At 46.9% G+C, this 137917-nt stretch overlaps 19 protein-coding genes, 2 long non-coding RNA genes and 1 pseudogene across 25 annotated transcripts in view; 12 read left to right on the forward strand and 10 right to left on the reverse strand.

Moving 5' to 3' along the window:
• The first annotated feature begins 2994 nt into the window (after nt 1-2994).
• Nucleotides 2995-6228, forward strand: LOC117835288 (uncharacterized). Its single transcript, XM_034714650.2, has 2 exons — nt 2995-5507; nt 5600-6228. Exons 1-2 carry the CDS (start codon nt 3209-3211, stop codon nt 5899-5901), a joined length of 2601 nt encoding a protein of 866 aa, XP_034570541.1. The 5' UTR covers nt 2995-3208; the 3' UTR covers nt 5902-6228.
• A 1422-nt stretch (nt 6229-7650) lies between these two features.
• On the forward strand, nt 7651-13064 carry LOC117837774 (tobamovirus multiplication protein 1). The gene is made up of 11 exons (XM_034717534.2): nt 7651-7937; nt 10025-10115; nt 10193-10245; nt 10480-10572; nt 10663-10734; nt 10884-10956; nt 11049-11094; nt 11173-11236; nt 11577-11630; nt 12539-12616; nt 12702-13064. Exons 1-11 carry the CDS (start codon nt 7761-7763, stop codon nt 12795-12797), a joined length of 897 nt encoding a protein of 298 aa, XP_034573425.1. The 5' UTR covers nt 7651-7760; the 3' UTR covers nt 12798-13064.
• A 133-nt stretch (nt 13065-13197) lies between these two features.
• Nucleotides 13198-16875, forward strand: LOC117837773 (uncharacterized). Its single transcript, XM_072290418.1, has 10 exons — nt 13198-14239; nt 14459-14558; nt 14666-15143; nt 15608-15687; nt 15903-15987; nt 16079-16170; nt 16262-16330; nt 16426-16462; nt 16534-16751; nt 16857-16875. The coding sequence occupies exons 1-10, from the start codon at nt 13465-13467 to the stop codon at nt 16873-16875; spliced, it is 1953 nt and encodes a 650-aa protein (XP_072146519.1). The 5' UTR covers nt 13198-13464.
• Nucleotides 16876-17691: 816 nt separating this feature from the next.
• Nucleotides 17692-20120, forward strand: LOC140221091 (DNA glycosylase/AP lyase ROS1). The gene is made up of 7 exons (XM_072290419.1): nt 17692-17990; nt 18186-18222; nt 18662-18757; nt 18891-18956; nt 19043-19157; nt 19243-19281; nt 19616-20120. Exons 1-7 carry the CDS (start codon nt 17692-17694, stop codon nt 19789-19791), a joined length of 828 nt encoding a protein of 275 aa, XP_072146520.1. The 3' UTR covers nt 19792-20120.
• A 155-nt stretch (nt 20121-20275) lies between these two features.
• LOC117837771 (uncharacterized) lies at nt 20276-23036 on the forward strand. Its single transcript, XM_034717532.2, has one exon. The coding sequence runs from the start codon at nt 20515-20517 to the stop codon at nt 22765-22767; it is 2253 nt and encodes a 750-aa protein (XP_034573423.1). The 5' UTR covers nt 20276-20514; the 3' UTR covers nt 22768-23036.
• Nucleotides 23037-24080: 1044 nt separating this feature from the next.
• LOC117837775 (uncharacterized) lies at nt 24081-25670 on the reverse strand. The gene is made up of 2 exons (XR_004636434.2): nt 24802-25670; nt 24081-24398 (listed from the first exon to the last, which is right to left on the reverse strand). It is a non-coding gene; the product is annotated as an uncharacterized lncRNA (long non-coding RNA).
• Nucleotides 25671-25952: 282 nt separating this feature from the next.
• LOC117838676 (probable dolichyl-diphosphooligosaccharide--protein glycosyltransferase subunit 3) lies at nt 25953-29958 on the forward strand. Its single transcript, XM_034718801.2, has 2 exons — nt 25953-27096; nt 29709-29958. Exon 1 carries the CDS (start codon nt 26027-26029, stop codon nt 27047-27049), a length of 1023 nt encoding a protein of 340 aa, XP_034574692.1. The 5' UTR covers nt 25953-26026; the 3' UTR covers nt 27050-27096; nt 29709-29958.
• Nucleotides 29959-41438: 11480 nt separating this feature from the next.
• Nucleotides 41439-42468, forward strand: LOC117840133 (antimicrobial ginkbilobin-2-like protein). The gene has a single exon (XM_034720591.2). It carries the CDS (start codon nt 41549-41551, stop codon nt 42326-42328), a length of 780 nt encoding a protein of 259 aa, XP_034576482.1. The 5' UTR covers nt 41439-41548; the 3' UTR covers nt 42329-42468.
• A 10837-nt stretch (nt 42469-53305) lies between these two features.
• On the reverse strand, nt 53306-55449 carry LOC117840783 (uncharacterized). Its single transcript, XM_034721316.2, has 3 exons — nt 55215-55449; nt 54015-54086; nt 53306-53672 (listed from the first exon to the last, which is right to left on the reverse strand). Exons 1-3 carry the CDS (start codon nt 55362-55364, stop codon nt 53490-53492), a joined length of 405 nt encoding a protein of 134 aa, XP_034577207.1. The 5' UTR covers nt 55365-55449; the 3' UTR covers nt 53306-53489.
• A 2372-nt stretch (nt 55450-57821) lies between these two features.
• LOC117835886 (peroxidase 56) lies at nt 57822-60671 on the reverse strand. The gene is made up of 4 exons (XM_034715208.2): nt 60289-60671; nt 59673-59861; nt 59354-59552; nt 57822-58402 (listed from the first exon to the last, which is right to left on the reverse strand). The coding sequence occupies exons 1-4, from the start codon at nt 60526-60528 to the stop codon at nt 57993-57995; spliced, it is 1038 nt and encodes a 345-aa protein (XP_034571099.1). The 5' UTR covers nt 60529-60671; the 3' UTR covers nt 57822-57992.
• Nucleotides 60672-65200: 4529 nt separating this feature from the next.
• Nucleotides 65201-66635, reverse strand: LOC117835289 (peroxidase 57). Its single transcript, XM_034714651.1, has 3 exons — nt 66420-66635; nt 65964-66315; nt 65201-65844 (listed from the first exon to the last, which is right to left on the reverse strand). Exons 1-3 carry the CDS (start codon nt 66633-66635, stop codon nt 65408-65410), a joined length of 1005 nt encoding a protein of 334 aa, XP_034570542.1. The 3' UTR covers nt 65201-65407.
• Nucleotides 66636-68584: 1949 nt separating this feature from the next.
• LOC117837975 (4-coumarate--CoA ligase-like 7) lies at nt 68585-76844 on the reverse strand. 5 transcript variants are annotated; one of them, XM_034717813.2, is made up of 7 exons: nt 76385-76838; nt 73049-74718; nt 71593-71779; nt 70505-70650; nt 70336-70403; nt 69415-69520; nt 68585-69310 (listed from the first exon to the last, which is right to left on the reverse strand). In XM_034717813.2, exons 2-7 carry the CDS (start codon nt 74057-74059, stop codon nt 69179-69181), a joined length of 1650 nt encoding a protein of 549 aa, XP_034573704.1. In that variant the 5' UTR covers nt 74060-74718; nt 76385-76838; the 3' UTR covers nt 68585-69178. The 5 variants fall into 5 exon arrangements, 4 of the variants coding, with proteins under 4 accessions (XP_034573704.1, XP_034573705.1, XP_034573702.1 ...); XM_034717814.2 differs by having other exon boundaries at nt 73049-76232; XM_034717811.2 differs by having other exon boundaries at nt 73049-76243.
• Nucleotides 76845-81157: 4313 nt separating this feature from the next.
• LOC117840192 (protein FAR1-RELATED SEQUENCE 5) lies at nt 81158-84363 on the reverse strand. The gene is made up of 3 exons (XM_034720650.2): nt 83410-84363; nt 81835-83282; nt 81158-81671 (listed from the first exon to the last, which is right to left on the reverse strand). Exon 2 carries the CDS (start codon nt 83273-83275, stop codon nt 81869-81871), a length of 1407 nt encoding a protein of 468 aa, XP_034576541.1. The 5' UTR covers nt 83276-83282; nt 83410-84363; the 3' UTR covers nt 81158-81671; nt 81835-81868.
• Nucleotides 84216-86790, forward strand: LOC117835290 (DDT domain-containing protein PTM-like; annotated as a pseudogene).
• An 846-nt stretch (nt 86791-87636) lies between these two features.
• LOC117836368 (L-gulonolactone oxidase 2) lies at nt 87637-95726 on the reverse strand. The gene is made up of 2 exons (XM_034715775.2): nt 94412-95726; nt 87637-88978 (listed from the first exon to the last, which is right to left on the reverse strand). The coding sequence occupies exons 1-2, from the start codon at nt 95255-95257 to the stop codon at nt 87878-87880; spliced, it is 1947 nt and encodes a 648-aa protein (XP_034571666.1). The 5' UTR covers nt 95258-95726; the 3' UTR covers nt 87637-87877.
• A 2184-nt stretch (nt 95727-97910) lies between these two features.
• LOC117835965 (F-box/LRR-repeat protein At3g48880) lies at nt 97911-101141 on the forward strand. The gene is made up of 2 exons (XM_034715302.2): nt 97911-98314; nt 100418-101141. The coding sequence occupies exons 1-2, from the start codon at nt 97974-97976 to the stop codon at nt 100953-100955; spliced, it is 879 nt and encodes a 292-aa protein (XP_034571193.1). The 5' UTR covers nt 97911-97973; the 3' UTR covers nt 100956-101141.
• Nucleotides 101142-101274: 133 nt separating this feature from the next.
• Nucleotides 101275-102249, reverse strand: LOC117835291 (uncharacterized). Its single transcript, XM_034714653.2, has one exon. The coding sequence runs from the start codon at nt 102247-102249 to the stop codon at nt 101497-101499; it is 753 nt and encodes a 250-aa protein (XP_034570544.1). The 3' UTR covers nt 101275-101496.
• Nucleotides 102250-103591: 1342 nt separating this feature from the next.
• On the reverse strand, nt 103592-104824 carry LOC117835292 (uncharacterized). The gene has a single exon (XM_034714654.2). It carries the CDS (start codon nt 104602-104604, stop codon nt 103741-103743), a length of 864 nt encoding a protein of 287 aa, XP_034570545.2. The 5' UTR covers nt 104605-104824; the 3' UTR covers nt 103592-103740.
• Nucleotides 104825-106108: 1284 nt separating this feature from the next.
• On the forward strand, nt 106109-107161 carry LOC117836585 (uncharacterized). The gene has a single exon (XM_034716044.2). It carries the CDS (start codon nt 106207-106209, stop codon nt 106894-106896), a length of 690 nt encoding a protein of 229 aa, XP_034571935.1. The 5' UTR covers nt 106109-106206; the 3' UTR covers nt 106897-107161.
• Nucleotides 107162-108520: 1359 nt separating this feature from the next.
• On the forward strand, nt 108521-109589 carry LOC117836715 (uncharacterized). Its single transcript, XM_034716192.2, has one exon. The coding sequence runs from the start codon at nt 108656-108658 to the stop codon at nt 109460-109462; it is 807 nt and encodes a 268-aa protein (XP_034572083.1). The 5' UTR covers nt 108521-108655; the 3' UTR covers nt 109463-109589.
• A 19219-nt stretch (nt 109590-128808) lies between these two features.
• LOC117836065 (uncharacterized) lies at nt 128809-131616 on the forward strand. The gene is made up of 2 exons (XR_004636010.2): nt 128809-130844; nt 131233-131616. It is a non-coding gene; the product is annotated as an uncharacterized lncRNA (long non-coding RNA).
• A 3520-nt stretch (nt 131617-135136) lies between these two features.
• The window catches only part of LOC117836379 (receptor-like serine/threonine-protein kinase SD1-8), a 5423-nt gene continuing 2642 nt past the window's right edge, over nt 135137-137917 (reverse strand). The window contains exons 2-6 of the mRNA XM_034715787.2: nt 136693-137057; nt 136376-136586; nt 136028-136265; nt 135764-135914; nt 135137-135655 (exon numbers count right to left, since the gene is read on the reverse strand). Coding sequence (XP_034571678.1) covers nt 135329-135655; nt 135764-135914; nt 136028-136265; nt 136376-136586; nt 136693-137057 — 1292 coding nt within the window. The 3' untranslated portion in view covers nt 135137-135328. The remainder of the gene's footprint in view (nt 135656-135763; nt 135915-136027; nt 136266-136375; nt 136587-136692; nt 137058-137917) is intronic.

The following is a 137917-nucleotide window of genomic DNA, read 5'->3' on the forward strand; positions in this document are numbered from 1 at the left end:
GCACAGGCGCAGCTCCTCCGCGTCGTCGCTTCCTTCTTTCGCCGCTGTCGCGCACTTCTTGGCGGTGGCCAGCGCCCACCACTCCACCATGAACCGGAGCTCGCCCCGGCGGGCCTGCGCCCCGGTCGCGCCGCCGCCGCGGGGGAGCTCGCCCCGGCCGGCCTGCGCCCCGACCGCGCCGCCGCCGCGGGGGAGCTCGCCCCCGGCCGGCGTCCGCCCCGGCCGCGCCGCCGCGGAGCTCGCCCCCGGCCGGACGCTCCCGCCGGCCTGCGCCCCGGCTGCTCCGCCGCCGCGGGGGAGCTCACCCCCGGCCGGCCTCCACCCCGGCCGCGCCGCCGCGGAGCTCGCCCCCGGCCGGACGCCCCTGCCGGCCTGCGCCCCATGGGAGAGGAAATGAAGATGACGGAGGAGATAGAAAAATAAGAACCGAACCGGTAAATTGTGTAACCAGTGGCAATGGTGGGTAAATAATCCCAACTCCATGAGGAGGTCTGAAAAGGAGGTTTTTGGATCACCTCTTGAGGTACTCCATGAAAAACGTGGATCTACCCCCCTGCTCCACCTTTTTCCTGGAGCCGGAGTTGCTGGAGCTAGACGCGTTTGGCTGCGAAATTTTTGGAGTTGGTGGAGTGGAGCAATTTTTTGTGGAGTGGAGTGCTCCCAAACACCCCCTATATAAACTGGCTTATAAGAAGCTACAAGGAATTAAGCCGGTAAGAAATTTGGAAGTCCAAAGTATATGGTTGTTGGATTGTTGGGTTTGTTTGTCAAACACTACTACTGATACGGTTTTTAGGAATGGGCGAACTGCTACTTGTAGGAACCGTTTGGAGAGGAAAGCGAGAGATTGAAGGCGAGCCAGGGTCTGCGCACGAGGAAATCTTTGATGGCTTCTTTATAAGCTCCGGCAAGTGGCAACCTGAGAACGTTTTTTGACTGTTAATTGCCTCCTCCGGGCTGGATGACCCTGTTTGCTTTTTTTTTTTACCGTTGTAGCACCTGAGATGTGATTGTATACGCATAAAATTGCACACTATCTTGTCCCAGAACAAAGAATACTTAGGTGCATTAACTATTAAGATGGAGTCAACCTAGTCAAAGAGGATATTGGTGGCAAGTCAAATAGGTAGCCTAGGGGAAAATCACTAAGGACTAGTGTCGGAGCTTTAGTGTGGTGGTCGGACACGCTTCACATGAGTGAGACATTCCTCAAAAGACCATGCATGGAGGTTTGCCGGTTTGAACCTAAAAACTGGGTGGTGGCAAGTCATAGTATATATATGGCAGCATCGCAAAGTTTGCATCAAAACAAAGGTTAGTTGTAAAGGTTCCAGATCTGTTTGATAACCACAAAAATGTAGAACATCATTGCTACTAGTAGGTCATTGAAGTCTCTCTCTCGACTTTGCATTGTGTGGGGACTGATATGTATTGAGTTGGTGCTTTGCGTATGTTGTTGCACTACGGTTTGGAGAGGAAAGCGAGAGATCGAAGGCAAGCTGTGGTCTAGGGGTTAGGTAGGCTTCAAGTATGTAAGCACTGGCACGTGGCATGCTGAGAACGTTCGTTTTTTTGACCGTCGTTGACTAGCTGCCTCCTAACTGGATGAGGTGGTCTCATTTTTTACCCTTGTAGCAACCGATAAGATGTGATTCTATATGCAACCAGAGAGGATGTTGCATTGTTCAATTTTAATTTGATTCTGTTTCTTTCCACCTCACATTATGCATATCAGCTTATATGTTGGGTAACACAAGCTGGTTTATAAGAAGCTACAGGGTTAGTGTGCAATTTGTTGGGAGCCGAAATAATGTCGTTGGATTGTTGTTGGATATTATGAAATGTATCTTAGTTCCTTTACATGGTTGCAAACATTTATGGCACATCATACACTTTGTGAAAAACGTATTATAGGTATGTGGGAAATGTAATGGACGCATGAAGGCCGTTTCCTGGAAATACTCCCTCTGTTCCAAATTGTAGGTCGTTTTAGCTTCTCTAGGTGTATAGTATTTGCTATACATTTAGATGTACAGCTAATACTATGCACCTTGGAAAACAAAACATACAGCCGGGGGAGTACATTCGTTTACCGTAACGCATGTAGGTCACCGCCAGATTTGGAAAAGACCAAGGGCCGTTACCGTTGATGAATTAAATGTAACAGGCTATATCACCACCTTGTCCGTTACCTTTGACATACTAGTAGTAAGAACACAAATACACGAACAGTGTTAAGATAAGATTGCAGTTGTAAGATGAAATTTAAATATTTTACGGCTCGCCGCTGGATAATTTTTTACCGTTCAATTGGCTTGGAATACAAGGCAACCACTTTTTTCTACAACGAGTAGCTCATCTGGAGACAATCGAGCCCTCGAGTGTTGAAGGCGTATCACTAAGTGGCTGTTTGGATCCTGAAGCTAAAGTTTAGTCCGTGTCACATCGAATATTCGGAGGCTAATTAGGATTAAACATGAGTTAATTATAAAACTAATTACACATGAGGCTAAACGACGAGACGAATCTATTAAGACTAATTAATACATCATTAGCAAATGGTTACTGTAGCAGCACCTTATCAAATCATGAACTAATTAGGCTTAATAGATTCGTCTCGCCGTTTAGCCTCCATCTGTACGATAGGTTTTATAAATAGTCTATGTTTTATCCTCCTAATTAGTATCTAAACATTCGATGTGATAGGGATTAAAGTTTAGCCCGGGGATCCAAACACCCCCTAACATTCCTACGTACAAACACAACGTGCATTAGGAAACAGACCTCATCTCAACTCAGTTTAAGAACAGGAACCGCAACAGAGTCACGATTGCACATCTGCAAAGCAACTGAATTTATACAAAACACCTTGACTAGTTCCCAAAAGGGAAAAATCTAAACACCACTCGGGTGTTTCATTGTCGTCGTGTTCTGTACTTGTCTTGACGGGTCAAACAGTTGGGGATCTTATGGGTCCCATTTTAAACTTAACAGGTTCGTTCAAAAAATTATTTCGTTCAGTATTTTCACCTACCACCCAATTGAGTCCGGCCCATTTAGCGAAGCCCCAATCATTGCCCAACTGAACAGGGCCGTCTTGCTCACGCTCTTCGCACTACCCCCGGCGCGGCGCCGCTCTCAAAAACGCAAAACCCCAACTCCCCCATTCCCCAACCAAAAGTACCAAACCCCACCACTGATCACCGGAATGGCGGACGGCGAGGAGCCCCTGGTCCAAGAATCCACCGTCCCCGTCGTTCCCGCCGCCGACCCCTCCGGCCGCTCCGTCCGATTGGTCTACACGCTCCTCCCTGGCGCCGAGCCCTTCGCCCGTCTCCCGGCCCTGCCGTCCCCGCCCCGCGACCCCGGACCCGTTCTTGCCCGCAGCGGGGCCCTGGCGGAATTCCGTGGGTGGCCGGGGGGCCGCTCCAAGCTGTGGAGGCGGTGGGTGGACAAGCTCCAGCCGCGGCACGAGGTACTGTGGCGGGACCTCGGGATCCTGGACGCCATCCTCACCACCACGTACCGGGTGTGGCGCGACGAGGGCGCCCTGCTCCAGCTCGCCGCGTTCTGGTCCGCCGCCACCAGCACCTTCGTCTTCCCCTGGGGCGAGGCCACCGTCACGCTCCAGGACGTCGCCGCGCTCGCGGGCCTGCCCCTCGTCGGCGGCCCCGTGCGCGCGCCGGTGCCGGAGGAGCTCGAGAAGGAGGTGGGCGCGCTCGAGGCCGTCCGGGTTGTGCTCAACCAGAGCAAGAACAGGAAGCCGTCGTACGGAGTGTGGGTGAAGCACTTCCTCAACCGCGCGCCGGACAAGGAGGCGTCCGCCGCGGGTGGCCGCGGCGACCTGGAAGAGCACGGCGCGTTCCTGTCCATGTGGCTTTCTCGCTTCGTGCTCCCATCACCGCCGTTAGACGTCGTCCAGTCAGCGACGTTCCCCATCGCCGTCCGTCTGGCGCGCGGCCAGAGCGTGGCGCTCGCGCCCGCCGCACTCGCCAGCATCTACAGCGACCTCTCGGCGCTCAAGCGTCGCCTGGGCTTGCACAAGAGAAAGGAGCCGCCTTTCGGAGTCTCCGCACCGATGCAGATTCTCCAGCTTTGGGTCTGGGAGCGTTTCCCCGAGCTGCGCCCCAAGATGGTGAGCTCCCGTGCTCCTGATGTCGTTGGGATGCCAAGCGTTGCCCGGTGGCATAACGTCCGCAATGTGCTCGACACGAAGTATGTTTACAGAGTGCTCATGTCGCCCAAGGAGTTTGAGTGGCGACCCTATGGAAGTAGCAGTGTTGCTCTGCAGCCCAAGACCGGTGGCTGCTGGGTGCGTGGCCAGGACATCACAAGAAGCAAAGCACTGTTGTCATTTGCGCGTTGTTTGCGTGCTTGTGAGCTTGTGGGCATGAATTGCATTGAGAGGTACCGTCCTCATCGTGTTGCAAGGCAGCTGGGCTTTTATCAGGATGTCCCAGGAAATGTAGTCCGTGTAAATTCAAGGTGGGAGAAAGCATGGGAGTCATACAACGTAGAAGCCAAACATCTTGCATTTGTTGTTCCAAATCACAAGCCAGGTGTGACAGTTAAGTATGCTCAATGGTGGGAGCCTTACTCGTCGGCATGTGCTACTGCAGTTGCAAATGCTGTGAATACTAAACGACTTTATGTTTTGGTTAATCCAGTAAAAAGAAAAATGGAAGGGCTTCTTGCTGCTGATTCTGACAAAAAGATGCATGTTGACACATCGATCGGGATTCAGCAGCCAGCACCAGATGCAGCTGAGGATTTGGAGGATGAAATTCCTCTTGTGGAGAGACTCAATAGTATCATTAAGATGATGCGTAAGAAGCATACCACTGAATGTTTGGTGAAAGGTTCTGAGCAGGAGCTAATTGCTGAAAGTTCAAACAGTTTTAGACCAACATCTGCAAGTCTTGGAGCTAGGAAGGCAATTATACACAAAGATTTTGAGCAAGCCTTATCTGATGAATTCACCGGCTCTTTACGTATGGTTGGTGGGTCATCCTGTGGTTCAGCTGCCAAACTGGCACTAAACAAATATCTCCAGCAAACTGAAGAGGAAGGCCTTGTTATTTCTAACGAGGAAAATAATACCAGACCAGAATATGGCGATTTCTTGTTCCACAATGTCGTCCAGGGTGCAGTGAGTTGTGGAAGCAATGAAGCCATTATTGGAGCTGCAACTAAAGTTGATATGTTGCCATCACCTGAAGACATCTTGGTGATCAGTGATTGCGAGGTTGAAACTGGTCTGAATAACAGAACTCTCAGGCAAGAACCGGATGTATTAACTCATGCTGCAACTATTCAAACTTATGTTGGTCACTCAGAAGGATCGACTGAAGAAATGCAGAAATGCACTGTCGCAGGAGACAAGGTGCACAAGGAAAAAACTGGTTCTCTGTATTGTAATGAGAAAGGAAATGAAGACGTCTTAGTATCTAATCAAGAATTAGAATCTGTGATAGAAAACCTCGCAGAAGCTAATAGAAAGAAATCAGGTATCATACTTGAAGTGACAGTCCTATCCTTCAATCTGAAATGCATATCAAAACTCAAAATAAACCTTTTCCTTGTCTCTTTTCTTTTGTAGGAAACAGTGAGAGGTCGTCGTCGAGCAGGCTGGTTGATGAAATCACGAAACTGGCTAGCATGGAAGTTTGTACAGAAACTCTCTATTACCTTAGTCAATTTGATCAGGCAAAAGATGCCTGGGACAAAGATGCAAATAGCACAGGTGCAGATCAAGATGTTTACATGCCAAGACGTGCAGTTGGGACAATGGAAATGATTAAAATGGCATCTATAATTCGACAGGCTGAAATTGCTGAGTTGAAGAAAAATATTGACAGACTGAAGGAAGAGATCCTGGCGCTAGAGGCAGCTGAGAGCTGACCAATGGGACTATATGGGAGAGCCTAAAAACGTAAAGTATAACTTGAGATATGAGATATAGTACTATTTTTTTCTTAACATGACATTAGACATCTGCTGAGGTTATGATAGGCTGGACTTGCTAGTGAAAACAGGTTCTATTGTGAATTTTTGGGTTTCACGTGTTGTCTTGAAGGAACCCAGTAGTGAAGAAACTGTGGTACAGAGACACAAAAAACGATAATATATACTGATGTTAGCGAAAATGTGCTCCTTCACCTCTTTTTTGTGTTTGTGGATTCAATCTATCCAATCATCTCTCAGCTATATACTTCAATCATTGATTTTGCCGGCCTTTGTCTTGCATGGATTGGTATTTTTGTTGCATACTCTGGCAATGAGTGAATTATTCATGTGCCATTTCAATTTTCATTATTTTTCACTTAATCTTCTGTAAATTATGAGAAAAGAAAAAACCTGTTGTGTCAACAAAATAAATTTAAAAAATGGCAGAAGGCATACATAGTTATGGCTTGAGCTGTATTCTGATACTCAGGTGATGAGAATGAAACGGCCGAAGCGACTACCTTTGCATGAAAACTGGAAAACCGTATTGATGCTGTAGTGGCTTGAGCATTTGAATTGCAACAGCCATGGGTTTCCCAAATTCGCCTTGGCGTTTTAGAATGTAGGCTTCTCCTGTTCAAGATTAACTGGTTATCATTGTTCTTTTTCATGGATTGTTTAGTCTGGGTTCTCGTTTAGTATAATCAGGTTTTCTTTTTTCCTTTTTGTTTGAAAGACATAATCAGGTTTTCTAGATGGCTAAATCGAACATACTGAAGTGGTTTGATGGAACATGGTTTTTAAAGTGCTCCAACAATTCATGTTTAAAAGATATATATTTTAAGAACATTAGAGTCGTACTCCCTCCATCCCAAATTATAGGTCGTTTTAGCTTTTTTACATTCATGTACTTTATTATGCACTTAAATATACCCTATGTCTAGATGCATATGCATCTAGAAAAACCAAAACGACTTGTAATTTGGGACGGAGGGAATATTTCATAAGCATATTTCATCAGGTTTCTGCTGGTGGAATCATGTTTAAAAAAATCTGGCAGCATTAGCGGATGGAGTCAGATGGGGACTTGAAGGCATTGCCATGGGACAGTTGCCTAAGTTAATGTTTTTTATTGCTCTTTTATTCAAGTTACAACTTACTCCCTCCGTCCCTAAATAACTGTCGCTTTTGCTTCCCGAGAAACAACTTTGACTAAATATATATAAAAAATATTAATATTTATGATACAAAATTAATATCATTAGATAGATATTTGAATCTAGTTTTTTAATAAATTTATTTGAAGATATGCGTATATTTTCTACAAATCCAGTCAAACTTGCGGCACGAAAACTAAAAGCGACAGTTATTCAGGGACAGAGGGAGTAGTTGCATTCAAGTTTAAACTTTAAAATTTCTCTTTACATTTTCTGCGTAAACTGAAACACGGTGGCTTGAAATATTTGGAGGAAACCTCCATACAGACCCTTCCTCTTTCCCAAAATTTCCACAGCTTTTCTTTTTTTTCCCGGAAAGATTCCACGGCTTTTCTCATTGTACCTGTTTCGCTCAAAGTCAAACCCCACACGAGTGAGTGGTCGGCAAATCAGTTACTGGCATGTGGGCCAGAAGGAATCATAGGCCCACCTGTCCGTGTCCTGCCCGCCAACCGCGAGGGGCTGAGGGAGGAATCTGATTGGGCCTCCCATTGAGAGCGCCGCCGCCGTCGCTCCTCCGTTTTGCAAACTCCCATCACCTCTATCTTCTTCTGTTGATTTCTCCCGCAAGAGCTCGCACTCGAGGAGGAGAGGGAGATGAGGAAGCTGCTCTCCTCGCCCCTGGCCGCGCTGTCGCTGCCGGAGATGGCGGCGGGAGGGGTCGCGCTGGCGCTGCGGGGCTGGTGGGAGGAGGTGAACGGCTCGCCGGCGTGGCAGGACGGCGCCTTTTTCTCCCTCTCCGCCGCCTACGCGCTCGTCTCCGCCGTCGCGCTGGTACGCCACTGGACCTCCTCCGGACCCGCTCCAGCCCTTTACTCGCCGCCGCCGAATCGCGCTAGTGCCCGCCATCTTGGTTTTGGGGGTGGTTTGACCTCTCGATCTGAAACTTCGCCGTGCGATATTGGCTCCGGGGATGCTTTGCCCGCGGGCGTGAGGATTGGCCGCATTGCTGTACCTAAACGCTTCCATTTCTGGGACTGTGGCCGGATGAATTGTGCGTGTGTAAGCTGAAACTGTGCCTACACAGATGGGTTTAGGTTGATATGTCTCACAAAAATGGAATCCTCGCTGATTTCCTTTCATAAATGTGTGCCATTGCCTTTACTGCATCTATCCGCATATGGCCACCCTATTCACTGAATAATTGTAAATTTGTTAGTAGTTTATGGAAAGCGATTGTGGAGGGCTGCCCACACCACATTGTTGTGCTATTGTGATATGCAGCCTAGGAAGCAGTTTAAGCATGATTCTTAAAATTAGTATGTATTTGCTTGATCATCCTTCTAATACTGGTAATATGGCCTACCCTGGCCTTGTAACTTGGCCTAACATGGGATTATAGAGTAATAGGCAGGGCACCTTTTCAACTCATGTTTTGAACATTGTTTATGACAATCAAATTCAATGCTCCAGATACAGGTATAGCTGGCTGAGCACTTGGCCGAATAGCTGTAACAGGTGCAGACAAGCTGTACTAGATGGTTCTGCGATATATACTGGACCTGCAGCTGCATGTCAGGCTGCATCAGTCAGCTGTTATGCATGTCCTATAACCATTCTTAATAACCATTTGTCACACATTGAAGATCAATATTTTTGTCTCCAGTGAACAGCATAATGTTATTCTACCTTAATCCATGGACAATCTTTGCCTTTCCAGGCAGAAGGAATGCCTAGTGTCCCTTGAATAAAAACTTGATTATCCATGGGATGCACATATTAGCACCAATCAGTTGCTGCATCACCTGTTCTATCACTTGAAGTTTTCCACATGCTGCTTTTGTCAAGGTTTAAGTGTGGGGGCTGAATCTTTGTTGATTGTGAGTTGTAGCTTTTATGAAGCAAATTTTTGTGCAAGTATTGGTTTGTCTACTTCTCTCTACAACTATGCATCCGCCTACTTCCATCTAGTGCTCTCACTTTAGTTTTAGCAGCATTAGTGCAAAATTGCACATAAGCTTTATGCTTTCGAGTGCCACAAACATGAAGCATTGACATCTTCACTGCTAAGTTGTTCACAACTTGCCTCCATTCTTTTCGAAAACCCTTGCTTAATGGTTGTTGTAGAATAATTAGGACAGCTCCATTTCTCTGAAAGGAATTGTCTGAAGAAAATACTGGCAAAAATTTTGGATTAGGACATGCACCATGATAAAGGTGAAAAATCTGCAAGAATTCTCATCAATAAAGAAGTAAAGCCTGAGAGAGAAAAAAAGTTTCTGTAACAGCATTTGATCTTGCAACAGGCGAAATGCTCATTTGATTATCCTATTTTGCTCTACTTAAAAGGATGGCCAAACCAATCTTTCTACTCTCTAACATACTCGGTTAGGTCTTTCTACATTTAGATTACAAATATGTGCTTTAGAAAGGATCAATCCTCTGGAAGGTCTTAGTAGTCACTAATGATATCATCAATAGATTATTTGAAGATACATTGTGCCATCAGTCTCACCCTTGCATCCTTTTTAGTTAATTTGGTTTAGTGGACTGTTGGAGCTGTCTTAAAAGGTGTTCATGGTAAAGTGTGTATTATGTACCATTTTGAAAGGATTTTCGCCGTGCTAAGAGTACAATGCAAGTCTGCTCTTACTGTATTATGTAGCATATACTTTTTGCTGGTATTCCAAAATCCTGCGATTACATTTAGCAATGTTTGAACTTTGAAACATTACATCCTACATTAATAAGTTTTGCGCCTTTACAACATTATTCTCAACAATGTGTGGTCAGTACTTTGAACTGCATGCTAGTAACATGAAATTTTAATTTCGTAACTCTGGATTTATGATAGTGAATCTATCAGTTACCTCAAAATGATTTTGCCAACCATTAAGTACTCACTTCATTCAGATTTGCAGATTCAATTAGTCCGAATTCAGTTGCGGGTGCCGGAAATTGGTTGGACCACACAAAAGGTTTTCCATCTAATGAATTTCATTGTGAATGGAGGTAATGTGGCTGTCCTAATGTTTTATCTTCTATCTTTAGTGCATCCTATTTCAATAACCATGGGGTGCCTCTTGCAGTTCGTGCTATTGTATTTGGGTTTCATGCACATGTGTTCCTGCTTCAACCAAAAGTAAGAACCATGCACTTAAGAAGATTTATCTAAAATGTTATTGACACCTTTCTTTCTGCGATACTTATTCTATAGTACCTGGATCACTGTTTTACTTGAAATTATGTGTGCAGTACAGAATCTATAGCTTTTCTTATGGACTGCTCACTGCATTTTGTTTCCTCCTATTTTGTTCTTTCAGTCCGTCCATGTACTTTGATTGTTCAGCTAAACCATTCTGTTCTGTTTCAACAGGTGTATACTTTAGTGTTGTTATATCTTCCTGGTCTCTTATTTTTCTCAACCTACACATTGCTTGTGCTGTTCTGGGCAGAGATATACCATCAGGTGTCACCAATATCTGTTGCTTTTTTGCTTTTTTCCAGTTACAAAATTTGCACTTATTTAATTATATGTTAATTTGTATGTCTATGCCAGGCTAAGCATCTTCCCACAGACAAGCTAAGGACTATATACATTGCAGTTAATAGCATCATATATGTCATTCAGGTTGGTTTTTACCTGGTCTGTAGATTCTATTGTCATATGCTATTAGGATGCTTTATTTAATTCACCCCAACTCTAAAATACATAACCTGGTTGTTCTCTGGTATCTGTAGTCTTCAAAATATATATGTGTATTTAATAGACGTTTACAGGTTTGTATTTGGGTATACCTTGGAATAAATGACAATCCTCTCATGGAGCTTGTTAGCAAAATATTCATATCAGGTATGTCCTTTGTCATTATTGCTGCTAGAGAAAATTATATGTTTATTTTATCAGCTTTTTAGCTTGCTAATGGTTTTTCTGTTGATTTTCAGCTGTCTCCTTTATAGCTCTTCTGGGATTCTTAATTTATGGTGGAAGGTAGCATGTTTTCTTTTGGACATTATATGTTTTTTTGATAAGTTTATTTTGAAGATGTTTCTATTGTCATTTGTCTAGGTTATTCGCCATGCTGAGACACTTCCCAATTGAATCAAAGGGGCGGAGAAAGAAGCTTTACGAGGTAATTAATCTAAATCACTTACATACCTGTTCTATTGTTGTATTAGCCTAGTGTGCATGGGGAAAATAACTGTTCGCTTGCTGTATTGTGCACAAAAAACTCATTCCATGCGAACACTTTGCAGTGGTACATATCAAAATTAGCCAGTTTAGAGTGCCATTTATCTAACTTCCGCATTAATTAGCTTAACTGGTAAGCTGTAATATCACAGGAAATTCTGATGATTTAGTGCTTAGAGTTGCATGGCTGTATCTAACTAATATGTTTGTTGATGCCTAGCTTAAGATTCCCATGTGCCATAAATGGGGCTAACTTTATATGTATTAAAATTGTTTGTCAGGTCGGGACTGTGACAGGAATTTGTTTCACATGTTTCTTGATAAGATGCATTGTGGTGAGTATTTAGTTCTTATTGAATCTAATATTTATTCTGAGAAGTACTTTCAAGAATAATGCTAGCTTCATTGATGTGGGACTAAAGTTCAGGTGTAGAACTCTAGAGATAGTCATTTTTTCAGAATTAATGCATACTCCCTCCCTCCCATGAAGAGTGCAATTCTAATTTTTTTAGACAGATTAGTGGTGGCATGAAAAGACTTCCATGCTCTCATTATTGGCCACATGCAGTTAGTTTTGGCATGCAAATCAAATCTGACCACTTAATTAGGCAGGTAGTTAGATCCAATTCCTAGAATTGCACTCTTTTGTGGAATTTTTTTTAAATGCTAGGATTACAATTTTCATGGGATGGAGGGAGTATTAAGTATTATTTGGCACCCTTAAAGTAGATGATACAACTGGTCACAACAGAAATTTACAGTCTAAATGTCAAACGTCCAGCATAATAAAGATGGTGTTTGGTCATTGGTATTACTTTGTGCCTTTGCTCAGTAGCTTGCAGGTGCAGGGTTTGCCTCTGGCACAATACCTGATACAGTAGGTACTAGCAGCAGATTTTACAACATCACTTTGAAGTGCTTCAGGGTGATGTTGAGGGCACAAGACTAGCCTGGACTAAATAGTTGGTTCAGCAACTAGGACATGAGTAATTCCTTTTTTTTCGGCTTTTGCAGTCCAGATATCAATTTGTATCAAATCCATATATTGAACTTCATTAGGCAGAAGTTTTGGCAAAATCAGTCCTGTTTTCTTAGGTTTGGCTAGTATTGCTGCCTCTATTAGATATTGTTGATAAGTCCAGTATCATGTTTACATGTGTGTGTTTTCTCTTCAGTATGTTCAGATTTTCTACTTATATGACCAGCTCTTAATCTTACCTCATGATTGACAATGTGATGTCAGGTGTCATTTTCATCATTTAATCCTGAACTATCTCTTGAAGTTTTGGATCATCCAGTTTTGGATTTCTTCTACTATATGGTAAGTATACCATGAAACATAGGATGTCTTGTTCATGGCCCACGATACTCCTTGTATTCTTATATATGCTTATTTTCCTTTGTAGTTGACAGAGATACTGCCTTCTGCCCTTGTACTATTCATCCTACGGAAACTTCCCCCAAAGAGAGTATCAGCACAACAATACCACACCATTCGTTAGATGTAGTGCCAAGAAATCCTTAGAAAACCCTAAATTTCTGTTCGTCAGGCCGAATTGTGATTTGAGCGTGCCTTGAGAGGATTTTTGCCATCGAAACGCCATGGCCATGATGTATAAGAGGGTCTCCCTCATTCTGTCAAAGGCCCATTTTTCTGGGCATTGTATGTCTTAAGCTCCCTGTATCAGTAACCTGTCTATAGCTTTTATACTGTCTAACAAACTTGTATCTTTTCTGTTGAAATGGGTGGTTTCGATAATTTAGTTTGATACCCCGTTTGTTAGAATTTTGACGGCATTGCTATTCTCCTGGCATGATCATGGTAAACGGCACATCCTGACAGACTAGCTTGTACATGTGCGTGCATGTTTCGTGACCTTGTAAAATCGAAAAACAAAGATTCGAATAGCCTAATTCAAATTAATTATGAACATTGCTATCTTATACAGGTCTCGAAATCTGGAGGATTAACGCAATCTGGAGGACACGACAGTCCGGTTAACCGAACCGGAGAGAATCGTAGACGGTTTTTGCCGATACAGATTGTGTTAATCCAAACAAAACAAATTAACTCTCGGACTGCTTCCGCCGGACCAGAGCAAAGCTAACAGATCTGCGCTCCGCCGACGACCGCCGACGACGGTGGTGCGTACACCCGCAACTGCCAGCATGGCGGAGCTCACGCAGCCTTCTGCCAACGACGGTGGTGGCACCGGAAGCACGCCGCCGGAGCTCACGCCACCCCCTACATGGAGGAAAAAGCCTTCTCAGAAGGGCAAACCCAGGCTGCGGCTCGTCCAGCATGCAAGGACGACGACTCCAAAGCCGCCGGTGGCTCCTCCCCAGAAGAAGAGGAAAGCCGCCGGCGATGGCGTCGCTGGCGAGAGCCCAAAACCAGTCCGGCGTAAGCTTGACCTCGACGGTGAGCGCCGGCCGCCGACCAAGATCAGTGCTCCGGCCGTCGTCAGCGGAAGCTTCAGCAGGGCCACGCTTATGGAAAACCTGAGGTCCCTCGCCAAGCTTCACTTGGGCGACAAGAAGCCGCCCCGCATGCCGCCGGCGTCGTCGCCGAAGGTCACCAAGCCGGCGGCATTGCCACCCAAGATCGATCCGCGGCGCTCCTTTAGCCGAGCCCAGCTGATGGAGAACCTGAGGTCCCTCGCCAAGCGCCACAACCTTCCGGCGGCCGCCGCAGACGACGACGCCAAGGGCAAGAGCGGTAGTCCGAAGAAGGAGAAAAAACCGACGCTGGTGGACGAGCTCGTGCTGGTGCCATACAACAGAAAGCGGGCAGCCTCCGCCGCCGCCGCCGAGGATCCCTTCCGGGCGCTGGTCATCCACGAAGACCCGAGTCCGGCTCGTGAAGAACATCACCCCGGCGATCGAGGCGGCGTACGGCCAGCTGATGCAACTGGAGGAGACGTGCCGGGGCACGGAGCTGCCCGACATCCATGAGAGCCCTGAGTTGGAACAGAAGCGCAAGGCTCTGGAAGGCCGGGTGCAACACTTCATGAAGATTGCGCGGCTTATCATGGGTAACGATCCATCTCCGACTCTCCTAGTTTGTTGCCTCTTGTGTTTGATGCAATTGATGCCATGAGTTTGAGTTGGAGAAACGAGAAGAGAAAGCCCTGAATTTTGTATACTTCTCTATGATGAGCAGGGGATAGGAAGTTCGACTACGAGCATCCGTGGGGAGGAACCGTACTTACTTCCGTAGTGGGCACATTCCTAACACAAAATGTCACAGACCACTTGTCAAGGTAAAGTTAAAAAAAGGAAAAACAGAGCTACTCCTCATCTCTAGTGTAGTTTGGCTTGGAATTGAGTTTGCGGTTTTAACTAACTAACTATCTCCCTGAATCTGCAGCAACGCTTTCATGAACCTCGCGGCGGAGTTCTCCTTATCAAAGAATAGAAGCAATGTCGAGCCAAGAACAAATGTACCTCTGATGCTAACAGATGGCTCTGGTTTAGGGGAGTCTGAACCTGGTGACCATGGCTCTGCCGATGAACGGGGTAAATGCCGTGATAAGGGAATAGAGGAGCTCATTGCATCGATTAGAACAGGAGAAATATCAAGTTGGGACAGGGGGCGTATAAGGAAGGTGTTGTTCGACAGGTTCGAATCTTCGACGGCTGCAAAAATTTTCCATGATATTGCTTCTATCAGAGATACATCTCATTGGAATTCTCTGCTTAAAGAAGCCTACAACAATGGGTATCGGAAGGAGGAAAATACGAATGAAACGATTGATTGGGATGCTCTACTGCACGCACCATTTGCTAAAATTGCAGAGTGCATCAGGGACCGTGGAAATCAATCCCAAATGGCATTGAGAATACTGGTACTCAATTACAACTGTGCAATTGAAAATTTTATTGCCTCATTCGCATTTTAGGACACCTAACTTTTATCTAACACCTTTTTTCGAATACTGGTAATTTGTTACATAAGCATATCAAGATTTTGAAACAGACAGTGATGTCAGTGCTCTGAAAACTGCGAGAAAAGAAACTAGAGATAGGTGTATCCAAGAAGGTCAGGAAGGAAGTTTATTCTAATAGATTCCACATTTGACTTCGTGTTACATGCATACAAAATATAGTTAAATTTTCTATTTCCTGAATTTGTCACTAATTTCCTAGTTTCTGCTACATTGTTCTTATGAAAGAACTAATATTACTCCTGATTTTTCTTTTTAGAATATTGTACTCTTTTCTTACATTTCATCATTGATGTCGAAACTAGTTTTCTCCAGTGTATTAGCTGAACAAAAAAAGTATTATCAGATCTTTTATACTTTTACAGGCTTTTCTAGTTCGTATCAAGAGAGACCATGGAAGCATTGATCTGGAGTGGCTTAGACACGTCCCCCGTGCAAAGGCAAAGTGAGGCAAAAATAAATATACATGTGCTTTGTAAGCTGATACAAAATCTTACTGTTTAAGGGACTTTAAAACGTATATTGAAAGCATCATATTTGTTTTACTACTGAATTGACAGTACAGTTTATAACTTATGCAAATAAAAATCGAAGCACAAAATGAATAATCTTTATCCGTGAAATTTTGTAACAAATATAATTTTCTTCTTGGCCATTCAGGAGGTACCTACTGAGTATAAATGGGCTTGGAGCAAAAAGTGTTGACTGTATCCGTCTCTTGTCCCTGAGACACAGAGCATTCCCGGCAAGCTACCACTTCCAAATTGAAAATAGTTTCTGTGGTAGGAGAATGCATTTGAAACTACAAAAAATGTGACAAATTCCTCTTGTTTTAGGTTGATACAAATGTAGCTCGCATAGTGACAAGGCTAGGATGGGTCGAACTTCAACCTTTACCAAATTCTCAAGAGTTCCATCTGGTGAACACGTAAGATCATCCTCCCTTTCAGTTGTTCCATGCACACATTTACACACTCAAATTTCAATATTTCTCATTAATTTATTTTATCCTTTTAAAGATATCCTGTCATGGCTGACATTCAAAAGTACCTTGACCCCTTATTGTGCAAGATTCCTGCAGATGGAGTGTAAGCTCTCTAGTTTCAATCGTCGTTTTGCTGCTTTGATGGAATCTGTTTAAGAGGGAATACTATGATATAACCTAACATACTGGCAAATATAGGTATGAACTACATTGCCAACAGATAACATTTGGAAAGGTATGTAAATGGATTTGATTTTTTTGTGCGGCTTTCTCAGTATTGATGATTGGGGTTGCATGCCATGACAGTCAATATGCACCAAACGACAACCAAATTGTGGTGCCTGCCCATTCACTGGAGAGTGCAAGTACTTTCAAAGTCTTGTTTCAAGGTTAGCTTCGATATACAGCCTATTTACTACAGTATTGGTGATATATTGTTTCATTGTTACTCCAAAAATGACTATGGACCGTCCATTTGTATATATAGAACTAGATGATTATTATCACATATTACCTCCTAACAGGTAATAGAAGACATATATATTTTTATCATTTTGTTATTTTAAGAAATAGGAAAAATAGACAAAATACCTTGTAATTGGATCTAATAGCTTTCATGATGCCATTAGATACAACAATGACAATTAGATGTGCCCTAAAAACGTGACAACTATATGTTTTCCCCCCACGTGACAACAATAGGCCAAGGCCTTGTTTTATACACGCTAGTGATCACCTCCATGATGCATAGCAGCATAGGTGCATTTCAAAGTTGCTGGACGCTAGTCATAACTCTGACAAATAGCAAGCCATATGGTCACCAGTCAGGCAGTCACCACAGTCGATCTTATTGCCGTGGACTGAAAAACAAGCGGATATGCAGATTGGTCACCAAAAAGTCGAAAACACACGTACTCCATGATTGTATTAGAAAATCTAACATGATGCAAACGAAGGTAAGATGTACTTAGATTGAACAACTTTGGAGGTAGAAGGGGAGGTGCCCATGCCAGATTCCACCTGCATGGCCGCATGCATGGTAATCGGCACATTCCATCTGCATGGCCGCATGCATGGTAATTTCTTTTTTTCTAATTACGTAATTAGTTTATCTAGTCTAAAATTTAGGGACTCAGATTTATTTAAACTCTTACCTGCTAGGAGGTAAGCACAGCCCGATACATATAGGTTTGAATTATTGGAACCAAAATTAAAGTTTTCTAGCTGTGCTTCTTATTAATAGTAATAGTAACATTTTAAATTGTATTTTCTTAAATATCCATTAACTACATTTTGCTTTGATAAAGAAAATTAAGCAACGTCATGTTTCTTAATAGAGCTAAGGGTGCACTCCCGGAGTATAGTCAGCAGCAAGAAAGAGGACAAACAGACATGGATGGAAGACCAAGACATACTCTAATTATCAGACCGGGTACTAAACAGATGCATCAGTACCAAATTGAAATGGGAAAAGGTACAGAAAGGCATTGCAATGAGCCCATTATCCAGGAACCAGAAACTCCACCATATGAAGATCTAGGAGCACAAAGGCCCATTATCCAGGAACCAGAAACTCCACCACATGAAGATCTAGGAGCACAAAGGCCCATTATTCAGGAACCAGAAACTCCACCACATGAAGATCTAGGAGCACAAAGTGACGAAGAATTTGAACAGGAGTATGAGGATGGTGATGATGATCATATAGAAGATGAAATGATAGATCTCCGTCCAACGCAACAAACAGAGAATGGAGCCACAGGGCAAGAACATGGAAAGGAGATAATTTCAATCCATTCGAGTGTCCCGTCAACTCCAATGATAAAGAGATACCGTCTACGAACAGAGTACACTGCGTACGAAAGAATTTCTCTCTTATGCAAAATAAAAAAAGTTAATGTTCAAAATATGGCATATTTATGTTCTGAGATGCCTGTTTTACATTGTTATTATTGTAGGTACAAGATCCGTGATGGGCATGAAATTTTGGACAGGGTAAGTAGTTGACAACTTCATTCTTTCTTGAGTTAATTTCACAAAACTGTAACTATGTATGCTTAACTGTCAAGGAACTGCAACTTCTTGGATCAGTTTCAAGGAACTACAAACTACTCAAGGCCTCAATTTCACATTCCTACAATATATGCAAGGGCTTTCCTTTCAAAAAAAAAATATATGCAAGGGCTCACATGTCAGCCACATAAGTTATGTGGGACAGGTGGGTCCACGCAGAATGTTACAGCTTTGTGAAACTGAAGGCAGAAGCAGTTATGTGAAACTGAAACTAGAAGCTATAACTCCTGTTAGTCAAATGCAAATATTTTCAGTTTTGTAAAAAAATTAACTCTTTTATTGTTTAATTACTTCTCAATTGTCCATTACTTTTTATTGGAGTGACCAACTCTGACTAACATATTATTGCTTGGTACACTAGTTTGAGTTTGACCCAAGGGTTCCCGATGATCAGATTCCATACCTCCTAATAATTCGTAGTTTGTTGGATGAATATAATGTGACTGCCACAATTTTGGTGAGTAACTGCTTCAGTTTCCTTTTCCACTCATTATCATAATACACTTGAAAAATAGTATGATGCAAAAATTTCTCTTGAGGAGTTTCAAGATCAAAGAATAACACCAAAGTAATTTATTTCATAATAACAGATACCTTGCCGGACGGCAAACGAAGGAGTATTCCCATTGGATGGTACATACTATCAAAACAATGAGGTAGACATCTATGTTGTACTATGTCTACATACATAAAACTAAATTGCTTGATATTGACTAACTAAATATACCATTCGCTTTTGTAGGTTTTTGTTGACCATTCATCCAGCCGCTCACCTATAAAGATAAAAAGGGAAAGTATTGATATATACAGCCAGTGCACTGTGTATTTTGGTACCTCAATACATTCTGTCACCAAAGGTATCTTATCATTAACATTATTATATAAGAATGTGATGAATAGCTGTTCAATAAAAGCACTAATTGCATTGCACCATTTATCCAGATCAAACGCTACAAGGAATCCATCAGTTCTATCATAAAGGTACAGGATTATGTCATGTTTCTTTTCTCTCTAAGTAATGACAGTTTAAGAGGATACAAAGTTAATACTCCAATATAGTAGGAACTGGTGAATTTCATCCGAGTAAAAACATATTACATTATGGAACTCCTCACTGTAAAGTTAGTTCATAGAATAAAAAACATAACAATAGTTATTTGTTGCCATTTTCTACCTATTCTCTTAGGGTTCATTAATTATAGATTCATAGGCACTAATGTCTGTTTGATGTTTCCTCATCATAAGGTCATGATATATTAGAGTTGTCAATTTTTTTTGTTCGTCAATAACTATTTATATATTCTAATGTGTGCAGGGTACATATGTAATAGAGAGTTTGACCGCAGTACCAGGCGTTCAAAAGTATTGTCTGCTCAAATACATGCCACCAATGGAAAAGGAACCGGCAGGAAGAGGTCCATGACTAGTTATGTAGTTGAAGCCCGTAGTGCAGGGGAAGGTAATGACAAAGATGGAGTGCAATCCAGTTAAACAAGCATTAAACAGTTCGCGAAGTTTTACAAGACCAGATTAGCATCACTATTGATTGAACCAAAATAAAATTACTTTTATGCGTGGGTCGCACGACTGAACCACCATGTGCTACATGCATGCGCAAAATCACCTTGTACTGCACCAACTCCTTTTTCTTCTTGGAAATATGAAATATTTTCCTTGTCCTCTTGAAGAGAACCTTCCTGTGAAATGTCCGCAAAAATCACGCTAGCGATATTTTTCTGTCATGGACCGTTCTCTTTCTCTATTTATGCAGTGATATAGGCTAGCTGAAAGATTGGGGCCTTCCTGCGAAATGCCTTTGCTATTTCTTAACTAAGCACTGCATATTTCTTTAACTAAGCACTGTATACATGCACGCCTCGTAGAGTCATAGCAGCAGGTCAGCCACTAGGAAAAAAAATACACAAAACACAGGGTCGTACGTGCAAAAAAAAAAAGCTTGTACCCTATCCCTTCGCCTTCGTTGCAGTCACGGTGCCACACTGGATGCTTCCTCTTTCCCTTCCCCTGTTCGCCAGCTGCGGCGAGCCTTGAGTTGAGCTCCTCTGCCTCAATATACCCGCTTTCTTCTCAGCTCCGACCAACAATCCCCTTGCTGCATTCTCCCCAGCGGCGAGCCTTCGCTTCGCCTGGGCACCGCCGGCCTCCGACCTCGCCCGCTCGAGGCGCGCACCAAATGCTTGCGGTATTGCCACAATGGCCTGCGCGTCGTACCTAACCTCCTACTCCCGTGCCTCGCCAGCGCCGGCAGCGTGCCCGTGCCATGTCCGGCCGCCCGCGCCGCGAACGCGGCGGCGTCGACCCCGCCCCGCGCCCCTCCGCGTGTACGCCGCCTCCGACCACCAAGAGCGGCTCCTCACCGCCCTGCGCGAGCAGGCGGACCCCGAGGCGGCGCTCCGGATGCTGAACTCGGCGCTCGCGCGGGAGGACTTCGCCCCGAGCTCCGACGTCTACGAGGAGATCATCCGGAAGCTCGGGTCCGCCGGCGCGTTCGACCTGATGAAGGGGCTTGTCGGGGAGATGCGGCGGGAAGGGCACGAGGTCAAGGTTGGCGTCGTGCAGTCGTTCGTGGAGAGCTACGCGCGGCTGCGCCGGTTCGACGATGCTGTCGACCTGGTTCTGAACCAGCTCGACTTGTTCGGCGTTCAGGCGGACACGGTCGTTTACAACCACCTCCTCAATGTTCTTGTGGAGGGGAGCAAGATGAAGCTACTGGAGTCGGTCTACAACGAGATGGCTAGTCGGGGGATCCGACCTGATGTTGTGACATTCAATACCCTGATCAAGGGGCTGTGCCGGGCACATCAGGTCAGGACTGCGGTCTTGATGCTGGAGGAGATGTCGAGCCATAGTGTGGCGCCTGATGAGACCACATTCACCACCTTGATGCAAGGCTTTGTTGAGGAGGGAAGCATTGAGGCGGCTTTGAGGGTGAAGGCGAAGATGCTGGAGACGGGGTGCTCTCCAACAAGGGTAACAGTTAATGTTCTGATTAATGGGTACTGCAAGCTGGGGAGAGTGGAAGATGCTCTTGGCTACATACAGCAAGAGATTGCGGATGGATTTGAACCTGATCAGGTCACATACAATACTTTTGTTCATGGGCTGTGCCAAAACGGACATGTCAGTCATGCCTTGAAAGTCATCGACCTTATGATTCAGGAGGGCCATGATCCTGATGTTTTCACCTACAATACTGTTATCAATTGCCTCAGTAAAAATGGAGAGCTTGATGCGGCTAAAGGAATTGTAAATGAGATGGTGGATAGGGGTTGCTTGCCTGACACCACCACATTCAACACTCTCATTGTTGCTCTATGCTCACAGAATCGACTTGAGGAAGCATTGGACCTTGCACGTGAGCTAACTGTGAAGGGACTTTCTCCAGATGTTTATACTTTCAATATTTTGATCAATGCCCTTTGCAAGGTAGGAGATCCTCATCTTGGTATGCGATTGTTCGAGGAGATGAAGAGCACTGGATGCACCCCAGATGAAGTTACATACAATATATTGATTGATCATCTTTGCTCAATGGGGAAGCTTGGAAATGCTTTGGATTTGTTGAAGGAGATGGAATCCAGTGGTTGCCCTCGGAGTACAGTGACATATAACACAATAATTGATGGGTTATGCAAGAAAATGAGAATTGCAGAAGCCGAGGAGGTTTTTGATCAAATGGATATACATGGTATTTTAAGGAATGCTGTCACATTTAATACACTTATTGATGGCTTGTGCAAGGCCAAAAGGATTGATGATGCAACGGAACTTATTGAGCAAATGATAAAGGAAGGATTGCAGCCTGATAATATCACTTATAATTCTATTCTAACACATTATTGCAAGCAAGGAAACATAAAGAAAGCAGCTGATATTTTAGAAACTATGACAGCAAATGGATTTGAAGTTGATGTTGTCACATATGGAACACTCATTAATGGTCTATGCAAGGCTGGTAGGACTCAGGTTGCTTTGAAGCTTTTAAGAGGCATGCGAATTAAAGGGATGAGGCCTACTCCAAAAGCTTACAACCCTGTCATACAGTCTTTGTTTAAACGGAATAATTTAAGAGATGCCCTTAATCTTTTCAGAGAGATGACTGAAGTGGGTGAGCCTCCTGATGCCCTCACATACAAGATTGTATTCCGTGGTCTCTGTCGTGGTGGAGGTCCTATCAAAGAAGCTTTTGATTTCTTGGTGGAGATGGTGAATAAGGGTTTCATGCCAGAGTTTTCATCCTTCCGTATGCTAGCTGAAGGTCTATTAAATCTCGGCATGGATGATTATCTAATTAGTGCTATTGAACTAGTTATAGAAAAGGCTGACTTTAGAGAGTCTGATGCTTCTGCAATAAGGGGGTATCTCAAGATCCGCAAATATTATGATGCATTAGCAACTTTTGGCCGTCTCCTAGAGATCAACAACCCTCAGTGGACTTACCGATGATGCAGCATGCCTGACAGAATGTATCATGGAAACTACTGAGTAGATTGCAGTTTTGCTAGTTGCTTGATTGGCCTAAACTTTTTTAAGCAGTGGTGTAGTAGATGTCTATGTTCATTCCTCTGTAGGAATGAAGTCAGTAGAATATGGGATGCTATCTTGCTTCTGAAACTCAAGGAAAGTTTACCTTCTTCTCCATCATGAACCCTCTTTTGAGGCTCCTGTATTTTTTTGGGAAGCTAATGCTCACATATGTTTGCTGCTCTGTCAAATGACACTTTGCTTATCACTATTTTTCTTTCAGTATTTAGGGATTTCTTTTTGTCATGTCTCAAAATTTAAGGGACAACATTGTATTTTAGCTATCATAGCTTCCAGTAAAGCACTAACGCACTCTTCATATACCTTTTTGTGAGTGACTTAATATTAAGCATCTGCAGTTCATACTTATTATATACAAAAGGTAAGTACAACGGAGCCAAAGGTCACCTGGATGGGAATACCATTAGCTTCTTAGTTGAATATTTTTATTGGTCAATCGCTGTACAAGGGAAATACTGTCTACTAGGTAGAATGATACTGATGGTGATGGACACATAAATACTTGTATATTCAATCAAAGCATCATAATGTTGGATAACTACTTTGACTCTAGTAACCGTGTTTTATATTTAAAAAGACATGGTGGAAAAAATGCAGGAGTTAAAAACCACGGGTTATATTATCTAATTCCTTGTCCTTCCTCTCATTGCATGAACCGCATGTCTGGTGTTCATGATCACCATGCAGTATCATTTTCACATGAATGGAAACATCTGCTTTTAATGTCAGTAATGGTTAGCTGAACTAATCGTTGCTGCAGGTTTTTGAAGGATAGAGAGCATTATCATTGATGTTAATGGAATCAGCTAATTTTCATGTCAGCAATGGTTTGCAGAATCCATAGTATTTAACTATTTCTTGAATGTTCCTTGCAAACAAGATGGAAAGAGCATCCAGGAAAAAATCATGGAGTGCTTTGTGGTGAATTTGCTTTAGCATATCTGTCGAAGAACCATGCAACAATATGTTGGGATAAGATATTATACGGCATTTTCATTTAATTTGCCAATTGCAGTATAACTAACGTGCAATGCCGTATAACATCTTATCCCACAAGCTGAATTTCTGTGTGCAGTCAGGAAGTAAGTGCCAGTATGCCAGAGCCAGACCAATTTTAGTGCAGACTTGACCACGCTTCCAAATAATAAATCGAAGATATTCTTATATAACTTATAAGTGCAGAATAAAAAAAAAATTAGGCGAACTAGCACAGATGCACGTGCGGCACGCACGTGTGGTTAAAAAAGTTATTTGTCTGTTGTAGTCATCAAGAGCGTGGGCATCATTGTACACACATAGTAGATGCTAAATAAAAATCTTTAGTGGTGGGTGTATCATTATTGTTACCCCTACCAATATGTACTCCATTGTATATTTGTATGTTACATTACTACCGTCGAAACTACATTTAAAACATTTGGTACGCTAGATCGTGTCATGGATGGCGATTTTTCTGCATCATATGCACTGGGCTTCTCAGCTCTTCCCGTGCTTGATAAATGAATGTGAAACTGCACTTTTGAATCTTCTTTCTGTACACATAAAAAAAAATGTTTAGTGTGCCTATGAAACTCTAACCACCAAATAGCAAACTTATGAAAGTCCCCTCGTCAAGAAGGATATACGGTAGCATTGGCATTTGCTAAGTGGCTATGCTAGGGCGAGTGAAGGCACGCAGCTATCACATTACATTCTTGTTCATTCATACTACCTATAAGGATTTGCTAGGGACAAAGGAATATACAATAGAGGAAAGGAACAAAAAAAAAAAGGAATCGAATAGGAATAGGGAAAGAAAACAGAGTATTGGAAAAACACGAAAAGATATAAATATGTGTTTGGAACGCAAGAATTCACATAAGAGAAATTGAAAAATCAAATAAATGATAAATGAAGTATTGCTGTTTAATCGTATCAATCAGATGTATATGTAACCTCTGGATCGCTGATGTGGAATGGATTTTCCTTACAGTGATATTGCCTCCTATGTCAGTCTTGACAGCAGACATGGCTGACTCAAATTTCTGTGCAATGATCCATTAATCAGAATGCCATTGCGATAACCACATCAAATGTATTGCAGGAATGCAAAATATCTCTGCTTTTTACATAGCACAGATAGGATGTGCTAGCATAGTTCGAGAAACGGCTTGGTCAGGATTACGCTGCTATCTGACTTGACATGCTTCATCCCCCAAGGGAGAGAGTGAACAAAATACCCTCCATCTGCATTTCTACATGACGTTAGGATCAATCAGCAATTGGCATTGCAAACTGATGACACATCACGCCATCACGGCTACAGAAATTAGCACCTGGTTGAGCAGAGAACCAAGACACGATGATCACACTAACTTCATCAGATGTTCCATGTCATTTTCAGGCACTTAGATTAGGAATCAACGAGTCATTCGCAAGACTAAAGAATAAGGCGTGATCCCTCTCCATTATACCTGTAATTCCGCTCGATTCTCCCGATCCCCAAATCAACTACCAGCATCGGCATCCATAGCAGCAGGAGCCTGCACGGACGCTCCCACCCACGGCCATGGTCCCGACGGAGCGGGAGGGTGAGCGCGGGCAGCGCAGCGGGCGGGGGAACGCGGCGGAGGGCGCTACGGGCGGGGAGGGGGAGTGGGAGCGCGGGCGGCGTATGGGGTGACGGTCGGGGGAGAAATTCGTGGGCGGCGGGTACAACGGCGGGTAGGCCAGCGAAGGGTGAGAAAAAAAATAACGTTTTTGACAGAAACATCCTCTAGCTCGCGATTTCTACGGGTCTATACCGTATCCACTCCCTCAATTACCTCAATTACATATGGGTCCATCGTGAGAGTTACGTGGATCCAATCTGAGTACGAAAAGTTTTTAATTGTTTTCGATATTTTTATATATATAGATAAACCATTGTTTTAGTAAAAGAAACTTATTTTTTTACTTTTTTAGGGAACCGTCAAAACTTATTGAGTTGTTGATGCGATTCGGCCCATCCATCCATAGCCATTGGGCCTCGTTTTACAATCTCATCCCCCAGGCCCGGCCCACTACGCGCACGCATTCCTTTTCTTTTCCCCTATCCCCCTCACACAAGTCGGTCTTCACCGTCGCTCGGGTCAGTCTCCTCTCCCAGATCTATCCCGTCGTCCCCGGCGGACGATCCCCCATGGCGCCTCCTCCACCGCACCCCCGCCTGCTCCTCCTCCCTCTCCTGCTTCTCGCCGCCGCAGCCGCCTCCACGGCGAGGGCCGACGACCTGGTGGCGGAGCTCCAGTCCCTACGCGCGCGGTCCCCGTCCGGCGTGATCCACCTCACCGACACCTCCGTCACCCGCTTCCTCTCCGCCTCCTCCGCGCGCCGCCCCTACTCCGTGCTCGTCTTCTTCGACGCAGCCTCGCTCCACTCCAAGCCCGACCTCCACCTGCCCCAGCTCCGCACCGAGTTCGCGCTCCTCTCCGCCTCCTTCCTCGCCCACAACCCCGGCTCCGGTGACCTCTTCTTCGCCGACATCGAGTTCGCCGAGTCGCAGCACTCCTTCCACCAGTTCGGCGTCAACTCGCTGCCCCACGTCCGCCTCGTCCGCCCCGAGCACGCCAGCCTCGGCGGATCCGAGCAGATGGACCAGTCCCACTTCTCCCGCCTCGCCGACTCCATGGCCGAGTTCATCGAGTCCCGCACGGGCCTCGAGATCGGGCCCATCGTCCGCCCGCCGCTCCTCTCCCGCAACCAGATCATCCTGCTCGGCATCCTCTTCCTCATCTCCATCCCCTTCATGATCAAGAGGATCATCGATGGGGAGACCCTGCTCCATGATCGCCGGGTCTGGATGGCCGGGGCGCTCTTCGTCTACTTCTTCAGCGTGTCTGGGGGCATGTACGGGATCATCAGGCACACGCCCATGTTCCTCACCGACCGCTCGGATCCCAACAAGCTCGTGTTCTTCTACCAGGGGTCGGGGATGCAACTGGGGGCGGAGGGTTTTGCGGTTGGGTTTTTGTACACGCTTGTGGGCCTCATGATTGCTGGGGTGACACACCTGTTGGTGAGGGTGGAGAGCCTGCAGACGCAGCGGTTTGCGATGCTGGCTGTCATGGCCATTGGCTGGTGGGCTGTTAGGAAGGTGATTTACTTGGATAATTGGAAGACTGGGTATAGCATTCATACCTTCTGGCCGAGCAGCTGGAGGTGAAATTCTGGCTAAGAAGTCATGGATGCTTCTGCCCTTTGGTCTCAGAGGTATGGAATAATATCCCTCCTTTTTCCAATTCTGTAGTTGGCATTTTGGTTGGGATTGGTGGATTAACATTGGCGCCCCGCTGAAATATCAATGTTGTATGCTTGGAGGCATAATTTGGTAGTTGACAAATGTGTTGTAATCAAGAGATGTGCTGACTTGAAAAATCCAAAAATGATATTCCTGAATCCTGATGATAATAATCCAGCGTCGAAATAAATGGCATGATACATCTTCATAAGAAACATCTTGCTTTGTCTCCTAATAACTTGGCAGCTGGGATGCATTCTTTGAATTAAGCAATATTAGTATTCTGAAAAAATAAGTTAAGTTTCATACTTGGTTGTCACTCCGAGGATCTATTTAACAATCAATAATCTTGTAGACTAACAGAAAAATAGGTTTCATGATACTCGTTGATTTTTGGCCAAGCATTCTCTTATATTTCTTTGAGCTACAGTTTCTGTTTGCACTAAATAAAACTTGATACTGGTTTCAGAATTGGATCTTCTTAATCCCTGTTCTGTAACCTTGGCTTGGGCTTTCATTTCTTTATATTCTCTCGTATCCATATTGATGATTTCTCTTCAAACCCATGCATATATATTTTATGTTCTAGTGGTCCTCTAATTTGATAATTGACATCCACTGAATATCTATTCTGTAACTGACATGTTGATATGTCCTCTAATTCTGTGTGTTTTGGGTTAGTGCTGGATTTAGAAGAGTGTTGTGTATCCATGGCAATATACATTGTCTCCACTCTTATGGCATATAATGCTTCTATTGTATGAACAAGCAGTGCAACAAGTTCGGATTTGTTATGCATGATTCTTTTGTCAAGAGTATCCATCTAAAGATTTAGATGTGCTATTTTGGTCATATGGCTCCACCAAAGCCTTTTAACACCAAAGCTAGGAAAAGACTTAAGCTGTCTTGACATGCCCTTTTCTACAGCATGATAGCACTTACATGTTAGTTTCAAAAATTATTATATTTTCATAATTCAAAGTTAGTTAAACATCTATTTTTAATATTCAATAAAAAACCATGAAATATTTGAATTAAGTTAATCATGTTTGAACTCCACTATTGATAGCCACATTCTCCCACTCAATTGTGGGGTTCGAAAGAAGAAAGGACATTTCCTTATTAAGATGGGGCTTATGAACATGAGTAAATTAAATTTCTGGAAATGCTTTAATATTACCATAGTTTTCTTATGTTTACAGCATAGATTTCTGGAAGCATAACTACATGGGACTTGATGCTATACTCTTACTGTTGGTTGGCCATACTCTATGCCCTCCAAACTGAGCCCGTTTTCAATTTATGAAATACTGTTCGTGGCCCTTCTAGGTGTATCGTACACAGTCCTACAGAAACTTAGAAGTAACTCTATGAAATTTCAAAAGTTCAAGTTTGTAAGGCTTGTCAGTATTATTGCAAAAATATTGGTAAGTTTAAAAAATTTGAAGGAATATGTTGTTGCTGAAAGGTTAGGAATTGTGTAACAATCTCTGTTTCAGGTGGAGTCTGTTTGCTGAAGTGTCTTGTATATTCCCCTATATCACTTCCGGTAACAAATTTTTAAGTTGTACTATGTCAATCTTGGTGCAGTACTTTTGGTAGAACATTGACTACTGGGTCCATACCCTTTCAAGGCAAGAAAGTTGATTTTTTGAGTCAATGAGATGCCACTTTTACAACTGAATTTTATAATCATATATTCAGAAAAATGTTGTAAAGTGTAATGCATGAAATATTTTGTATAAGGAACTCATTTATATTGTGTTCTAGAAAATTCATTTAATAATATTAATATGGTTTGACTGTAAGCATTCTCGAGCATTAGTTTTCTAAAAATTTTAAATCGTGACAATTCTTAGGGTGGTCTAAAAGTAAAGAAAATGCTATCACCTAGAAACTGGTTATCTAGTACTTTAAGTGATAAGCACTGAAATAGTTATAGTTAGATGGTCAATAAGAGTCCTTTTCCTATTTGTGGTGCCCATGCTGGATCTGTAGCATAAAATATTATTGTTAAACAAGAATATTATGGTTGATCTGTATAGACTTTTTACTTTAAGAGGGAGGTTTGTTGCTGAGGAGTGAAAACTGAGAAGTAAATTTGTTTGGGAGCATAGAGTTCGAAACTTAGCTTGATGTTATATGTACTGTCGGTATTCCCTGTGGTTAATTACCTTGATGTTTTGGGTACCCTATGAAGGCTCAAACCAAAAAAAGAGCATTGTAGGTGATTTTTTTGCATGGGTTTAAGGCATTTTTCAGTATCAAGTGTTAACTTGAAATATAACAGTAGCACATCATGAAGCTGTGACTTTCATGCAAGTTGCATTAGCATGTCTTGAAGTTAGCACAAGCTTTCCAGCGAATGATTGTCTTGGGTCACTTTTTTTGTGAGTTGTGTCATTATACTTGTCGATACTCTGTCTGAAGGAAATAATGGAGGTAATACTTATGTGATTTGGAAAGATAAAGCGGAGTTAGTAATTTTGTGAAATGAGTGTGCAGTAATAAACTCTAGTTGTCCTCTTTTAGTTCACATGTTACATCAGACAAATATTTCATGGTTCGCATGTTTTAATTTCAGGATATGGAGTCATCCAAATTGACATTGCTGAAATAGAGCATCGCTTGGATTGCGATGATATGCTGCGAGTTTGAGGTTGCAGTTGTCAACTGCTGTAGTATGAATAGAGAGAACCCAAAGTCATTTTAGCCAAATTCGCAATTCTATTACTTAAACAGAGAAGTCTCGATTTTGAATTCTGATATGATATATGGTACTTTTACATGGTTTAACGAGACAATGGTAAATCTTAGATGATGAGGCCTGCTTACATCTTTTGGATGATTGCTTGATGAAAATTATCTGCATTGAAGGTTTCGGTTTCGGTTTCAGTATGGCCTTGTGGCTTTATCTGGGGTGTCAGTTTTGTGATGTGTATCAGTTTAATCTCAATGTCAATTTGAATTGTGAGGCTTATTAGCAAAGTTAAATTGGCGTGGTTGCAGAAATTTATGGGTTCTGCTGGGTTTTTTTTTTATGTGATGTGCATCACTCTCATTTAAATTTCAATTTGAACTGTGAGCTTAGTCACAAAGTTAAATTGAAGTCCTTACAGAAATTTGAGGGAAATTATCTGCCATCCTTGATGTGATGTGCATCGGTCTTATTTAAATGTTTTGTTGCCAAACGCACTTAAACAATCGCACTGCGCCAACGCGCATTGTTTGCCACTTCGATGGATTCAAAATGAAAAAAGTCATGAGGCCCAATCATTTGCATGATCCTAGACTTCCGAGTCTGTCTTGTCATTAGCCGGTGGTTTAGATGAACGGTTGATCGTGGATAAGAAATATGGGTTATTGCAATTGCAAAAGCTATATATGCATGTCCCAGTTATGTGTTTCACCATTGCAAGCGCGAACTATATACAATCTCCCCGAGTCCTGATGTGATTCATTCTGCTGCGCAGCACAAGAACAAGCTGTCAACTTGTAATCATACATAATGAGGGCAGCGTGTGAGCGAAAATGATACTCCCTCCGTTCCAAATTATAAGTCATTCCAACTTTCTTGGAGAGTCAAACATTTTTATGTTTGACTAAAATTATAGAGAAAATCACAAAAGTTTATGATATCGAATAGATATATTATGAAAATATATTTAATGAAGAAACTAATGGTACCTATTTGATATCATGAATGTTAGCACTTTATTGTATAAATTTGGTCAAATTTGAGATGCTTTGACTCTCCAAGAAAGTTGGAATGATTTATAATTTGGAACGGAGGGAGTATGTACGTGCAGAAAAGGATTGGACCAGTATTTTCTTATTTGCACGAACTAAAATGGTGCATGGGAAGACCAAAACGATGAAAAGGTCTACTTTTGTGTGCAGGGAAGGTTGCAATTTGCGTAACCTGACTTGAAAGGGTAGCGAAAGCTCGATGAGCAGGCTTGGAACGTGCTGCACAAAAATTGTGACTCGTCCTGTATGACTGCCCTGCTATTACAAGTGTATATCGAGTACAAGTAATGGGAATTGCATGCAAGAACTCACTATGAACTTTGGAATTTGCAAAAAAATAAAAGAAAAGAAAAGAAAAGAAGCTACGCTCTGTAAATTGTTTTTCTATCGATGTACTAACACGTGCAGACCTTTCCTTGGTGATATTATGTATTTATGAGTATGGCTTCCGTATTTGTTAGACATACACGCCATCGTGCAACTTTTTCTTGGTGACAAACACCTTACAGGCTACAGCTGGTTTTCTTTTCTCTAGCAGGTGGGTTCGCATTTCTTGGTCAGCGTTGCTAAGATGGACCGGCACCGCAACAGGACAGCACAATCCTCGTGCAATGTATAGTCGCACACTGGCGCCGGTGCATATGACCAGAGGTCCAGAGCTCCGAGAGCCGGGATCGGAATTCCTCGATCGGATCAAACTGTGTCAAACATTTCTCAGTTGATCCGACGGAGACAGTTTAAACTAAAAGAGCAGGCCTTTCTTATCCTTCTTATTAAAAAGAATTAAATAGATTTATATATAATTAAAAGAGCATCATAATAACTTCTCACTATTTTTTACTTGATCCCACCAAATTAGTACTTCCTCTTACTGTACTTCCTTTATTTTCACCGTTCAATTCCTCGGAACAGGGGCCTTCATTTTTTCAATCACACTAATAATTCCTCCATTTCAAATTGCAGATCATTTTGGCTTTTTAAATACATGTTTTTTTACCATACACCTAGATATACACTTATTTATAGATACATAGTAAACTCCATCTATATAGAAAAATTAAAACAACTTATAATTTAAAACGAAACGAAAGGAATACTTTGAAATAGTAACAACCTTTGTCTGCTTCTATCCTCGGATTACTTAAAACAAGGAAGACAGCAACGTACATACGATGGCAATTTTTTAATTTCCTGTTAAAGTTTCTTCCCGTTGACCATCGGTCCCTTCATCTCATATTATTAGTTATTTTGATCTTTGTAGCTTTATATCTTTTATAATATATCTATAAATTTAGAAAAGGTAGAACAAGAAATAATTTGGAACGGATGGAATACTACTGAAATACTACTGTACACTGTTTCTATCAGCAACGACTGTACGTAAGTTGCGTGTTTCACCACTAATACGGTATACGGTATTTCCAATCCCATGTCGTGGAATACACATTACTCCGGTTACCTGCCTCCTGCAGCGCGATCGACGGCACGTGTCCTTTTATCTGCTGCGGAGGAAATCATGGATCATCGCAGAACGTGGACGAACTGATCACGACCTGGCACGTCATATGTAGCAGCTGATGCTGACCTATGTGCTGCCTCATGGCTAAAATAAATCATCCTTGCGATGAGCGGATGATTGTGCCCTCTCGATCGGTCTCGGTCTCGGTCCGGACACGCTGCTGGCTGCCCGAAGCGCCCGCGGCAGGTGAGGCGTCAACGCGTTTGGACCAAGCGCGGCGGGTGCCACCGGCGGCAGGCAACTTGGCCTTGCTGCCCCCTCCATGGCTCCATCCAATCCACAGCTGATCCGGTAAAATCAGCATGCGGACTAGCGCCTGCAATTTAGCCCATCAGCGCAGGTAATTGATTCATTATTCCACCATGAATCTTCAGCCAGCAACAAGGCTCCGCCTCCAGTTGCATGGATTTAATTTGAATCCATCTGTGCTGTAAAAATCCTTTTATGTTTCCGATTCATTACCTCTGTCTTCCTCAGTGTCAGTGGTGGTGCTTGTCTTTCCCTTCTGCTTGTTCTTCCACGATTTTTTTCCTTGACAGCCAAACAGCATTTATGCAACGGAAAGAAATTACAAAGATTTTCTTGTGCACAAGAAAATACAACCGGATTTTAGTTACAGTTGAAAACTTTGACAAATCTTCCAAACAGGGTTTTAATGGGTAAACTAACCAATTCCGTGGTGCATCATTAATTATATATATACACACACTGTTTTGCTATAATACATTTGGGTGCATCCTGTACATAGAATGCACCCAGGTCGGCGGGCGCACCAGGTTGGAGCAGCCAGCGCACCCAGTGCATGCTTTGTATCTTTCACCTACCACGTAAAGCCACCTAGCATACAAATCCCACCACACTGCATGCATGCATGCATGAAATTTTTTGTTGGTTCGAATCTTTGAAATAAATTTTCTCCTAAACCATAACCCTGATTGACAAACCGTTTGTTGCATCCGACTCAAAAAAATATTCTGAGCAAAACTAGATTCAATATGGATATATTTTTTTTATCATTTAAGCGAGTTGCATATCAATGTACTACCGATTGCAACTCTGTCTACCACCTAGTTGCAACTAGTTATAACTTTGTGTATTATATGCATCTGGTCACTATAATCACGTCAAGTTGCAATTCTGAGTTGCAATCATATCTGAGTAGCAACCATGTTACAATTGAGTAGTAACTAGTAGCGATTGGGTTGCAATCGGGTAGTAACTTGTTGCAACCAGTAGTAATTGTATAGTAACAAGTTGCAACCAGTACTAACTAGGGTTGCAACTGGTCAGGTGCAACTACCAACTAGGTTGCAAGCGAGTACTAGCTAGCTGCAATTGAGTACCAACTAGTTGCATTTCTATTCAATAGTAGTTGCAAGCATACCTGGTTACAATCAGAGTTGCAACTGAGTAGTGAATAATTGCAACTATAAGTAACAAGGTTACACTAGATTATAATTAGTTGCAACCAATGCTAAATACGCTACAACCAAGTTGCAATTGTGTTGTCGAAGTGCTTGTAACTCACAGTACAACATATTGCAATTACATACTTAAAGAAAAAACTTCATCAAATACAGGCTTCATGGATCTCGTTTTGTTAAGCATATTTTTTCCAACAACCTGCTTCAAACGGATCTAAAATCGGATATGTGGTTTAGGAGATATTGCATTTTTTTCATTTCGAATCAACAAAAGATTCCCTACATGCATGCTTCCTGATGGGTGGGTTGAGCTATTAGGTGGCATCACCTGGTTGATTGTCTCCATTTAATTTTGCATGCACGAACGTGGACTTACCTTGGTACGTAAATTAGCTGGCGCGTGGGATGTAGGGTGGGAGGTCTGTACATTTGTTGTACAGAATCCACCTGAGTGCATTTTTAGCCTCATCATGCATATATATACTCTTATATTCATTCATTCTCAGAGGCAGGCAGGCAGGCCCAATGCATACGACAGGTCAATGGTCACCATCACCAAACGAGGTGGGAACGAGGTACGACGTGTGTGTGCTCCATTTCCAGATCAATCTTGTGGAATGCCTTTGCTCGATGCTGTGCTGTGTTTGGATGATTGGATGAGAGTGATTCCTTCGATGGCCATGTCCCCGGCTGAGGCGTCTCGCCCGGAGCGGAAGAGTCTGGCAGCAGCATGTTGAGGCGTCACCATGTTTGACCTCGCTCGGCGGCCCCGACGGCGTTATCCGGTGAAGTTTCCGAAACAAGCATAAACAAATGGCCAAGATGAATGCGCGACGGCGAAATTTCTTTCTTTATTTATCGGACAGAACATAGGTTGGTGCCAACTGCCAACATACTTTGCTCGCAAAAGGGTACTATTCTTGTACCGTTTCAGGATTCTTTGTTCGCTAAACATTTCCAATTGGACCATAAATGTACGAATAGGATGATATGTAGTTTGGCCATATGAGATTGGTGTGTGTTAGAGGATTCATCGATGAAGCCACTTCAATTCAAGTACTTAAGTTTTACTTTATTTTCCGGAATTTCACAGCTCGTATCGTCCTTATCCATCATGCAAAGAGCAAGAAATGCTCAGCTCCTTCATTCAGATTTCAGGAAAAAAGAAGAGAAAAGACCAATTACTGTTATTGATCTAGTATATACTGAAAGAGCTCATTTCAAAGAAAAGACCATCACACATATTTATTTATTCCCTAATAAATTAACTATAAGGATCTAACAGGTCAAGGAAAAGGATATCGCCATTCGTCCATATAAAACAGACGATTACATTTGTTGATCTATTTCATCGATATCAAAAAAATTAAAAAAAATAGATACATTGAGTTAATTATTAATCTATATCATAAAGATCTTTTTCCATAAAAAGGGAAATCATCAGTGCCATAGATCTATATATATCGTGAAGATCTCACATGTAAAGGAAAATCCATCACGATTATACATACTGTCTTGGTCAGCCTTCACTTGTAGTCCCGGTTGGAGAGAGTCATATCTCTCAAATATCCAACCAGGACTAACTATTTGGGACTAAAGGTCCCCCTCTTTAGTCCCGGGTCATTCGCCTGGGACTAAAGACCTTTTTTTCTTTTTACCCTGAATTTTTTCCATATTAATGCTAATTGTTGCTTCACTTATATATATACACCTATACGTATACATCCTTAGCATACACTACTTACACATATACGCTCGTATTGTATGCATGCCATACATATATTTCATGATAGTATATGCATAATATTAATTTTACCTACTATATATACAATTCTTAGTATTTTATACACATCAAACTATATTTATATAATTGTTATATATACAATAATTTGTCCTCCTAATTCTTAGGATCCTCCCATCGTGGTGTTGCTTGGTTTGGCTATTGAATGTCCAGCGTAATAAAATTTTCCTTTAGGATTTATGACCTCATCCACCAGAAATCCTATGAGAGCTTCTTGGATTGCCAAAAGACTCTCCTTCTTCAAGAGTTCTTATCTAATATGCATCATCTGTAATTTGGAAATATGTGAATGTTACACCAACAATTAAATATAAGGAGCTAGTAAATGATGAATTATTAATAGGTTTATTTTAAGTACAGTTATATGGTCCGATATCACCTTGTCCCTTACGAAATGGTACATATGCTCACAGACATAGTATCCACGTAAATTATTCCCTTATTCCTATCTCAAGCACTTTAGTGGAAAAATAAGTTATGAAATATTCGTGTTATATAATGTACAAAATGTGCAGACTTCATATATACCGGGAACGTTGTACTGAATGTAAGTTTTTCTTTGCTTACAGAATCATTTCCAAGTGTTGCGAATTAAAATAATGAATGATACAGTGTTAGGTGAAAATTTAGGAAACAAACTTTTGCATAGAGATAAAGGTTCAGAATTATTATAAGTTAAGCATGTCTTAAATATCTTGGTACTCATCCTTTGGTTTCCTCAATGAATCAAGCATAATAACGTTGCTTTGATCAATCATAATTATAAGGAGAATCCAGTGAAAACTGCATACGTAAATGTTTATATTATAACTAACTAACATGAATTATGTAAGGAAAAGGAAAACGAAAATAGATGGTACCCACACTTACTTAAAGTTGTAAGGCAATGGTATGTATTGCTCTTAATTCTGTTGCTCCAAGAATTTGTATATTCGGTCCAATGTATCCTTTGGTTGATCCCGAATCTGATCTTGGTTAACAAGTGCTAGATCCATGAAGCCAATGTTGAAGTAGGATTCTCGACGGCACCTCTGAATTTGCATCCTACATAAAATGAAAGACAAAGTTAGTAGGATGACACATAAAAAAAAAATAATGATCTGAGTCAAAATTTACATCTAATAAACACACACTTATAGAACCCTAAACCCTAAAACCCTAGTACACTTCATAAATATCCTTGAATTCCAACCACAGCAGTTTCTCACCTTCATCGAAAAAATCAATCGGTTTAACAAGAAGAGCGAACATGACTCTTTCCTTGGCCGACTGCTCCATGTACCACTGATGGAATTCATAAATCTTAATTTCCTAATTTCTACTAAAGTGTACTAATTTCCTAAGCATTTCCACTAATATACTAAATTCTACTAATTTCAACTAAATTGTACTAATTTCCAAAGTATTTATCCTAAATTATACTAATTGTTACTAAAGTATACTAATTTTCAAAGCATTTCCACTAATCTACTAAATTACAAAATTTTCTACTACTTAATACTAATTTCTACTTATTTCTACTAATTTTCTATTGAATTTTCTAATTAAAAAAATTGGCTTGCGTCGGCAAGCTGGGGCTTGCGCTAGCGCTACCGCGCCCGTACCTCTTCGTGAGGCGGCGGCGGCCGGAAGGAGTGCAGCGATGATAAAGAGGCTGGGGACGGGGATGGCGAGTCGCGGAGCGACAACGAGGAGGACGACGAGGAGCTGTGGGTGTGACAGCTGGGGAAGAGGCCGGTGGCAATGGCACCGGGCCATGTGCGGCGGCCAGTTGGCCGGTAGCACTAGAGAGATGGGCAGCGTCGAGGGTGGTGGCGCTGGCGGTGGAGGGGTCGCGCTGGGGTGTTGGGCCGGGATCCATATTCAAGTTCCCAAATCTGCTCTATGAAACCATAATACGAGTACCTGCTCCTGTTGCTGTCTATGGCATCTATATGGACACCACTATTTTGGTTGGTGCTTTTTTATCTTGATCTCTCGTGTCAAATGTATAACCATTTATCTCGTAACCTTGGACTTTCACGATTGTGCTAGAAGATCCCCTAGCTAACCAAGCGAGTTGTTCATGAATCGCGGAGTTGGGTAAGATGTTGATGCAACCAAGAGGGAAAAGTATCCATGTGATAACGTATAATCCAAGCATCGGATTTCGTCGAGTATTGGGAAAATAGAATCTGCTTGTGTTCCTCGATATACGGAGCCATAAAGGATGATTGTTGCAGAACCGTGAAGTGTGCTTTATGGTACAAATCACTATCATTGGTCAAATTTGATTTCCTTCCAAGGGTACCCGTTCCTCGTAGCCTCCCCTCGTGGCGTGATGTTGGAGCCCCAATCGAATTAATTGAGTCAATAAAATCAACACAAAACTCAAAGCTCTCTTCCTTATCCTCATCCCACACACGTACACCTTCTTCCTTCCAGAGCAGTAAAAATTCATCAACCAATGGTCTTAGGTACACATCAATGTTGTTGCCGGGCTGTTTTGGGCATTGGATAAGTACTGACATCATGAACTTCCACTTCATGCACAGCTAAGGAGGAAGGTTGAACATACATAGGGTCACAGGTCAAGCATTATGACCACTACTCAACTCACCGAATGGATTGAATCTATTAGTACTTAAACCAAACCTTATGTTCCTTGCATAACGTTCAAAGTCCGGGAATGCTCTATCAATTGATCTCCACTGGGCCCAATCTGCGGGATGTATCAACATCTCATCTTACTTACGTTCTTCTTTGTGCCATCGTATCAATTTAGCATTCAGCTTGTTTCTAAACAAACGCTTCAAACGTGGTATTATAGGGAAATACCACATCACCTTCGTGGGAACTCTCTTCTTGGGAGGCTGCCCCTCAACATCATCAGGATCATCTCGCATGATCTTATACCGCAACGCTCCACACACAGGACAAGCATCCAATTTCTTGTCTTCATCACCATGATAGAGGATACAGTCATTAAGGCATGCATGTATCTTCTGAACCTCCAATCCTAGAGGGCAAACAAGCTGTTTAGCTTCATATGTTGTGGACGGTAATTCATTATTCTCGGGAAGCGTGTTCTTTATAATTTTCAATATCCCCTTAAGTGCCTTATCGGCACACCATTTTTTTCTTTCCATTGCAGCATTTCCAGTATGGTACCCAGTTTCTTATGCCCTTGCTTACAATATGGGTAAATAATTTTTTAAGATCATCTATCATGCGCTGCAACTTTTCTGATTATTTCTCAGTTTCGCAGTCTTTCTGTGCATCCCATAGCATGATAAGATCATCAATAAGGTCGTCTTCTGCAAACTCTTCTTCATCGGCCTTCTCTGGCTTGCTGGCTTTGGTCACTTCGAAAAAATAATGTAAGCCATCAACAAACTCCTTGGTCCGTCTATCCACGTTATACATCCAGTGCCAGTCCATCTGCATCGTATTACATGAAAAATGGACATAGATCTTCGTATTAGATAAAGAACTTGATCAATATTGATAATTTACACCAATCAACTGTCATAAAGATAAAAATAGTTCACATAAAAATTACACCAATCAACCTTTATATCATTTATTAGGTCAACAAAAAGAAATATGCTAGAATTCTGGAACAAGACAATAAAGATATATATATACACTAAAGATTACATATGCTCTACAGTGAATTTCACATAGTCACTAATCCTAAAATAACGGTACAACATAGCAGAATGTTCGCTCTTCAAGCCATCTCTGCACATAACTCAATTTTCTCCGAAGTCTATGGAGAGTCACCTCCTCTCCTCTAGTACCAGAAAATAATGGTACAATAGATGATTTTTGAGTTCACGTACTCGGAAAGGAATCTTGAAATAATTATCCAAACATCTTTTGGACCAAGTGCCGCATTTTTATAATAGAAATATGGTGGCACACAATAGCATTTTCATAATAGAAATATGGTGGCACACAATAGTAGCAAAAGACCTGTTCACTGAGTATCGTCCATTTTGGCAAGTCAAAATCAACCAAAAGCCGATGCGTCAAGGTCAGTGAACAAATTTCTGCCTGAATAGGCTATTGGGCCACCATACTTCTATTATGAGAATGTGGCTCCAAAAGGTGTTTGGAAAACTATTTTAAGATTTTTTTATGATATTCAACCCGAGTTTGTAGACTCGAAGTTCTTCTATTCTACCATTATTTTTGAATTCTTGACTTCGTGAAGTCCACTATGGAGCATCTGTAGTCTTTAGTGTATCTTTGTTGTCCTATTTCACAACTCTACCATTAAGTTGACCGGTGTAATTTTCATGTCACTCTAATTTAACATGCAAACTATCCCAAAAAAATTGTATCTATGACCAAATTCTATTTCTTACCCCTACAATTTATTTACCTCAATTTTATTGCAAGGAGTAAGTATTAAAAACATATTTACTCTATTTTTTCCCATACCTAATCTGATCAAGATATTTATCTAATACGAATCCTAATATTGATCAAGATATTTATCTAATACAAATCATATCCATCAAATTCTAGCTCAAAAATATGTATAAATAAAAAATCCTCTCCATCCTCCCTCATTCTAAAAAACTCATTTTTCTCTATCTCTAAAGAATAAAACAAAGCATAATAACAATAAATGAACGGAGAATGAAGTAGCTAACCTTTACAACACTTTGGATGAGTGAAATCCCACGAAAATAAGAAAAAAATCGGGCAGCACATCCCTAAGCTTGCTTGCTCGCCATGGAGAAGGAGCCCGAACTCTCGGTCTGATGAGTGGCTCGGGCTCGGGGAGGAAGAAGGGGATTTTTGTAGGGCGGGCGTTTAGTCCTAGTTGGAAAAACCAACCGGGACTAAAGGCCTCTTATTTAGTCCCAGTTGTTGTTACTAAATGCTCCACCAGATTCCCTGGTCCATCCTAACCGTTACAACCGGGACTAAAGGGGAGTCTTAATCCCAGTTAATATTATCAATCGGGACTAAAGCTCTTGTCGGATGTGATTGTCGGTGGTGCTCGTTTGATCCGGGACTAAAGATCCTTTAATCCCGAGTTCAAAAACAACCGAGACTGATCGAAAGTCCTTTTCTCTTCTCTGCTGATGCTTTGGTCTTAAGAAAGAACAGCAGTGCGTGGCGAGCCAGCGCGGCGCAAAGTTGCAATTTGCAAATATGCAGTGTTCGTGCGCAGTCAGGTAGGCACTCGTTCTAAGAACGCGGCGTCTGCTACTCCCGCGCGGGGGTTGTCACCATGTTTGACCTTGACCTCGGCGGCCGGGCCGGTGAAGGAAGTTTCTGAGACGAGCATAAACAAACGGTGGAGTAGGAGGAGCAGGTAGCAGCATATAACTTGAGTGCTTAGTGGCTAATTAAGTGTATTTTAAGAGTCTCCTTCGGCAAAGCGACGCGTACATGTCAGTTGCTCAACACAAACCAGCAAGAACATCAAAGAGATCGTATCGTATCGGTGTAGTAATAACGGACACATTTGACGTCACGTGGAGTCAATTATATTCTTACTATCGCAGTACGAATGAGGTGGATGTATATATGTAACCACGTGCTCAAAAAAAATATTCCCTACCACTGTTACCAGCCATTAAGAAATCCCTGACGGGCAACGTGTATCAGCATCGGTTTCCCCTGCCACCACCCTTCCCCACGCGACCACGTCCAGCCAGCCGGCCGACCTCGTCCAGCTTCTTCCTCCGTTTCCATCCGCGCCGCGGTCAGACCCCAACAACTGCTCAACACGCCCGTCCGTCACCGGGTCGTTTCAACACCGTACCGGCCCTCCCTCCCCCCCGCGTGCGTCATCGTCTTCCCCTCGCGGCGTCTTCCCGGTTCCCAATCCGTTCCTCTTTATAAGGCGGCCACCGTCACTGGGATGCTCACAGCTCCGCAACTGCAACCATCGCTTTCATTCGCCACAGCCGCATCGCAGCGCAGCCATGGCTCTTCTTCAAGCCGCATTCCTTCTCGTGCTTCTTCTCTCATCTTCGTCTTCGGCTGCCGGCTCCTCCGCCGCCGCCGCGGCGATGGACGCCCCCGCCGCGTCGTGCTCGGGCGCGAGCACCTTCTCGGCCGGCGGCACGTTCGAGGGGAACCTCCGCCGCCTCACGTCCCTCCTCGAGGCCAAGGCCCCCGCCGTCGGGTTCGAGATCGGCACAGTCGGTGAACGCGGAGACCGCGTGCACGGCCTCGCGCTCTGCCGCGGCGACGTGGCGCGGGCGGCGTGCGCCGAGTGCGTCCGCGCCGCGGCGTCGCACGCCCGCCGCGTGTGCGCGTCCAGGACGGACGCCGTCGTGTGGCTCGACGCCTGCACGCTCCGCTACTCGGCGAGGCTCTTCTTCGGCGAGGTCGACCGCGACCACCGCGCCTTCGCGCCCGACACAACCATCGCGCTCCGGGCCGCGGCGGAGAGGTCGGCCGAGCTCGACCGGGATGTCGCTGGCGTGCTGAGGCGGCTGACCAGGACGGCGTACCTCTCCCCGCTGCTGTTCGCCGCCGAGGAGGCCCGGACATCGGCATCGACGGCGGCGGGCGGCGGGCCGCGAAGGCTTCGCGCGATGGCGCAGTGCACCAAGGACCTCTCCGGCGGGGACTGCAAGGCCTGCCTGGAGGCCGCCATTGGGCAGCTGGTGGCGAGGGGGTGCTCGCCGGAGGGCGGCAGGGTGCTGGGCGGAAGCTGCAGCCTCAGATACGAGCTGTCCCCGGTCTTTGATTCCTAATAAGATAAGATAGCTACTGTTACTAACCAACCTGCATCGGTGGTTTGCACTTGTAAATTGTAAGGTGTCAGATCGTTGTGACGTTGTGCATAGTCAAGATTCCAAGGGAATCAAATACAAACAGAAGTGATATGTTCCTATCAGGTTCTCCATAACACTCTTCTCTTTTTTCAAAAAAAAAACACTATTTTTTTAGAGGGGTTCTCCATAACACTCTGGTCACAAATCATTGCAACTTTGATTTCTCATAGACGCATTAGAATTTATTTATATCTTCAATGGTTCGCATATCAACATTTCCCATAGTTGGTAATGCTGCTACGATGCATATAGTCACGACTAGACCTGAGCATTTTAAGCCCGGCCCAGCCTGATCCAAGTCCAATGGGTTTTGGCCTGCCCATGCTAGCTACCGGCCCGGGTGTGGTAAGGGAAAACCAAGTCCAAAAACATCAGGTTGGTCCGAACCCGTCCAAACAATTAATTTCATTTACTTTCCAACTAAAAAAGAGCACGCGGTTCGAGCCCGGCCCGAAAACTCGGCGTGACAACGCCCATGGTCTGTTCATGTGTGGTGGAATCATCCGACTTAAACCCGCTTAAGTGCACTTAATCATAGTCGGGACAACAATTATTCAAAATGCATTTAAAATAGTTTAAATCCAGTAGTCTGTCAAGTGTCCCTAGGACGCCTCGAATCATCCACGACTTGAATCTTAGCCATACATCAGGATCACTTCCACGAAGGAAAAGTATCAACAAACATTACATTTTTACATAAATACCGAGGGTACGAATTATTACAAACCATAGATTAAAACAAACTTAGAGTGCAAGTTAAACCATTCTAGGAGTTTCAAATTTAAACAAGTCTGGGAAGTAAAGTAATTAAACAACTAGGTTCAACATTAGGGTATTACGAGACCTGTAAAATACCCTAGTTCTTTGGGTCTTCCTCTTCGATAGACTGCTGCTGCATGTCTAAAAGCAACAACATAGGATCCCCTAAGTACGAAGGTACTCAGCAAGACTGACCCGTCTAACTAGTATAGATAAACTAAAAACAAAGTTTCAAGGAGTATGGTAGCTTTTTAGTGTATTGGCCGACTCAAAATTTTTGCCAAAAACTTACTACTTGTGGAACTTTAGTTTTATTATTTTAACCATGATTAGTTCTTGCCTAACCAGTCTAGGTGAATAAAACATTTTGTTCAATCAAGTGGAGCTAAACATCATACATAAATATTAATTCAAGGGAAAACATTATATTAAACTTGATTACTCTACGATGCTTAAGCGATGATCAAGTGCATTCATAATCGAGAATTGTAGCGATCCGGACCGATATACATCCTGCAGGAGATACCTAATCACCAACCATGCACAACTGCACGGGTTGTACATAACAACCTTTCAATTAGCCATACCCAAAGACCGGAAACATAATTACCCAAATCTAGGGACGCACCCCCACATGGGCCTCCACGTCTGGCCTGATCTCCGTGCGAGTTTTAGGGTACATCCCTACCTTTCTTCTGCATGCCTAGCACGGGTAAGAACATTTCCAATCAGAGAGCCAACTAACCTATCACTTGATCAACAGTTAAAACAATGAACGGGCCTTAACCAATTTAATCGAGTAGACGGAACTACAGAACTCAAGACTCCTTTCTTGATTCCATCCAAGCTTCCGTCCACTATTTTCAAAACAGCCCATTTCCTTTATATAAACATGTATGGACAATATTACCTTAGATTGCTGAGCACCAGAGGTACTCAAAAAGATAAGGATAGCATAACTACACTTTGCTAAGCATAGGACATTACTAATTATTTTGAACAGGTGGCAAAGATGTCCTATAAATAAGGTTGGATTATGTATAAGAGTAAGGTTTCAATCAACTCCTAGACTTAATGTACAAATAAGGAAATTAACCAATAATTTGGACACATGGATAGTAATTTATGAAATTAATAGGGGTAGATGCTCCGGGGCTTGCCTGGGATCACAAGAATGTTAGTTTCTCTGGAAAACCCTTCAATAAAAGGAGCAACTTCAACACTCTCCTCGAACTCCTGCCGATCTTCAGATAATTCCACGAAATCCACTTCAGCATCTTCAGGTTCTACGATATGATGCATGCTATAGTTAGAATATGCAAAACCTTTTGAAACACTGACTATACAACTTATCTTCATGATAAAGTTGCAAGCCAACACTAAACTACCCATAAAAGATTAACCCACAAATTATTTTCTTAACTAACCTAACTTAAGCCTTTTTCTTTTATTTAGAAAAGTATTAAAAAATAATTTCTAATCTGAGAGACCAAGTTGTGAAGTGCCTTGGTCTATTTGTGATGAGTGATTGACTAGATGATTTGAGGCTTTACCGGTTGAATCCATATCTCATATGTGCATGATTATGCTAACGGCTAACCGGATGTGTTGTGTTGAGTGCGTTGTGTTGTGCTGTTTGCGTAAACTATATGTTGTGTGTTGTGTCTCTTGGCTTGTGATGTGCAGGTGTAAGATGTGATGTTTGATCTTTTCGCCATCCTAGCTTTGATTGTGCTAAGGAGTGGCTTATAACCGGATATGGTGAAGTAATCCAATGATCTATTTCGTGCCATCTTGTCCCATCCCGGTTGGATTTACGATTCTCGCTTGAGTTCTTCGCGTTCTTGTTTTCTCCCGGTTTTCCCTTCTCACATTTTTGTTCGATCCATGATTTCTGAGGGGTCTTGACTCAATCCAATCATTTGGAAATGAACTAGGACGTGAGTGAAGCCTTTCTACCAAAGGAATTCATCTAACTCTTCACGAGTTCATAGATCGGGACGATTCAAGCTTTAGGGCTGAAAAACCGGCGTTCCTCACAAGATATTTAATTTCGTTTGATTGGCTGATCTTTTTGAGGAGATATTTTGGGAACATGTTTTTTATGTTGTTGGGAAGCTATAGTTAAAATTTTGTGATTTTTTAAGGTCGTTTGATTGAGTTTTGGATTTTTCTTCTCTCCTCACGAAGGCTAATTTCTGTGTTGTGTCGGAAATTCCGAAGGGAAAATTGCTGAAATGACAGAGAATTCCTGTCGGGAGATCCCCGGTACTTCCGATAGGTATCGGAACTTCCGATAGGGGGTCGGAACTTCCGACATGAGCATTTTGAGTCCTGTTTTGACTCAGATCTTTGAAGTTTGCTTTTCGGATCTTTGGAGTTTGCTTCCAGTTGTTTCTTGAGAGTCCCGCTGTGTTATCGGTCATCACCATAGACACTCAGCCACCCAGTTGGCTCGTGCATCTCTCGTCTTCCGCTCGCTTCGGTTTTGGGGTTTGAATTTGGGACAGAAGACTAAGATTTCAAAAGAAATATTTGAGGCTCCCATTCACCTCCCCTCCGGTCGCCTTTTCGGTCCTTCATAATCTCGAAACCTAATTCCTATGGATTAATAAGCATTTGTGAATAATAAAATATTATTCAAAAATTTTATACATTTTATAAAGGTTTAAGTATTTATTTAAATACTTTATTATACTAAATAAATACCTAATTTTTATTATCTTTTCCTAGGGTTTAAGAATTTTTAATGCATAAAGGAAAATAAAAAAACCTAACAAAATTGGTTTCACTATTTTTGGACATTTCTATAAATTATAAATAATTAAATATGAAAATTGGATTTAAAACTAATTTCTAAAACACCTAAACCATTTTCCCAGAAAGCCCCGTGGAACTCCTAGAGCTACACACCCCTGCCTTACTCAAAGGCACAGACACGCAGGCCCCCTGGTCAAGCACAACCATCCAGCCTTTGACCACGGGCGCGCGATGGGTAGGGGCGAAGGCTCGCCCGCGGCAAGGTCTCCGGCGACGAGGACTAGCTGGATGTGTTCCTTAGGGCAACGCGCACCCCTGGTGGTGTTCTTGTCCAAGATGGTGGCCGGTGCAGGGATCTACGGCAGCGGTGGCAGACACAGCCGCAGGTCAGCCGGCGTGGAGGACGACGACAACGGCATTGTGGTCAACGACTTGCTCTATAGCTTCTGCAGGATCAAGACAAGCGTCCAGGACCGAAAGCTCAAGCGGAGAGGGGCAACACCTAGGTGCTCACCGTGTGGGTGACTCACGGCAGCCGGTGGATAGGAAACATGGCGAAGGTGACCTCGTCGGTTTGGAGCTGCGGAAGTGAGGTGCGTCGAGCGTAGACAGGATGGTGATAGAGCTATGGACGAGAGTAATCGAAGGGAGAGGCGGCGGGGCTCAGGAAGTTGAGTGAGAGGTGGCACTCTGTTCTTGGATGGAAAAAAAAGAGAAGAGGACGATGGCGGTGGCTCACTATATAGAGACTGGAGAAGGCAGTAGAGGCACTAGCGGCTATGGTGGCGTGTGCGCGATACGTAGGGAGCTCCGGTGGTGAGGCAACAGCTGCGTGGCGGCCGAGCGAGGTAAGGCGGTGGCGCTCGATGGCAAGCATGTAGGCAAGCAACTGGCCAAGAGGCGGTAACATGGCAACATTTGGGTGGGAACACAACTTGTTCTTTGATGAAAATCGACCAAACCGATCACCAATTCACCCTGAGCCTTTAACCAAAATTGGAGTTGGTAGAAACAGATACGAGTTATAGATAGAACTTTTGTTCCAACGATCAAAGGATTTGGAGATAAAGATTTCTGAACTTTAGTGCAAAACAAGAGCTCTTACTGAACCTCTTGAACTTGTCCATCAGTTTAACGGTCCGAGTTGAAACAGTGCAAACTTCAATCTTTGAGCTCCAATTTAAATATTCAGCAAACTTCAATCTTTGAGCTCCAATTTAAGTATTCAAATCAACTTTTGTTTGTCCAACAACTGTTGAACCTTGTTAGCCTCATGCTATATTTTCCATTTTGCATGTTATAGTCCAACCTTTATGTAACACTCAAAATTCCATCATAAAAATAATGTAAGCAACATGTGGTCTAGCTCTTTCTTTTCTAAGGATTTAAATAAATTACTCTAAAATAAATTTTGGCCTTTAATAAATTAAAGAGCACTTGAAATAATTTTAGAGACAACAAGTGCTTGATAGAGTTTTATCTTTCGTTTTGGTTTGTTTGAGTGGTGTTTGCAAGTTCAAAAATAATAAAACCCTTTTTTTTCCTCTCCAATCTAACCAATCAGGCCCAATCTTTCTTCCCCTTTCTTTTGACCCAAAAATTTCAGCATGCCGGTTCCCTTCTTTCTCTCTTTTTCCTCCAGCCGGCCCACCTTCTCTTTTTCCTGTGCCGGCCCAATTTCACCCGCCGGCCCAGCTCCTTCTCCCCTCCCACCAACAGATGGGGCCTACTCATTAGGGGCATCCCCTTCCTCTGGCTGGGCATGCCAGGAGCCTGCACGGGTGAAACCCGACGCCACCGCCCCCCATCTCCCGGCGCCTCTCGGCCTCCCAAGCCCCTCCACGACCTCGCGTCGTCTCCTCTCCCCCACTCCCGGCCTCAAACTGCCGCCCCCTCCTTTCCTCTCCCTGAAAACAGCCACACAAAGATTCAAGGCCATTAATGGCCAGCTGGCTCTCGATCTCCCCCTGGCGCCCCTTTTGCTCCTCCTCGCGCCCTATAAAGCCCCCCCCCAAACCTCTCCACCGAAGCTCCCCTTTCCATTTCGCTGCTCACCCGCCACTCTCTCGCGCCTTCTTGCCGTCGCCGCCCAAGAGCTTCGCGCCGCCGGTTCCTGTTCGCCGGCCCGAGCCTCTATCTTCCTCCCCTTCGCCACCGCCGGTGAGGCTCCCTCCCTCTCCGCATATCTCTCTCCCTCGCTGGTCACCTCCCCGCCGCGCCAAGTGCCGGCAAGCCCGTTGCCGGTGTTGCGCCGCCCCGCCGTCCAAACAGGCCTGCACAAGGCTCTGCCTGCTCAAGAAAGAAGAAAGGGATAAGGCATTTCGCGTTCTAGCCCCTAGAGTTTCTTTTTATTTATGTTCTTATTCCTTATGTCTTGCCAATCTTGCAGAGAAGCCCATGTAGTTCTTATATACTTTCTTTTCTACCCCAAGTCATATACTTTTACATATTTAACCCTATACTTTTCTGTATTCGCAAGCACTGTTCTCTAAGTCTTGTGAAAATTCCTTGCTAGCCCCTGAAGTATATAATTAATTCTGTTTTAGCCCCTCAAACTTGTTTACTCCATATCTTCATCGTTTTAACTCCGATTTCAGCGATTCTTGCGCTCACGCGACTGTCTCTGCATGAACGTTAGTTTTAGGAGTTCGTTTTCAGTCTTTTGTCATGTTTGGTGTACTGTTTTATTTATTGGTTGTTTTTCTTGTGTGATCGTGTAGACGAAGTGCCGTTTGAGGAAGGTCAAGGTCAGGAGCAGCAGCCATTTGAAGACGAGTACCAGCAGTTTGCCAAGGAAGGCAAGTGGTTATCTCCCCCTGCACATTCTTTTTCGTCCCAATAATATCATGATTAATCACTTTATTAATTTGTTGTATATGCATAATTTGACAGGAATGCCTATTAAGGACTTACCTAGTTTTAATCCTGATCCTTGAACACCTGTTTAATAATGTTGGGTAGAATTGCTTAGTTGCTTAATTTTGGGATGGTAATAATAATTTTGAGAATATTAAATCATGACCTTTATTTATGATATACCTGTGTTAATACAAGATCACTTGATTTAATCAGAATATGGAGAACCACCCACGAAAATAATACAACCATAAGAACTATCATGGCTATGCTCTTGGCTAATTAATTAGAAACTCTAGTTTGAAGCAGTCTTACCGAAAGGGCAAGAGGGGCGGCTGTATATGGGATATAGCACCTGCTCTCTTGGGGAGTGGGCTTTGCTAGGACACTGTACCCACTAGGGGGTTGTTATATCCTGCTACCGATTCGGAAACCTTAGCGGACTACTTCTTACTAGGGAATCTTTGTAAAGGCCTCGTAGTGTCCCTATGCAATCACACCTCGGAAGTGTGGTATTGTGCCTGGCCCACACAACATGGTTGGGTTTAAAGTTCTTTTGAACTTTTATGCGACTTGTTGGTAAAGATGTGCAACCTTTGTAGAGTGTAAAACTGATATATCAGCCGTGCTTACGGTTAAGAGCGGCCTGGACCCTCACATGATAATTGAACTTAAAGATGAGAATAAATCGTGGTTCCTTTATCTTTGGGTTAATGTTAATGCTTTATGCCTAAGTGGGTTGGTATAAACTTACATCTAGTAAATAGGTGCTGTTAATAAAATTTGACCAACTAAATGCTAACCGCTTAAAGCCTTTGAGCCTCTCCTTGTGAGCCTTGCATGTTTCGTTGAGTACCAACCATAAGTGTACTCACCCTTGCCCAAACGCTGTTCAGAAGCTTGTGACAACGCGGAGTTCTTCGACGACTTCAAGGAGTTCTAGGCGGGCATTCACCAGTCAAGCCTATGGAGAAGCTTCGCTGTGTGTGTGCGTGTTAAGTTATCGGTGAACGATTAAAGACCTTCGTGTCTACCTTTTGGAGTGTAATAAGTTATCTACTGGTTTTATTTACATTTTTGAACACTGTCTTTGATGTATTCACTTATGAAGTCAACATATGTGTGAGAACGGATCCTGGCACACATATGCTATGCACTCGGTTTTGTCCAGAAACCGGGTGTCACACTTTATATGTATGAATCTTGAAGAATCTTGATTCAAAGTAGGTCATTCATTACTGATTCAGAGTTCAATGGCCTTTGCCATTCAGTTTCGACAGATAGCTCCAATGCAATGCAAACTTCAAACTTTGAGCCTTATTTAAAAGTTGAACCCTTTGAATTCTCAGGCCAACAACTTACTCAAATTGTTCACTGGATATTCAAATCCAATTGCTGTCCAAAAATATCCCAATCTCTCATATAAAATTCTTCAAAAATTGATCTCAAAGTTAGCCACTTATTTCTGTTTCAGACTTGGAAATTTTTCAGATTGTGAATAGTAATTCAAGTCAACAACTTTGACTATGCATTTGAGATGCCTATGACTTGAATTTTATCTCAAACTTGATTCTTTTGAATTCTAGACACCTTCGACTCTTGATTCCACATTTTTGTCAAATTTTTCCAAATTTGAATCTTGAATTTGAATTTTTGGTCAAAGTTAACTCAAATTTGAACTTGGCCCATAATACCTCTTTTTAATCCAAATTTCACCATTAGCATCTTAGTGACCATTCTTAGGCTTTTAATAACACTAGTGTTACATCGTGCGTGCAAATTTTCGGTCCGAAATGAACCGGTTTTTGTCGACCCGGCCCGAGCCCGGCCCGGCCCGCAAAATGCTTAGGTCTCGTCACGATTAGATCAAAGTTGTCGTACGTGTACGTACGCATGTCAAAGTCATATTTGCACCTGTTGTGTTCAAATAGTTAGGCATGTAAAACTGTATACCAATATATTCCACATGCACAAAAAGGTACATTGAAATATATTTGTTTTGCAAAATTTCCAAACAAAAACGTACTAAATGGCCATTCAATATGGGTGACCTTCAGGATATACTCCGTCCCGCAAAGAGTGTCCTTTTAGTTTTGTCCTAAGTCAAATCATCTTGATCAAGTTTATATAAAAATATATCAATGCTTTTGATGTCTAACAAGTTTCATCAGATTCGTTATGAAATATATTTTCATAGCATGCCTATTTAGTGTTATAAATATTGATATTTTTCATTGTAAATTTGATCAAATTTAAGATAGTTGACTTAGAACAAACTTAAACGGACACTCTTTGTGGGACGGAGGGCTAAGTCAAACTTAAATGGAAACTTTTGTGGAACGGAGGGAGTACGTAGCTAAAGTCTCTAGTTGGATCTGAAATTCCTCGTCTATAGATTGATATAATATGTGAGTTATTCATTCGGACACGTCAAACCATTGGTGAGTTTCGATCAACGATCAATTTGCTAGGACATTAATAGACCTTTCGTTCCTCTACGACTGATGCAACACTTATTCAAGTAGAGCATCTTCCACTTGAAAAAAAAAACCATCAGATAATCCCTTGTTATCAATAGAGCATTTTGTGACTTTTTCTAGCTTATGTCGGCAAATAGAGTTACACGTAACCAGTTCCCTATGTATTCCATAACCACGACATACGTTACAAGTTGTTTGGCAAGTTCTTCGGGAGGCATGATGTAAAGTCCAACAAACTCAGCATTCACCCAACTGGTGCCATCTTCATGATCCAATCTGTGCCTCTTCAGGATCTTTTATTTTATCACGCCTTTTCAGGATCTGGCAGGGAAGATGGAGACCCTGTTGAGAAGGATCAGATGCTGATAGGAGAAATCATTTAAATTTGATTCTGGGTGGCCACCATTTCCAAAGAGACGTGCCAAATCAATAGATGTACAGTAAGAAACTATGGACAATTATGCACCTTCTAGCACAGCTTGTGGTTACACAGAATCCGCTTTCAGGAAAAGCTTGTGAAAAAACAGATTCTGCTTATTCAGTTCATTCTTGGATTGTGCTTATTCATAAGCTGCTGCATAATCCTGCCGCTTAGCATAGCCTCTGCTTAATCTGATAAGCCAAACAAGGCCTAGGTTATCAGTGATCACCCTTTTAAGCATTATTCAATGGATTCTCCCTCCTTGTCATCTTAGAACTTGCCTACCAATTTATCCCACTGTTCCCTTGTTTGGGAATTTGGGTAACAATCAAGCAGCTTTGTTTGATGATTGTGACAGGACCTACACTATATACATGAAATTCTTTGCTCCCTGGAAAATTAAAAACCCAGCATCACATTTTTATATGCGACATCATAACGAAAAAGATATATGCATTATGTGTGCGAAAAAGGTCATGAAAAATATATAGCATGTAGGTTCAAGACAGGAAACCCCTGTTGTAATTAAACTTCCAATACTTAAGCCAAGATGGCGCAGAGATCAAGCGGCAAGGCTGTAGTCAAACTGAACCCTGAGGTGAAGCTAGCAAATTGCGACTGAGAAGATCTGAGACAAGCTGAAAGAAAATCAATTTACCACTAAATCAAGGTGACTGAGAAGATATGGGGCCAAACATACATCTGACAGCAAACCGATTTACCACTAAATCAAGGTGACCCCCTATTTTGAAATTTGAAATTTCCATGGTCAGGACAAAATAGCTTAAACCACAGTTGTTGTAAAAGAACATACCTAATAGGTAACATATAACTATTATAACTGCAGGAAACTGATGTGCCAGTACTGGTAGAAAAGGAAATCGATCCCAATTATTGTTGTTCCATCAACAGTAAAGAATTTGTGCTTTACTTGTTAATAACAGAAAGATGGAGGTTCCTAGTTGTGTTTTCAGTTGAGCACTTCCACAGCAAGAATAGTTCAACGGTTAATTAAAAAAAATCAGAATTGATACACATAGAAGCAAAAAGCAGTGCAAACTGATACACATAAAGTAATCAAAGAAGTGTGAATAATAGCGTGTTTATTTATGAAACAATGACTGAGTGGTGCACTCACTCCATGCATTAACAATTTCAATCCATGTATGTAAATGAATATAGAAGTACAAGTTGACTTAAATAGTTTATGACAAACTGGTAGCAATAATGATGTGCAAAGCTAATTCAATCACATGTGGAACTTATGTGCCACCATATTTCAAAATATGTGTGCTCTATCTTGAAAAAAAAATGCAATGATACTTATAGATTTCATCTGCATATATGTACCCTAGCACTAGCTAAAATTTCTAAAGTTCTTCGTTTTGCGTTGTCCACTAGTACCCTACATGTATATCAGTTTTTTTCAAACCCACAAACAGAATCATCGATGGTGATGCTTAATTTAAGAGCCAAACTGTTTACTTGTATAAAGATCTGCTTGGGCTAAGGCACAGCTTAAGAGGGACAGAAATATGAACATGAACAGACAAATTCCCCTTACAGTAGGGGCACTGTTAGCCAAGGAAGGAGGCAGTCTGAACTTTGTTCACCCAGAGCTTGGCAAAGGCAATTATGAATTTTGGATGTGATAATAATTAGATGCTTGGCATCTTAACCAATTCTGTATGATACAATTTGCCATATCTTATATATGCCTTCTGGATGTAAGCTGCTTAAAAATTGCTAAGCTTTGGCAGAGAATTCACATGAAAATTGCTAAGACAAGGCTGAGACTGTAGAATCAGCTTGGGAGATTAATTCTATCAAGTAGGCTGCACGTAAAATCATTCTTTTCAAGCTCTATTTTGTCCGCCTTGATGACAGCATCTAGTTTAAGGGGCACAAAGCTCCGACCAGGACCATAGAAATGAGGAAAGTAGTTATTATCATCATCACTTGCCTCATAAATTAACCCATCTGCAAGCTAAGATAAACAAGACAAAAAAAGGGAGAATATGAATGTGAAATTCATTACATAATACATAATAAGTTTTATCTAAAGACATTATTGAAAACTTACAGCAAATTATAAAAAAGCCAACATTACATTAGAAGATATCAACATCACTTTTCGATAGTTTACACATGTAGAAACTATTAACTAATGTGTTGGTGCCGTGTGTACCCAACCTCACATAAAAGAAGTATAAACATGAGCAATGAATCATTTTAGATCTAACTTTCAAAAGGGGTACTAAAATTTTGCAGATAATAGAATAGTTGGGGAGTAACAAACTAACATGAGATAGGATTTAAATATAATTACCTTGGAAGTGTCAATTTGTAGTAGGTATAGATCATTCCTTCCAAGAAAAAAGTTCTTTAAAGTCATCTTCACCTTCACCAGGTCCAAGGATTAAACAATCTTCAGTTCTCGAGAAAAGGTATACAGGAGCGACAAAATGAAAAATGAATGGCATTCATATGGAAACCACATGTATGTTGGATCAAAAGATAAGTTCTCCAATTTTTATTAGATATAAGATATGATTGAAATAATTACTAAAAATAGAAATGACACTGATTTGAGTGGAGTAGAAATATTGGAATTCACACATCTTGTAGGACCTGAATACTAGCATTTTAAACTTGTTGGCAATACATACAAAAGTTAACAATGTACAATATCCTTACTGAAGGAGTAAATATATTCACACACTTAAAAATCATTCCAAATTCCAAAATATGTGTAGATTTCAGATAATATCTAGAGATTATCTTTTTACCCCTTTTTGACAATAGAGAGAATACTGTGCATATATCAGCAGAGCATTTAAGAGAATAAAACCATAGATTTTAACAGTTCTGATAAATTATCATTTAATGTTAATTGTTCTTTTGAATAGTAACAAACATGCATCTCGTTCTTACAAAGAACTTACTGCAAATGGGAAAAAAAACATATCAAAGGGTAAACAAATGCATGCTGAATTAGCAGACATATTTATTTGCATGATTGCATCATACCATACACAAGAAATGTCTTATTGCAACTCCAGGCTCCACCAGGCTTACAAGCAATATATAATTTCCTCAACTGCTAGTAACATCTTACGGCCAGTAGTTACAATCATCCTAAACAAGTTGAAAGATTCGCTCTCCAGTACCATCTACAATGGAAAATTCGGTAAAGAGAAGGCAACAAGCCCTAAGCCTCTACCCAGCCCCAGCGTACTTCCACCAAGAAGTCCATCAGAACGAACGATCATGAAATGGATAGAATTCTGAAACAGCATAACGCATCAATGTGTGAAGTTAACGAATGGCATCTCCAGACAACATTGAGTTGCTCCAAGTCATAGATTTGAGAACTGGATGACCAATCCCAGATTACATACTACACCTCATCAAGAAACAAAATATCAACCCAGATATGCGCAAGCGAGTGGATAGCTCTTCACAGATTTAGTGAAATTAGGGAGCGCGTAGGCTGGAAGAAATCAAACGGTGTCAAGGTTGGGGATACCTGGTTTAGGTCGCTAAGATGGATGCAGCCAGTGGAGCGGTCGAGGTCGCCGCCGAGGGTGGCCCCCGCGCCTTGAAGCTCCGCCCACTCGTCGGCCGTGCTGATCCGGTACACGAACGCCGGCGGTGCCGGGCCTGCTTGATTTGCCATTGCGGCTGGAGGCTGCTCACCAGGAATGCGCAGGAGTCAGGATCTATCCTCTTGTTTTTGTTTTTTTTTTTTTTGGAGACGGGCCAGACCAATCTCAACCGTGCTGTTTGTCTCGTTATTATCTACCCCGTCCATTTTTTTGGGGTACTTCTGCATAGGCAACACTTTGATCTGATAAATACTTGAATTTAAATTGGATTATGTAAATTCGCAATCTCTCTCTCTATTTTGATAGTGCAAAATGGATATACTAAACCATTAGCGGAGCTGGCTAGGAATTTTAGGTGGGGCAGATTTACGCCACAAACATAAATGATCCTAAAACGCCTAATTTGTTAAGCGGCACAAGGTAGCTAGTAGGCGTCACACAAGCAGAAGCATTGAATCCATAATTCCAATATCTAGTGACTACTATATACTCCAATATCTAGTATGTTGCAGTATAAGTATGTAATTACAAGCTATCAGCATTAGCCTACGGCAGATCAGGATAGCGAGAAAACGTTTAAACATAGTAGAGGCTAGAACTACTCGCAAAAATCAACTAGAAGTCTAGAATCAATGGCTTACTATAGATCTGATAAAAGGAGGCGGGTACGGCGTGACTTGTGAGACACCTAGAGGTTGCTTAAACTCCCTTTGGTTGGGCTTTTGGGGGCTGCTTTTGCTTCCAAAAACCCAAAACCAACCAAAGTGATAGAGGCAGCCTGCCTTTGTCCAAAAGCAGCTTTTTTCGTAGTAGGAATGTGAAAGCCGGTTCGGACCTGCTTTCACCGGCTGCGGGAGGAGAAACTTCAGTCTATTTACCCACCTACCACTCCTAAGAAGAGGATACCGGTTCAATTCACATGTCCCGACGAAAAAGAAGCTCGCGAGGTCGCTCCGCCGCTACTTGCGAGGTCGATCCGCCGCCACCGTGGTCTCCGCTCGCGAGCTCCCCCGCCGCGAGCTGCCTCCGCCACCGCCGTGGTCTCCTCTGCCACCGTGGGCGCAAGCGCGAGCGACCTCCGCTGCCGCGAGCTCCTTCTACCACTGCACGTGCTCCTCCGCAGCCGCCGTGGGCGCGGGCGCAGGCGACCTCCGCAGCCGCGAGCTCCTCTACCGCCGCACGGGCTCCTCCGAACAAGCCTCCTCCGCCGCCGTGGGCGCGGGTGGCCTATGCCGCTGCAAGCCCCACATGGATCTGTCCAGACGAGGAGGCGTCGCGCCCAGACCAGTGAGGCTCCCGCCGCCGCTACTCCTTGGCCAATGAGAGGAATAAGAAGGGGCTGACAAGCGGGGTCAGCTCGTCAGTGAGAGAGGGAGAGAGTTGAGTGGGGAGGGCTGTGGATGACACGTGGGGTCCGCTTAGTAGTTTTCTCAAAAGCCACAGCTGCTCAACTAAACCGCTTTCGGCTTTCTCACAGTCCAGACTTCATAGCAGCTTTTCTAAAATCCACGACCCACAGCTACTTTTCCAAAAATCACAACTCAACCAAACACACCCTTAGTATGGTTGGTCTACTGTCTTTATGGCCTGGATGAACGAGGATACCGCAGCACAGGGTAGCCGCAACAGGCCTAGGCAGCGCCGCGGTGGTAGACGGCAGCCAGTTCGGGCGAGCAACAAGCCAACAATGAAGGAACCCAAAGGGCCTCACGTCGAGACGGCGCAACGAGTAGCTGAGCAGGCGTTCTGCTACAAGTTCAGCGCCCTCCGAAACTATGCATGACGCTGGCCCAGTAGGCCCTATCCAATTAGGTCGTCGACTACTCCCAACCCCCGGCCCAATACGGGATTTCCTTCCTCCTCGAAGCCGTCCCGACGATGATCTGCACCTCCAATCGACACTCTGGCCGCTGGGATACCGTGGGAGGCAGGGAGGGAGTGTTTGCTCTGACCTCCGGCTGTAGCAGGGGCAGCTGCCTCACCCTGCTGTACGAGGAGCTCTACCTATGAATTAAACTGGATGCCTCTCGCCACCCAGGTTGGCACGACAAAACCATATTATCACGTCATATATATTGGTGTGACTAGATAAAATATTTATCTTGAAGTGATAAATATTTGCATCTCATAATCCTTCGGTCGCACCGGTTCGCATGGCGCCACATGCATCGGCATGAGAAGCTTGCCATGCTTGCAACTCCAACGATAGAAGCTTTGACGGATTTTTCCCCTCAATCTACTGGAAGATAAAAAAAAATGACAGATTTCTGGTACAGTATCACTTCAAGACAAATAGTGTAATAAAAAGATTTGTTCTAAACTGATACCGTACCAGAAATCTATCCCTTTTATCTATCTTAAAGTGATATTGTACCAGAAATATGTCCCTTTTTTACTTTTCCAATGGATTGAGGGGAAGCCACATCAAAGCTCCTATCGTGTGTGTGTGTGTGGGGGGGGGGGGGGGGGGGGGGGGGGGGGGGGGGGTTCACGACATGTTAGAGGCAGTTTCTTGTTTGTGTCCACGATGAAACATGTATGTTATCACATTCCATCAAAGGTACAGTTGACATGAATCCAAATGTTCACAATCATAGAACCTAAGACACTCCTAAATAAATATGTATAATTAAACGGAAGCCTTTTAAAGCCGTGAAACACCAGCATATAGGCAACGCAAAACAAAGACACCCCATTAGCTAATTAACGAAGGCACATTTCTTCCTGATCTCCCCCTGGCTGCCGGTGAGCACGCCCACCCTGCCCATGTTCACCATGGACACCCCAAAGTCCCTCAAGAACGTCGTCTCCGGCGAGTCCCTGTACCGGTACACGAGCCCCTTGGTGACGTCGTTCCGCAGCAGGGCCTCGTCGGAGTGGAAGAGGCCCCTCCGCTTGGTCACGAGGCCGTAGTACGCCGTGTCGAACGTCTCCGAGCTCCCCGGCACCATCTCCAGCTCCGTCGTCTTGTCCTTGGGCCTCCAGCACCGCCGCCTGAGCCTGTCGGCGTACGCCCTGTCCAGGGTCGGGTCGCTGTCCCGGTTCTCGGTGAAGTTGCGCAGCCGCTTGGCGATCGACGGGCAGTGCGACTTGCCGATCGCGTGGGCACCTGAATGGCAGCATATGCATGTAGTGTGTTAGTGCTGAAATATTCGATCACAAGGAAATGTCTGAAGTAGGAAAGTGAAATTGAGATAACTGGGTTCCTTTCGCGGGCATATCCTATTTGAAAATTTTGATGTTCCTTAACTTTGTGATTTTTTGTAATCTCCTTGTGATTGTTTCTTGAATTGTGCAAATTGCTAGCCCTTTTGAATAAGGTCGTAGTCCTACGTACCACGTGCCACGACCCAATATCAATTCTCAAATACAAGGAGCGAGTCACATCATCATAAACTTGGACACTTGGTCCACTGGACCACTAGGGGTCAAACTGAATTGAAACCTGCTACATTGGCTTTCTATCACTTCAAAACTTATTATGAGTAGTAATATATTGTGAGATCATCACTGACTCTTGAATGGTGTGCCCTTCACTTTTGACAAAAATCCTAAAATTACTACATTCAGAGGAAATAAAAACAAAATCTAGTTACCATAGCAAATATAGACAAACTGAACATCATCAAGGCAAGGATGGGGCTTTACACGCTTCTATCTCAGCCAGAGACTTTAGAAAGGCCAATAGTAGTTAAGGGCAACATCAGGTTAAGCATAAATTAAGACAACATAACGGCTGTCTCGAGAACGAAGGATGAATAGTAAGCGCTGTTACTACATGGGAAAAAAATCACCTTTTTTGCCTTGATACAAAATTTTGGTCACTAATATTTGTAAAAAAATAATAATAACTTAGATCAATCTCTGTTGATTTGAAGTTTATCTAGTCAAGCTGATTTTTTTGTTAAACGTAAGGAATGTTTCCTTCACATTCAGTAAAGCAATAGTGCAACTCATGTGCATGTCCTTATACAAATCCAGTAGCAAAAAAGAATTACCTTCACTTAACAAAAACAGACAGCTTCAAAGTACCATTTCTTGGCAAGGCATAGATTAATACCTGATAGAACAGTCAGATCCTTGAGGCTGAGGTTCTTGGATGCAAACCTCTTGATAAGCTTCCGGATTCCATCGAATGAGTCGGGCAAGTTCTTGACGGCCTCCTTGGCGCTGGAGACGCTGCCGTCCCGCCTGCCGGTCTCCACCTCGTACAGGTTGCCGTCCTTGCTCCACTCCCCCTTGGCCACCACCTTCGTAGCCTGCTCCATTGAACGTAACAGCAATCAGACTCGATACGGCCATTGCTAATTTTCAGAGCAAGGAATGAATCAGGCAGCCATGGATGGAAACTGAAGAGGTAAGCTGTTGTAGGCAATCACCAGCGAGACGGCGTCCCTGGCGGCGATGGCGAGGATGTCGGCGCAGGAGACGGTGCCGGGGCACCTCTTCTCCAGCGCCTCCTTGATGTCGTCGATGACGTCGAAGGCGTCCAGCGTGTGGTTGGGCTTGGCGTCCTTCTCCGCCGTGTTCCCCTTGGTGGAGTTGATGAGCACCGACCCCTCGCAGCCCTGCATCCAGTGGGGAGAAGAAATTAGCATCTGGCTTCAGAGAGTGGGTTTCAACTTCGAAGTCCAAACATGAAACATCGTCCATGGCGAATGTATGTTCTGTGAGGTCGAAACAGATTAAAAGAACATCGAAAAGACAATTTTTGGGACATTCGCGTGGGGAGTCTTTTCGTTCTCTTTTGCGGATAAAGTTTCAGTCTCACTTTGTGAGCTACTGACTGATGAATCTATGATGAACCGGCATGGGATGCCATTGCATCCCAAAAAGAGACGAATCAAAGAAAGGGACAGGCATTTTTGAAAGAATCTACAGTGCTAGCTAGTAAGTACTTCGTATCCAGCATCCTCTCTTCCTTTCTTCACCAACTAACAAGCAAAGACATGGTCAGGAACTCAGGATACAAGACAAGGAGACCATTCGGCGTACCCTGACGAAGCAGTCGTGGAAGTGGAGCCTCAGCAGCGGCGCGTTCGCCGTCGGGTCCTTGTGGACGGCCTTGGCGACAATCTCCCGGACGATCGCCTCGGCGTCCGGGCACGAATCCTTGTAGAACCCAACCCTGAGCTTGCCGTCGCCATAGCCGCCGTAGCCATGGACCGAAGCAACCAGAGCCAGGAGCAGAGGAAGCACGAGCACTGGAGGAAGAGGAAGCACTCGCACTGCCATGGTAGTGCAGTAGCAGAAGTGCAGCCTGTCCCCAACACTTGGTGAAAAGAAAAAAAATAAGCTATCGGTTGCTTAGCTTTGGCTGGCTCGAGCCTCGCGCTGCGCACATGAGCAGGCGGCGGTGCGTGATCGGCCGGCCGGCCGGTGTCCGTGGGATATATAGAAAGCGCGGGGTGGGGACTGGACTGGGGAGTGTGGATGCCATCGGTCGGCGAGATCTCGGGCAGCGCTGCGAGCGTCGTTTTTCCCGGCTGTCATGGGCATGATGCCATGTGATTGGCCATGGATTTCCGGGTTCTTAGGGGTGTGCTGTGTGCTCTAATGCACAGGCCATGTAAAGATGCCATCAGGTAACTTAACTTGCTCAGGTTGGTTTGGTTAAAATTTACTCGTGGCTCAAGATGATGTGAATGGGTTTAGTACAATGTACTCCATGGTCTTTTACCACTGTACAGTGTCTAATGGTATAGTTTTTTTTTAAAAAAAACACTGCAAACCTTATGAGCCGACACCTATTTTAGACCCAAGGGGTGTGTGATTTTGTGAGCTCAAAGATGTGATGCAGTCACCAGTCAGATCAGTGAGCATGAGATGGATGGTGGCATCATTGAACACGAAGTTTTACAGGTGCCATTTACCAATGATTCACTTGGGAATGGTTGGGAGATGTTCCTGACAAAGGAGTGGTTGAACAGATCAGCCCAGTCAGAGCAGTGCTTAGAATTATAACGGGATCGGGTGTCAAGGGGCCCAAGTGCGGCTCACGTGGTCGGATCGGATAGGGATTTGCTGGAGCCCTATTATTGGGGATCTGATTGCTCTTGCGAGATCTTATCTTGTGCAGTTTGTTTAGGGGGCACGTCTGACCGAGTTCTTACTGATGTTTTTGATGAAAACAGCAAAGAGTTTACAAATTACAGGAGAAACTCAAACAAAGAAGATCATGAAAGTTATGAATGGGTCCCCAGCCATTGTCTCATTAGAGTTGTGTATCTTCCCTTTGCTTCGTAGAATAACTGCAACAAACTCTTTCTTGATGTTCATGTTCGGATGAGGAGAAGCGGTTCATAGTCTGTTTGCCCAGCAAAGTTTAAAATGCTTTTCCTTCTCAGCCCAGTAGGCCAGTAGAACAAATTAATAAGTTGCATTGCCCAGTGGATGTTCACAATATTTTTTATATTGTGTTTGACTTTCTCTCTCCGGTATGAACAGCATCATCATTGATAGGGCTATGTCGGTCATCGGATCCCTTTGTTACTAATCAGCTTTCTAGAAGACAAGAAGGAGGTAGATGTGGCTGAGCTTTTACTGTCACAATGACAATGCACAGTATGGACAGCAAGTCCCTCTTCCATTCAGAGGTTAAGAATATTGTCTAGCTTCTGGCTTTATGGAGATGCAGAGTGAAATCAAATGAATATAGAACAGAGCACACCTTTTATGGAGACACGTGCCATTTGACATTTGTGATAATCATAATATTTTTGTGTGTGTATAAGGGGCATTCTAAAGGAAGCAATCAAGGTCTAGCTTGTATTGATTCAGGAATAAGATTTTTTTTTGGGGGGCGGGTATTCGGGGATAAGTTTGTATACAGGATTTGACAATAAGCAAAGACAAAACTTTTGTGGATCTTCTATGAACAATAATCAGAGAGAAGCCATAAAAGTAGGAGCAAACAAAGAGTGGAGTATGCTGGCTATGGCCTCGTTCAGTTCTCTCGGAACCGCTCCGAACGAGATCTATTCCGCACGGATTGATTGACCCGGTTTAAAATTCGATCTAACACAAAGTGACCGTTCGGTTCGGACTAGAATAGAGCCGACTTTAATTCTATTCCAGCTCATTTTAGTTATTCCGGCCTCTTAGCGACCCGGAATCAATCCCTATGTTTTAACCTCTGGAACGAAACCCTCCAGGATCGAGTGATACAACCGGATCCACTCATTCCCCTCCAGAAACGAATCCGTTCTATGATTTAATCCTGAACAATCGAGTGATACAACCGGAACCACTCATTCCCCTCCAGAAACGAATCCGTTCCATGATTTAATCCTGAACAACAACAACAAGGCCTATGAGTATACACCACGACCAGAACCAGGACCAGGATCCACTCGTTAAAGTGCACTGCACAGTTCAGACAGTGTCGAGCGATTGGTGGAGTGGATAAGCTCTCCCACAAGAAAGGCTGAGCAGCATTCACGCTGGTGTTTTGCTGTTAAAAGGCGGCCTTCTTTTTCACTTTCTCCCAGCTTTCCGTCAGTTGCCAAACAAGTCATCATGGTCCGTTTTCTCACAAGAAACAGTTGGCGGTTTTTCTGAGCTTACATATGTACTCCCATAATCACATTAAAGATGTATGTTGTATACTTCAGTAGTCAAAATTAAACACATCTTCATTTCTGAAAGAAAAAAAATGTCTATATGGCATTGGATCAAACCTATGATATACCAATTAAAATAAGTTCAGCCATTTATAATGAAGCTGTGTTGGCCAAATTTGAGGGATCTATATGCTATAAGTTGATTGTTAGTATGAGAAACGACCCACACCCACCTCGGCATGGGGCTACTACCCTGTGGTTGTGCTGCGGGCCTCTTCCCGTGTTGCTCTCTATGCAATTGTTTATGGGTGATACTTGGGCCTTGTGGAAATTGCTCTCTATGCATTTGTTTGTGGGTGATACTTGGGCCTCGTCGAATGCATGCAAATAGTGCCGAGTCTTGCCCGATCGAAAGATAGGCGTCTAAAACATGGAAATAAGTTGGTGTAGTTAAGTAACTTTTATAACCTGCCCTATAAAAAAACTATGGCAACATGCCTGCCATCGAGCGTGATTGGTATATAAAGAAAATAAATTGTACCCACCATATAAACAACTTGCAGATGGGTGCAAATTGGTCCACCAACTTATAAAATGCTCAATTTAGTATAATAACTTAATGGGTGCGTTCATGTTGATCCAACAACTTGTAAAATGCTCAAGTTAGTGCAATAACATGGCAATTGGTGCACATATATTCCAAATGTTACAAACGCAACGCATCAAGCAAATTAAGATGGACATGTAAAAAAAATTTCAGTCAATAATTCTTAATTTTTATCAATAAAAGAAGTTGATCATGACCAACCTATTGCTTCTCAACTGTATACAAGCATGTTTATTGAATATGAAATTAAATATTTGTAATAAAAATTAAATCAGTATAAAAAATAATTAATATGAAGATATAATATTAATTCCTAAATACCGGAGGTTCTAATTTTGGTCCAATATATTGCCTTTGCAACACGAATATCAATAGTCAAACCATGCTTAATAATTTGTTCCGATCCGAATATATATATCCTAACCTAACATTAGCAAATATGTTGGTCATTATAATATTGGGATTGCAGATACATCAATCTATCAAGTTATTACACTAAATTGAACATTTTACAGGTTGTTGAACCAATATGAACCCAGCTATCAAGTAGCTATCAAGTTATTGTACTGGATTAGACCAATCTGCACCCACGTGATAAGTTGTTGTACGGTGGGTGCAATTTACTCAAAAACTTACTTGCATCTTCCTTAGCATAAACTTTGTGGGGAGCCTATGAGGCATATGCAACTACAAATGCAACCCATGGAGCAGCCATAAATGTTCAAACCAATGGAGAAATGTGGTGGTAAGAAGATGGAGTACGGTAAGTTGGAGCTGGCTTCATCATGCTTGACATGGACAATGTCTTGGATTTGGTGGAAAAGACAACATTTGAGAGAAAGAGGAACAAAGTACAAACGTAGATGCCCCATTTTGTTCCTGAAAAATTGGTGGTTGAGATGATTCAACGGTCACCAGCATGAGGTTTGTGCACACCTAAGCATATTTGACCTATGTATCAGTAAGAATTAGATACATAAAACCTATATTTCATCCGATGTTCCGGGACGCCTAAGCATTTTTGACCTATATATCAGTAAGAATTAGATACATAAAACCTAGATTTCATCCGATATTCCGGGACGCCCAATTTGATCAAAGAATTTGGTGAGCTTATATTGTAACATATACAATAAAAAAATAAATACATTATATCTAGACATGTCTCACGGTGGATTTAATGGACTAATTTGACGGTGAGAATTGCATTTCGAACAAAGGGAGTTGAGATAATGGGAGGAATTTAGCAGCTGAGAACTACTTCTGCTCATCATAGATATAAGCTCACTATGATGTCGACACGGTCTTAAGTATGACACTTTATCTTTAATGAAAATGGTTTCATATTGTGAAAGTATTTTTCAATAAATCTAGTAATGTAAAATTTTGTTTCTCAATACATATAAGATTTAAGATAATGAAGATCAAAGTTAAAAAAGTTTGTGCAAGGACAAATACAAATTTTTTACATGCGAGAAATACATTGGTAAGGAAAAAAAGATATTATAATTTTCCCTTTGTGGCTGTTTGTGTTGTTTCCCTTGCAATAGGAAAAACAAACTTTTGAAGCTTCATAGTCCATTCTACCGTTCGATTTTTTTTAAAAAAATAGTTTGTCCATATATAATCATCTCATGTCTAGAAAGAAAATCACATAAAAATCATGAATAATGTTTTTGCTAAACGGAAAAATCATGAATAATTGACTCGATTGTTCTGCTTCCCAACATTTGTCATCTTGCACACAGTTTAACTCTGCCCTTTATTGTTCAGCACAAGCAGAGGAACCCTCTGCTGCCAAGTTTTTCTGGAACACGAACAACTAACCAACATTGTTACATCATATATGGTATACTGTGTATGGGTATGAATAGAAAATTAGTTACTATCTACTCTGAACTGGTGAGGTTCGGCCATTGGGCTTCTGACTCTACAAGACCACCCATCAGCTGTTGAACCGTCGACAGTTGAGCCTGACCTCCCCTTGCCTCCCCGTCACGACGTTCACGCCCCCAAGCTTCACCATGGACTTGGCGAACTGCCTCCGGAAATTCCCCGGCCGCGACGCGAACATGGCCGCGATCCGGCGGGCGACGCCGGATGACGCGAGCTCCTGGTCGATCTGCAGGACGGCCCTCCCGGCGAGCACGCTCGGGTAGAAGGAGTTGTCGAGGCCGAAGGGGCCGAGCGGCGCGACGAAGTTCATGGGCACGATCACGTCGCGCGACTCGTTCTGCGGCGTAACCACGTGCGGCGGACACCGGCGCCGGAGCACGGCGAGCAGGCCGGCGTCCATGGACGGGTCGAACGGGTTGGTGCTGTTGTAGTTGTAGAGCCTGTTCATGATGAGCCCGCAGTGGCAGAACCCCATGGTGTGCGAACCTGCCACGTTTATTTTTCAAAGAAAAGAGCGTAAGAAATGCGACAAATATAGTTTGAAATGTTCGATACAAAAACAGATGAACAATATATGCCACATTTTGATTAAAATTTGTTACGACCTAGCAAGGTGGTGAGATCAACGACCCCGAGGCCAATGGAGCGGAAGGCAGACAGAGCCTCGGAGAAGGACACGGAGGGGCTCGGCAGGTTCACCTCGGCGGCGCTGGACACGGTGCCGTCCCTTCTCCCCGTGGGCAGGTCGTAGCGCACCCTCCCCGCCATGGCCGCGGCGTCCCTGGCGGCCAGCGCGACGACGTCGGCGCACGACACGACGCCCGGGCACGCCTCCTCGACGGCCGCCTTGACGTCGTCGATCACGTCGAGCATCCTCAGCGTCAGGTTCGGCGGGGCATCCTTCTCGGCCGGCGGGTGGCCGGGCGTGCTGTCGATGAGCACCGAGCCATCGCATCCCTGATAGTGGTAGGTCGTAACACATGAACATGACAAACACTTGGCGTCAGAGGTGACACATGGCCGATGAGACGGTCTCGGACGAGTGACGATGACACGCGTACCCTGACGAAGCAGTCGTGGAAGTGCAGGCGGATGAGCGCGGGGAGGACGGAGCGGTCGCGGGCGGCGCGGCGACGAACGACGCGGCGGACGATGGCCTCGGCGCGGGGGCACGACCGCGCGTAGAAGCCGAGCTGCAGCTGCAGGGACGGCGGGGGCACGGCAGCGGCGGCTTGCACCGCGCCGAGCGCCAACAGCAGCAGCAGCAGCAGGGCCATGATGACGATGAGCGGTCGGTGCCCGTTGAGGTGGAGAGATCGATGTAAAGGTGTTCTCGGGATCGGTCGAGCGGCTCCGGATTTTAGAGATGGATGGGTCGGGGTGGAGTTGGTTGCACTCAAGGGCGCCATGGCTTGGTTAATGCTCTGGGCATGGGAACCACCGCTGCGTCCGCCTCGGAATGCTAACGACAGTTCACCCTGTATCTGGCAAACCACATGCCACTGCAGATGGGTCTATGTACATGGGGGTGAAGCTCAAACTCCTCGCGGCCGCGGGCAGAAGAACAAGTATACATGATTCAGAGCAACTCCAAGAGTTCCCAAAAAATTCTTCCCCAAAACGAGGTATTGGAGGCTATGCTAAAAAAAATTCCTCCAAAAAACATATCAGGACACAGTAGACTGCTAAAAATTACCCCCCCAATAATTCAAAAAAGACCACGTCGTTATAATTGGACCATTTACACCTGACCCATGACACCAGGCGAGCCGCCAGATGCAATGATGTGCTACTAGGAACCTGCAGAGAGAGCGGTACCTGAATTAGCATCTGCAATCTGACTTAGGAAGAGAAGTTAATTGAGTCACGAGGAGACAAAGATCTCACCATGAGTCGGCCACTGGCGTGGTCTGTGCCGCCGAGAGGATCTGATGCACAAATAGAACAGCTTCATGATTAGCGAGTGAGTTTTGCAAGCGGCGGAATCATTAGGAGAAGGAATTTGAAGCTTTTCTCACATTGGCGCCGGCCTGGAGGAGCCTGAGCACGCAGTGGATCTTGCCGTGCATCACCGTGAGCATCAGCGGAGTCTGGAGCACAAACAAGCAGCAAAAATGAGATTTTTGTTCTTTCCGGGGGTAAAAACAAAGGAGATTTTTCAGCAGCTAGCAGAGAGATCCTTGCAAGTTGAAAAAAGGCATCAGTTTGATGGGATCTAGCACCTGCTTGTGCCAATTCACCATGGCGTGGGTAAGGAGCGACCTCGATGCGCCCAGTGGTAGCGGCGATGTGGAGCGTGGAGAGGCGATCGTAGAGCGTGCCGCAGCGCGCGAGGGAGGGGTCGGTGGCGAGGGCGTTGAGGTCCTCGAGCTGCGCCGCACAGAAGTAGTCGTGCTCGTCGCTAGTGCAGGCGCAGTTGACGTCGTGCCTCATGGGGCGGCGGCCGAGGGGCGGCGCGCGGCGCGGCCCTTGCGCGGCGGCCGGTGCCTGGCGCGCGCTCGGGAAAAAAGCAGGCGCAGGAAAGAGGTCGGGGGACGGATCGGGGAAGCGCTCGCGACGTGAAAATATGCGGGATGAGGGGTGTTTTTTTCGCGACGCTAATCTTTTGGAAGAGTTTTAGGTGGACCATTGAAGTTTTTTTCTCTTTTTTTTCTAAATAATGGGGTAAAGATTAGCAGCCTTTTGGAGTTGCTCTTGCTGCATCATTATTACAAAACAATACCTTTACAAGGAATCAAAACCTTTTTGGTGGGCACGCAGAGAAGGATTTTGAATTTTACAGAGTTGCCCGGGTGTTGGGCCGAATTCAGTCATGGGCCGAGTTCTCTTTTTGTTTCACGCGCAACCTGATTTTTTTTTATTTGCGCTTCGGTGTTTCTTTGGTGGCCGCGGCTTATGGGCTGAACTCCTTGCTCGTGTTATTTATTCTCCCTTTTCCTTTTATGGTGAGTGGCATATGCAACATCGTTTTGAAGTTTTCCGGAAAAAAACATCATTTTGAAGTTTTATATACTTTGCCGTTTTCTTTTATATAAGTATGTTATTTTTTATTGTATAGTATATTTTCATGCTTTTCACTTCCTTTTTAAAGAGAAACGTAAAATAGGGCTCAGATAATACAATTCTAAATCCAGGTTCAGGGGTGGACACATCCAATAAGCAACACGAAGGCAATTGCCAATTAGTAAACGCGCAGCTATAATCTAATGACAAGGAACCTACGGTATGCAAACAGAAATATATCAGGATCATTGGATGGGAAATGGACAGTGGTAACGTAAATAGACATTTTGTCGAACATGTTGCAGCCTTGCAGTTAGTGGATGCGACAGACATCGCTCTATCATCCATCTGGTAGCTCACTGCTATCTAATTCTCCATCACTCCATGGGCTGGTCGCACGATGCCACTCCGAACCGCCGCGTGCCACCGTTGGAGGCGGCCGTCGTTGCAGAGGTTGAGTCCCCACGACGCGGCGAGCTCGGACGCCGAGGGGCAGGCCATGAGCCCATGAACCCTCAATCGCCATGCACGTTGCGCCGTCACAGGTTCGCAGCAGCGTGCGCGGAGGTGAAGGCGGCGTCCGGTTGCATCACGCACCCTGCCGTCCCGCGTAGAGCAGGCGTCCACACGGTGCTCCAGCAAGAGCGCGTTGCTGTGGAATGAATCTCCTGGCTTAACAATTACATCTTCAAAACTATCTTCAGGATGCTACAAAAGAGAGTACATTCTAAGGACAAGGATACTATGGGATGAAAACATCCATTTCAATACTGTATTATATGACATTTTTCTCAAATCTCCAGTGGCAGCCCATGTGTTACAACCGGCTGTTACTTTTAGGAAGCGTGCTATGTTTACGCAGCAGCTCGCGCCTCAGCAACTTGCCAGATGGCAACCGTGGTATTGAATCAACAAAAACAACTCTCCGTATCTTCTTGTAAGGGGCAACCTAATGAAATTTAATTTCATTAGGATTTGCAAATATATATTGTATGCAAGCTCACTATTAATGCAATATGTGACCAAGATATTTGTACCCGCCAGTGTACGTACCTGATGGGCAACAAATTCCATTACTTGGTCTTCTGTAAGGTTGTTGCTACCCTTTTGTCTTGCAACAAATGCAACTGGTATTTGTCCTGCTTCTTCATCCGGGTATCTGTATATATAAGTAGGATGGGTAGATTTGAATCCCATAAACATGTAATGTTGGAAATACAAAACAGTTAGGAATTCTGGACAATAGAAATTCTTAAATCCACACCAGTTGTAGAGTACATATTTACACATTAAGTACATAGACACCTACATGCGATTATATATGCGTCCATTAAGTGTGAAATTATGCTGAAGTCATGTGAAGCAGTCCTATAGATATTTTGTTGTAATTACAAATAGATGGATAAAAACTAAAATACAATTTATATCTTTATAATAATACAAATATTTTGATATTTTTATTTGATTTTGATAAATGTATTATAGAGTTTGTCTATTAAAATATTTGGGTGTCAACGTAATCATTATTGGTGAATGTCTATCTCAGTTTTCTAAGGAAAGGTTGAAACATTATATGCTTATCAGGGTACTATAAAAACTAAGAGCATGTTTGGTAGAGCTCTACCTACTCTTAATTCTCAGTGGGAGCTAATTCTTGGAGAGAAGTGAATCTATGGCTGAAAGTGATTCTCTTTAATCAACTTTATGGGGAAAGGATTTCTGTGCGAGAAGTGAATAAGGAGAAGCTAGTTTTTCTCAACTCCAACCCCTTAGTTCATTTCAAAGAATCACTTCACAGAATCAGGAGAGAATCACTTCTCCCTTAAAAACTGTTTGGCAGAGCTCCTCCTGGATTCATCCTAGAAGCTATTCTGGGAGCTCTGCCAAACATGCCTTAAATATTGTCCAAATGGTTCGTGAAACCTAAACGTTATGCAGATCATTCGCTTAGTTATTCATTTCAAGAGAACATACGGGATAACTGCAGCATCGAATATTCCAGGAATCAAATGTAGCACATCCTCTAACTCTGCTGGTGCAATCTAATGAAGTACAAAATGAAATATTGCATATTATTAGGGCACAAAATGCGTTAATGGTAATAATGAAACTAAATCATGAAAAAAAGAAACACGTTAAGTACCTGATATGCCTTGTACTTAATCAGATCCTTTAGTCTATCAACTATGTAAAGGAAGCCATCTTCATCAAAATAGCATAGGTCACCAGTTTTAAGCCAGCCATTAGAATCAAATGCACAAATTCTTGTCTCATTACCTCCAACATATCCTGTATGATTCATAGGAAGTTAACATTCACATCAAGCTAAAGGTACTAATTAAACATTACTTTGAAACTTGTGGCAATAATATCTTGCTCAAAAATATTTACCACTTTATTCATTAATTGCCACGATATTTTTATTGTTTATTTACAAGCTGCAACTTATTTAGGGGATAATCTGATAATAAATATTTTGTTTTATGCCACCATTTTCTCTGCGTAGCCATTTTATTTAATTTTGCATATTTTGTACTATGACATACTTGCTATTATAATGTGGATGTAGTATTGTACTTTGAATTTTTATTTTAAATTTAAATGAAAAGATTTGCATTTGATCACTCGATAAATTTGTGCCATGATCCAACAATCATTAGCATTATATTCAAAATGACTAGAGCGAGAATATACGAACATGATCATTCAATCATGAAAAATAATACTATAAAAATATAAGGACATGTAATACATACTATTTACAAAGGAGAAATCTAATAGTGGAAACAAAGGAAGTACCTTGAAGTACCAACAAGTACCGATGGGTACTTTAAAACCACTGTAAAAGAGCTCATAATGATATGATATAAGTAAATATAAAAATTCATAAAGGAACAAAAATAGTGCAGAAACTTTTTTATGATTAAACTTTTAGCATTCTTATACACATTTCTTGTAGTTGTATTCCTTTGATTTATTTACTAAGGAGACATATTAAGTGTTATAAGTAAATACTTCTATAAATCATGTATTAAATAAGTTTATTTTGTTTGTGAGATATAGAATACAGTAATTGTTATTTAGTTGAGTTCCTTCCCTTTAACCACATTTTTGTTTGGGCGCTCGATTGCACTTGGAACAAAATGTTGTGATGTGGAACCTTACTTGTTCCACCTTTGTGCTCAAAATGGATGATGAAAGTATAAGTAAATGTAGTAGTCATGTCGTTACCTAGCATGACACCTGGGCCGCGGATACATAACTCTCCTTGCTCATTGATTGATAGGAGTTCGCCACTATCGATGTCAACAACTTTGGCTTCAACACCGCTACATAGTCGACCAGTTGATTTTATACGATGACATTCTTGATGACCAACCATGTTTGATATCAGACCACCCTCGGTTGAGCCCAATGCCTGTGATTTGTAGACCACATCGAAAAGATTTACAGTACAAATAGTAAAGTGAAAGTGTGCCTACTCGTGGTCAGGAACCCCTCAGCTAGCCCTCGAACACTGATGTGCATGCATGTCAGCCTGTCGTCATGCAGGTAACTAGCATAACTAGCATACAAGGGGGTTATTTTCAAGTCATAGCTAGTCCCCAAAACTAGTGAAATCAAATTGGGCCGAGCCAACTAGTTTTCATCTAGTCACAAAACTGATTTAAGAGGAAAAAAAAAGAATTGAGGCAGAAGATTAAAGTTGTATAGTGGTTTCTACACCTGAGGTCTCCTATCGGACATTTGAGTGAGCTACTTTTGGACGCATAATAATATTTTCTAGCACTTTTTTTTATAAACCATGGAAAATCTTTAAAGTAAACCATAGGTCTGACCACTGATTACATGGTCAAAGCTTAGTTCCAAAACAGCGGTTATTTATCATCTCTTGGTTCCATCTGAAATCGGTATTATCTGTGTTCTTTTCTACTTATCTAGACGATATCCCATACAAAACCTTGGCCATATTCTCTTCCCAAATACTATGCGCCAACATTGTAAAAATATGAGCTTATTTTGATTAAAAATTAAAAATCCAGTAACTTCTTTTTTTTTTTGAAAAAGGACACACCCAGCAACCATTTTCAATTGAAAGGACAAATCCCGCAACTTTATTTTAAGTGCCGTGAATAAAAATATCATTTTCACCATGTGTAACACCCATCTCCGAAGCCGTACCATCCAGTACTTCCAAGGGACGGGTACGCGTACACATAGCACCCTACTCATATTTTCGCCATCACTTCATATAAAATGGTTAATCCAAAAGTGCTATGGTTGGAGGACAAAAGTTTATAAATTGACTTCACGCATGCTCAGCTAGCAATGTGTGGTACTAGGCCTCAATCAAATTGAACCGTGTGTCACCCTGTGCTACCACCCTAACCACAGTGCCACTCCGCAGCCCGCACTCCCCCAGTCACTTTAACTAGCGCATCCGTACCTTAGCTTTGGGAAAACACTGGCAAGAATACAAGGTCCTCACGGTGGCCACGTGATATTGTCGCTGACTGGCGCTAACTACCAAATGTTCGAAACGCGGACACACGAGCACGAGATCTTCAATTATTTTATACGAATAGAAAAACCACAAAGATTTGGATCGCGATCCTCGTGCGCCTTCCAACGCGGACTGCCAATCTCTATGCAAAATTAATGCAACCGTCAGAAGATGAGCACTTACCAATGACAGCTCGACGTCCGGGAACCTTTCGTGGAACGCCGACGCCGCCGCGGGGCTCAGCGGCGCGCCGCCGCAGTCGACCCGGACAAGATCCGGGAACCCCTCCGGGCCGACGCCTCCCCGCTGCATGGCCACCACCACCGGCGGCGCCACGAACATACGCGTGGCCCCGCACCTGGCCGCCGCGGCCAGCACGGCCGCCGCGCCGCCGCCCCGGGGCGGCGCGGTGACCACGGCCGTCGTCTCGGCCGTCACGACCCCGCGCATCAGCATGTGCAAGCCGTACGAGTGGAACATGGGCACGCCCAGGAGCGTCACCACGTGCCCGCCGCCGGGCGCCCGCGGCCGCGCCGCGGGGACCTGCAGCGACGACGCCATGAGGCGCCGGTGCGACTGCGCCACCGCCTTCGTCCGCCCCGTCGTCCCCGATGAGTAGCTGATGACCGCCACGTCGGACTGCCGCACCTCGACCGGTGGTGGTGGTAGCTCGTCTGCCCACGCCAGTTCGTGGCCGTGGAGGAAGGACTCGAACTGCGGCGAGTCGAGCAGAACGACGGTCATCTTCCGGGCCGCGGGGACCTTGCCTACGGTGGCGGCGGTAGCGAAGACGACGGACGGGTTGCACAGGCCGACGGCGCGGGCGACGTCGGCGGCGGTGGATAGCGGGCTGACCGGCGAGACGATGGCGCCGATGGACAGCACCGCGAGGTACACCACGGGGACGTCGAGGCTGGGCGGCGCGAGGACGAGCGCGACATCGCCCTTGGCGACGCCGAGCGCGCCGCGCAGTGCCGCGGCGAGGGAGCGGACGCGGGCGAGGAGCGCCGGGAACGAGAGCGCGGCGCCGGTGGACGCATCGAGGAAGGCCGGGTGCGCGGGGAGCGGGGAGGGGAGGCGGGACAGCGCGAAGGACGGGAAGGAGACGGGCGCGTCCGCCGGCGGGAGCGGGATCGGCGGGCGCAGGCTGCGGAACGTCCTCGTGGCCGGGCAGAAGGCGCTCCGCGGGTCCATGTTCCAGCCGCGGAAGACGACGGCGAGCAACTACCTCGTTGGAAATGGGCTGTGCTTTCGCGTGCTTGCAATAATCGAATTTGCTGGGGACAACATAATGAGGTGGATTTCCACTAAATATAAAGCTGATCATGCCGTGTGATCGTGCATGTGAAAAGCATGTCTACCGGATCATTATTTTGTTGTGGAAATAAGTCTGCCGGATCTGATAGGGTGCATATCATCGTGCTACCAACCTAGATCGGAGCATGACAAATTACGCTAACAATTTAAATACATAGAGGATAAAAAGCATCTAGATTCATACAAAATTGAGCTTGAACAAAAACTTGTCATCATCTTGGATTGTTGCTGGTGAAAGGTGATGATCGGTAGGCATAGGAGCATTGCATTTGCATACTCTGATGAGCGCACGTACGAGAGAAAGAGAGTGTCGTCGTGCGTGAGAACGAACAGCCAGAGGATCGGAAGATGATCCGCTAGCCGTTTAGATGAAACCAAACGACTTCTTAACGTCAATCGAACAAAAACCCTATGTTTTTCCTTTGCTTTTCACTGGAACTTGTAGCATTATTGCAGGTGACGGTGAGGTGGCCAACTGGCAATATGGACTTCTGCATTATCCGCCATGTGATGCCGCCTAAACAATTGAACGATGTCTAGGAAAAAAAAAGCGAAATATAGTTATACGTTAGTGCTTGGGATGAAAATGGACAGAAAAAAAAACAGTCCACTTCATAATAAAAAGAGGCACATCAAAGTCTTATCGAATACGAATGCACTTGAGTTCTTCATAATATGACAAGCACAACAAGTCTTCTTGAGTACGGTTCATAATTTTGCTAAGCACATCAAGTATTTTCAGCATTGACATGCTTTTCAGCAAGAGTGTGTGAGAATGGTGCACACCCATAGATAACTTTCATTTTAGTATTTTATATTTATTAGGTAAGCCAAAACAATAAGTCTTAGATCATAATAGCATATGCTAGATTCTAATAATCCAACAGTTCTCGAGACAAACAAGATGAAATAAACTTCTATGGAGATAATTATCACACCAGCATCGAGCATTTGGATCGGAGGCAACCTTCATAAATGAAGTTGTTCTAGTTATCCAGCAGGAAAAAGTAAATATTTCAGTGGAAGCCCAAACCGATAGATTGTTTATTTTGTATGGCTTTCTCTCTATTTTTTCCTTCCCTTTCTTTTTTGTTGTTACTTGGACATATAACTCTGTTTTTCAAAAGAGTAAAATGCACCACAGATCTCTAAACTTGTCCCGTTGTGTCAACCAAATCCCTGAACTTCTAAAATACATTTTTGGATCCCCAAACTATTAAATGGGTTCATCTCTCATCCCAAACACGCCACATGGGCTTCCAACACCGACGTGGCCTGCCATGGTAGCACCATGCTTACACATATATGCAGGAAACCCCTGGCAGTCTACATCTCTCCATTCGCTCCCTTCCCTCATCTCCTCCTCTCCATTCCTCCGTGGAGTGAACCTGTGCTTGCCGATTGGCGACGTGGCCACGAGCTGCGTGAGTAGGCGAGCTGCGACGACGAGCGAGCGGATAACATGGCCAGTGAGAACCAACCACGGCTGGTGAGTCACGACTGCAGGCTAGCGGACAACGCTGATGCTGGACAACAGATAGAGATGAAGCATGACAACGATGCGGATGCGGCGCTGTGGATCTGTGGTGGTGGGTAAGTGAAATTGGTGGAGGGGAAATGAAGAGGGCCTGGTGAAGCTGTAGGCAGTAGGCACATAGAATTGGAAAGTAATGATGCGGTTGGCTGTAAATTCGGCGGCGAATCCGGCATTGCGGAGGCTCAGTGACACGCCGACAACCTAGGCCTACCACTAGGAGGGTATGAGCAAATCCACTCTTGTTCACATCTAAATCCATATAATTATTATCCACTCCTTACCCTCCCCAATCCTACCCCTGTCCAATGGATAATTAACTCTAATTGATTAATTGTACCCTCTCCATACACTACCCTTCTCATTTTTAATGGGTATATAATCTTCTACCCAAACCCTCCCAATTTGAAACGGGTGTAGGTTGAGGAAGAGAACCCAACGGCAGGCCTACAGCAGCCCGTCTGCCATGCCCATCAGCTACGCGGACTGCAGGTTGCGGTCTGCCTTCAGGATCTCCTGCGCATGCACTGCCAAGAGTGATTGCTTGTTCATCAGGTTGCGGACTATAGAAGGACCGCACCACACAGCAATTTCATCAGTTGGAAAAAAAGAGGAGGAATTGCTTGTTCGCTTTTTTGCAAAAAAATAGACTTTGGATTTTTTTTTACCTCACTCAACCTTGTGGGGTGGCGAGCATGACGAAGGCGGAGCCACGATGGACGCCATCGAGGAGGAAGGCGGCGCAGCTGTTGTAGCAGTCGTGGGTGTCCTGAATGCTGCCGTGGATTAGCGACTGGGCACGCTGAGGGAAGCCGCGAGCTGGGTCTCCCGGCTCAGGTACGAGCCACGCACGACCTTGAGCCCCAGCGCACGCGCTCCGGTTCTACGGTGTGCACCATGGCCTCCAGCCGGTACTGCGCATCGCGGAGGTACGCCTGGATGGAGCACTCAGCTGTTGAACGCGAGCGCACCGACGAGCATGAAGTAGTCGATGGCCGGTAGCTCGCCGGCCACACCGCTGTCCCACGCATCCTGGGCGCGCCGTGCGCTCAGTCGCCGGTAGTGCGGCTGTGGGGATGTCATGCTCGCACCGCCGCCAGCAGTGCACCTCCTAACCGGCCAGCACCCCGTAGACCTTGTAATCGCTGGAGGCCAGCGCCGCATTGGTGCCTGCGGGCCACCGGCCGCTGTGCGGTATTTTTTTATTTTAACCCCTTTTAATCTAAAATTTTATAAATAACTTCTCCTGATCTATATTTCCATGAAGTAGTTTTTTTGATCGCGCTAAGATCTGTGGCACGACTCGTAATTGAGTTATACTATATGTAATGGCGTGACTAAAATGTCATGCTGGTGTAACACAAAATTGATTTCCACGTGGCGCGGACGTGTCAAAGCGAGGTGGGCCACCGGCCGCTGTGCAGGAATAGAGAGAGGAGAAGCAGAGAGAGAGAGGGGGGGCGAATGGAGGAGATGCGGGCTGCCAAGGGGGTTTTCTGCATATATTTGCAAGCATGGCACCATGATGGCATGCAACATGGGCATCGAAAGCCCACGTGGCTTGTTTGGGACATGAGATGAACCCATCCCATTTTATAGTTCGGAGGTCCAGAAATGCGTTTTAGAAGTTCACGGATTTAATTAACACGGCGGAACAAGTTTAGGGATCTGTGGTGCATTTTACTCTTTTCGAAAAATAATCATGTTCATCGACACATTTGGATTTAACTTTGTTGATGTTGAATTTTTCATACTTGTTCACCAATAAATGGACTTTGAAGTCGCATTTGTGTGTTCGTTCGCTTTCAATTGCAATTGCACACGGCACTTGACAGTGATGTGGAACCGGCCGTGGATTTATTTGAGTTGTTTAATTTGTTGCCCCTGTAATATAAGATCATCATTCCCAGTGGTTGTGCAGAAACAAAAATAATATGAAATGACCTTGCTATAGCTGCTCACCACCGCCAACGCTAAGGCTTCGATTGTTAAGCACATCCACCTTCACAACAATATAATGCGATGGTGAAAAAGATCTCACTATAAACCTTTGGCAAAAGTTGTCTTGATCAGACTGCATGTATATGGATCCAGAAACTTAGCCTACTAAGCAGAAAAGATTTGAAAATCGTGGCAAGGGGCAAAAAAGCTAGTCCCATAACAGAGACTTCGTACCAGACATACAGAGCTGCATCAGACAACCCTGATAATATCACAGGTCCACGTTTGCGGGAGCAATGGTGGGATCCATTTTCCAGTTATCTCCTTCGCTGTCTGCCCGGAACCTCTTTGCAATGGGGCGCTCGAACACCACATCGAAGAGGCTTTCCCTGGTGAGCCACAGTCCTCACGGTGACTCTCTCGTGGAGGCTGGATCGGCACATGCCAGCATCTCAGTCCAGATTTCAAAGGCAGAAAATTATTCACACCTTGTGACGCCATCCGCAACTTCATCAAGGTTCCAGATGTCCTGAAAGAAAGTTTCAGGCGGTGGCAGCTTATTTGCAAAAACTTTCATGTGTAAAGCATGCTTCTGGAGTTCTCACTACCGGAAACAGGAAGTTTGCCGAGTACCTCAGGCACTCGGCGAAGGCCCAAAAACACTCGGCAACTTTGCCGAGTGTAACACTCGGCGAACCGTACTCGGCGAACTTTCCCTCGGCAAACGGTGGAATTGCCGAGTGTCAAACGTCGGGCACTCGGCAAAGCATTTGCCGAGTGTCAAAAAGCACTCGGCAAACATTTTCAAGAAAAATAAAAAAATAGAAACACCGGCCGCCGGCCACGGCCACCACGCCGCCACCGGCCGCCACGCCCACTGCTGCCCGCCACCACGCCGCCTCGCCCGCTGCCACCCGCCACCACGCCGCCGCGCCCGCTACCAGATCCGCGCTAGATCCGGAGGGGAGAGAGCTGGGGGCCGCCGGATCCACGCCGGAGGGGAAGAAGGGGGCGCGGATCCGGCCGGAGGGGAGGGAGCTGGGGAAGGACGGCGCGGATCTGGCCGGAGGGGAGGGAGCCGGGGAAGGAGAGGGAGGGCGGCAGCGGGGGCGGGGGCCGGGCGGCGGGCGGCAGGGTCGGGGAGAGAGGAAGGTGGGGGGCGGGTGGGGGTGGGGAGGAATGAAGACGAGGGCCGGGTGCGGTGCTGGGGACTATAAGTCCTGCACGGTTGGGGAAAAAACATTGCCGAGTGTCCTAGGTGTGACACTCGGTGAATGGTGTTTGCCGAGTGTCTAACCTAGGACACTCGGCAAAGCTATTTTTAAAAAAAATTAAAAATTATCCAATAGTTTCAAAAAATTATCAAAAATTCACATGAAATAATATATATTCTCTATTGACTATACAAAAATTTTGTAGTCAAATCAAAACTCGACCGTCATTTTGACTCCAAATCTTATGCAATCCTTCTCAACGTTACTATTCTTCTTCTGAAATGCTTCGGTTTGTAAACATCGTACGTGACGAAATGTGCAAAACATTCTTAATTTTTTTCCACAGCCTCCACGTATGATATCATCACATCATGAAAAATCTCATGATTTTCAGACTTTGCTTGTTTTTTTTATAATTTAAAAATACCACTGCCACACGTTCGTGGTCGTGTTTCCTGAACAAGATATTCGAAATTTCTTTTCATTTCACGGGTCAGGTCTCAAATTGGGCCAAATAACATGAATATCATTTTTCTACTCATTTTATTCTATAATTTGAATCACTTGAGGTTCAAATTTACAATTAATTAAATAAATATAGCAAACAAATTCAAAAATATACTAAACTTTAACATTGAGTATCACATGTTGTATGTGGGGAGTAGAAAAAATTTCAAGGTGGAAAGAGGAAAAAAATTATTGTTTTGCCGAGTGTCAAAAAAACACTCGGCAAACCCCACTCTTTGCCGAGTGTTTTTTTTACACTCGGCAAACCCACTCTTTGCCGAGTGTTTTTTTTACACTCGGCAAAGTCCAACGTTTGCCGAGTATTTTTTTTTGCCGAGTGTTCTTAGCCCGGCACTCGGCAAAGAGCTTGTTTTCCGAGTGTCCGAAAAAAAATACTCGGCAAAAAAAAAACACTCGGCAAATTTAAGGCTTCCGGTAGTATCTGGTGAGTTTCATTTTAGTCTCTTTGGTGAGTTCCGTTATAGTCTCTCGGTTGATCTAAGTTTTGTTAAGTCTTTGCGATGTATTTGTTATATTTGATACTTTTTAGTTTACCTGTTAAGCCATTGAAAGTTTGATTTAATAACTGCTTATTACATGCACCTGAGATTTTCTTTCATAACTGTTTAAAACCATATACTAATTTCCAAACTAAGGCATGGATTTCAAATTTTGGGAGTTACTAAGTGTCTCTTTAAACAACTCTTGAAAGGTTTCGGTCGCACATTGGACTGCTTAGAACCTAATTCAATATGGTATGGAGTGAATTAAAGTTTGATTACCCTATTTCCTAACAAGGTATGGCAATATATTCTTTATTGCGCTACAGATTAGTTTATCTATTCAAATAAAACATGATCCTATAGACTTAGGGGGTGTTTGGGAGGAGGGGGCTAAACTTTAGCCCTATCACATCGGATGTTCGGATACTAATTAGGAGGACTAAACATAAGCTAATTATAAAACTAATTGCAGAACCCCTAGGCTAAATCGCGAGATGAATCTATTAAGCCTAATTAATCCATCATTAGTGAATGGTCACTGTAGAACCACATTGTCAAATCATGGACTAATTAGGCATAATAGATTCGTCTCGCGATTTAGCCTAGGGGTTGTGTAATTAGTTTTGTAATTAGTCTAGGTTTAATATTCCTAATTAGTGTCCAAACATTCGATGTGACGGGGGCTAAAATTTAGCCCCCTCCTCCCAAACACCCCCTTATACATGCACGCAGACATATGCATGTTCCCACATGCCCATGACTATAAAGTAAACGCATTCACAACAAAAATAGAAAAAAAAAGTTTGCCCCATGGTAAAAATTTATTCTTTGGCAAAACAAAGCTTTTTTAATATAGCGACCATGACCATCCAAAAAAATAAAGTTTTAAAATAACTTAAACTGGCCTAATAAAACCAACACCTGGCCATCATACTTTATTATTATGTCATATTCGCATTTCAATTCTTTACATGTAGATGAAGTAAATTATATTCCAGAAAAGATGGATCTGGAACATCTTTTCAGTTATCTTTTCCTATTAAGTTTGAACTTAAGGAAAAGTAATAGAAACAAAAAATATTACTCCTAAATTATATTGGAAGAAAATATGTAGCTGCACAAATAAACTGCGTGAGCGATAATACCAGTTCAATCTACAAAAGTGTCAATTCGTGAATTACCTGGAGAATCCAAATAATCCACCTATAGGTAGCAGACACTTGTAAGCTAAAGAAGATGACCGGGAAGCCGGATGTTTTAAGAACATCGTCAAGCTCGTTTGATTGAAACTGTTTTCCCTCCTATGTGCACAACATCGACTAATTGTTATTGATCCGCATAAGGTTCATATAGCATCTTTTTTGGCAGAGCTGATTAAAATCCAAGACCATGGCCAAACTTAGCATATGAACCATCCATACCGAGTCTGACTACCCGGGCATTCATTTATTTTTGTTTTATCAATACAGTTTTTCTTTCATTTTTTGTTTAACCAATTCGTCGAGCAACAAGCCTTCCTTTTCATTACTTCTTCCCCCTGCTCTTTTTTGGCATCCATGTGCTACTCCCCTCGTATTTCTCTGCTTCTACCTCCTTCTCTTGATCTTGATTTGCAACATTTCAACCATCCTCAACCATCTAAAATTCGCGAAAATTGAAAGGCCTTTAGGACAAGTACAAACTTGTGTTTTAAACCTATGAATATGATCGATCCATTCTCCGGTGCTTGGTTTTCTTACATCCTTGCGGCCACCGAGAGCATTACTGCCGTATATTTGAACCATAAGAGCCTGCAGTTTTTATCAACATCAATATTTGGAGCCAATCACGAAGAAAGGAGTTGGATTCGTAGGGATATTTTTCAAATGAATTCCAAGCATGGACAAAATTATTTGATTTACTCATATATATAAAACACAATAACGAATGAATAACTAGGTGCAAGGAACGCACTCCGTCCGCATGGAGATCTCTCGTGTGCCGCACCTCAGTCCTCGATCAATTTGGTCTTCTTGGTCATCGGCGGGACACTATCCCCATCTGCAGCATTGTTGTCCCCTACAGCAACGGCACCAGAGCGCCTATGCTCCAGCCAGCCTTCCAAGAACTCCTTGATCTCCTGGAACTCTTGGGCGTCCTCCGACGCCAGGTCGAACACCTGATGTCCAAGCTCCTTCATCTCATCAAGCCTCTCGGCCTTGGTATCGCCTCGTCTCCGCATCCGTCTCAGTGCGCAGCAGTCCGGTATCCGCGACAAGTTATTGTGGCGCAACATGCAAAAGATGTGCCGGCAGGGGAGGCCCTCGCGCTCCATCTTCCGGCAGCTGCACTTGACGGCGTCGCCGGAGCACTCGACGTAGAAGAAGACGCCCCAGCGCTGCTTGAACCCCACCACGTAGACCTTCTTGCCGAATATGGGGTGGCCCCTGGCCAGCGTCTTCACAACCTCGAAGCCGTCGATCATCATGATCTCCTCCCGCAGGAGGTAGAAGTTGGCCGGCGTGAACCGGCGCGCGGCGTGCTCCTCCAGGCACCGGTGCCCGGTGGTGAGCTCCACCCGGGACCTATCGGCCTCGACGTCGAGCCTGGCCACGTCGAGGCGCAGGGCGTAGGTGCAGGCGTCAGCGTGCGCCAGCAGGTCGGGCAGCGACATGCCGCCGTGGAGCCCCGTGTGCAGGCACGTGGCAAGGCACTCCGTCCTCTGGTCGCTGGCCATGCCGAGGAAGAACTTGTCGTGGACGAACGCGGCGGCCCAGAGCTCCCTCTTGCCGTACATGTCCTCCAGCCAGCGGTGGTTCGCGGCGGTGCCGTGCCGCGCCATGAAGCCGTACCAGCGCTCCTCGAACGCCTCCGGCGAGCACGCGTCGCGCATCAGCGACCTGAACTCGTCCTGCGTCGACGAGCCGTGGAGGTGCTCGTCGATGGCCCGCTCCACGTGCCACGAGCAGATCCGGTGGTTGGACTCCGGGAACACGATCCTGACGGCGCCGACCACCGCGTCGCCGCCGTCGGTGATCACGGACCTGGGCTTCCTGTCTTGGGAGATGGACATCGCGAAGGCGCGCAGCAGCCAGACGTAGGAGTCGAGGGACTCGTCGGAGGTGACGCCGCAGCCGAAGAAGACGGGCGTGCGGTGGCGGCTCAGCCCGACGAAGGGGACGAACGGCACGCCGTACTTGTTCGTCCGGAACGTGGTGTCGAAGACGACGACGTCGCCGTGGCTGATGTAGTAGTCAAGGCGGGAGTCGGCGTCCGCCCAGAAGAGACTCTTCAGGCGCTGCTCGGCGTCCAGCTCGTACCGGTGGAAATTCTCGCAGTCGTCCTCGTCTTCCCGGCGGCGCAGCTCCTGGAGAACAGCATCGGCTTCGGCCCTGTCGATCTGCGGTCGTGCCATGTCGTGCCTAAGCACAAAGAATCGACGATCAGATCGAGAAACTCTCTATATTACAAATGTATGAAGAAGACGAGTAGGAAATAGAGGAATGTAGATGTGACGGCCGGTGAAACAGCGGCGGCGGCGGCGCGCACCTCTGGACGTGGAAGACAGCGTCGGAGGAAAGTCCGGCGAGGTTCCGGACGGGTAGAATGGGAGAGGTGGGCGGCCAATCAGTTCAGAGGAATACGGAATACGCAGAGGCATTCCTTAAATCTCTCCTTCCAAAGAAAATCCGTTAATCTTGGAAATGGTTTACCTCGGATGAATCGGCTGCCAGATCTGCATTCCCAATTTTCTATACATTTTAGGTCAGTTTGGTAGGACTCCAGCTCTAGCTTCTCCTACTGCTCCAGCTAAAGTCCTACCACTATTTGTTCAAAAACGGCTCCACCCCTGGAGGCATTAGAGAAGTCGTAACCGCTTTATATGGAGAAGCTGGAGCTAAAAAAAAATAGCTCCTCTAACTCCTTCTCATTTTAGGAGGAGCTGGAACTCTACCAAACTAGTTTATCTTAAGTTAAACTTCAACTTACTAATGTCATAGAAAAAGTATATTAAAATTTACCGTACTAAATGGATACACAGTGAAGAAAGGGTTCATCTTTATTTATTTATGCAGGTATATAGAAATCCAAACCTTTATCTACACTATATAAAGGAGTTGCCCCGAAATATTTCTCACCCAGAAATCTTCTTACCCGCTTCCTACGTACCCTTGGAAACGCTGGCAGCCATCGGACGGGTAAGCTTTGGACGTCTGCTCACACAGCCACACGCTCCTCCATTCTGGACCAGACCACTAGTGGGCTGGGCTTCACCGAGCTCTTCTCACGTTGGGCCACCTCCGATGGATTATAACGCCAGTCTGCCACCTGGGCTTGGGCTGGTGACAGCTCCACTTCTCTCGCCCTCCCCGCTTCCCATTCCTCCCACCGTCCGCCGCCGCCGGCGTAGGGTTGCAGGCCCTCCACCGACCACACCCGTTCTCACTGCCTCGGTTCCAATCGCCCGCATGGGCCACCCGCCACTGACGCCGCTGCACAAGGGCGAAGTCTGCGGGTGAAAGCTTCGCGGCGGAGCACGAACATGTCGTGGGAGCCGAAGGGGGAGGTTAACGGGGCGAGGAGTGGCGTTCTGCGGCGCCTGCAGCGAGCATTAGCTCATGTTGTGCCTGAAGCAAACATGGAGGTTGATGAGGCTGTTGTTCTGGGCAGAGCGGCGCCTGTTGGGAAAGTGCGGGATTCGATTCGTGTGGTGTCGAAACAAAATATTGATATTGAGGTGGATGAGGGCAGCACCGCCGAGCAAGGTCGTACTACAGTGATGGAGCAAGGTGCTGGCGGAGTGGTAAATCGAGAGATCGCCACGACAGCTGGTCGCCTTCAGGTGGAAGAGGAGGTCGGGGAATGCTTGGTGGGCCGGTACATTGCCCGGAGCGCTCCAGGGCATGGAAGCATTCTTATTGGGAAGGTTGCATCCTATGACAGCACTACTGGGATCTACCGTGTGGTGTTTGAGGACGGACATGGCGAGGATCTCCGACTTCCTAAGCTCCGGGAGTTTCTCATGCCTGAGAATGGCACACTAGGCATGGAGGTCAGCTGCTGGGAGAGGAAGCTGGACTTGCTGGTCCCATCAGGCAGCGCCTCGGATGCCAGAGAGCCAGCGAGTGCTAGGCAGAGGGTTGATGGATGTGCGGTGTCCACCATGCCTGATGCGCCACAGCAGAGTGTGTCTGGCTTGGATATGTCCGACGATATTGAACCTTCGAGTGATTCATCAGATTTCAGTAAAGAAGAACCATCTGAGCTATGCCCTCCAGTGCAGGCTGTGGAGTTGCCACCGTCATCGGGAGATATTAATGTGCCAGAAGTCCATAAGTTATCTCTTTTCTGTTTATAACTTCCTGCGGTCATTCAGTGTTCAGCTGTTCCTGAGTCCATTCGGGCTGGATGATTTTGTTGCGGCAATTAATTGCACCGTGCAGAATAACTTGTTGGATGCTGTACATGTCTTGCTACTGCGGGCACTGAGGCGGCATCTGGAATCTAAATCCACCAGGGGTGTTTGGTTACACTGACTAATTTTTAGCACCCGTCACATCGAATGTTTAGATACTAGTCACATCGAATGTTTAGATACTAATTAGAAGTATTAAACATAGATTATTTACAAAACCCATTACATAAGTGGAGGCTAAACGACGAGACGAATCTATTAAGCCTAATTAGTCCATGATTTGACAATGTGTTGCTACAGTAAACATTTGCTAATGATGGATTAATTAGACTTAATAGATTCGTCTCGTCATTTAGCCTCCACTTATGTAATGAGTTTTGTAAATAGTCTCCGTTTAATACTCCTAATTAGTATCTAAACATTCGATGTGACACGTGCCAAAAATAAGCAAAGGGAACCAAACGTCCCCAAGCTTGCTTCAAATTGCTTTAAGTACGTACTCAATTAACCCCCTCTTGAGTACACTAACTGTTTCGTAAGTGTTGTTTTGCTACTGAAAATTCTGATAATAATGTCGCTTTTCCTTGATCTGTGCGCAGGTATCTGGATTGGACACTAATAGACACATTGACTTGACCAACGTTCTTACTAGAATACCTGTATGTGATGGGTTGCATTAAGAATCTAGGGGTGCAGAGTTTTGGTAGAAGCCTCCTAGCCACAGAATACTATAAGCTTCCTGTTGCCACGAAGCTGAGGGTGCTGCAAATACTCTGTGATCATGTCATTGATTCAGAAGAACTCAAAACAGAACTGGAGGGTAGAGAGGGCTACAACGAGATGGAATATGAGACTGATCCTAGTGTTTTCTTGGGGCATGGTTCAAGCGCAGTCTCTGCTAGAGCCTCAAAGGCCTCTGCTTATAGCAGAACAGGTGATCTGCAAAGCCTGGAAAGAGCTCCAAATGTGAACAATCCAAAAGCTGTTTGCCGAATATGTGGAATGGATGGGACTTTGTTACGCTGTGATCGCTGCAAATGGGCATATCATTCAAGGTGTATTGGTCAAAACAAATCTTTTCTTCCCCAGGGAGCATGGTTCTGTCACGAATGTGTGGTTAACATGCTCGGACCAACTTCAGCAAGAATTGAGCGTGGTGCAAGAGGAGCCCAAATGTTTGGCATTGATATGTGCGGGAGGATCTTCTTAGGATCCTGCAACTATTTGCTGGTGTAAGTTTTTGCATATCAGTCTTACAATGTTTGATTTTACTAATCAGTTTTAGCACTACCTGCAACGGTTTGTTCTGTACTTCCATTAATGGTAATTCTAGCAAATCCTGCAGGATTCAAATGTCTTCAAATGCAGAGTCTTATGCAAGATATTACAATGACCATGATGTTGTCAAAGTCCTCCAAATACTAGCTCTCTCAGATGCATATATGGATATATGCAGGCAAATAAAGGAATACATGAGTGGTGGCAACAAGGCAGCAAAGTTTGTCATCCTTTAAACCACAGGCGTACATGAATCTATACTCTATACCATCATGGCAACGTTGCAACCTGTGCTGCTGCCAATCTAGCTGTTATTACAGTTGACCAAGGTAAAATTTCATCATCCCAACTGACCACAAACTTAAGGAAGAAAATGGCTGCGGACAATGCCCTACAAGTGAAAGTATTTTCCTCAGCAGCCGCACAATTTGTTTGGCCAGGTAGTGAAAGGAAGCTTATGGAAGTCCCAAGAGATAGATGTGATTGGTGCCTTGCCTGTAGAAGTTCAGCAATTGGAAATAAAAAAGCATGTTTTCTTATTTCGTTCTTTTGTATAGATGGGCATAAGGCACGAGGCCCGTGGGCTGGCCTACAGCCCGAAAATTTGGCCCGGTACCAGCTCGGCCCGACACGATCTTAGCCGTGCCCGAGCTAGCCCAGCCCATCCTTAGTGTCGGGCCTGGGCCGCTGCGTCAGCCTGTGGGTCGGCCTGGCACGGCACGATTAATGGCCGGCCCGCTAGGGCACAATGGAGGCACGTTTAAGCACATTTAGTTGTAATTTGTATATGTGTTTGTACATGCATTACCTCTAAATATATATATATATGTTTAAATGTTTATACGTATAATACCTCTAAATTTTTGCCTTTAAAAATTTAATTTCATGAAGGATTTTTTTAAGCTGAGCCGGACTAGAATGAGCACGATGGGCCTTCATGGCCCGACAGGCCATCGGGCAGCCTGGCATGGCTAATAGCCCTTAGTGTCGGGCCTGGGCCATTGCTTCGGCCCATGGGCCGGCACGGCACGGTTATTATCTGGACTGAACCGTGCTGGGTCTAAACGGGCTGGGTCAAACCGTGCTCGGGTCAGGTCGGGTCGGGCCGCCCATTTGGCCATCTATATTCTTTTGCAAGGACAAGAGTACAGGACTTTGAATCATAATTGAACTTCATATATAGTAGTAGTAGTAGTAGGCAACTGAATTCTGCTGGGAATCGTGGAGAAAATGACCGAATTCCCGGGAGAATTATTCTGCCTCATCAGTTTCCAAATTTCTAGAAAATCGAATTTCCAGACGTGCGCGCCTAACCAATTGCACCTACGACGAGACCTTGGTGCAGACCCTGGCTTCCTTGTACACCTTGCCGGGGCGGCAGACGTACCCCTGCTCCGGCGCGCAGTGCTCGTCCCGCGAGCACACGCACATCCCCTCCAGCGCGCACCCGGGCGCGTCCCTCGTCGGCGACCCGCCGCCGACGCCGAGCACCACGTCGCTCCAGTCGCTGGAGAAGAGCCCGTCGGGGTCGTAGGCGTCCTTGACGCGCAGGAACTCCGCCATGCCGGGGTACTTGGCCGCAGCGCCGGCGAAGGCCAGGTTCCGGTTCTTGCCCCAGTGCGGCAGCCCGCCGTACTTGAAGATGCCCATCTGCTCGATCTCCTCCATCACGTCCTCGAACAGCCGCGCCCGCCGGGGGTCGCGGCTGCGGTAGTAGGTCATGTCGAAGTCCACCATGTCGCCGCCGCCGGAGCCGGCGGACGGGGGCTTGCCGAGGTGCGCCGTGGACGCCTTGACGTAGCGCATGAGGATGCCGTCGTAGAGCTCGACGCCACAGAGCGCCCTGGGGTTGAGGTCCCGCAGGCGGCGCACGTCGGCGACGAACGCGGCGGCGCGGGCCAGGGGCAGGCTGAAGGTGGTCTGGTGGAAGAAGCTGCTGGCCCGGACGCGCGGGTCCCAGGGGCACGCCGTCAGCAGCGCGTCCTCGGGCCCCGCCACGCACCCGCCGGAGGCCTGCATCCGGTGCTGGGGCCCCACCACGGGGTACCCCGTGAACACCCCGCCGCTCCGCCGCATCAGGCCGTAGCCGGCCACCGACAGCGCCGCGTGGGTCAGCCGCGACGCCACGCACTTGCCGGTGCCGTTGCCGGCGCGCTCGAGGAGGTCCTCGGCGAGACGGTTGGCCTGGATGCCCAGCGTCGGGGTGGCGCGGAAGCCGATGAAGTCGAGGACGCCGTCGCCGGGGGCGCTCAGCGGGAGACGGTCGTCGATGCGGTATACCGCCCGGCGGTGCCCGGGGTACCAGGCGATGTCGGCGAACTCGTGCTGGTACCCGAACTTCGCCAGCTGCTCCTCCAGGTCGCCGTCGTCCCGCTCGTCGAACGTCACCGAGCGTTTGAACAAGGGTTGTAGTTGCAGCGTCACCTGCGTCACAAACAGGCACACGACCAATACAATAAGCAGTCTAGATTTTTTTAAGGAAAAAATGGTCGGAACTCGTCAACTAATAACGTGTCAAAAAACACACAAAAAAAACCTTACATATTTGCATTATTTGTCCCAGTGAACAATGCTCATTTGCACCAGCATCTTGCAGTGCAGCAAAAACAAATACTCCATCCATCCCAAATTACTATTTGTTTTGACTTTTCTACATACATAATTTTTGCTACGTTGTTGACGTTCATTATTGACACACTTTTAGTGCTATTTAACTAGTGTTTTCATGCATATTCTTATACTAACCCGTCACTTGGTACCTGAAATAACCTCGTTTTCGCATATGCAAGATATTTTGGAGGATATTATATTTTCGCAGGAAATTGAGCTAAATATGCATTTTTTTTAATAAAGTCTTGAATGAACAGTGGATCAAAGAAAGATGAAGATCAGGAGGCACAAAAAAGAGCCATGCTGATCCTAGTGCCCCTCAGGCCGATCAGCCTGAGGTCTCCTGGCCTCCACCAACGCTCATTTTTAGCAAGCAATCCTCCAAGATGACTTAAGAGCTAAGTTTGTGAAGATATGGCAAGGATCGCTTCGGGATCAAGGAGGAATCAAGAAGATCAAGCGGAGATTTGGAAAGTTATTGAAGATCAATCTCATCCCGAAGCTACCGACGTGCCAGGCCCACGTGCATACAAAAATAAGGTTCCAGAATATTGAAGAAGACTTGGCGACGAAGCTGGACGCGAGGGGGTAAAAGGAAAGGCCACGCCGATTGGCCTGGACCCCTCTAGGCCGATCGGCCTATCCCTTTCCTTTGCACATTCGCTTTCCAATTTAAACCACGGGCTCTCCAAACTATAAATATGCCGAAAATTTATCGAGGCCGGGGGGAATCAATTAGAAGTCGGTGAAACCAAGTACACACACCATAGGGAGCTGATGGCCGCTGCAAGTCTTCGAGATTGTCTAGGAAATGGCTTAGGCTAGACCCTAGCCGCCATGGTCGTCCCTACATGGCGAAGCCATGGTGGTGTTCTGGAGCCGAGCCTTGTGATCATCAAGGCCTATGTACACACGATAGTTATATCAATCTAATCTTGTCTTTACTTTGATCTGCTATGATGCATGCTTATTCTCATATGACTAGCTAGCATATGTTCTTAGTAGGAATAGATGTAATCGTGGTGATTAGTCTATGTCTTGCTGATACATCTTAGTAATGCGTAGGAAGTCGGTGTTAATACTCTTGTGTGGTGACAGCATGTGGGAGGAAAAGGCCGAACCATTGCGTAACGTCGAGTAGGATTGATGGTGAGTATTGTGGGAGTCATTGAGGTAAAGCTTTGGGAAACTAGAGGCATCAACACGCACCTCGCAAGGGAGACAATAAGAAAGTAGGCAGCTTGCGAGCCGCCTTTCTGAGAGATGACTTTTTATCAAGGTGTTACATAGATTGGTTATTACTTTGGCTGGAGCTACAACAAGAAGACGATAGGCTCATGCTACCCTTGGTTGTGTTACCTCATATATATACATGGATGTGATCTATTTACCCTGTCTATAATACTTATCTCATGATTGGGTTACCTTTATAAACAATTAATGCTTCATGATAGGATTAGATCCGTTTAGCTAGATAGAGAACTCTAGTCAGTTTGCTGCCGATCCACGGATTAATAAGCCTTGGATGTAATACTCTAAGGGAAAAGCTACGATGATCTGTGCGCTTGCGGTTCACAACTTGGCGTGTTGACTACCGTCAACATACGTATCTAGACATAATATATATTTAGGTGCATAACAAAAGCTATGCATCTAAAAACCCAAAACGAATAGTAATTTAGGACGGCGGGAGTAGTAAACAGCATATGAAGCAAATTTATATTGAAAGCAGGCTCACCGCAGCGAGTTGTCTTGTGCTCTAGAATGGATCGATAGTTGATACGTGACTTTATTTGAAATTTATGTTCACATCAGCGCTCCTTTTTCTCGATCCATTATTCTTACTTTTTTTAAAAATATAATTATTATTCTTACTTCTAGAGGGCAGGATTCGACACATGTGATGCAATCATCATGCTGTCTAGTCTAGGTGCCTAAAAGGATTCTAGCATGTTAACTTGTTCCTACCATGATATTCATCGTTAATTTCAAAGTGTCATAGCATATATTTTGCCACCGCTGTGTTACGCGCTGAAGGCTGAAGCACAAGGATGATGGTCCGGGAATTGAGGATGGGAACAGCACAGGTTGTTACATTCTGCCGTAACAGAAAATAACTGAAACAAAGACCTGTTGTTGCTATGCACTTATCGGCAATAATGCCCAAGTCACGCCCTTGCAGGTCCGGCCATTTAATTGGGATGCAATAAATGAAGAACAAAATTGGAGGAGTAGTTGGTACTGAAACGTACTACGTGACCACACCTGCATGCGCTGGCATGGAAATACTAAAATGGTTAGCGTTGTTCATTTTGAGAAAGCTAGGGAAATCCGTAGTTGGTAGACGACAACAAGGAATGAAGGGGAGGGACCGGTGGAAGATGGGCAGTGAAGGAAAGACGACGATCTATGGAAGGGAGAGGAAGGGTCTGAACACTAATGCATGAAGGGTGGCAGATCCAGCTTCTCTTCACTGATCCATGGGGGTGTTTGATTCACCTTTTCTATGAATCACTTTTCTAAGAAGCTTGATGAATCCACCGCCTCAAGAATCGCTGGCAGGAGAATCAAAGTGTTTGGTGTTGAGCTGCCTCAAGAATCAGCACGTTCTCTCTCCACACCGGTGGAGGATCCCCAGGCGGCGGCAGTCGGCGCAGTGGCGCGAGGGAGCTCCAGCAAGGCGGAGCCGGCTCGCCCTCTCCCTCACGGAGAGCTTCCTCCTCCACCCTCAGCAATGGCGAGCGCGGGCCCTTCTTGCACCTGCCCCGGCAACGCACCAGGAGCGGCAGCTCAATGGCCTCCCGCATGGCTGCTCCATCTCAGCTCCTTCTTCTCCCCTATGGTCGGGCTCGGCAGACAGGCGAGGCGAGGAAGGCTGAGCGTGCAGGCCGCCGGACCAGGCGAGGAGGGCCGGGCGGCCGATGGTGGGTCCCAGAGTGGAGAGCGGCAGGGCGCCAAGCGACCGAAGGAGGGGTGAGCGGGAGGGTGCGGAGGGGAGATACCGCTCCTGAGCGATGGCGCGTGAGGGGTGGAGGGAGTGCGGAGGGGAGAGAATCGGCGGGAATTTCTCCCAAGCATCGGCCGGCCGATTCGAGTCCCCAGTTCATTTTTCGATGCTGTAAAAATTGATTCCTCTAGAATCTTATGAGAATCCTACCGTTTGCTTGATTATTTTTGCAGAAATAATCAGCTAGAATCGCTATCAAAGACCTATGTGTTTGAGACGATCTATGGGGGAATTTGACAAACCTAAACACACCCACGGGACAAGGATGTATAAATTCGGTGGAGTGCCACCAATCAATGCCACCAATCAAAGATCATTCACTAATTGTTGGCTCTCATAAATACCAGATCGAGTAGATCCAAATATAACCCCCTACGCGCTGATTCGTAAAGAACGGGTTGCGCCATGACAGCGTGTGAAGAAAAGAAGGATCCCTCTTTCCCTCCTACGGAATTAGCTAGTGTAGCAACAACGTGGTGCTTTCCAAGCAGCCAAACACAGGGCGTGTCTTGATTTTTACTTGAGGTATCGTATTTTCTGCTCCAACATTCATTGATATATACCATTTTTTTGCTTGATTTTTATACAATTTTTTTGGGCAACTCCCTACGGTCAATTATAGTTTGCTCCTCTCCAATTGTATAGTTATAAAGAACATCATGAAAATATTTAGTATATTGCACTCCAAGAAATACTCTAAGAAAATATTTTTTAAAAAAGTATTGAAAAGTAATACTTATATTGACATTGTTTTTTTCTTGCAATCAACTGATAAGAATAAACTACATCGTCAAAATCCTCTGAGTATGAATGCAGTTGTACAACTTTGTTTACCACACATGTTTATAATTTGAATAATTGCTGGTCAAATGTGGTGGTGTTTCCAAATCAAAATATGCCTTCAGTTCAACTTTTATCCTTAGAATGGGTGAGGTGGTGGAGCATGCATGCACCCTGTCTGTTTCCTATGAAATGTTGAATTAGTCCATCGGAAATACTGACATATAGAGTGTCCACAAATTGTTAACATGCTACAAGCTAGAGATCGATCTGCTCCCTATAGTGGAAGGTTGGTAGGCTGCGGTGATTAAGCTAAATAGGTCTACTGGGCACCGAGACGTGAACACACATGCACGTGCGTGCATGGACCATGCGATAAATGGGAAAAAACTATACACAGCTTTGCATTGTGTGGTAGTGGTACGGTAGCACCATTACTGCCAATGTCGGAACCTATCCTTCTTTCAAATTCAAATCCCATGCAAACCCACCCATTCCACCCAATGGGTGCGTGCCATGTATCCCAGGTTGTCAATCTCAACCATGTGTTTGGTTGCATGTATTATTTGGTTTAGTTCGAACTAGATGGTGGTTCATTTGTTTGGTTGGATGAACTGTACCAACTTATTCAGGATGAAACCATCCCACTTTATATTATTTTTTATTAATAGGGGTGAACCATATGGTTCAAGCAAATTGATTGAACCACACATCCAGAATCATCCATACATGCATCATGTGGTGCATACAACTAAACACCCCTACGATGGCAAAGGGCAAATCATTCTATTGTGGGCTCATAATAACTAGTACCACACTAGAGATCCCAAGATCAATTCCAGTGCCCTAAACAATCTAACTGATTAAGAAAAAGTACGTTTGTGCCATGCCGGCATGTGAAGAAAAGAAGAACAGCATGGTACGTGTAAAGTGATCGCTCCCACGGAAGAATCAGTGTGTGGCAACAACGTGGTGCTTTCCAAGGTTCTTCATTTGTACTGCATGTGTCATGTTCTCTACTCCAAGGTTCATCAAGATGTTGCACTCCACCAAGAAATGTCGTAGTACGCACACTGCTTTTGAGTTGAGTGTGCAAGCAAGCATATGTTCTTCTTGCTAGCTCATACATCATGGATCTTGCTTTTAAGAAACGGATTTGCTTGCAAAAGCAATTGCCAGATGTTTTCTCCCTTAATTCCAAGTCACGTCTAAGCAGTGAGCCAGTGATCACTATAGAAATCGGTGGACTGCTTCGTTCAGTGGATACTGCTACAACGTTGGTTGGATAAAAATGCAGTTTATGCAAGCTTATAAGAAGCAGAAAAATAAATAAACCACTTGGAATTATACTACAAAGGAAAAAATATAAATATAAAGCTTTCAATGCTTTTTTCTGGAAGAAAAGAAATTGCAGTACAAACACTTGGCAGTCAACGAAGCGATGGGATCCAACTTATTACCTGAGAGATGACGCCGAGGACGCCGAGGGAGACCTTGGCGGCGTCGAGCACCGGGTCGCCCTCGGCGAGCACGCGCACCTTGGCGTACCCCTCCTCGGCGGGCGCCGGCGTGACGATGCGCATCCCGACGACGTACTCGTGCACGGCGCTGCCGTTGCCCCAGAGGGAGCTCCCGTGGGCGCCCGTTCCGAGCATGCCGCCGACGGTGAGCCCCCACCAGTAGGGCGCGTAGGGCAGCGCGAGGCCGGCCCTGGCCGCCTCCGCGACGAGGTCCCGCAGCGTGAGGCCGCTCTCCACCGCCATCCGCCCCCGCGCGGCGTCCACGGACACGACGCGGTCGAGCCGCCGCGTGCTGATGGCGAGGCCCTCGCCGCCGCCGCTCCCGGGGCACGCCAGCTGCGGGATGCTGTGGGAGTACCGTGTGGTCACCTTCATCTTGGTCCCCGACGCGACGGCGCGCGCCACGGCGCGCACCAGCTCGCCCTCCGTGGACGGGTACGCGACGGCGGCGGCGTGGCACGTGGAGCGGTCCGGGAACACGCCGTAGGCGCTGGACACGGTGCAGCCGCCGTCGTTGCCGCCGGACGAGCACTGAACGGGGTCCGGCGGCGGGCTCGCGACGGCGGGGCCGATCAGGATCGTGGCGACGGTGAGGACGAGGAGCCGCCGCAGCATGGTTTGCTTGACCTTGATGAGGTGCCCGCGGTTGCAGGGATCAATGCCGGCGGCTGCTACGGGAGTTGTAGTAGTGCCCATTGTTTGTGCAAGCATTGGAAGCAAGGTAAGAGCAGCGCGGCAGGTGGCCGGATTACAGAGCTTTGCAGGCAACATGGCACCCCTGTACATATGTGGTTATATACAAGAAAGCAAGCGATGTGCGTGTCAATCTGTACATGCATGCGGCGATTGAATAATGGATCAATGGTACCAGCACAATTAATCGCGCTAAGAGTCATTCTTAATCGCGCTAAGAGTGCATCTATATCGTCTGCACCCGATGGGACGTGTGGTGCTGGTACGTTCTCAGTCGATAGCGCTGGCTAAGATAGGCGAGGCTTGAAGCATTTCCTTGGCTTGTGTGGCCTTAGCTTGCACAGGTGTGTAACGAGTAACGACGACGGCCCCGGCCGGCCGGCCTGAAGTCGCGTCGTCGGGGGTGCCTTCACCATGGCATGCATGGCGCGAGCGCTCCAAGATGTCGCTGTGGCCTGTGGGTGCGGCAGCAGGCGCCTTTGTGGTCAACTCAAATCAACGACGCTGATGATGTGGACACACGGTAGCAGAGAAGGCTATATGCTAGTGAGTAGTTACTAGCTAGGTAATTGAGTAAGAGGACGCATAAAAATGTAACTTCAAACGTAACCACACTCTATCTCGATGTGACTGGTAGATGGGACCCTTCTTATGAAGAGTGCAATCTAGTATTAAATGTAACATGGTCGAACAATTAAGCAAGCAAGTAGCTAAAACGGCAAGATTGAAAAAATTAAGCAAGTAGCTAAAAACGGCGTAAAACATCGACATCCCAGCGAACAAATCCCAGCTATTTATTTCTTGCTTGCTTTCTAGTTTATGCTAGTCTTGCGCTCTGGAAGGGGGAAAAAAAAAAGGCAGGTTCATATGCTTATCTTGCACTACAAGTGATAGACAGGAGTAGCAACGCCAGAATGCACATACGCTTACACATGGGATCATGCATAAAAGGCTAGTGATTGGTTCAACGGTGGTGGTGCCTGGGATCATGCATGCCCACGCTAATCTGATCGATGGATCGACCTTGATTATGATCTTCAACCGCCTGTCATGGGGCACTAGCTAGCACACCTTTCCGATGGTGCTTGCCACTTGAGTACGTGGTCAGCTAGTGGGGTTGTGAGTGGAGTACATGCTACATAGCATGGCATCATGGCTCATGAGTAGTGTCACAATGCGCAGGTGCAAAAGAGACAAGTGGAGGCCTCCTGCAGAGACTTTCGGCTCGACATGTTTGATATTGTGAGCAGCATGCCAACGCCCACGTATACCGCGGCCTTTTCAGCACATGTGTCCCTACAGTCGCATCATGGCTGTGTGTACGTCAACGTTTTTTTTTTTTGATAATGGCACACATCAACGTTGAAATCCATCAGGCATATATGAAGGTCAAACAGGAACAACTGGCTGGATTCAGCAGCGGCAAGAGTACAGGAGATGAAAGTCACATTTAGAAGCTTTTGTAGTTTTGTCCTAGGAGCCAAAAACTTCAGGAACAAGCTGGCGTATGTGTGGCAGTGTGGCACGTACCATATATTCATATCGGAATTACAAAGAAGTAAATGAACTGAACAGATCGAGATCACCCTCACAAAACAATGGAACCACATCTTGTGGTGGCGGCTGTGGGTTTCCACTTTTCCTACACTGACCTTTGTTTCTTCATCTCCACGTTCAATAGTAGCTCTTCCCCTTGCTTCTTAAGATATACGACAACCCTGACACGTGAGGGCAGTGGTACATGGGGCGACCGGACGAGCCACTCGATGAGTTGCTACTAAAGAATATCTTAAATCTACATGTAATAATAATGGGATTCAGTAATGAGAAATCCATTTTTTACTCATTTTCTACAGCACCGATTCAAAATCCCAGTTACTTCTTACACTTCTATAAGTAAGTTGGGGACATAAAATTGCATTTTGAGAGTTGAAGAACTTAGATGAAACCTTGAGACAAGTTTGTCAACTTGAAAAATGCATTTCGAGAGTTTAGAGATTTAGATGACACCCTATCATAAATTTAGAAACCGCGCATTTGTATTTTACTCTTCTTACTTCATATTTTTTTAGATTTTTTTTACATCCAAATTTTGAAATGCTGGGTGCGCATTCCACGCACCATGCCACCAGCACAGGAGCTACGTCATCGTGCTCCGACTGTGCCTTCATGGGGCACTCATATTTTTTTTAGAGTGTCTGTGCCCGACCGTGTTCGCCCGGCCCGTCAGCTGCAGATGGAGACCATCGTCGATCGCTTCACTTAGCAGCATTGGGCTTTTACTTCTCGTCGATCGCACTCAACATTAGATTGGGCCAGCCCAATACTACATACTCCTTCGCATACTGTCAGGACATGCTGCTATCTTGTTTATCTCTTGGGCTAACAAGTTGCTGATGGTACGATGGGTCGTTCCTTTTGATCAATATCACTTTGCATCTCTGCAAGCAAATTCTGCCATTTTCCAACTCCTTAATCTTCATCTCCTTTTCTTCTTCTCCCAATCTTTCTTTCGTATAGTACTGTCGATACTGTGACCAACCTTGTTTTGTCCGTCCTTCATGCAGATCTTGAATCCACGACGCTGAATCTCTACCTTAACACCAAAATCGCCTCATTTCAGAATTGGCATGTTAGTGTGCGATGGCTGGAAAAAAAAACAACCCAAAATGCCTTTTCTTTCTTAGAAATGTTTATATTTCTTTTTTTTAAAAAAACAAGAGAAATGTTTATATTTCCCCGTTCAACGTCTCCGTCTTCGTCGATTTAGAAGTCAAGAACACCCTCTCGCTCTCCCATCCATCCGTCCATGGCGACGCCGCCGAGCCGACCGTGGGCGGAGCTGCAGCACGACCTCCTGGTGGCGATCATGACCCACGTGGGCGCCCCGGGCCTGCTCTCCGGCGGCGCGCCCCGCGCCTGCTCCTCGTGGCGTGCCGCGGCGCGGGACCCGCTCGCGTGGCGCCGGGTCGACCTCCGCGACTGGGCCGCCCTCACCTCCGGCCGCCGCGCCTCCAGCTCCCGCGTCCCCGTCCACGCCGCGCTCTTCGGCATCCTGGAGGTCGCCGCCACGCTGGCGGAAGGGCGGATCGAGGCCGTGCTGCTCCCCGAGTTTGCGGATGAGGATCACCTCCTGTTCCTCGCTGAGAGGTGAAATTTCTTCCCCTTGTTTCTTCAATCCCCTTTTGTTGTTTCCCAGCCCATAAGGAAATGTTGGTTGGCTTTTTAGCTATCGCTATATTGACGCTGAAAAATGATTAGGCTATGGTACTGTAGGCGTGAAATCCTCCAAAATGGGCTAATTTAAAGAGATAGATTTCATCTTAGGTGAATTTATTTCTTTGGGAAAATTCTGTGGGTAGACGCCATATTCTTGTAAGCTTGTATATGGATTCTTTGCTGATTTTCTGATTGTTTAGCTGCGACTGCTATCTGAATAAGTAATGAAGAAAATGGCACTGTTCATTTGTAATAAGAATGAAAGGCTAAAGTAGATTCATGGGGTAACATAGATGGGAATTGTAGTCCTTGTCACATCCTCTATCTCCAAAACAATCTGAAAAAGATGGTGAGTGTACCTGTACCAATTTCAGTGTTTATTGAATTTAGTTGGAGCAATTGTTTCTTGGCATTATGCATTTACCACATGGTATGAAACTGACATTGAAGAGGTGTAATGATTCAAGGAATAATGTTGCTTCTGCCCAGTGGGTAGAAAATAAACATCAAGAATTTTCTGTTACAAGTTTTATTACCTTTCTTCAGTACAGTCATAGCGAAACATCTGGCACTCATACCTTAGGAACAATGATGCCTTTCATGCTGTTATTTTAGCATGCCTGTTTTGTCATTAGATCATACTGCACGTAATATTGATCCAGATGCACATATCAGAGAAAAAGGTGCTCTTAGCTATTATTGTGTTATTTGTTCTTAGTTTTTTTTATTAAAGTTGATTTTCTTTCATCTTATATTGTGCTTCCATTCGCCATTTTGTTACTTCCATCTGTAATCCAACATGTATTTATTACCATTTTATTGCTGTTACATCGAAGAGTGAACTATTGTCTTGTTAATCAGATGAAGCAGTAGAGTGAAAGTTGGACCATATTACAAGTCATGGAAACTAACACCACTTAGGACTCAGAGACTAAAAAAGCTCCAGTTACAAATTTAGCAGGGGTCTAAGAAATTACCAGTGACACTTGCAGGAACCCAACCAATGGAAATTACAGGTCTTTTGCAAAATCATTGGCTTCTCCCATGGCCATTGCAAATTTTGACTGAAAGATATGACTGCAAGTGTCAAATTTAAGTAGATTAGTTGCTAATTCTAATAGCCATGAGTATCTGACACACAAGCATCTCAACTCATAACATTTCACCAAAACATGTATGGGATATTCATTATGGAAAAGTATGCTTTTTATATGTTTGTGGCTGATGTTTTTGGAAGCACATTTGAACCATTGGGTGTATGGTGTAGCACAATATAGATTGAAAACACCTTGTATGTTAAAGAAAACAGAGCACTAAGGATGACCACAAGGTATAAAACAGAGGATTTATATGATCTAGTTTGCCCCCCTTGACTGTTGTACACACATTCCAAGATGTTTCCCTTGTTCTGTAGGTAGCGGGAAAAAAACAAATTCAGTATGTTGCTAAAATGTTAATTTCCATATTGTTCGGATCTACTCTATCTTTTGTTTGGATATACAACAATATTACAGAATGCCTCTGTAGTTCTTTGTACAGGAAAATTTAGTTATCAATTTCATTCATTTATATTAGTTAAAGTTTTGTTCTGTTCCATGATATTAGTTAAAAATTTCATTCTGTCTTTGATCATTGCAATTGATGTGGTTTGTACTTGTAGTTGACATTCTTTTTATGTCACCTTTTTTTTGTTAATATGTTCCCAGCTTAAGTTTACAAACTCAAGTTTATAATTTTTGTTAGAACACGGGCAAGCTGGGAGGTGTGTGAATGATATTTTCAGTGCAAATTTGCAGCAGCCACAAACTTGCTAGAATGATTCTGCATGTTTTCTTATTCCAAATCAACTCTTTGTGGTTGACACTTTTTATTGCTGCATTCTGATTGTTATGAATTCTCATAACATCATCAACATGTGGCAATGTGCTTTTCGTTTCACATGGATGTCTCCCTAATCGGCTACAGTTAGCCTTCGAACGTTCTGTGGCTATGATTATTTAAAGTCTGAGCTAAATCTATGTCTGTTTTTCCCAGGTGTCCGAACCTGCACTATTTCAGCCTTCCTAGCACCTGTATGACTTACGATCAGTTCTGTAAGGCGATTGGCGAATTTCATTCGCTTAAAGGCATGGCAGTGGATGAGAGTCTTATCAACTATGATGTCCTCCTCCACGTGCATCAGTGCTGCCCAGACTTTGTGGAACTGAAGGTGTCTGCTTTGTACGTGGATGAAGAGATGGCTTCGACCATCTGCAACTCTCTTCCTCAGCTGAAGAAGCTTGAGATACCAAGCTCAGACATGCCTGCCGCTGCAATAACAAAGTTCCTTGATTGCCTAGAGGAGCTGGAGTACCTGGACATATCAGGTTATGAGACATCAGCGATCTCCAGCACTGTTCTTGAGAAAGCATCACGGCTCAAGGTCTTTCTCTGGAACTCCAAGTTTGAGCTCGGGGAGTTTGTGGACTGCTCAAACTGTGGGGAGCACAACATTAACCCTGGAGAGCCCTGTAAGTGCATGATGGAGCACAAGGTGATGGACTGGCTGGCTGGACCTTCACAGGCTTCCTGAACCAATGGCTTCAATGTCATTTTGTTGTTAAATTATGACGTTTTTATCTTTGTAAAATGTCAACCCTTGTCATATTTGGTGTTTGATCCATGTAACAGCAAATCCGTACTTGGAAATTTTAACTGCACTGTCATTATACCTTCTCTGAGAGTCTGAGGCGAAAAGGTTGAGATCGATTTCCTTGAACACGCCGTCCATGATTGTTCATTAGTTATGCATTTTAGTAACAACATTTTTGTGTCTGCTGTTTCTGTTCGTGACAGAAGACTTTAACTTGGTAGTTACCTGTGTCGTGCGCCAACGAAAAGATTCAGAAATTTCTCGCTCCACCATTCGTATCTGCACTCAAATATTTAACAGGAGGTTAAATATTTTGCATTTTGCAACCTGCTTTTGTTACTAAAATGCTTTTGCATTTTGCATTTTGCAACACATCCCAATCCCATGTGTTCAGAACTGAACGTACCCAAAAAAAAAAGAAAAATGTAACCATTGGACGATCAGAATTCAGAAACCGCACTAAACACATCCTATAGTCGTACTATTTGAAGAAATCGCCGCCGCCGCCGACGTGCCACCGGCCCATTGGCCTCCTCCAATGGCAGACCATGCACCGGAGGTTCCTCTTGGCGTAGGGCATCAGCGCGCCGCAGGACGGGCACGTGCTCGGGGACCGCGGAGGGGGCACCCGTGGCGCCCGAGGCGGGGACGGCGTCGCCGGCCTGTGCGCCGCCCCCTGCGGCTGCGGCGGTCTCGCCGCGTCCGCGTAGCTCAGCCTCCGCCCCTGCTGCTGGTGAGCTCCCCGAGGCTGCCTCGGTTGTGGTTGCGGTTGTTGCGGCGGGTCTGGCGGTCTCGGCGGCGGGCGCCCGGGCTGCGCTGGGGCGGCGGCAGTCGCCGCGTCGTCGTCTGCCGGCCGGTGCCTGGCGGACAGCTCTTCCCAGGCGGCCTGGACGAGCTTGAACGCGCCGTCGGCCGCCGCGGAGGGGTTCTTGTCGGGGTGCACCAGGAGGCAGAGCCTCCGGTGCTGTCTCTTGATGTCGTCGTGGGCGCCGGCCGACGGGTGCGGCGGATGCAGTAGGCCCAGCACGGCGTACCAGTCGACGGGCTTCCGCGCGCCCGCGGCGTGCACGTCGTAGGCCGCGACGGCCTGCGCGGTGCCGGGGAGGCCCGGCGCCAGCCTGACCGCCGACTGCATCCACTGCCTCGCGCCCGAGACGTTGCCGGCGAGGAAGCACTTCTCGGCCAGCGCCCGCGCCCTGCGGGCCTGCTCTTCCTTGCCGGAGTCCTCCGCCATTGCTCTAGCCTCTACTATATCACAAATTCACAAACCTGAACCTCAATGGCTACTGAACACGGTTTCGTGGGGCGCACGGGTGAGCAGCTAGCAGCAGCTGCTAGGGAGCTCGAGTTCGACTCGGACTCGGAGACGACTTTTCACACCATGGTCAAACCACCTGTTTACCGGTGTTATGGAAAAGAAAACTGAATTTTGAGTGCTATTATATATATATATATATATATATTAAACATCATTTTGGCCTAAGCATAAATAATTTTGTTGCATGCTCATCAATCCTACCTAGAGTTCAGAAAACGTAAACCACATTAGTTTCCACCAATGCACTCCGAAAAAGCAAAGGTAATGAACCGAACCTCGTCAACCATTATGCCTCTGTGGTGGAAGACTGAAATGTTTGGCTAATTTTATCGGCCCGCCCTCGATTGATTTTTCAAATTGCGCGCTCTAATAACAAATCATATTTTTCATGTTTCATGGTCGAGCAAGTTTCAATGCATATATTTTAGTCCAATGGATGATTGGATACTGTGTGTTGATGTGCCACTTATGCAGTGCAGTTCACTACTTATGCCCGGATAGCAATTAGACTTATGCAGTGCAGTTCACTACTTATGCCCGGATAGCAATTAGAGCGCGCAGTGTGTAAGGCTAAGGCAACCGTGCACCATCCGATGGGGAAACTTGAGTACAACGCTTGCCGGCCATTTCTCTTAGGTCCCGTTTGGATCCTTGGAATTGAATTCCATTCTAATAATCATTATTTAGATATAAATTAATTAAGCTAATATAATTGTATGTGGAATATATTTGTATATTATTGTTGGTGATACGGGAGAAATACTTATGCGCTGCACTTCTGCTATAGGGAAGCGCATCCAAGAGCGTGCTATAAGAATTGAATTCCATTCTAATAATCATAATCTATAGAATCAATTTCCATCTCCCACCCCATGAATTTAAGGTAGGCTTATATCTAAACTTTGGAAAGTTGTGGAATGCCACCTTCCAAGATAAATTAGCCTATTCCATTAAATAGATTCCAATTCCTTCAAAATGAAGGGATCCAAACGGGACCTTAACAAGATGTCTTCCAGTGGAACTAAAAATTTCAGCTGGGAAATATGGCAAGGGACGAAAGCGAAGGGAACATGTTGCGCTTGCGCATGACTCGTAGCTACGAGAGCACACGTGCTGAAACTGGAATTTTTTTCTTTGAGAAAATATTGTCTATGACTAGAGTCTATATTGCGCCAATTATGCATCAAAAGACTTCGACGAACATCAGAGAGGACGTACAGTTAGCTTTAATTTGCCTCCGAAGTGAAACGCGATGCAGTAAAAAAAACATCGTTTAATTTCTTGCAATTCATGAGGTTAATAAAGCGTGCCCAAAACAAGAAATTCAACACACCGCCGGCGAACAAACAAACCCTAATCATGTCTCACAACACCAGATTGAGAAGAAGATGTTGAGCGCTACAACGCCTAGTAGTAGTCCTCCTCGAAGAAGTCGTCGTCGTCGTCGTCAGGCGGCCGATTGTACATGGAGCTCCACTGGCAGCTCCCGCACCGGAAGCTCCTTCTGCCGTTGATGGTGCACGCGCCGCAGGCCGGGCACCTGCCCCCGATCGGCGAGGTGGACCTCCGGCCCGTCGTCGGAGGCGGCGGCTTCTGCCCAGTCGCCTGCTGCGCGTAGCTCGGCGTCCTCGTCGCCCCAGCCCTCGGCGCCGCCCTCGCCGGCGCGGGAGCGGCTCTACGCGGCATCTGCACGACCGTGGGCCGCGGCCGCGGCCTCGTCTGTGGCTCCGGCGGTGCCCTCGGCGGCGGGGCCTGCTGGCGCTGCTGCGGTGGCTGCGTGGCCGCGGCCGGCGGCGCGGCCCCCGGCGGGTGCCCGGCGGAGAGCGCGTCCCAGGCGGCCTGCACGAGCTTGAACGCCCCGTCGGCGGCGGCACAGGGGTTCTTGTCGGGGTGCACGAGGAGGCAGAGCCTGCGGTACTGCCGCTTGACGTCGTCGTGGGTGATGGTGGGCCCCGCCGGATGCAGGTCCAGCACGGCGTACCAGCTGTCGGGGGGCCTCCGCCTGGCGGCGGCGGCGTGCACGTCGTAGGCCGCCACGATCTGCGCCGTGCCGGGGAGGCCCGGGGCGAGCCTGACCGCCGACTGCATCCACTGCCTCGCGCCGTGGACGTTGCCCGCGAGGAAGCACTTCTCGGCCAGCGCATGCGCCTTACGGGCCTGCTCCTCCTTGGTGGTGGCGGCGTCCGCCATGGCCGCGGCCGCGGCCGCTGCCCGCTGCACGCGCGCGCTGGGATCGGTCGGTGTTGGGATGCCTTGGGGGGGCCTGGACATTAGTTGCGTTGCGCCGTGCCTTTATAGGCAAGCGTTGGATGAGGAGGTGCGTTCGAGTCGGTGTGGAGCACTGGTGTGGAGCACTGTGGACTGAGCGGGTCGAGACGTGCGTGACGCGGGCAATGGGTTGTTCGGATTCGCTTGCGGTTTCGTGGCACGCACGGTTGAGGGACGGTGGACTCCCCACGAAGGAAGCCAGGAAATACCGCGCGGCACGCGCGATCCGTCTTTTGACCTGACCATCCGTCCGTCCCCAGTAACCTTTTCCGTAATATTATATCTTTTTTAAGTAAGGGAATGCACAATAATCGGACGGGAACGGAACGATCAGTGGTAGTGCTGCAAACTCTAGACAGGCCAAAAGTAGCCCACAACCTATTAAATCAACAGATTTAGCCCATGAAGCCTCTAGACAGGCCAAAAGTAGTCCACAACCTATTAAATCAACAGATTTAGCCCATGAAGCCTTTTCTATTTGTTTCCCATTTACTTTTTCTTTGGGCTCTAGCATGCACCGTTATATAACCAACTAAAACTATTGGAGCGATTTTACGCAATCTTGGAACATATTTTTTCATGTGGAACATTTTTTCCTTCAATTGTAACACTTTTATTTCTCTACTGATTATTTTTTTTCTAGTGTCATGTCAGTGGAAAATTCTGTTATACTCCTAGAACATTTTGTTGGTTTTTTTAGAATAACTTTTACTCAGCTGGGTTTTTAATTTTATTATCCTGAACAGTTTTTAGAATGGCTTGTTATGAAATATCACCGTTAGAGATGAGGCCCATGAGCCAAAAAAAAAAGATCACAAAACAAGCTAAAGGATACCAAAAAGCGTGCGTGATGGTTTAAATGCGCCACACTTAAAGATGGGCTCAAAAAGAGTTATGGACTTTTATTTAGGCCTAGTGGGTGGGGTTTAGGTTCATTGACTTCCAGCTAGATGGAAGTGGAACATAAGTGTCCATCCATGCAAAATCAGTAAAACTTGAAACTGTAGTTTCAGACTCCAATGATAAACCAACTCCCAAATATTCAAACTTCAAAGCATGTTTTAAGGAATGATTAAAACAAATACCAAATCAAAGTGTGAGAAGCAAAGATAAAAATGCACTGGCATTTTCGATAGGTAGTGGAAGGTGTGGCAAGTATAACGACGAGGTCTACTACCACTGCCGTGGTGTCCATGCTTCGATTATCACGTCTTTCACCTGCGTTCTTGTAAACACTTTTCTCATTTCTGAACCACATGAAACTACCCAAAATTTACTCTCAGAAAAATCTAAGCGTACTTTATTTTGATTTTTCATTCCTGCATCTTCCAAAATTTCGTTCGCTGCTCCACATGAGACATCACAGCGACGTCATTTGTGTATACGGATGGGCAGTAGGTGTCGCTGTTTCGACAAAGCCATGCAATGAATGCCAACGGAGCGTCATCACAATCGCGCGTCCAGCAACAGTTTCTTCCTACCTTCGCCCCTAAGCAACACGACCCTTTATAACACCTCCAGCAACTCGTCACAGATAAACCTCGCAGAGACCTCAGAAAAATAAAGGTGAAATTTTCAAAGATTTTAAATTTCACATCTGAAAAAATGGTGGCCGTCGAGCCGAAAGCCGCCGCCCACCAGTTCACCGTGGTCATCGACGGCGTCGAGACGGCCGTCCACGAGGGCGTGCTCCGTTGCAGCGGCGGCGGCACGGTGGCCGTGGTCGGCCCGGGCGTCCTCGAGGTCACCCGGCTCCAGCACGTCGTGGTTCGCGGCGGCGGCGGCGGCGACGTCCGCTTCTCCCGGTGCGTGTACGCGGCCGCCGAGGACTGCGGCGCGGCGTCGTTCCACCGGTGCGGCGCGGTGCGCGCGGACGGGGCGCGCGGCGTGTCCGTGCGCCGGTGCCGGTCCGCCGACGTGGCGCGCGCGGGCGCCGTGGCCATCCGCCGCTGCGCGGGCGCCGCGCGCGTCCGCGGCGCCGGGGAGCTGCGCGTGGGCCGGTGCCGGGAGGCCGACGTCGGCGGGTGCGCCGACGCGGCCGTGGCGCGATGCCGCGCCGCGCGCGCCGACTGGTGCGGCGCGCTCGCGCTGGGCCGCTGCGGCTCCGCCGACGTCACCCGCTGCGGCGCCGTGCGCGTCGACCGATGCCGCGACGCCAGCGTGTCCGGGTGCGGCGCCGTGGCCGTGCGCCGCGGCAAGGTGAGCGTGGTCGAGGTGCACAAGCCCATGGCGCCGCCGATGTACCAGCAGGCGGAGCCTGTCCTCGCGGCGCCGGTGGAAATCATGAGCAAGTGAACGGGAGGCTCTGCAAGTCTACGTGCATGAACGATGCCGTCCTACTACCATGTTCATATCAGTATGATGTGATATTTCGTATTTGTGTGATGGGGAACCGGGGTATTTACGAAGAACTACATGCTTTTTCGATATTAATCTGTAATGTAATCCTACCAATATGCATGGATGTTTTCCATTTTTTTTAATGTTAGCACTGTACTTATGTATGTCACTTTATAACAACAATATATCTAAATAAATAATATTGTTTGTGGATAAGCTATATTTTGTGGCTCACACGCTCGACACGCGATCCTGTTCTCTACGTGGTGAGGAGCTGGGTATGTAGGTGGTAATTTTCGTAAACAAAAGTCTTTAATTAATTGGTTCCACGCCGTGAGATTCCTATTTTTGTGTGGATTTGGATTGGCAAAAGCTATCACTCACTCGAGTGATTTGTGACAATCTCTCACTAGATTTTTTTCCCTCCCTATCTCCACGCGATTTCATGTTTCTTCTCCGATTCTGATTAAACCCTGGCGAGATTAGAGGTTCGGGTTAGGGAGTCGGGTTTTCCGAGGTGGAGCTCACTAGCAGCCCTAGAGGGAAGGTCGGCGGTGGTAGGCCGGCCTGGCGGAGATGGTGAGCGGGACGGTGAGGCGTGCCAGCGATGGCACCGTCAGCCGGGTAGTGGAGGAGGTCGGTTGGGCAGGATTGGGGCGGGGGCGACGATGGTGACTACAGTAGTGGTAGGAAACGGCAGCAGGAGGGGTAGGATGGCGGCTTCCATGAGCAAGCTAGGGTCTCACGGAAGCTTCGGCCGGCAAGACCCTAGCCTGCTCAGCGAGACCTTAGCCCACCCGTGGTAGGGTGGAGGTACGTGGGCACGGGGATGGGGGCAATGGAGCTCGGGGAGAAGGAAATAGTGTTGGCGTTGTGATGAAGAGGCGTTGTGCATCTGACGCCTGAAAAAATCGAGTGAAGAAGGCTCCTGTTTTACATGCCATGATACGAGTTTAGTGTCCATACAAATTTAGTAATTATCTTCATCTTGGACGCGTATGGCACTATGGCCGTCAAATGAAATGCCGTCGGGAAGGTTTTCCTCGACGTCTATGGGCTTTCGGGGTAAGCGTCGTTTAAACTAAGATCCCGTTTGGTAGAACTTCTCAAAGTGCTTCTCCACCAGCTTTTGGTGAAGCCCTACCAAAGAGTCAATTTCAAAACGGCTTCACCACCAAAGCCGGGGAGAAGCCGTAAAACGGCTTACACTAGAGAGGAGAAGCCGAAAAAATTAGCTTCACCGGCCTTGTCCTCTCTCTCCAAGCATAAAGTGATCATAAAATTACATATATTGCTATTGAGAAGCCATTTTACCAAACATTTTGCAAAACGGCTTCAGCTTCACTAAAAAGATCACTCCACTAAAGAAGTCAAAGCCGAAGCTGTTTTATGAGAAGCCGAAGCTCTACCAAATGGGATCTAAGGAGCCCTCGGTAATCATACGGAAATGCTGTATGACTATGCGAAGACACGTCTGTCACTCGGTGTGGCCGGGTGCTTCCGGGAAAGCTTCTCATCTCATCCCAGATGGTCCATGAACACGCTAGCGACCAGTACGCCAATAAACAGGCCACGATAGGACCAACTGCGCAACCACCTCATACATTTATTCCGATCCCAAGATCGCGTCCATCCACCGCCAAAAAGCTCCCATCTTTCCTCCTCAACTACCTGCTCGACAGCTGACCTGCCCAAAACCACCAAAAGCAGATCGATGTGGAGCACTCCAGCTCACCGGCCTGCAAACCCGATGGCGCTCGTCGACGCCAAGGCCGAAGGCGCGTCCACCTCCGCCGAGCCCGTGGCGCCCGCGCACCCCGTGTTCCTCGTCGTCCTCGACGGCGTCGAGACGCCCATCCACGAGGGCACGCTCTACGGCAACGGCGGCGGCTCGGTCACCGTCACCGGCCCCGGCAACCTCTCCGCCGACGGCCTCCGGAGCGTTCTCGTCCGCGGCGGCGGGGCCGGGACCACCGTGCGGTTCACGCTCTGCGCCGACGCGGCCGCCGAGGGCGTCGGGGCGGCGTGGTTCGACCGCTGCGGCGCGGCGCGCGCGGAGGGGGCGCGGGAGGTGTCCGTGACCCGGTGCCGCGCCGCGGAGGTGGAGCGCGCCGGGAAGGTCGCCGTCGAGCGGTGCCGGGACGCGCGGCTCCGCGGCGGCGGGGCGGCCGTCGCCGCGCGGTGCCGGCGCGCCGACGTGGAGAGTTTCGGCTGGGTGCGCCTGGCGCGGTGCAAGGCCGCGCGGCTCGACTGGTGCGGCACCGTGGAGGTCGAGATGTGCAGGGCCATCGACGTCAGCCGGTGCGGCGCCGTCACCGGGGAGCGGTGCCGCGTCGTCAACGCCGCCGGGTGCGGCAGCGTGGCCGTGGCGCACGCCGAGGTCAACATGGTGGAGGAAGAGCAGCTGTTGTCGATGAATGAGCCTGGAGCCGCGTTCTCGGCGCCGGCGGCGAGCCATGTCTGTGGAGCAGCTGAAGAAGATCCGGCAGCTGCAGGCGATACTGCATCATATCTGTCGTAAATGGAACACGAACTCGTGCACAAATTGTTCAGTAGGCTTCATGATTCGTGATTACTCCCTTGCTTGAATGTATCCTCGCTACATTTTTCTGAATTGGTGGGACGTGGATCGATTCAGCAGCGCGCAATCCTGATCATTTGGTTCTGTGATGGCAACTTCCAAATTCATTTCAAAGTTTCTAACCACACCTACCAAAATAGTGTTTGTACGTGCTTCATGGATCATGAACATAACATTCGCTCTGGACTCTGGTTGAGAATTTGAGATGAGGATCAATACATGATACATCATCCCACAAGGGTAAGTACATATGAATCGTATGATCTGCTTTGTGATCTGTTCATGAGGAGGCGTAAAAGGCCTAGACTCTTTGCCCCTTCGCTTTAGCAGATGAATGAGATGCGACTATATTATTCCAAATTTCCAACTTGACGTTTCGTGTGCGATCTGTGTTAAGTGCACGATTGGAAGGTTATCAATCTCTTCTCTATCTCTATCTCTTCTTTACCTAATATCTATCTATCTATCTATCCATATCTATATCTATACCTATTTTATAAAGTGTGAACCGCTTCTCCCCACTTTTTTTGGTTGGTCCAACTTTAGTCATTGACGGGTGGGCCTAACAATAATCATTGATGGGTGGACCTAACAATTATTTTATTGACCGTGATGCGTGTCCCTCTCCGGTCTCGGTCTCCCCCGTCACCCCCGCCCGTGCCCGCCCAGGGAGTCACAGGCCTGCGCTGCGCTCCGGAAACGCTTTGGGGGAGAGGCTCCGCGTGTGGGACCCTCCAGGCGGGCGGGGCGGGGGTGCGGGGGCTGCCTGCGGTGGCGGTCGAGGTGGGGTGGGGTCCGAGACGGCCGGGGAGTCGTCGGAGAGCGAGGGGAAGTTGAGGTCGGAGAAGGAGAAGTCGCCGTCCGGGTCGAGGAGGAGGTCCGCGTTGGGAAGCGGAGGAACGACTCCGAGTGGGCATGTCGGTGGTGCCCCCGGGGGATGGCGCCGCCGCCGTCCGATGACGGCGCCGGTGCGGCCGGCAGCGGGAAGCGCGGGTCCATGTGGGTCGGCGACGACGGCTAGGTCGTCAGCTAGCTCTCGCACCCTGTGGCGGCGGAGGCGGAGGCGGGCTCGTGGCTATCCAACGCGTGGTCTCTTGTGAGGGTAGAGAGAGAAGAGGGAGAGCAGTGGGTCGGGTTGGTGGGCGTGGCGTACGTGGGAGGAGTAGAAGGGTGGAGGATGCGGGGTTGCTGCCGCTGGCCACCGCGTAGTCCCTGGTGCACCGAGGTGGCGAGCTCTGACACGGATCTCGAGGTTGACGGACGGTGGAAGCGGGCCTGGGTTCGGGCGGAGGGTGCAGGGCGCGTGGGGAATCTTGGCGTGGAGTAAACGGTGTGGACGCAAGGTGGTGTCTGAGGGAGTTCGGATCGACTCGGTGTATGGGTCACAGCGGCTTGGGCTAAGATCTCCTGCGCTGCCCTGATTGTGCCACCCTCCAGTCCAGCTCCCCGTCGCTCGCCACCCCTCCACGTCCCGCGCCGCCCTCTAGTCCGGCTCCCCATCGCCGCCCCTCCGCGTCCCGCGCTGCCCCCCTCTGAGCTGCGCCCGTGCCTGCCCATGGAGTCGACCTCCCGATCCGCTGTCGTCTGTCCCCCTCCCCCGCACCGCACCACTTGGGCTCCCTCCCGGAGTTCGCCGCCGCCCCAGCCTCGCTGCTCGAGCTGCGCCCGCGCCCGCCCAGGGAGTCAGTGTGGCGGATCCACTTCGGATTAGCTTGATTAAGCAGGGTTAAGCCGCCTAACATGCGACACTCCTGCCTAAACCGAGTTAATACGAAGTGTCGTCGGATTTCATCCGATTTAACCACTTAAACAAGATCGAGTTTAGCAAACCCACACGAAGGTGAGTGGTTACAGAGAATACAACGAGTCCACTGAGTTAAACAAGGTTTACCCATTTAGTTCGGCCATAAAATCCAACATCAAGGTTTTACAAGGTTTAAAAGAAACAACAGAGAAAAACACTAGCGGAAGACTTCGTCGGGGTCGGACATCCCTGGTGAGGCCAACCAGGATATCACTGGTTCCTCTCCTCGCCGTCCGAGGAAGGATCCCACTCGACCGTCCAGCCTGGCGGAAGCTGGGGCGGCCAAGCACCAACCAGAGAGGGGTCGGGAGCAGCAACCTCACCTGAAAAACAGGAGCCACAACAAGGCTGAGCTACTAAGCTCAACAAGACTTAACCGATAGGAGTAAACTACTCCTCCTTCTAGACATGTAGGGCTTTTTGGCTGAGGGGTTTGTTTGCCAAAAGCACTAAGTAACCCTATTTTCAAGTTTTAGCTCTGGTTCTAGGTTCATTTACCAGTCTAGGTTGTGCCACTTATTCTAAGCATTCATAGAACCAAACAAGATGTGTAGATATAACAACAAACATTGCCATCATCAGATTTCTCATTTACTCAGGGTGACATAGCGATCAAGCAATCTCAGACTGTGAGAGGCAGACGAATCGATTCGAGTTCTTTAACCATGCATGGTGAACCTAGCCTCACGACATCCGCGCACCCGGAGGTCGCTTCATGTGTCGGCCTTCCCCATCAATCCCCTAACCCGTGTCGGGCCCATTTCCTTTGGTGCAAAGTTCCACAGTCCCGGCCTCTGCCGTTCTGTGACCACACTTGCCACCACGTGCGACAATCAGCAGGGGAAACTCCATTCCAAGAACAATGGGGCGACCGCTCACGTCTAGGTTCAATCCGGTACTAGGCTTCCTCATCCCATACTAAGTATGAGGCTAGTACTTTCAAACACTTGATCACGAACACCACCACTGTCGGGCCTTATCAAGATTTCATAGACAGACGGGGCGACCATCCGACCACCAAAGAGTTACCAAAACCCTGCCCCGTCCATCGTCCTTATAGTTATAACAGGAGAGTAAACATGCAACTCCTACAACTCGCGAGTGACAGGGAATCACTCGACTTTTACCGGTTCCTAGTTAAGCAATGCAGCTACTCGGTCCAACAGCTAGTGCTCAGATCATGGGGACAACTAAGTCATGCATCTAGGGTTTCACACAACTCCTATACGTAAATGCACAAGCATGTTACAGAAGGCATGCGCAAGTCTGGTAAAACACTCAAGGTTTTCATGCAACCGGGGCTTGCCTTCAAGCAAGGAGGACGGGAACTGCTCGACTTTAGGGGCGACTTCGGCTTCGGAGGACAGGAGCTCGGCTACAGCTTCTTCTTCTGGCGCCGGGTGAAGCTCGTAGAAGCCGTCGGCAAGGTGCAGCTCTACACGAATGCAATGCAAGGGTTAGCATAGATAGTTATTTCAACAGCAACACTGGCTCGCCTGAGCCCAGAAACTCGCGACAAAGAGCAGGAGGTTATGGTGGTTCAAGAGAGCTGATGATGATCAAGAGGTAAGGGTAGGAAAGGAACTCATGATCTGATCCTTGAACCAGAGGATGTGATATACTGGGGGTCCTTAGACGCAAGCACTGAAGGGTTCCCCAGTTTTACACATACACCCTCGGGTTGAAGAAAAAAGACCACAGCCGAACCCTCGGGCGAGGCGGATATAAGGGTCGGCGGAACAGATAGGGTCGGGCGAGACGAAGCCAGGGTCGGGCAGATAGGAGGGGTCGGGCGAGGCGGACTGGGGTCGGCAACTCACCTTCTTCCTAAAAGGAAAGCTTGGGGTCGGGAAGAAGCAGACTTGGGTGGAGGGACTAAAGCTTCGAACAAGGGCTAAGACTGGGAAAGCTACGGCGGCGGCGGTGCTTCTTGCAGATCACAAGAGAGCTTTTACGCAGCACGGAGGAGCACGCGGCTGGGTGACTTGGAGAAACTGAGAGAGAATCTGAGAGAAGAACTCCTCAAGAACTGGGTGGGTGGCGCTAGGAGCTTGAGCAGAGAGCGAGAGAAGGCTGAAGGCAACAATGGTGGAGGGAACTCCGGCGACGGGGGCATTCCTTTTATAGCTGCTGGAGCAGAGGAAAGGAAGCGGCGCAGGAGAGAGAGAGAAGGGGAGAGGCGCGAAGGCCGAGGAGAGGCAATGGAGTGCTCTGCCGGGGCGGCGATTGAGCGAAGAGGGCGGTGGTGCAGAACTCCGGGGGTGACGCCAGCGATCATTGCGTTCTGTCATCAGGGCGGCGTAGGAGCGGGTAGACTGGTGGTTGAGATTTGGCGGAAAGCAGGCGTCGCCGTGCGGAAGATTTGATAGAAGCGACCGGTTTAACGGCGCTAGAATCGAGGGTGCACAGGTGAGAAGACAGGCGGACGCGGGCGCGCGGGCGAGCGCGGAACAACAGATTGTCGGGCGGCTTCTGACAGAGCGGGGGAAAGGAGCTGTCGCGGCCGCGGTCGGGGTTGGCGGTGGAGGAATCGTCGTGTAGCGGCGACCGGGCAGCGCGACTGTGGCTGAAGGGACGGAAAAGACGGGCGACATCGGGCTCTGGGGCCGGGATCTGACGGCGTGATGATGGGCGCGGGAGGCGAGGCTCTGCAGAAAGGGGTGCAGAGGGCTTCCGCTGCCATTGGGGAAGGCGGCGCGAGAACCCACTCGGTCGCTTGCCAGAGACAAAACTGAGCGGCGGGCGTCGAAGAAGACGAGCCACGCGGCAGGAAGGCTCTGAAGCGGGCATGCAACTCGAGTGCGCCTGTCGCGGAGGATCTGGGAAAAAGATCTTGCGGGTCCACCGTTTGGATAGAACGGACGGTTGAGGAAGATTAGCAGGATCTGACGGTGGGCTGAGCTAGCCGGGGTCGGGAGAGAAGCGAAACGGGGAGGGGTCGGATCCCAGGGGTCGGGACCAGGCGGATAGCTGAGCACTCGGCGCGGAAAAAGCAAGGTAGATTACTAGGATCCAGGGCTCTGATCAAGACTAGCTGGGAAGGTTTAGGGGTCGGTCGTTACAGCCTACCCCTCTTAAAAAGAATCTCATCCCGAGATTCAGAGATCAAGGGGGTGTGCTGTCCTTACCTCCTTGATGGGATAGAAAACCTGGGAAATGCTTGTTCAGATATTCGTCCGTTTCCCATGTTACTTCATCTTCGGTGTGGTTTCTCCAGAGGATCTTGTACATCCTTACCACTTGGCGTCGGGTGTGCCTTTCCTTTTGGTCAAGAACTCGATCTGGGTACTCGGCGTAGGTCAGGTCGGGCTCTACCTGAAGCTGTTCTTGCTCTAAGATCTCTGCTGGAACTCGGACACATTTCTTCAGTTGAGACACATGGAAAACATCGTGTATGGCCGATAGCTGTTCTGGGAGTTGGATCCGATAAGCAACGGGTCCACATATCTCCACAATCTCATAAGGGCCAATATAGCGGGGAGCTAACTTGCCTTTTATTCCAAACCGTTGCACTCCTTTGGTCGGGGAGACTCGAAGGTACACATGATCACCAAGGTTGAACTGCAGGGGTCTTCTCCGCCGGTCGGAGTAACTCTTCTGTCGAGATTGGGCAGCTTGAGATTAGCTTGAATTATCTTCACTTGCTCTTCGGCTTCTGCCACTAAGTCAGGGCCATAGACCTGTCTTTCCCCTGGTTGGGACCAGTTCAAGGGTGTCCTGCATCTCCGGCCATACAGGGCTTCGAACGGTGCCATCTTCAAACTGGCCTGGTAGTTGTTATTGTAGGAGAATTCTGCTAAGGGCAGACACTTGTCCCAATTCTTATCATAGTGGATAACACAAGCTCTTAACATGTCTTCAAGAATCTGGTTGACTCTCTCGGTTTGGCCATCGGTTTGAGGATGATAGGTCGAGCTTCGGATGAGCTTGGTGCCCATAGATGCTTGTAGCTGCTCCCAAAAACGTGCCACAAACTGAACTCCTCGATCAGAGACGATAGTCTTGGGTACACCATGTAGGGAAACTATACGGTCGAGGTACAACTCTGCATACTGCTTGACGGTGTAGGTGGTACGAACAGGAAGGAAGTGGGCGGTCTTGGTCAGACGGTCCACTATAACCCAGATGGAATCATATCGTTGTGTTGTAAGGGGTAATCCAACTACGAAGTCCATGCTGATGTCTTCCCATTTCCAAGAGGGAATAGGTAGCGACTGCAAGGTTCCTGCTACCTTCAAATGACTGGCTTTGACACGTTGACAGGTGTCACATTCTGAAACATACCGAGCTATTTCTAGTTTCATTCTACTCCACCAAAAGGTCTGACGGAGATCATGGTACATCTTATTGCTGCCAGGATGGATCGAGAACTTGGAGAGATGGGCTTCATCTAGAATTTGCTTTCTCAACTCGGGGTCGGCGGGTACTACTAGCCGTTTTCCATAATGCACACCTCCCATTTTGTCCTGACGGAATTGCTTATATCCCTCATCCTTTACTGAGATTTTACCGATGATCCGTTGTACTTCCGTATCTCTTACTTGTGCTGACCGGATTCGGTCTTCCAAAACTGAGTCAAGGATGATGTGATCAAGGGTTCCATGAGGAACAATCTCCAAACTGAGTCTTCCCATCTCGTGGCACAGAGTCTTGGTGAAGGCTGTTGACAACAAGCAGTTGCAATGTGGTTTGCGACTGAGGGCATCGGCTACCACATTGGCTTTGCCGGGATGATAGTGCACTTCCAATTCATAATCCTTTATCAACTCCAGCCATCTTCTCTGACGCATGTTGAGGTCGACTTGAGTGAAGATGTACTTGAGGCTCTTGTGGTCGGTGTAGATGTTGCAGTGAGCTCCCATTAGGTAGTGCCTCCATATCTTCAAGGCATGTATCACTGCTGCCAACTCAAGGTCATGGGTTGGGTAGCTTAGCTCATGAGGTCGTAACGCCCGTGAGGCATAGGCAATGACTCGGTTGTCTTGCATAAGAACACACCCAAGTCCAGTGCCAGAGGCGTCACAGTATACGTGTAACGACCGACCCCTAAGCCTTTCCAGTTAGTCTTGATCTCAGCCCTTAACCTTAGTCAGCTGTCTTGCTTGACCGCACCTAAGTGCTCAGTTTTCCGCCGGTCCCGACCCCTGAGATCCGACCCCTTCCTGCTTCGCTCCTCTCCTGACCCCGGCGAGCTCAGCCCACCATCGGATTCTGCTAATCTTCCACACCCGTCCGATCTATCCACCGGTGGACCCGTGAGATCTTTTTCCAGATCCCCCGCGACAGCCGCACTCGAGTTGCATGGCCGCCTCAGAGTCTTCCTGCCGCGTGGCTCGTCTTCTCCGATGCCGCCGCTCAGTTTTGTCTCTGGCAAGCAACAGAGTGGGTTCCCGCGCCCCCTTTCCCCAATGGCAGCGGAAGCCCTCTGCACCCCTTTCTGCAGAAGCCTCGCCTCCAGCGCCCATCATCACGCCACCAGATCCCGGCCCCAGAGCCCGATGTCGCCCGTCTTTTCCGTCCCTTCAGCCACAGTCGCGCTGCCCGGTCACCGCTACACGACGATTCCTCCACCGCCAACCCCGACCGCGGCCGCGACAGTTCCTTTTCCCCGCTCTGTCAGAAGCCGCCCGACAATCTGTTGTTCCGCGCTCTCCCCCGCGCCCCCGTCCGCCTGTCTTCTCACCTGTGCGCCCTCGATTCCAACGCCGTTAAACCGGTCGCTTCTATCACCTCTTCCGCACGGCGACGCCCGCTTTCCGCCAAATCTCAACCACCAGTCTACCCGCTCCTACGCCGCCCTGACGGCAGAACGCAATGATCGCTGGCGTCACCCCCGGAGTTCTGCACCACCGCCCTCTTCGCTCAATCGCCGCCCCGGCAGAGCACTCCATTGCTTCTCCCCGACCTTCGCACCGCTCCCCTTCTCTCTCCCTGCGCCGTTTCATTTCCTCTGCTCCAGCAGCTATAAAAGGAATGCCCCCGACGCCGGAGTTCCCTCCGCCCTTGTTGCCTTTAGCCTTCTCTAGCTCCCTGCTCAAGCTCCTAGCGCCACCCACCCAGTTCTTGAGGAGTTCTTCTCTCAGATTCTCTCTCAGTTTTCTCCAAGTCACCCAGCAGCTTGCTCCTCCGTGCTGCGTAAAAGCTCTCTTGTGATCCGCAAGAAGCATCGCCGCCGCCGGAGCATTCCCAGTCTTAGCCCTTGTTCGAAGCTTTAGTCCCTCCGCCCAAGTCTGCTTCTTCCCGACCCTAAGCTTTCCTTTCAGGAAGAAGGTGAGTTGCCGACCCCAGTCCGCCTCGCCCGACCCCTCCTATCCACCCGACCCTGGTTCCATCTCGCCCGACCCTGTCTATTCCGCCGACCCTTATCCACCTCGCCCGAGGGCTTGGCTGTGATCTTTTTCTTCAACTCGAGGGTGTATGTGTAAAACTTGGGAACCCTTCAGCGCTTGCGTCTAAGGACCCCTAGTTTATCACATCCTCTAGTTCAAGGATCAGACCACTAGTTCCTTTCCTACCCTTACCTCTTGATCATCATCAGCTCTCTCGAACCACCCTAACCTCCTGCTCTTTGTCGCAAGTTTCTGGGCTCAGGCGAGCCAGTGTTGCTGTTGAAATAACTGTCTAAGCTAACCCTTGCATTGCATTCGTGTAGAGCTGCACCTCGCCGACGGTTTCTACGAGCTTCACCCGGCGCCAGAAGAAGAAGCTGTAGCCGAGCTCCTGTCCTCCGAAGCCGAAGTCGCCCCCGAAGTCGAGCAGTTCCCGTCCTCCTTGCTTGAAGGCAAGCCCCGGTTGCATGAAAACCTTGAGTATTTACCAAACTTGCACATGCCTTCTGTAACATGCTTGTGCATTTACGTATAGGAGTTGTGTGAAACCCTAGATGCATGACTCAGTTAACCCATGATCTGAGCACTAGCTATTGGACCGAGTAGCTGCATTGCTTAACTAGGAGACGGTAAAAGTCGAGTGATTTCCTGTCACTCGCGAGTTGTAGGAGTTGCATGTTTACTCTCCTGTTATAACTATAAGGACGATGGACGGGGCAGGGTTTTGGTAACTTTTTGGTGGTCAGATGGTCGCCCCGTCTGTCTATGAAATCTTGCTAAGGCCCGACAGTGGTGGTGTTCGTGATCAAGTGTTTGAAAGTACTAGCCTCATACTTAGTATGGGATGAGGAAGCCTAGTACCGGATTGAACCTAGACGTGAGCGGTCTCCCCATTGTTCTTGGAACGGAGTTTCCCCTGCTGGTTGTCGCACGTGGTGGCAAGCGTGGTCACAGAACGGCAGAGGCCGGGTCTGTGGAACCTTGCACCAAAGGAAATGGGCCCGACACGGGTTAGGGGATCGATGGGGAAGACCGACACAGGAAGCGACCTCCGGGTGCGCGGATGTCGTGAGGCTAGGTTCACCATGCATGGTTAAAGAACTCGAATCGATTCGTCTGCCTCTCACAGTTTGAGATTGCTTGATCGCTATGTCACCCTGAGTAAATGAGGAATCTGATGATGGCAATGTTTGTTGTTATATCTACACATCTTGTTTGGCTCTATGATTGCTTAGAATAGGTTGCACAACCTAGACTGGTAAATGAACCTAGAACCGGAGCTAAAAACTTGAAATCGGGTTACTTAGTGCTTTTGGCAACCAAACCCCTCAGCCAAGAAGCCTTGCATGTCTAGAAGGAGGAGTAGCCCTTACTCCTATCGGTTAAGTCTTGTTGAGCTTAGTAGCTCAGCCCTGTTGTGGCTCCTGTTTTTCAGGTGAAGTTGCTGCGTCCGACCCCTCTCTGGTTGGTGCTTGGCCGCCCCAGCTCCCGCCTGGCTGGATGGTCGAGTGGGATCCTTCCTCGGACGGCGAGGAGAGGACTCAGTGATGTTCCGGCTGGCCTCGCCCGGACATCCGACCCCGACGAAGTCTTCCGCTAGTGTTTCTCTGTTGTTCTTTTGAATCTTGTAAAACTCTGATGTTGGATTTTATGGCCGAACTAAATGGGTAAAACTTGTTTAACTCAGTGGACTTGTTGTATTCTTTGTAACCACTCACCTTCGTGTGGGTTCGCTAGACTCGATCATGTTTAAGTGATTAAATCGGATGAAATCCGACGGCACTTCGTGTTAGCTTGGGTTAGGCAGGAGTGTCGCATGTTAGGCGGCTTAACCCTACTTAATCAAGCTAATCCGAGGTGGTTCCGCCACAATACGTCATACGGCCTAGAGAGGTCGGGCTGAGCCAAAACTGGAGCTGTGGTCAGCAAGTGTTTCAGGGTCTTAAAGGCTTCTTCACACTTGCTGTCCCACACAAATTTGACCTCTTTCTTCAACAACTCGGTCATTGGCTTAGCTATCTTGGAGAAATCCGGTATGAAACACCGATAGTAACCTGCCAATCCAAGGAAACTCCTGATCTGGTGTACTGAGGTAGGAGACTTCCATTCCATGACTTCTTGCACCTTACTAGGGTCAACGGCGATACCATCCTTGGAGATAGTGTGTCCCAAAAACTTGACACTATCTAACCAAAACTCACACTTGGAGAACTTGGCATAGAGCTGGTGATCTCTTAGCCGTTGGAGAACTATATGAAGATGGTCGGCATGCTCTTCTTCGTTCTTCGAGTACACTAGGATATCATCAATGAACACCACTACAAACTTGTCCAGCTCGGGCATGAACACCGAGTTCATGAGGTACATGAAATAGGCGGGTGCATTGGTGAGTCCAAAGGACATGACTAGGTACTCGTACAATCCATATCTGGTAGAGAAAGCTGTCTTGGGTATGTCGCAGGGTCGAATCTTTATTTGGTGATAACCAGAACGAAGATCGATCTTGGAGAACACTTTTGCTCCGGCTAACTGATCGAACAAGACATCAATGCGTGGCAGTGGGTACTTGTTCTTAACTGTCACAGCATTGAGGGGTCGGTAATCCACACACATACGTAGACTGCCATCCTTCTTCTTCACAAACAGGGCAGGGCAACCCCAAGATGATGTACTGGGTCGAATGAAGCCCTTTTCCAACAGATCATGCAACTGGGTCTTCAACACGGCTAACTCAGCGGGTGGCATCCGATAGGGTCTCTTAGATATAGGGGCTGTGCCAGGGATCAACTCTATGGAAAACTCAACTTCTCTATCAAGTGGCATACCCGGCAAATCTTCTGGAAACACATCAGGGTACTCACAGATAACAGGGAGGTCTTCTAGACGGACTCCCGATAGAGGGTAGGCACAAGGAAACGCAGACTCAGGATGGGTCAAAGGTATGGTAGAACTGCCATGGGAGGGTGAGCTGATACAGAGGGATCGGGCTGATGTATCTAGAACCACTTGATGTCGGGCCATCCAATCCATACCAAGGATGACATCTATGCCTTCTAGGTCAAGGATGATAAGGTTTTCCTTGAAGAGGGTGGGACCTAGCTGGAGAGGTACAAGAATAACGACCTGATCCGACGTTATCCTTCCTCCAGGAGTGGCGATCACATAGGGTTCCTTAGTGTGACCGACACTTAGCCCACATCTTTCCCTAGCCTTACTCCCGATAAAGCTATGAGAGGCTCCCGAATCAAACAACACAACAACAGCTTGATTTAAAACAAGGAAAGTACCCGTCATTACTGGCGCACCTTCGGGGAGCTCGGTCAAGCTGGTGTAGTTGAGTCGGCCTTGTCGGACTTGCACCTTGGGCCTTCTTCCTCTGGCTGCCATGGTGTTCTGACCTTGCTGTTGATTCTTGTTCCTGGGGCAGTCCTTTGCAAAATGTCCTTCATTGCCGCAGGTAAAACAACGATTACTAGCTGCCGGGCGAGGTGGCGTTGGCAGGGTCGGCCGGGGCACTTGCGGTTGGAAGCCTGGAAAACGAGGCGTTGTTGCCGGTGGGGGTCGGACGATCCATTTCCCTGACTGCTGGGGTCGGCCAGGGGCTTGTGGAGGGACCATCCGGAACCTTCGAGTCGGTGGACTCGGAAATGCCACAGAGGCTTTCCTCTTCTGGTCGGCCTTGAGGGCTTGCATGCAGTCCTCCTGAGAGATGGCCAGGTTGACCAACTCATTGTAGGTGTCCACCTTGATGGGGTTCAACCTTTCCCTGAGCTCCAAGCTCAGTCCTCGGCGGAATCTGTCCCGCTTCTTCTCGTCTGTGTTCGCATGATAGCCAGCATAACGGCATAGGTCATTGAAAGCTTGGGCGTAATGCAGCACATCCCGAGTTCCTTGGGTGAGGGCTAGAAACTCGTTGAGCTTGCGCTCCAGGAGACCTTCTGGAATGTGATGCGCCTTGAACGCCGTCTTAAACTCATTCCAACTGACCACGTGGCCAGCCGGCAGCATGGCATGGTAGTGATCCCACCAAAGCCGTGCGGAGCCACGCAGCTGCTGAGCTGCAAACCGCGCCTTGTTGTTGTCGGGGCATGGGGTGGTGAGAAGCTCGAACTTGGATTCGATCGTACGAACCCATGCGTCGGCATCGAGCGGTTCTTGTGTCTTTTGGAACAGAGGGGGCTGTGTCCCCAGAAAGTCCTCATACCGTGCGATATGCGGCTGCGGCTGTGCTCTTCCACCACGTGGCTGTTGTTGTTGTCCTTGCACCAGATGCCTTAGCAGCTCAGTCTGAGTTGCTAGGATTGCCTCCAATGGCGATGGGGGCGGGGGCGGGGGAAGATCCTGTCGCTGATCGCTACCGCTGGGCACAGAACCAGACCTAGTGCGGTGCGCCATCTGCAAGAGTTAATGCCCCATTAATTTCATAACCTTAGGTGTACTCCAACAAAGGGAACGTATAAATTAAATCCCTTAATGCGACTCTTGCCAATGGTGCAACACACGTCCTCATAGAGAAAACACATTCCTCTCATTCTTAGCATAGATAACCTCTACCTTGACCTGGTACTCCACTACAGGCAACACATGCCACATACAGACTCCTATGATCTGATCCAACTCAAACCAAGAGGTCGGACACGGTCCATACTTGAAAAGGGTCGGACGAGGCGGAGACTGCCTCAAAGGGTCGGCGCACTCGGTCTCACAAGCTGGGGTCGGCCAAAGAACAGGTCCTCAGAACACAGCATATGGTCAAGGCGCAACTTACTCAACCTAGCATCCACACCATACAAAGATGAGAAAGCTATGCACCAGGATTAACTTTATATACAACGGTATTTCAACACAGGGAGCACTCAACTCGAGGCTAACCTATTACAACTTTTCCAAAATCTAGGCTGCCGAGGAGTACAACAAAAAGATGGTTCCCTGAGAACCCTTAATCTACCAATGGACACTATGAGTCGGAGAAGGGGCACCATCTTCCTCTATATCCATGCTGGACGCTCCCTCATCTTCCTCAGGGTCCTCCTGAGCCTCGAGCTGCATGTTGAGGGCATGCATATCGTCGAGCTCAGCTTGATGCTCCTCCAAATGGGCATTGGCAACTGCCAACTCCATTTCCACCTCCATCTTCTCCTCCGAGAGCTCTATCATGCCGTCCACGAGGTCGGCGACTTCTCCTTCTAGCTCGGAGATCCGATCTTGCATATCGTGGATCTGGATACCCCATTGGATCAGCTGGTAGGTTTGGCCTACCATATCTCTTCTTGCTGCCTGGAGGTACCCGTGAGTATCTGCGGCCGTCCAGGCGAAGAGGGTCATGGCTCTCCCCTGAAGCTCTATCAACCGGTAGAGAGCGGCCATGCACCGGATGTTGGTGGAGATGGTGACCATGGCGCAGGTGGTGGCTAACACCTCGATGTTCCCGACGCGGTCAAGCCATGCCGGGTTCAGCCGGGTCCTGACGGGGAAGAGGCCGATCGGGTCGAGCGTGATCTCCACGGGATGCAGCTGACAAAACTGGGTGAGCAACTGAAGGGCGGCGGACTCCCAGGTATCTTCCGGAGCGAGACCCTCCAGGCGGGCGGGGCGGGGGTGCGGGGGCTGCCTGTGGTGGCGGTCGAGGTGGGGTGGGGTCCGAGATGGCCGGGGAGTCGTCGGAGAGCGAGGGGAAGTTGAGGTCGGAGAAGGAGAAGTCGTCGTCCGGGTCGAGGAGGAGGTCCGCGTTGGGAAGCGGAGGAACGACTCCGCGTGGGCATGTCGGTGGTGCCCCCGGGGGATGGTGCCGCCACCGTCCGATGATGGCGCCGGTGCGGCCGGCAGCGGGAAGCGCGGGTCCATGTGGGTCGGCGACAACGGCTAGGTCGTCAGCTAGCTCTCGCACCCTGTGGTGGCGGAGGCGGAGGCGGGCTCGCGGCTATCCAACGCGTGGTCTCTTGTGAGGGTAGAGAGAGAAGAGGGAGAGCAGTGGGTCGGGTTGGTGGGCGTGGCGTACGTGGGAGGAGTAGAAGGGTGGAGGATGCGGGGTTGCTGCCGCTGGCCATCGCGTAGTCCCTGTTGCACCGAGGTGGCGAGCTCTGACACGGATCTCGAGGTTGACGGACGGTGGAAGCGGGCCTGGGTTGGGGCGGAGGGTGCAGGGAGCGTGGGGAATCTTGGCGTGGAGTAAACGGTGTGGACGCAAGGTGGTGTCTGAGGGAGTTCGGATGGACTCGGTGTATGGGTCACAGCGGCTTGGGCTAAGATCTCCTGCGCTGCCCTGATTGTGCCACCCTCCAGTCCAGCTCCCCGTCGCTCGCCACCCCTCCACGTCCCGCGCCGCCCTCTAGTCCGGCTCCCCATCGCCGCCCCTCCGCGTCCCGCGCTGCCCCCCTCTGAGCTGCGCCCGTGCCCGCCCATGGAGTCGACCTCCCGATCCACTGTCGTCTGTCCCCCTCTCCCGCACCGCACCACTTGGGCTCCCTCCCGGAGTTCGCCGCCGCCCCAGCCTCACTGCTCGAGCTGCGCCCGCACCCGCCCAGGGAGTCAGTGTGGCGGATCCACTTCGGATTAGCTTGATTAAGCAGGGTTAAGCCGCCTAACATGCGACACTCCTGCCTAAACCGAGTTAATACGAAGTGCCGTCGGATTTCATCCGATTTAACCACTTAAACAGGATCGAGTTTAGCAAACCCACACGAAGGTGAGTGGTTACAGAGAATACAACGAGTCCACTGAGTTAAACAAGGTTTACCCATTTAGTTCGGCCATAAAATCCAACATCAAGGTTTTACAAGGTTTAAAAGAAACAACAGAGAAAAACACTAGCGGAAGACTTCGTCGGGGTCGGACATCCCTAGTGAGGCCAACCGGGATATCACTGGTTCCTCTCCTCGCCGTCCGAGGAAGGATCTCACTCGACCGTCCAGCCTGGCGGAAGCTGGGGCGGCCAAGCACCAACCAGAGAGGGGTCGGGCGCAGCAACCTCACCTGAAAAACAGGAGCCACAACAAGGCTGAGCTACTAAGCTCAACAAGACTTAACCGATAGGAGTAAACTACTCCTCCTTCTAGACATGCAGGGCTTTTTGGCTGAGGGGTTTGTTTGCCAAAAGCACTAAGTAACCCTATTTTCAAGTTTTAGCTCCGGTTCTAGGTTCATTTACCAGTCTAGGTTGTGCCACTTATTCTAAGCATTCATAGAACCAAACAAGATGTGTAGATATAACAACAAACATTGCCATCATCAGATTCCTCATTTACTCAGGGTGACATAGCGATCAAGCAATCTCAGACTGTGAGAGGCAGACGAATCGATTCGAGTTCTTTAACCATGCATGGTGAACCTAGCCTCACGACATCCGCGCACCCGGAGGTCGCTTCCTGTGTCGGCCTTCCCCATCAATCCCCTAACCCGTGTCGGGCCCATTTCCTTTGGTGCAAAGTTCCACAGTCCCGGCCTCTGCCGTTCTGTGACCACACTTGCCACCACGTGCGACAATCAGCAGGGGAAACTCCGTTCCAAGAACAATGGGGCGACCGCTCACGTCTAGGTTCAATCCGGTACTAGGCTTCCTCATCCCATACTAAGTATGAGGCTAGTACTTTCAAACACTTGATCACGAACACCACCACTGTCGGGCCTTATCAAGATTTCATAGACAGACGGGGCGACCATCCGACCACCAAAGAGTTACCAAAACCCTGCCCCGTCCATCGTCCTTATAGTTATAACAGGAGAGTAAACATGCAACTCCTACAACTCGCGAGTGACAGGGAATCACTCGACTTTTACCGGTTCCTAGTTAAGCAATGCAGCTACTCGGTCCAACAGCTAGTGCTCAGATCATGGGGACAACTAAGTCATGCATCTAGGGTTTCACACAACTCCTATACGTAAATGCACAAGCATGTTACAGAAGGCATGCGCAAGTCTGGTAAAACACTCAAGGTTTTCATGCAACCGGGGCTTGCCTTCAAGCAAGGAGGACGGGAACTGCTCGACTTCGGGGGCGACTTCGGCTTCGGAGGACAGGAGCTCGGCTACAGCTTCTTCTTCTGGCGCCGGGTGAAGCTCGTAGAAGCCGTCGGCGAGGTGCAGCTCTACACGAATGCAATGCAAGGGTTAGCATAGATAGTTATTTCAACAGCAACACTGGCTCGCCTGAGCCCAGAAACTCGCGACAAAGAGCAGGAGGTTATGGTGGTTCAAGAGAGCTGATGATGATCAAGAGGTAAGGGTAGGAAAGGAACTCATGATCTGATCCTTGAACCAGAGGATGTGATATACTGGGGGTCCTTAGACGCAAGCGCTGAAGGGTTCCCCAGTTTTACACATACACCCTCGGGTTGAAGAAAAAAGACCACAGCCGAACCCTCGGGCGAGGCGGATATAAGGGTCAGCGGAACAGATAGGGTCGGGCGAGACGAAGCCGGGGTCGGGTGGATAGGAGGGGTCGGGCGAGGCGGACTGGGGTTGGCAACTCACCTTCTTCCTGAAAGGAAAGCTTGGGGTCTGGAAGAAGCAGACTTGGGCGGAGGGACTAAAGCTTCGAACAAGGGCTAAGACTGGGAAAGCTACGGCGGCGGCGGTGCTTCTTGCAGATCACAAGAGAGCTTTTACGCAGCACGGAGGAGCACGCGGCTGGGTGACTTGGAGAAACTGAGAGAGAACTGAGAGAAGAACTCCTCAAGAACTGGGTGGGTGGTGCTAGGAGCTTGAGCAGAGAGCGAGAGAAGGCTGAAGGCAACAATGGCGGAGGGAACTCCAATGACGGGGGCATTCCTTTTATAGCTGCTGGAGCAGAGGAAAGGAAGCGGCGCGGGAGAGAGAGAAGGGGAGCGGCACGAAGGCCGGGGAGAGGCAATGGAGTGCTCTGCCGGGGCGGTGATTGAGCGAAGAGAGTGGTGGTGCAGAACTCCGGCGGTGACGCCAGCGATCATTACGTTCTGCCGTCAGGGCGGCGTAGGAGCGGGTAGACTGGTGGTTGAGATTTGGCGGAAAGCGGGCGTCGCCGTGCGGAAGATTTGATAGAAGCGACCGGTTTAACGGCGCTAGAATCGAGGGCGCACAGGTGAGAAGATAGGCGGATGTGGGCGCGCGGGCGAGCGCGAAACAACAGATTGTCGGGCGGCTTCTGACAGAGCGGGGGAAAGGAGCTGTCGCGGCCGCGGTCGGGGTTGGCGGTGGAGGAATCGTCGTGTAGCGGCGACCGGGCGGCGCGACTGTGGCTGAAGGGACGGAAAAGACGGGCGACATCGGGCTCTGGGGCCGGGATCTGGCGGCGTGATGATGGGCGCGGGAGGCGAGGCTCTGCAGAAAGAGGTGCAGAGGGCTTCCACTGCCATTGGGGAAGGGGGCGCGAGAACCCACTCGGTCGCTTGCCAGAGACAAAACTGAGCGGCGGGCGTCGGAGAAGACGAGCCACGCGGCAGGAAGGCTCTGAAGCGGGCATGCAACTCGAGTGCGCCTGTCGCGGAGGATCTGGGAAAAAGATCTTACGGGTCCACCGGTTGGATAGAACGGACGGTTGAGGAAGATTAGCAGGATCTGACGGTGGGCTGAGCTAGCCGGGGTCGGGAGAGAAGCGAAACGGAGAGGGGTCGGATCCCAGGGGTCGGGACCAGGCGGATAGCTGAGCACTCGGCGCGGAAAAAGCAAGGTAGATGACTAGGATCCAGGGCTCTGATCAAGACTAGCTGGGAAGGTTTAGGGGTCGGTCATTACAGTCAGCCTCCCGCTCCGTCGCCGTATGTCCCCCTCCCCCGCACCGCACCACTCGGGCTCCCTCCCGAAGTTTGCCGCGAACGGACGGGGAATGTAGTGAAGGTTCACTCACCGGCGGCGGACGAAGGCTTGGGCGCGGGAGTGACGGATGCGGTGGAGGAGCAGGAGCAGGTCGTGGAGACAGCGGATGCATCGGAGGGCGTGGGGATGGGCAGAGTTCAGTTTGTCTCGGCAAAGAATTGCAGCAGAGAAGGAGAATTGGGGGTGGGAGCGGGAAGAAGAGCAGAGGAGGGGAGGGGAGGGCACCCCGCCGCTTCCTTTCCCTGTGAGAATTGCAGCAGAGGGAACGACAAAGAATGAGGAAGCTTCCCGGAGAAAAAGGTTCCAGGAGAGTTAATGGGCTGGGCTATGCCTGTAGGATGTCCGGCAGCTGTGTGTGTGACCCAACCAAGCTGCAAGCCTATTTTGGGTGGACCGAGTGGGCTGGTATCGCCAGGTTTGGTAGGCTTAGTTGGGCCTATTGTTCTAGCGGTTTTATTCAACGTTGTGCTTCTGACTGAGCGTTTCCTGTTCTTTTTTTTTAAAAAAAATGCTCTATAATTAATACTTTATTCAATTTTTACAGAAGTACTAATAGACACTTGTAAGAACTTAGAAAATATAAAATTTGTAGCACCACCTGGTGGTAAATATAAAAGTCACGGTACCGTACTGCGAAGATATAAAATTATCCAATACCCGTAGTAACGCACAGGCAAGTCCATACATTAATTAATTAATTTGTAAATATCTAAATATTTTACTCTTAGTACTCTCAACTACAACCATTCCCATCCTCAACCTAATAAAACTCAACTATAGCTATTACTCTTCTATAAAACATATTAAAATATGATTAGCTACATATAGACCATATTATATAGTATAGTAATACCGGTAGCAATGCACGGACGTATTTGCTAGTACACACACCTAATATTAAAGTGCGGTTGTTTCTTCCAACCGTCGTGGTTGTTTTGCAAAAAAAGTCCCTCAACTTTTTTATAATCAACCGTAGTCCTTGGAATATGTCTTGCCAATTTTGCAAAAAGATCCCCAAACTTTACTGCAATCATGGACGCCGGGGTTGGGGCCACCTGCATCGGGGTCGAGCCGCCCGCGCCAGCCGGCCTTGCTTGGGCTGTGCCATTTGTCGCCGCCGTGGAGCTAGAGTCGGCTAGCCACCCGCACCGCTGCGTCGGCAGGCCTCGCCTGGTCTGTGCCATCTGTTCATCGCCGTGGAGCTGGAGCTGGCCGACCACCCGCGCCACTGGTGGCCACGCCGGCCGCCTCCGCCGTCAGAGCCGGGGCTGGGGTGAACGCCGCGCCTACCGGCTTCACCGTGGGGTCGGGCCAAGGGAGCCATGCTGGCCGCCTTCGCCGGCAGGGCCGGGGCTGGGGTGGCTGCTGTGCCTGCCGCCTCCACCGCCGGTGTCGGGCCGAGGTGGCCGCACCGGCCGCCAGGGCTCCTCCGCGGGGGCGCGCCGGAGATGTAGGAGAGAAGAGAGAGAGGAGATAGGGCCAGGAGAGAGAGAAGAGATAGGAGAGAAGAGAGAGAGAGGGAAGAGATAAGGTTGGCTGGTTAAGCACCTCGCCTCCTCCCCACGACCGCGCCTCCCCCAGTCCTCCATCCGCCGCCTCCGTGCGCCACCACGCCGAGCCGCCTCTAAGCGCCCAACGCTATCGCGGACCCTGACCGGTGTGGACCCTGCCCGGCCTTCCCTCCATGCCAGCACGACAGGACGACTCTACTGTGCCGGCCCTGCCACCGCCACCGCTGCAAACAACGGATCCACAGAGCAGCCATATGCACCCACGTGCGGCCCCAAGGAGCGGCGGAGGTGGGCAGCGTGCGATCCGGTCGATGGCGGTGGTGGGCAGCGTGCGATCCAGTCACCGGCAGCGACCATGGATGTCGTGGTCGACCTCCCAATCCACTCTTTGCATACCTGCACTCGAGCCGAGCCATCGCCAACGTCCGAATCCGGGCGGCGTGATGTGGATCCGGTGGACGTGCCGGTGTGGGGATGGACATGGCATCCTCACCATTCAAGTTCTTCTCAGTGCTACTGGGAAGCTGAAGCAACTGGCGGCGTCATGAAGTAGCTGTCGTGGTGGGATAGGCGCTTCCTCTCCCGCTCGTCGCACCTCACCATGGACGGGAGCTTTGCAAACAGGGCGTGTGGGGAGCAGGTCGTCGCCGGGTGGCCTGCCTAAATCTCCTCCATCGCCGACGAGGCCATCAACGACAGTGATGGAAGGCCCGCCCAGGTGCTGGAGGTCATCTGCCCTGCATCGACCCGGCCACACTCACCACGCCTGAGGATATCCACTACACCGCCATGGAGCTTGCTAAGGCATCAGTGCAAGCAGGGTAGCAGGGCGCCGTCGCCTGTGTTTGCTGCTCTATGCTTGCCACCTATTGAAACAACCATGCTCACCACGACGAGGCAATTTTGCTGCCTGTTAATCTGGTCATTCTTGAGACACCCAAGGTGATTTGCTGTGCTTGATGCTCTGTTCTTCTAATGCTTGCACTTTAAGTGTTTGATGAAATGTCACTTCAAGCTGATAAATCATTCTTTTAGTCTATGCTACTGATTGCCTTTGTTACCATATTTCTATGTTGTTGCCTTCTGTGCTAGAATAAGTGCTGAGGCATTTCAAAAAATCGTATATGCTTCAAAGACAAGCTTTCAGATTTCTTCCAATAGTGGTCAGAGGCCCTAACAGATTTTGACTTGTGCAACCTATCTAGCTACCTTCTTAAATTTCTCTTTGGAGTGTTTATTTTTTTTTACAAGGATCAATTTCCTGCTAACTATTCAAACCGGTTGAGCTTATCTATTTTGTTTAAGTATAATATCAGAGTATGAGGTTTGTAATCTTGTGATCCCTGGTTCAGATCATTCAGTACTTCTTCTTAAGTCATACTTGATGCACATTCTAGCTGGGCTTGATTCCGTGAAACTTAATACTTACCATGGCTATAGGGGGAATTAGGACTGATAATGCTTAGCATGATTAATTCTAACAAAAACATTAATTGTATTGATACAACTGATATGCACTTCTGTGGTGTTGGGCTTGCTTTACTGTGTTGATCATATGTGATTAGATCTTGAGCTTATCCTGCATAAAGACTAGGCTAAACATATATACAAGGTGAATGCAACTTTGAATGGTATGGTTTTCTTAATCCCTGCTATATATTCCTAGGTGTTATATATATATATGTATATGTATATGTATATATCTATCTTTGTTGATGATAGACTAGCCTTTTATATTCGTAGCTGACTATTAAAGTCTATGGTGCATTGCATACTAGCATTCAACCTGCTCTGGTTATTTCTGTGCAGATTTATCAGGCGCTCAACCTTGGTCTTTTTTAGCCTAGCAATACTCTTAGATATAATGCTTGCATCTTTATCTGAAACAGGTTGTGCTCCAATCTTTGATCTAAAGTTTTTTTTTCTGTTACCTACCTCAATCTATCATTTTATTTACAATCTCATTATTTTTTATATAGTCCCTTCTCTTTTATTATACTATCTTCTCATGGCAAATGTGTTTCTTCTCTGAATTTATAATATATTTTTGGATTACTAAACGACCTTGAATGAAAAAGTTGTCAACTACAAAGTTTAAAATCTCATCGAGCTCTACAATTTTGATATAAAGTTTGTATTCATCTAAGATCATATGCAAAAGTTTGTATTAAAAAAATACAGAATCATTCCCATCCTTAGCTTTGTTTCTATTTACTTAGCCCAACAACGATTGCGCTGTCATCGTCATCATACATCCTGACGCCGTTCCCATCGTAGGTCGCCTTCTACTGCGGCAATGGGACTCCAAACGACGGTCGCCACTCAGAGCTGTGCCCGCCCCTGCTACCGTCGAAACACACGAGTTCCATGTGTGGGTCCCACGTAATAAACAGATGACATCAAACCACCCACAAATGTTTTCTGCTACTAGCAAAGAGAGGACTATTAGGGATAACACACCAACATATTGTGAAGTGAAACCAACATATTATGAACAATCGAATAATAACGTGAGAGCAAGCAAGGGTCGTAGCAACGCACGGGCATTTCTGTTAGTATATATATAAAGTGTGGTTGTTAATTCTACTGTCGTGGTTGTTTTGTAAAAAAATTTCTCAACTTTTTCGTAATGAACCCGCAGTACTGGATGTAGTTCTTGAAGATTTTGAAAAAAAAGTTCCTTTCTTCCTCGTATCGGTGGAAATCAAGCGCCGGTGGCGTGCTTGGCTTGCGTCGAGGTCATGAAACGGGAGAAAGATGTTGGCCGGCTTGACGTCCAGTGGAGGATCTGCCGGTGGCAGATCGTGGTGAAGGTACGCAAGCGCTCTAGCGACGTCGATGGCGATGTGCCGCTGCGCCGGCCATGGCAGGAGGCGCCGCCGCTCCTCGCCGTTGAACAACCACCAGTCCAGCAACCCGTGCTCGAAGAACGGGTAGACCAGGTACTGGCTGCCGCTCCCGCGTAGGAGGTAGTAGCCGAGGAGGCGTACCAAGCTGCGGTGGTGCACGCTTGCGACGATGGAGACCTCTCTCAGGAAATCAGCCTCGCCGACGGGCTTGTCGCTGGTGATACGCTTGAAGGCGACCGCTGTGCCGTCGTCGAGGACGCGCGACTTTGGAAGACTTCGCCGGAGCCGCCGCGCCCCACCAGCTAGGTTCCGAAGTCCCCGGTCACGGCTCGGATCTCGTCGTACGAGAACTTCCACGGCAGCTCCTCGATGTGGAACGTAGTCTGCTGCACCGTATTACTACACCATGTTTCTTCTTTCAGCACCGGCAGCTCAAGTGGCGCGTCGGCATCAACCTCAGCAGCTGCGCCACGAGAACGAAGCTTCCATATACAGTATACCGTTAGAGCCAGGAGATTGCAGGAGGACATGATAGCTATGGTAGCATTGCCGCGCTTGGCACTGGCAGCTGATAAGACGATCATTGGAAAGAGCCTTCTCCTTCCGATTCGATTGGGTGAAAGTGCATAGGCAAGCAATGGCAGCGTAGCACACAGATTCAAGAGCGATCATAAGCAAGAAGAATCAAAATGAAAATAATAAAGACAACCAAGGGATGTGAAAGCCGCTTCACTACCTTGCACAAGGCAGAGGCACGGGCACAATACCACCCTCGATCTTGAGGAGCAACACCAACAGCCTGGCATGCCTGTGCACTCGAAAAAGAAGCAGTTACAGTATTGGCGGCTCAACTCTTCAACTAAGGCCATGTTTAGTTCCCTCAAAACTCCCAACTTTGACACTATGCAAAAAGAAGATTCCCCATCACATCAAACTTGCGGTACATGTATGGAGTACTAAATGTAGACGAAATCAAAAACTAATTGCACGGTTTTATTGTACTTTGCGAGACGAATCTTTTGAACCTAATTAGTCAATATTTGGATAATAATTCACAAATACAAACGAAACGCTACAGTGTGCTACAGTGCTATAACAGTAATTTGGCACCTCCAAACTTTGAGCAACTAAACAAGGCCTAACAGTCTCAGATTTGAGGAGGACAATCACAAGAAACAAGTCTTTCTGATCCCTCCCAACGGGACAAACAACATCACATTATCACCCAAGTTTTGTACCATGTGAATTGGGACGTGTGATGCTTTTTTCCATCCGTACAACGTACGGGCGTATTTCCTAGTCAACTCTAAACTCTTGTTATTACGTTCTTGACTTGCTGCACTTGGATTTGAAGGGCTGATGCAAGTATGCAACCATTGGGTAAAAGAACCTCATATTTAATTTGAGAGTCAAAATGGTATCCGTGTTGTTTCAGAGTGAAAGATTGCATTGAGACAGACTCGGTCGAACTAAACTGCTGCCAAGTTTCACACGTTTAGATTTGTTTGATCGATGTCAGCTAAAATCTGAAGGTGACAGGACAGTAGTTTTATATGTTGTTATCTGGTTGCCTTTCACAACGTGTTAGGCTCTGTTTGGATTCAGAGATTAAACTTTGACCGGCTGATGATTCAAACAGTGGGGCTCAAACAATGGGGCTCAAACAGTGGGGCTAAAGGTGGGCTAAAAATTAGCTAACCTCCCAACTAAACTTTAGTTTATTAGACCTCCAAACCAAACCAAAAATACCCTCCCACTAAAATCTTACCATTTTTTCTCCTACACCCCTAAGGATATAATGGACTTTTACCAATAAATAGGCTAAAAATTAGCTCTGGCTCCAAACAAGACAAGGCTAATTTTAGCCAACTAAAGTTTAGATGTCTAAACTTTAGTCAAGGCTAAATATTAGTTTTAGTCCATCCAAACATGCCCTTATTGATATTGAATGATACCATGGTTGATTGGGTTGTACTTTGATGATGTGGTGCTCTTGCTGATGTAAAACTATACACTTTCTAGAAAAGACAATTTCATGTACACTTTTGCTCAGAGTTGCATTTGTTGAGCAGGTGGATTGTTTTTTACTTCTCGGTAGTGTGAACTAGTAGTACAGCAATGTGCGCTTATGCACCGGCTAGCAAATTTAAAACAAGTAATACAATTTAAAATCTATAAGACCCTGAACTGATTTAAATTGCTTATCTTCTCGCTAACTCTCTCTTTTATTTGTTCATTTTCTAACATAACACCCATATGGTCATACAGATATGGATACTCTGTAATCATTTTCCCTATTCATAATTCCCCTCTTGCATCGCAGCTCCGTGGCTAAGTGTGTGTTAAATATGTGTTTTGGTAGAAACCTTATCTTGAGCTGGCATGAGCTATTTCATCTCAGACCGATTAGCTTTTTACTATTAATAATGGCAGATGTGAATAGTTTTGGAGCACATACATGATACATGGCTAATTTGGGCTAGTTTTTCATTACAGTTAGTGTTAATACAGAGACATGTTTATGAGGTTATTTTTTATAATGACACGTGAGTAATCTTAAATGCAAAATGAGATATTACTTTACTTTATATTTATAATGGTAATGGTGGGTAATAGGCCTAAGCAAAACTCGGGCCGGGCCAGAAAAAGCTCGGTTTCTTTTGGGCCCAAAATCTCCACCCAAGCCCATCCATTAACCCAACCGGGCCAACAAATTCGGGCCTAATTCATGCCGGGCCACCCATCCTTTTTTATGTAAATGTAATTCATTTTATTATTCGGGTTGGGCTCAAGCCCGTCCATTTTTTCGAGTTGCGAAAATCAGCGCCACACCCGGCCCTAAATGAGCATCGGGCCGGGCTTGGGCTGGGCCTATTTTTCTCAGGTCTAGTGGGTAATTTAGATGTAGATATTTTAGTTATTTCCATAATGGCTGGTTAATTTAGATGCAAATTTAAATGATAGTTTAGTTTTTTTATAGTGATAGAGGTTGGTTATTTAGTAAAAATATTAAATCTAATATCTAACAATGATTGAGTCTACAAATGGAAGGACAGATTTCTTTTTTGTGGGGGAGTTTTTTAGATTTTGTCCTTTTTTCTATGTTCTTTGTTAAATATGCTATTTTTTCTATGTTACTCCTATATACTATTTTCAACCTTTGGTCTAAAGCAAATGTCAACATGTTGCGTCTCCGAAGCCAAATCTTAGCCCCTGCAAGTCTGGGAAGTGGGAACCAGCCCACACCAACGCAAAAAGTAATCTGAATTTGGTGATTTATCTGGACCATCATCGCTTTATTAGCTAAAAAGTTAGTATCATTGAACAAGATATGAACGAACAAGGCCATCTTCTTCAGCCCCTGGTCGGCCCTTTTTTCCGAGCTCATGTCCCAAACCGGGAACAAGTAACAACACTCTCAATCAATCGATAAATTGACTGAATCCAATGCTGTTCAGGTTATAATTAATGTTTGTATTTACATTTGCAAAACAAACATTGTTCCCGCCTGGCGCCTGCCGTCGCTATCTACCCTCCACTACGGTTACAGTCCAGCTGCTGGCGCTGTCAGACCGGCAGACCTTCACCTCCGGTTCCTCCTCGCCATTGTCGTCGTCGTCGTGGTGGTTCCTCCCCGTGCTGAACGCCGGCTCGCACGGCTCCGGCAGCGTGGGGGTCTCGCTGGCCAGCATCGTGGTCACCGCCGACATGGTCGGCCTGCGCTTCGGCTGCTCCTGCACGCACAGCAGCCCGATCTGGATGCACTTGAGCACCTCCAGTGCGTTCGACGTGTCCGCGATCGACGGGTCGATGAACTCCAAGCTCTCGCCGTCCCTCCACAGCCTCCACGCCTGCAAGAAAATGGAGACGAACCCTGCGATGACTTACTGCGATCCATGTCGATCACAACACGAAGCATCCTGTTGTGACTGCAGGAGTAAGTCACTAATGATACTCACATATCGCAGGAGGTTGAGGTCGAGCTCGGTGTGGTAGAACCCCCTGTTCTTCTTCCCGCTGACGATCTCGAGCACCAGCACGCCGAAGCTGAACACGTCGGACTTGGTGGAGAAGACCCCGTCCATGGCGTATTCAGGGGACATGTACCCACTGCAACCAGTCAAAATCACCAGGAGACGTAACGTAACTATCATGGTGTCTTGTATCGTGCGAGTAACGAGTAAATTGACGCAGCGTAGCCCCTGAGATATGAAAGAACTCACTATGTTCCGACCACTTTCTTGGTGTAAGCAGCGGTCTGGTCCGTCCCGAATATCCTCGCGACGCCGAAGTCGGAGATCTTCGGGTTCATGTCCTTGTCGAGCAAAATGTTGCTGGCCTTGAGATCCCTGTGGATTATCCTGAGCACCGAATCCTGGTGGAGGTACAGGATCCCACGCGCGATGCCGTTGATGATGTTGAACCGCTTCTCCCAGCACAGCATCGACTGCTTCTCTTCGTCTGGACAGCAGTTCAACAATCTCATGTCAGAACTAATTTCCATGGCTTAGGTCAGTGCATGCGGGAGCTCCTTCTGTTGTTCAAACGGTGGCAGCTAGATAGCGGCTTACCGAAGAGGAAGGTGTTGAGGCTCCGGTTGTGCATGTACTCGTAGACCAGCATCCTCTCGCACCCGTCGATGCAGCAGCCGAGAAGCCTGACGAGGTTCCTGTGCTGGAGCTTGGCGATCAGCTTGACCTCGTTCTTGAACTCCCGGAGCCCCTGCGTCGACCGCCGCGACAGCCTCTTCACCGCTATGTCCTGACCGTTGTCAAGCTTCCCCTGCAGAGCATGGCCGATTCGTAGTAGTAAGAATCACAAGAACAACGAAGATCATCAGGTATTCTATCTCTGCATTCAGGCTTTTCGAAACTGAAACTTGTGTTACCATGTAAACCGGGCCAAATCCGCCTTGCCCGATCTTTTTGTGGATCGAGAAGTTGTCGGTGGCAGCTTGGATCTTCTCCACATCGAAAGACGGGAGATCGCAATCCTTGTTGGTTCCCTGCTGGCCGTTATGCAGGGAGTCGTCCTGAGCGTCACTTGACGCAGCAATCTGGTTCCTCCGTCCGAAAGGCGTGCTCTGTGCGTTCCTTGAAGGTAGGGGAGTAGCTTCCTTCCTGCGCTTCTTGACCTTCATGACGCAGATGTAAAGCCCAACCAGTAGCAACACCAGTCCGACGACCGATGGGACGATGATCTCGACGAGCCTCGCCGTTCTTGAATGAGTCTCTGCCGAGGAGGTGCTGAGAGCTGCAAAATTCAGAGAGTAGCAGTTTATTTGACATTCCAAAGGTATCCATTTGAAGCTGTCGATCGAGTTACTCGAGATGGACCAAAGAAAAGGTACTATGGCCCTATTTGGTAGGGCTTCTCCAAGTACTTCTCCACCGATTTTTGGTGAAGTCCTACCAAACGATTGGTTGGAAAATAGCTTCAGGAGAGAAGCCCCTAAAATCCCGGTGACTGGAGCCGTTTGGTGGGAGCAAAAAAAATTAGCTCCCCGCGACTACTCCTCCTCGTTTCCCCACTTGCCCTTGTGAGGAGGGCCCGCGGGTGGAGCTGGCCGATGATGAGGACCGGAGGCACAGCAGGAGGCAGGGGCGGGCCGGCGGCGGGAGGCGTGGTGGCGCAGCGGCGGAAGGCCGGGAGCCGGAGGTGGGCGACGGAACCGGAGATGGCCGGAGGTGGAGGTGGCTGGCGAGGACCGTGGGAAGCGGGGGTGGGCCGGCGGTGGGAGACCGGGAGGCGTGGCGGCGGGGGCCGGGGGTGAGGCAACGGCGGGAGGCCGGGAGCCGAGGTGGCGTCTGAGTGCGGCAGAGGTGAGGTGACCGGCTGGAGGCGAGGCGGCAGGCATGGAGGAGAAAGAGAGAATGGATAAGATGAGAATAAAAGAGAAGGAAAAAAAGAATTAAGAAGAAAAAAGGGAAAAAAGAAAAAAAGAGAAGGGTATTATGGCACTGCACATTTTTATTCATGTTACACAGCTAGGAGAAATCATTTTGCCAAACGTTTTTCCATCCAGACAAGCCGAAGTCAAAAAAACCTGCTTCACCAAAGAAGCCACACCCGCAACCATTTCAGCCACAGCCGCAGCCCTGCCAAACGAGCCC

The sequence above is a fragment of the Setaria viridis genome, chromosome 9 (assembly GCF_005286985.2).
Source record: "Setaria viridis chromosome 9, Setaria_viridis_v4.0, whole genome shotgun sequence".
NCBI classification, from domain to species: domain Eukaryota; kingdom Viridiplantae; phylum Streptophyta; class Magnoliopsida; order Poales; family Poaceae; genus Setaria; species Setaria viridis.

Excerpts from the sequence above, each read along its gene's own strand:
- LOC117835288 (XM_034714650.2), top strand. The coding sequence starts at position 3,209 with ATGGCGGACGGCGAGGAGCCCCTGGTCCAAGAATCCACCGTCCCCGTC. Across the intron at positions 5,508-5,599 it reads AGCTAATAGAAAGAAATCAG|GAAACAGTGAGAGGTCGTCG; the intron begins GTATCATACTTG and ends TTTCTTTTGTAG.
- LOC117837774 (XM_034717534.2), top strand. The coding sequence starts at position 7,761 with ATGAGGAAGCTGCTCTCCTCGCCCCTGGCCGCGCTGTCGCTGCCGGAG. Across the intron at positions 11,095-11,172 it reads TTCTTAATTTATGGTGGAAG|GTTATTCGCCATGCTGAGAC; the intron begins GTAGCATGTTTT and ends TCATTTGTCTAG. Across the intron at positions 11,237-11,576 it reads GGAGAAAGAAGCTTTACGAG|GTCGGGACTGTGACAGGAAT; the intron begins GTAATTAATCTA and ends ATTGTTTGTCAG.
- LOC117837773 (XM_072290418.1), top strand. The coding sequence starts at position 13,465 with ATGGCGGAGCTCACGCAGCCTTCTGCCAACGACGGTGGTGGCACCGGA. Across the intron at positions 14,559-14,665 it reads GTCACAGACCACTTGTCAAG|CAACGCTTTCATGAACCTCG; the intron begins GTAAAGTTAAAA and ends CTGAATCTGCAG. Across the intron at positions 15,144-15,607 it reads AAATGGCATTGAGAATACTG|GCTTTTCTAGTTCGTATCAA; the intron begins GTACTCAATTAC and ends ATACTTTTACAG.
- LOC140221091 (XM_072290419.1), top strand. The coding sequence starts at position 17,692 with ATGGGAAAAGGTACAGAAAGGCATTGCAATGAGCCCATTATCCAGGAA. Across the intron at positions 17,991-18,185 it reads ACAGAGAATGGAGCCACAGG|GTACAAGATCCGTGATGGGC; the intron begins GCAAGAACATGG and ends TTATTATTGTAG. Across the intron at positions 18,758-18,890 it reads ATGTGACTGCCACAATTTTG|ATACCTTGCCGGACGGCAAA; the intron begins GTGAGTAACTGC and ends TCATAATAACAG.
- LOC117837771 (XM_034717532.2), top strand. The coding sequence starts at position 20,515 with ATGGCCTGCGCGTCGTACCTAACCTCCTACTCCCGTGCCTCGCCAGCG.
- LOC117838676 (XM_034718801.2), top strand. The coding sequence starts at position 26,027 with ATGGCGCCTCCTCCACCGCACCCCCGCCTGCTCCTCCTCCCTCTCCTG.
- LOC117840133 (XM_034720591.2), top strand. The coding sequence starts at position 41,549 with ATGGCTCTTCTTCAAGCCGCATTCCTTCTCGTGCTTCTTCTCTCATCT.
- LOC117840783 (XM_034721316.2), bottom strand. The coding sequence starts at position 55,364 with ATGGCAAATCAAGCAGGCCCGGCACCGCCGGCGTTCGTGTACCGGATC. Across the intron at positions 54,087-55,214 it reads ATCTTAGCGACCTAAACCAG|GTGAAGATGACTTTAAAGAA; the intron begins GTATCCCCAACC and ends GACCTGGTGAAG. Across the intron at positions 53,673-54,014 it reads TACAAATTGACACTTCCAAG|CTTGCAGATGGGTTAATTTA; the intron begins GTAATTATATTT and ends TGTTTATCTTAG.
- LOC117835886 (XM_034715208.2), bottom strand. The coding sequence starts at position 60,528 with ATGGCAGTGCGAGTGCTTCCTCTTCCTCCAGTGCTCGTGCTTCCTCTG. Across the intron at positions 59,553-59,672 it reads CCAGGGACGCCGTCTCGCTG|GCTACGAAGGTGGTGGCCAA; the intron begins GTGATTGCCTAC and ends TCAATGGAGCAG. Across the intron at positions 58,403-59,353 it reads GGATCTGACTGTTCTATCAG|GTGCCCACGCGATCGGCAAG; the intron begins GTATTAATCTAT and ends GCTGCCATTCAG.
- LOC117835289 (XM_034714651.1), bottom strand. The coding sequence starts at position 66,635 with ATGGCCCTGCTGCTGCTGCTGCTGTTGGCGCTCGGCGCGGTGCAAGCC. Across the intron at positions 66,316-66,419 it reads TCCACGACTGCTTCGTCAGG|GGATGCGATGGCTCGGTGCT; the intron begins GTACGCGTGTCA and ends TACCACTATCAG. Across the intron at positions 65,845-65,963 it reads TGATCTCACCACCTTGCTAG|GTTCGCACACCATGGGGTTC; the intron begins GTCGTAACAAAT and ends TAAACGTGGCAG.
- LOC117837975 (XM_034717813.2), bottom strand. The coding sequence starts at position 74,059 with ATGGACCCGCGGAGCGCCTTCTGCCCGGCCACGAGGACGTTCCGCAGC. Across the intron at positions 71,780-73,048 it reads CGGACGTCGAGCTGTCATTG|GCATTGGGCTCAACCGAGGG; the intron begins GTAAGTGCTCAT and ends TACAAATCACAG. Across the intron at positions 69,311-69,414 it reads TGGAATTTGTTGCCCATCAG|GTTGCCCCTTACAAGAAGAT; the intron begins GTACGTACACTG and ends AAATTTCATTAG.
- LOC117840192 (XM_034720650.2), bottom strand. The coding sequence starts at position 83,275 with ATGGCACGACCGCAGATCGACAGGGCCGAAGCCGATGCTGTTCTCCAG.
- LOC117836368 (XM_034715775.2), bottom strand. The coding sequence starts at position 95,257 with ATGTACAGGGGTGCCATGTTGCCTGCAAAGCTCTGTAATCCGGCCACC. Across the intron at positions 88,979-94,411 it reads TCCTCGGCGTCATCTCTCAG|GTGACGCTGCAACTACAACC; the intron begins GTAATAAGTTGG and ends TTTGTGACGCAG.
- LOC117835965 (XM_034715302.2), top strand. The coding sequence starts at position 97,974 with ATGGCGACGCCGCCGAGCCGACCGTGGGCGGAGCTGCAGCACGACCTC. Across the intron at positions 98,315-100,417 it reads CTCCTGTTCCTCGCTGAGAG|GTGTCCGAACCTGCACTATT; the intron begins GTGAAATTTCTT and ends TGTTTTTCCCAG.
- LOC117835291 (XM_034714653.2), bottom strand. The coding sequence starts at position 102,249 with ATGGCGGAGGACTCCGGCAAGGAAGAGCAGGCCCGCAGGGCGCGGGCG.
- LOC117835292 (XM_034714654.2), bottom strand. The coding sequence starts at position 104,604 with ATGTCCAGGCCCCCCCAAGGCATCCCAACACCGACCGATCCCAGCGCG.
- LOC117836585 (XM_034716044.2), top strand. The coding sequence starts at position 106,207 with ATGGTGGCCGTCGAGCCGAAAGCCGCCGCCCACCAGTTCACCGTGGTC.
- LOC117836715 (XM_034716192.2), top strand. The coding sequence starts at position 108,656 with ATGTGGAGCACTCCAGCTCACCGGCCTGCAAACCCGATGGCGCTCGTC.